Source organism: Drosophila willistoni, unplaced genomic scaffold, assembly GCF_018902025.1.
Source record: "Drosophila willistoni isolate 14030-0811.24 unplaced genomic scaffold, UCI_dwil_1.1 Seg485, whole genome shotgun sequence".
Classification (NCBI taxonomy): Eukaryota; Metazoa; Arthropoda; class Insecta; order Diptera; family Drosophilidae; genus Drosophila; species Drosophila willistoni.
This window is the reverse complement of record NW_025814416.1, coordinates 1,070,754-1,214,932: the sequence shown is the minus strand read 5'-3', so window position 1 is coordinate 1,214,932 and position 144,179 is coordinate 1,070,754. Positions and strand designations below refer to the sequence as shown.

At 37.8% G+C, this 144,179-nt stretch overlaps 2 protein-coding genes across 3 annotated transcripts; both read right to left on the bottom strand.

The window, feature by feature from the left end:
• Positions 1-26,890: 26,890 nt before the first annotated feature.
• LOC124461448 lies at positions 26,891-28,033 on the bottom strand. Its single transcript, XM_047012972.1, has one exon. The coding sequence runs from the start codon at positions 28,031-28,033 to the stop codon at positions 26,891-26,893; it is 1,143 nt and encodes a 380-aa protein (XP_046868928.1).
• A 30,690-nt stretch (positions 28,034-58,723) lies between these two features.
• LOC6649965 (stress-activated protein kinase JNK) lies at positions 58,724-86,271 on the bottom strand. 2 transcript variants are annotated; one of them, XM_002072465.4, is made up of 6 exons: positions 86,110-86,271; positions 84,408-84,537; positions 84,145-84,342; positions 71,518-71,782; positions 71,182-71,465; positions 58,724-58,962 (listed from the first exon to the last, which is right to left on the bottom strand). In XM_002072465.4, the coding sequence occupies exons 1-6, from the start codon at positions 86,220-86,222 to the stop codon at positions 58,837-58,839; spliced, it is 1,116 nt and encodes a 371-aa protein (XP_002072501.1). In that variant the 5' UTR covers positions 86,223-86,271; the 3' UTR covers positions 58,724-58,836. The 2 variants fall into 2 exon arrangements, with proteins under 2 accessions (XP_002072501.1, XP_046868915.1); XM_047012959.1 differs by lacking the exon at positions 58,724-58,962 and adding an exon at positions 69,913-70,252.
• Positions 86,272-144,179: the final 57,908 nt, after the last annotated feature.

Here is a 144,179-nt window from a genome sequence, read left to right as displayed (position 1 = left end):
AACTAAATTTAGAACATGTAACTTCGACGCAAATAAACTCAAATCCTAAGGGGAGATCAATCGAGTTGACAGCAATGAGTACTCCACCGCCACGACGACCAACACGATCAAGCCTATAAGAAATAAAGTTATTAGATAGAATTTCATTAGTATTATTATTAAGTATTACTATTACTTCCAAAAAATGCCCAAATTAACCAATGAAATTGTCTTCAATTGCAAAGTCTGCACTACGACTAAGTACGATCATCACGCAAAAAAACAGCAACTTGGGGAAACGCCCATTATTATCCCGAACAATAACGGATATTACCATCTCCAGATTGCAGTTAGTCAATATTTTTCCAAAAATAAAGACAATTTATTGTGACAACGAAGCATCGATCAGTTCTTCCTTTGATGCAATTAAATTTCAAATATTAATAAAGAAAAACTAGACTCGAAAAGCTCCCGTGCTAGACGAATATGGGAACAACTCAGCTATCTAACAACTTCAGGTATGCGAATCACCCAGTTGGATGAATTTTGGATATGTTGTAGAATACCCCGTCATTTGAAGCTGTGGGAAATATTTCGGCACACTATTCTATATTTTCCTAATAAATGGTCTTTAAAGTTATAACTTCGGTGACTTATTAGACCAGCTAAACTCACTTTGGGCGAAATTCGGGGCAGAGTTTTCAGGATGCCATTAGGCTTCGACGATTGAAAAGAACGAAGATAGTCCGAAACACATAGCTACAAGCAAAGCTAAGCATGAATGCTTTTATATGGTATATGTGCGAGGCGGGACTTTGTTTGGAGAGGGAATCGAACAGTTGTCCGCGAAAATGGATCCCCCACCAGTCAGGCTCTCCGTCAATTCCACCCATTAAAGCCACACAGTCCACCCGTGCGAAGACGAAATATTCAACGGAGACAGCCTGGCTTGGCCTACATTCCTTGACTTATTTACCGCTATTTTTATCCAAAATCCAAGCCAAACACAAGTGGAGAAACTTTACCACTTAAGTTGTAAAACTCGCGGTGAAGCCAGAGCCATTGTTTTTAGGTCACCCTTGACCAATTAAGGGTTCGATTATCGATTATGAGCAAAGCCAAGCAGCTTCTACAGATCCCAGCTGTATCCTAAAAGTCTGGTAAAGATTTGAGAGAGCTGCAGACGTCAATTCAAGGGTCCTTAACCGGTCTGTACGAGCAAAATGCCCAAATCCACCATTCTGTTGTGGGAACACTCCGTTTCAAATAAAACCGCCGTCTCATCCTGGGGTGACCTGAATCGATCCTCCGATTCTTTCAGAAGCATGTAAACGTGGGAAGTTACTTCGCCTCCCCCCGCAATATGGGACTCCTGGGTACTGCGAAGGTAACCATTCATCATCGTGGCAATCTGTTTCAAGTCCGCGCTTTGATTGATATGGGATCCGAAGCGATGTTTGAAGTGATTAATCCTCCAAGCTGCAAAGTATCAACTAGCATTCGCGGCATTGGGCAATGCGATGCTGGTAGTGGGGCGCTTACAGATTTCTTCTCCTGACGAACCGCTGCGACAATTCCAAGCAGTCGCCGTGGTGCTGCTTCGTGTAGCTGAAGCACTTCCGTCCCGTGCCGTCCCGAATAAGATTAAGCAGGATTCGCTTGACCTTCCGCTCCCTGATCCGCAATTTCACCAAAGTGCTCTTATGGATTTGGTGCTTGGAGTCGAGCTGCTTACCACTATCCTTGGGGAACGAATCATCAAGAATGTTGGTGGTTCTTTCGTGGAGATCGAGACGATGTTCGGATGGGTTCTCTGTGGATCCATTACTGGAAAATCCAGAAGTTCTCGGTTCACCTTGTCCAAAAGTCACGATATAAAAAAATAAAATGTTTAAGATTAAACATCGTGTTCATCTGAAATGGCTTCACCAAATCAGATGCACCAAGAAATATGCAAAACGAAACAACAACATAAAACAATAATACGTCATAAAGGTTCATATGACAATTATTGCTTAATTCCAAACAAAACATGCATCCACACTCTGTGGAAAACACTTAAGATTATAGCAGCGGCGCGGTATCAAGTAGCCAACGCTGAGCATGAAATATAAACAATGTTCAACCCCCGAAAACGTGGCTCATTAGAATAAGTATTTTTAAGAACAATTGTCGCCTAGAGTCTAAGAGTTCATTTATATACACAACACTTTTGTAGATAAAATCAGTTCATAATTTGAATTCAACGAATGAAGATTGGGGTATTTTCCTTCTCTCCCGGAATTCCTATTCATAAAGTTTTTATTTAAAGTCACTTTATTATATTTACAGTATATTTAAAGTTTACTAAAAGATTTGGACTTATGAGAGAATTCCGCGAATCGAATTAAATCGAAGATACCGGATAATTTGAACTTAGGCTCAAGACTAATTTGCTATGAATCAATTATGTTGGATGAAGGTTTGGGTACTTGAAGTCGTCGCTGTCGGCGGCGTTGGCTGAGTCCAATAGTCCACTAAGTGCGTGGGACCATTCTTTGTTTACACATGTGTGCAAGACCATTCTTTGTTTATTGCCGAAAATTATGGCGTGATTCTGGGTATGCCCCGAACCCGACACCATTCTTCAAGGGCCTGGGAAAGTGGGGTGCAGGCTTGTTGTTTATCCTAGCGATCGGACTGTAACTTGGTATAAGAGATCATGCGACTAATGGGCATTGCATGTGATGATGAAATAGGGTCGGCCAATGGGCATGCGATTAATGAGCAGGTGTTGACGGACTTGGGTCTATGCCTTCCATAGTATAATTTATTTTTTTATTTTTTTAACTTCTCCCCCTTTAAATGCGGACGTCCTCGGTCGAAACAATATATCGAACTGGCCAAATTGAGACTTCCATTGGTGGACCATTGTTGCCTCTTCCGTAGCTGCAGTATTTTTTGATGATGCAATATGTTAACGTTGCAGCTGCCAGAAGGGTTGGAATAATCCAGTTTGACGAAGACATTTTCAAGTTGTTCCTTTGGATTCGCTCCAGATTATTAGTATTATTAATGTGTAGCTTCTTGATCATTTACAATGATAACCTTTCACCTCTCTGCTGCTTATTTGATAGTAATTGTAACAGCGGCGGTTGAACCTCAACTTCAAAGCGTCTCTTCACAATATACCAGGACTCTTCTATGGTGACTGTCGCGTTTTCCGCTTGAATTATTACACATTTACTGTTTTCTAAATTACTCAGATCTTCCAGTTCACAAATTGTCTTACCATAATGAATTTTACATTTATTCTTATTGGTTAACCTGAAGTATTTCTTATTGCATTTTATAATATCCTCATAGTCTATTTCTTCTATAAATTTTTGATATTTGATTGGTATTGCTAGGATTTCCTTACAGGTTTCGTTAATTACTCTGGGAAGGCTAACAATATAAAGAAAGGCTACATTAACCTTAGAAAACTCTATTAATTCTTCAGTGTTTTTAATTGTTAGACTCTCTTCTTTAATTTTTTCAATAAAGTCTATTTCGGTAGAGGACAATATTAGTGAGTTTACAGTATTGGCCTTAGCCCAATCAATTGAGTAATTTTTTTTTTTTTTAACGTTTAATATATATTTGTTGGATCTACTCTTAAATAAGAGCCTAACATCAAGTTTGAGATACTTTTCTTAGAAGTAGTACTCAAGATAAATTATTATTGGGTTGGTCTGTCATTCCTTTTAAGACGAGTTCTATTATTAGTTCGCGTAAGGAAATTGGCAAAAGCATTTGGATGTGCATCCAGTTTTGCAGAATACTTTAGTTCCTGACTAGCTATTTAAGATTTTACGCTAGGTATATGTATGTAGATCATTTTGAATGTTGTCGTTCTTTATGTACCACAAAGCCTCCACGATTGATCTTAAAATCGACTGCGCCCTTTGTATGATGTTGATATTGCTGGTACTTGCATTTCTCCATAGTACGGCACCGTAAGTCCAGATGGGTTTCAGTACGGAGTTGTATAGGAGGACTTTATACCCCAGACGTAGAGGGGACCGAGCATTGATGATCGCTTTCAGTTTAAGCTGTGATTTTTTTGCTTCGACGTGCTTGGGTCAAGTTAGCCTTCTGTTTAGGTGGATGCCAAGGTAAGTGACATCATCGGCTTGAGAAACTGGTACGTTGTTTAGAATTAGAGCTGGACAGTTTCTTCTGTTAAGCGTAAATGTAACATGTTTGCATTTCTGCTCGTTGATCCGGATACGCCAGGTTGCCAGCCATTCCTCTACCACCTTGAGGTGTTCCTTAATTTTTGCAGAGGCTTCTATTTGGAATTCGGATCCGCTGAGGATTGCCGTGTCATCGGCAAAAGAAGTCGTGCCGAGTATATCAAGCGATATTTTGTTTCTGAACTTCATTGGCACAAGCCTCAATTCATTCTCAATTCGCGTTATCTCATAAGCCAAAAAGGGCTGATACGGACTTAGATTTGTCGAATTCTTGACGACTTCTATATATCGCCATTTGATATTTATCTAGCTCGATGACATGAATGATGTTAAAGGTTCCGTTTTCACACGTGGTTAACCCGGTTTCTAATATGACCACTCTCGACTTAGTGTAGTCTAATATGGTTGTGTGACCCCAGCAAAGTGGTAACATAAGCAATCTGTCGAAAGAGGATGTTGATCAATATCCTGCCTGACCTGGTTTTAATTTTAGTATTTAAATCTTCGGCTACTATTTCTTTTTTATATCTAGACAATAGTTTCGAACCTAGCCGTTTATTAATTCTATTGTAGATGTTTTCATCTGGATCATAAATTTTGACCGGATTTTTTGTTTTATTGTGGTACCCTAGGTCTTTATTTTGCTTCTTTATGGGCTCTAATATGTTGTTTAACTTTGATATCTGTAGTAGCCCTCTTTAATAATAATAATTTTAATTCCATTTCGAAAAAAAAGAATATTTTTTTTGTTTGTTTGCAAGAATAAATGAATAACCCCACTTGCGTACTACGCACATGTCTTCAATTGTCATGTCATGTTCTTACTGTCATTTCGCACAGCGAACGCAAAGCGTAAGCAAAGAAGAGAGCATGGAAAAGATCCGTTAGAATTCGTTCGCATGCATTGCGTTTGCTTAGAAACAGAATTTTTGGTACAGGCTTTTTCATTTAATTTGATACTTTGATTGCGAAAAGACGTTAATATTAATATTCACATAAATATATATATATATGTACATATATATTTGTGAAACACGTGCATATTGCATCATCATTAAAAAGTACAGTGACTGCACAAGGCAGTAATATACATATTTGGCTAAAGTGAATAAAAATATTAGTGAATATTCGAAGAATAAGGTGATATAAAATCAATTTAGTGAAAATATTAGAATTTAAACCCCGTTATATTTCAGTTAAAATTTATATTTCGGTCGCGTGGCGTCGACCAAGCAACTTTTGGCTTTCAAGCAGCCTTGGATTTTTCATTTTCTTTGGGACAATTTGGTTGATTGTACCCCAGCCCAATCGCTGATATTTTCTTCGTTGGTTAAGAAAAAGAGACATTCCTCAATAACCAAGAGACCAGCGAGCCTCGGATTTATTTTATCAACCCTTCCATTTCATCAATAATCATCGCCATGGGCCAGGCTAAAATAGTCTGGTGATGAAATGACGCTATTCCCCGGCTAATACCAACATTATACACCCAATTTGAGCGAGATCTAATACTTTTCGATTTCTTTTTGATGCATATGCATACTTAGTAGTAGTTCTGCTACCTTTTCTTGTTTCATCTGTACGCAAAGTATGGCGTAGCAGCCCTTTGGTTTGCATACTACTTTTTTTTTGTTGCACCACGGCAACACCTTTTCATACTTTTTTTTTCTTCTTTTATTAACGTAAATTTTGCTGATCTAAAAGAAAATTTAAATGAATTATTAGTTTAAGTAACGTAACGAAACTTTAAATATTATTAAGATTAAGTCCCTATTTGGTTAAGTAAAACACGTTTTCCTTAGTAGGAAACCTAATGGGTATGTAATGCGTTGAGATTGGCTTTGTTGCATTTTATTTTTCTAACAACTAAAATATACAGCAAATCCCTGCAGCATCGATGGGCCCAGAGATTGCACCGTTGGATAAATCGTGAGTTAACACACACATGTATATACATATATAAATATTTGTTTCATTGCCAACTGGCACACGCGTGCCAACTAACCCAAATCTCTTTTGAATTACTATGAATTTTTGAATCTATATTTGCTCTATATCGTATTTAAATTTATTTTGCTATATCTTTTTACATATCTTTATTTTGTAATTTCTTGGAATATTAAGTCATGAAAACCCTTTTGTTTGGAATTAAACCCGTAACTTGAAATTTCGTCATGTTGGTGTAAACTAATTCATTGAGGAGTCCGTCGCCTGAATCCATGACTATGCTGCCGTTACAAATCGTCTAAGATCATTTAAGAGTCTGTTAAGAGGCAATCAATTAAACCCAATAGTTTGCCAAGGTAGGGTGGGTAAAGAAGGGGTTAGCGAACAACACCTTTAGCTAATCTGCAGAGAAGTCGTCCGCACAATTAATAGTATCCCGATCTGGTCCAATATTTTGCTTTTTACATCCTTTTAGTTTCTGATAGTGCACTTATATTTTTTCTGTATGATCCGTGCGTATGCCTAGAGTAGGAAAGAACCCCCCTCATCCGACGAGCTAAGCAAGAGCAACGCTAGAAGTGCATGACCCCGATCTTTAGCATACACTTGTGTTATCGTTAGCAACGTAGAAAAATTTGGCAGCTAACAACTACACGTGCACATGTACATCACTACATATCTTGTGGTTGAATATGATCGTGGACATCTGTAGTTTGAATTTGTGTGAATATCGCCTTGTAATTCCTAAAATGTTTCTGAAATATCTGTTAAATTTTCACCATGATGCCTTCAGAAGTGAAAATACCATCTACTATTCTAGGATCCATTTTTTTCTTAAAATGATTACAAGATCGTCTTCGGAATAATTATTCCTCACTACTATATGCCTGTATTATTGGGGAACGGTGGGGAACGGTATTTCGAAGGTGGTAAATTCGTTATCACCAGTGAGGATAAGCAATTGGTTTTAAAAGGCATTAATGGGAATTTCCATTGCTGGAATGAGTTCATGACCTGAGCTTTCATCACTGTGGCCTGTAGTTGACGTGCTACTAGCATTTATGCTAATAGAGTTTCTAGAAAGTGCGTCTGCTGTCACATTTGAGCTCCCCGGTTTATATTGTAACTCGTAGTTATATTACTCCAAGTAACTTTTCCATTTCTTTACTTTTGTATTGTTATTTTTTGGACTGTGAGCATAAGTGAGAGTCTGGTGGTCGGTGTAAATGATCACCTTGGATTTGCCGTATATACACAACCTTAGGGCATTCAATGCCCCTAGTATTGCTAGAATTTCTCTTTCATTTGCGGCAGAGTTTTCTACGGAAAATAAGTGTAATGGGTCCACCATTTTGTTCCAGAGAAGCTCCTAATGCGATGTTTGAGGCATCGGTGGTTAAATGGAACTCTTGTGTAAAATCAGAGTATGCTAACATTACGTCTTGTGACACAAATGCATTTTTTACTTTTACAAAATCCGAAGCCGAGTTGGATTTCGATCTTGCTTGACCAGAGCTAGATGTTGAAAATGCTCTTCCTCCGATTTACTGAATATTATTATATCATCAATGTAGACATAACAAATTTTTCCAATGAGCTCTCAAAATATCATCAAGAGCTCTTTCGAATATGATGGGAAATTCTTTAGGCCGAAGGGGAGTCTTGTCAACTCATATTTCTCTCCGTTTACAGCAAATGCCGTTTTTTCAATATCTGATTCCTAAAGTGAAATCTGATGAAATCCGCTCTTTAGATCGAGAACAGAGAAATACTTATTGTTGCCCAACTGCGCAATCATTTCTCCAATTTCAAGGATATAATCTATAATCGACGATCATCATATATTTGTTATTCTCAAGGCTGTCCCTCTTTTTAGGAAGTATCGGTACAGGGGAATTGTAGGGCGACCGTGAGGGTCGAATTTCACTATCTCGTAATAATTCTTGTAGCTGGTCTTCTACTACTTCTCTTAGAGAAGCTATCCAGCTTTGTATAGACTGGAGTGTCTGTTGTCGTTCGGATTTCTCCTTGGACATAAGTAGCATAAGTTAACGTTTTATTTGGGTCTGCGAATAGCGATTCTACTCCTTTTGGAGTGCCTTTAACCCTAGTTTCTGCTGATTGGTGAGCTCATCTGCTCGCATCTGCTTTACTTTAACCACATGAGAGTTGTTAACATATACTAGATCTTTACCCACATCAATGATGGCGTTTAGTGTGTCTCTTAGTGTGTCATTACCTAGAATTCCATGGAATGGATTCAAATTCAAATGGATTACCTTTGGAATCCAAAGGTAATAGGAAGAAAGTTATAGGTATATTGGGTTCGTTAAATAAACCCAAATGACTGGTTGACTCAAATTGTTGTGGTGAATTAACGTTTGGCTTGTTCATGTAGTTAACCTTTTTTGTTAAAATAGAGCCGTCGACATCCATTGGAATTGGTTACGGCTGAGGCTTCGGGGCAAATGGTCTCGTTGGAGCGTTGAAGAATACGGGGTTATTAGTCTGAGGGAATTTGTTTTAGAGAATGAACACGTTTTGCATTGGTTTTTGATTATAAAAGTTGTTGTTGTTATAAGGTTTGGTTGGAATTGCTGGTATGTATGATCGTTGAGGTTGCGTACTGTAGGGGTTTTGGTCCTACAGGTGGACGAGTGTCGCGTTGGCCGATATTGTTCCAAGCCCTTTTATTATCCAACATCACGCACAATTGCTGGTATTCTAAAGTGCTGAAATCTCGTTTTGCCGAATACTCAGATAACACATACTGTGAGATTGCACCCCATGTAATGCGGTGCGATAAACTTTCAACAGTGTGTTGGCATTGCCTGTAATTTTGCCTCAAATGGTCATAAGAATTGCAAAGTATTTGGGTGTTGCCTGAATGGGAGCATACAATTCCATCAAACGCGTGGCGTGACTACCTGAGAATTTGTCAAAATTTTTTACAATGTCTGGCATTTCGTCTAATTCATGCCAGTTATCCTGGACACTAGTTGTCTGGTCCCTAAAAGGAATATGTCCTGGCTAAAAATGAATTACCGATTTGGATGAATTTCGGAGATGTTGTATCAAAAGACCTATTTCGCTATTAAACAAAAATAATTGAAAAAGCAAAAAAAAAATAAAAACCCAAAACTAACTAGTGGCGGGCGGGGGTTGAACCAGAGTTTCGTCGGTTTTAGGCAGGGCCTCTACCCCTTACACCGTCGAGCTGCTTGTTGTACACTCGGCGTTTTACTTATAAGTCACCAAAGCTATAACTTTAAAGCCGATTTATTAGGAAAATATAGAATAGTGCGCCGAAATATTTCACACAGCTTCAAATGACGGGTTATTCTACAACATCTCCAAAATTCATCCAAATCGGTGATTCGCATACCTGACGTTCCCCTCGTTAGATGCTTCACTATTTCCTGTAGCTGAGACGACAAAATATTCTGGATGGCTACATCTAAACCTTGTATTGACAGTGCCTCTATTCTGTTTGCGGTTGCTGCACTTGATGTAGATGCTGTCGGAGCATGGGAAGTTGCTGCCTGAATACCATCCTGCTGGAGGACTCCTGCTTTAACCCAGCTGTCTTTACTCATCATGGGAAAAAATATTTTAAATCAAGTTTACTTCAAGGAAATAAGTATTACGATATCGTGAATATTATGATATGACGAAAAATATAATACCGCGAAAATTATATGTGTCCATTTTAATTTTTATTGATAAATGTATAGCGGTACGTCAGCTAATTTTGAATGGAAATGGTTTTTGGTACTTAAATGATAGTTTGTGGTATTATGCAAATTTTCCGGTATTATATATTTATTTTCTTTTTTAAATATTTTGAAAAATTTTTAATTTTTATTACCCTTAGATACAATATGAAATATTATGTCTAATACCAGTTGTAGAAAATGTTCAGGTTGTGACGTGGGACAGCTCCAAAAAAGTTCACGAGTCGAACATATACCCCGAGCCCTCTAACCAAACAATTGAACGCCGGTTTTGTGTTGTATTGCGCTATATTCAGTTGCACAATTTGCACATCGATCGGTTAGATCGGTTGGCTGAAATCTTTATTTCAATGTTAATTCAAATTTCTCACATGTTTTTTATATTATCTTACATTTGTGTTTTTCTCTCCTTTTCACGTCTTTCCTGCTTGCCTAATTTTCTGTGACAAGCGCGCCGTCATAACGGGCCGCCGCTCTGTCACCAGTGCAAGCAAAGACAAAGTAAATTCTAACTGTTCTTCTTCGAATAAGAGAGAATAAAAACCAGGGGCGCGTTGGGTAAGCCTTTCTACTGGCGCGGGGCGGCAATTAAGCCAGCACCGCAACATTCCCCACCCCGTAATTCACCAGCGTCTTCGTGCGTTGGATTACTCTCCAAATCCAGTACGGCCAGCTTTACTGTTGGTCGCGTTACAAGTCCATCTACTGTGCGAACGACTGCGCTTCGCACCTGTCCGTCTTTCCCACGATGAACGTCGATCACTCTTCCCTTTGGTCACGTATTACGTTTAGCGGCATCGTCTACAATTATCACCACGTCACCTACTGCTATCGGCTTGAGCTGTGGTTGGAACCATTTCGTGCGCCTTGTGATTGTAGGTAGATATTCTCTTAGCCACCTCTTCCAGAAACGGTCGGCAATTTGGCTGGCAACACGATTCCGTTTTGCGAGTTGCGGACCAGACTGTTCCAGTGAACCGCACTCACGTAGGCCACTAGAATTGCCTTTTAGAAAATGGTTCGGCGTTAATGTTTCGGCGCTTTCTAAAGGCACATAGGTCAGAGGCCTTGAATTCAAAATTTGCTCTACGTCAGCAAACGCTCCTCTTAGCACCTCTTCCTTCAGGCCGGCCTTCGGCAGTATTTCTGAAAGTATAGATTTAGTAGAACGTACCAGTCGCTCCCAAACGCCGCCCATGTGCGGTGAACTGGGAGGGTTAAACTTGAACTCCAACGTAGGATACTGCTGCTCCACAGCTGAAGTTGATATCCGTTCTATGTGCTCCTTCAATACGCGGCTGGCTCCTCTAAAATTTGTACCATTGTCCGATAGTATGGTAAGCGGCACCCCTCTTCTGGCTACAAACGCCTTCAATACGCAGAGAAATGAGTCGGTTGACAGTGATGTAGCAATTTCTAGGTGTACCGCTCGGGTCGTAAGGCATGTGAATAACACGCCCCAACTCTTCTCGTGCCTGCGGCCCACTGCGACTTCAAATGGGCCGAAGCAGTCCACTCCAGTAAAGGTGAATGGTTGTGTGTGCGGCGATAACTTCTCCTTTGGTAAATCGCCCATCTTTGGTGGCACTGGTCGGGCCACTCGTATACGGCACGATACACAGGCGTTCGCAACTTTTCTCACTAAAGCGCGTAAGCCGGTTATCCAGTACCGCTGTCGTACCTCGTTAACGACAATTTCATTGTGCAAATGGTAATTCTTCCTGTGATAGTACTCCACAATCGGAAACGTTACTCTATGCTTTTGCGGTAGTGTAATGGGTCGTTTAGTGTCCACGCCTTCAATTCTGTCGATTCGTCCTTTGATACGTAGCACTCCTAACTCGTCCAGGTAAGGAGTGCACTTAAATAGCTTACTTTTCCTATTTGTTATGTCATGTCCTTGGTTTAAGCATCTGATCTTTTCTGGAAACTCCTCTTCTTGGCATGCACGAATAAAAACTGCATCGGTTTCTACATCGCGGTTAATAGCCAAAATGTTCCTCAGTTGTTCTCCGCAAGGCCTCTTACATATGCCTTACAGAAAGTTTAGAATTCGCCTTTGTACCGCCCAAAGTTCCAACGTTCCGAATCCTTCCGGATCAGGTGTGATGCAAGCCAAACTAGAATTCCCTTTGGCTTTCTCCTGGTGGTGCAAAATACTTTCACTCGTCTTGCTCGGGCTCTGCTCCGTGATAGGCCATTGTGTCTCTTGTTCATACAAGAATCTCGGGCCAACAAACCACCTTGAATTCCCAGTCATGTCTGGCATCTTTGTCCATTTCGTGCCATCGTCTGCAACGTTATGCTGGGTGGGCACCCATCGCCAAGATAGCACGTCAGAGTCTTCCAGAATTTCTCCAACTCGCAATGCCACAAATTGATTGTATTTGCAGGCATCTGATCTAATCCAGCATAAAACGTCCTTCGAATCCGTCCAGAAAATACGCTGACATACTGTTACTGAGAGTTCAGGTTCGATGAATTTCGTCAGCCGTAAACCTAAAACAGCAGCCATCAGTTCCATCCGTGGTATTGAGACGATACCAGGGAACAGTGGACTATTCCATCCACTTCTGCTCGCAGGTGCACAAGCGCTGCATAAGCGTTGATGCTGGCGTCCACAAACGTGTGAAGTTGTACTCGTCTTGCACAACAAACCTTCGGCATGCACCTTGAAATCCTCACTTCGTTGATTTTGGGTAACAGCTTCACCCAAATTTTCCAGTCTTCTTGGTCCTTTTCCTGAAGAGGCTCATCCTAATCCGTTCCTGCTCGCCAGATATTCTGCAAAATAATTTTAGCACGAACAGTGAAAAAGCCAAGCAATCCAAGTGGGTCAAAAATTGACATAACCACACTTAACACAGTTCTTTTGGTCGGATAGTCTTTCGATGCTCTTTCCATCAAATCCGGCTTGACTACATACGTAAGTTGATCTGTCACGGGCAGCCACCACATGCGACTCGAGCCAGTCGTCGACAAACGTGTTTCTACAAATGGCCGCAACAGCTCTTGGAGATTCTTTTCTGAACCGCTCTGCGTTGCGATTCTTTATATAATTAGCTAAGGCCGGCGAGCAGGAAGCCCCGAATGTCATAACCTGCATCACGTACGTTTCTGCCGCTTTAGCCGAATTTCCTATGCGCCATAGAAACTTCTGAGCCGTCTGGTCCTCTGGGCGCACTCTTACTTGGTAAAACATCTCACTTATGTCACCAGCCACTGCTACTGGTCAGTATATCCGGGCCCTTTAGCAAGACGTCGTTCAATGACGTGCCTTTGACTTTCGCAGCTGCATCCCAGACCAGCCTCGTCTTGTTCTTGTTTGGGTTAGTGACTGTAAATATAGGAAGAAACCATGAACTTTTACCCTTATTTAGCTCACTTTCTGTTAATCTCCGGATGTATCCCTTTTCTTCATAGCTTTGCATAGTGTCCAACATAAAGCTTCTAAGGTCGGTGTCCTTTGCCATTTTCGCTTCTAAACACTGAAGACGCCTCATGGCCATTGAGTATGAATCCGGTAGATCTACTATGTCGAACCTCCATAACAGTCCAGTTTGCCAACGTTTGTCAATCGGGCAATAACTTGTGGTCGCCTCCATAATCTGCAACGCGCGCTCGTCGTCTTTCGATCTTAATGGCTTGCTTGGCACACGTGTTCTCGAGGACTCCATAGCAAAGTATTCTTTCATTGACGCATCCAAAGCGCGCATGCTGCTTGCTTCATTGCACTCACATATGTGCAATATGTGTGAGGACGCTGGAGCGGCGTCGCTGTGCCGGCCATACACAGACCAGCCCAATCTACAGCGCGCCGCGACCATGTCGTCTCCTTCGGACTCCCGTATCTCCAAAGGCACACAAACTTTCAGATTATCCAGACCAATAATTAAGCTTGCTTTTACGTTACAGTAACTTAAATTTGGTAAATACTGTAGATGCTTTCTCGATGTTACCAGTTCGTCGGTAACTGTTTGCGTAGGCAAGTCTAGCTTACGTACCGTGCGCAAACTCTTGAGTTCAAATTGCGTCGCACCTTGACACATCGACGACACTCCGACACACACATACTTGGACGCGCTTTCCGTTTGAGTGACTTGACTGGTCCACTTTAAACACAGTTCTTCGGCCGGGCCATCTAGTCCTAACTCGTCTGCCAGAGTTTCTTCAATCAAAGAGCAAGCGGCTCCCTCGTCCTGTAAGGCATATGGCGCTAAATTTCGCTTCCTTCCGTATAACATGATTGGCATATATCTGAATAAAGCCTTGCTTGTTATATCTCCATGGAATAAAACTGGTGGATAAACTGGTTTATCATCCTCATTCGTCTGCCACTGCGATTTGCTTTCCTTGTAGTCCGATGTGTCGTGGATCAACGAGTGATGTATCTGCCTGCACCCATCGACACCACAACTTCTTTTACTTTTGCAATTCCGTACCACGTGCTGATCAAAACAACAATAGCAGAGCCTCTTTTGCCGCACGAACTCCTTTCTCTGCTTTATGCTTTTTTTGTCGAAAGTGGCGACTGCTAGGTTATGACTCCCTGCACATTTGGGACACAAACGCATGCGTACTTCCTGCGTTTTCGTTTCCTGACTAGATCCACTTTGCAACTCGTTGTGCAGAAAAATTCGCTCTTTGGTTCTCTTTGCTCCATCGTTAGCTGGAACTGTATACGGCGTAACCATTGAGGCACACATTGCAATGTCAAACAACCAATTGTCAAAGATAGACAAGTTAGCCACACATCCAATTAGAGTCATTCGGTGTCTTCCCCAATCGAGTTTCAATTCTCCCGGCAACTTCTCAACGAGCTCGCCTAGTAAAGCTGGATCGTGCAGATACTCTTTAAGCCCAATTGCGACCAGTGTCGCGCAATAGTTCTGCACTGTCAAGGCTAGCTGAATAACCGAATCCAAATTATTTGTTTCCTTTGTAGGCTCGAGTGAATAATCTCCGGTCTTCCGTAAAGCAGCCGAATAAGATTCTCTTCGTTACTAATTCCACATCTTTCAGTAGATTGTTCGTAGTGGCTTATAAAGAACAACCACTCTTCTGGCTTACCGGAAAATACGGGTAAGTCTTTGTTCAGTACTTGGCGGGCCGCTATCTGTTCCGATGACAATAAAGTTTTCTTGTGTCCTAAATCCGTAGAGTGCATTCCAGGGCTTAACGTCGAGTGTCCGGTAGCCGGCAGTTGGCTTCCAGGTCCATGCTGCATTCCACCCGCATTACTCATTTGTCCTTGGGTCCACAATCCGTTATGAAGATTAGCTGTATTGGCCAGAAACGGTAGACTCACTCCTTGAATAGTCGATTGCGCCAAGAAGAATCGTTTGTTGCACTGACAAACCGTCGTCTCTGGATGGCGTTGACATCGTTGGTGTATCAGTTTCTCTGTCACTTGAGACCGCTCTATTCTCAGTCGCCTCAGCGCCGTCTTCCTGACTCTCAGCGCTAAGTTGAACTGGTACTCTATCACTATCGCTCATTGCGTATGTTGCGAAACAATGAGGTTATGTTTGCCTGTTTGCACGTGGTTCACTGTCTCCCTCTCTTTTCCTCTCTCAGCGAGCTGGCACGTAGTCTTCTGCCGCGGTCGCTCTCACTAAGGAAGCTTCTGGAAGATTCCACTCCAATCCACTTGGTTCAGAGATATTCAGACTCTGCTAATATCTCTGGAGCCAAAGAAATAAATATTTCAGGATTTAGAAAATGTTCAGGTTGTGACGTGGGACAGCTCCAAAAAAGTTCGCGAGCCGAGCCCTCTGTTTCTCACCGAGTTTTTGATTTCTTTTCACTGCTCCGCGACTAACTGCCCGCGTGTGTGTGTTAGTGCTTTATATAACTTCTTTCATGGCCACTGGGCCACCTAACCTTAGGGGCAATCGCTTTGACCTTCTCAGCGATAGCCCCGTTAAGAAAAAGAAAAAACCTTTTCAACAGCTTCCAATAGATTTTCCAGATCTCCCAGAAATCAATCAAAACAACCCAAAAAGTTCGCGAGTCGAACATATACCCCGAGCCCTCTGTTTCTCACCGAGTTTTTGATTTCTTTTCACTGCTCCGCGACTAACTGCCCGCGTGTGTGTGTTAGTGCTTTATATAACTTCTTTCATGGCCACTGGGCCACCTAACCTTAGGGGCAATCGCTTTGACCTTCTCAGCGATAGCCCCGTTAAGAAAAAGAAAAGACCTTTTCAACAGCTTCCAATAGATTTTCCAGATCTCCCAGAAATCAATCAAAACAACCCAAAATATTTAATAGTAGCATCCAAAAACTCCGAAAAACCACTAGCCGAGTTCTCTTGCTTTGCAGTCCATAGAGAGCTTAAAAGACTCAGCAATGACATTCTCTCCATCTCGACCCTCCGTGACGGGAACCTTCTTCTACTTGTAAAAACAAAAGAAATTGCCGACAAGCTACTTAAAACCGTTCAGCTTCCAGGTATTTGCGAAATCACATGCAAACTGCATGAGGGTCTCAACGTCGTTAAAGGCACTATATATGCTCCATACTTAAACAATATTCCCGACATGGAAATAATAGAGGAGCTTAAGTCCCAAAATGTGCAAAGCATATTTAAATTTAACCGACTTGTTGAAGGACACCTCAAACCAACTGGAGTTATTCTTGTTACTTTCGATCTGTACAACCTTCCAAGAAAGTTAGACATTTCATGGCACTCTGTCAAAGTTAGAGATTATGTCCCAAGTCCAATGCGTTGCAAAAACTGCCAGCGCCTAGGTCACACCTTCAGGAAATGCAACAACCCGACGACTTGTGTCACATGCAATTTACCACCCCACCCCTCCAATTCTTGCTCACGCAAATTTTGCGTATCAAAACAAAAAACAAGTGCAGTTACAAAGAAGCAAAAACTCAATTTCGACAGACCTGTACCCACGCAGACCTTAGCTTTGCAAATGTCGCACAGTTGGGCATCTGCTCGGATAGCGTTGCAAAAATACGTTTTTTCATGATCACGTTTGGCAAAAATGATATATGCAATCGATAGGAAATACTTCAGAGATTATGAATCCGAAAATTTTTGAAATCGGTTGAGATTCATGGGTGCTAGAGGCGCCCAAAGTTGAGACATTTTTAGTGAAAAGGAAAAAATTCTAATTTAAAAAAAAAATCGCAACTTTAAAACTGAATATTGGGCGATTTCAACAATCGATCTTTGGTCGATTTTTTGGTTTTATCTGAAAAGTATGTTCTTTATTAATAGCATGTTTCATAAATTTTAATAATTACTTAAATAGTTTTTGAACTTTGGTGGAATACAACTAACAAGTATCACCTAGTATCACAACCGGACTACATACACTAGGTAGGTGAAATATTTACCTATCAGATGTATATGGTCCCAATATGCGGAGCCCTGCGACACCGATGCAGAAGCCATTAAACTAAGGTAGCCTCGCCTAAAAAATGCGCTGCAAGGTATAAGGAAAAAGAAGAGCGCATGCGTATTTGGCTGTAGCGTCTTTGTATTTAAATGATAACATTGCGTAATGCTGTTTTGTAAATATATGCCTTTCTACAATGTTAGATTGCTAATTACATGCTTTGGAAAAAATGACAAGACAGGCAAATGTTATTTAAGTTGATGAAAAGTTTGTCCTATTTGTGGGTTGGTCGTTTTTATTTCCGTTTACCTAATTGGATGTAAATATTAAGTTGTTTACCTAATTAATACAAAAAGGGTAATACCGATTTTTCGTTCTACCTAGCTAATTAAAAAAATATAACATAAAGAGCTACTTATTCCTCTCGTTTGCGACAGTTTATTTTTAACTTCATAAGTGTAATCACCTTAAGTCCTTATAAATCCTTAAATAAATAGTATTTGTCAATATAATTTAAGACAATTTTATTTATTCGTGCATTAGTGGATATTCAGGGTACGAAGGAGATTATACAAGCTCTCTCGGAAGCTAGGACTGAAAGTTGACTGCCCAAAGCACGGATACGGAAACACGAATGATGAAAATACTTCAAGGAGATTCTTTGAAAATAATAAAAAGGACATCTTTTATAACAGGTGTTAGTCAAGAGATCAAAAGGTTGGCTGTTATCTTTAATGTTATAAATTGCAAGAAAATGGTAAATGGTGAAAAATTTGCCGAATATACTTCAAAGACTGCTCATCTTTTGACTGAATTGTATCCGCAAAAAAAACTTACCCCAACGGTACATAGGATTTTGGCTCACGGGAAGGATTTAATAGAATATCAGTGTTTACCACTTGGAGAGCTATCCGAAGAAGTACAGGAATCTAAAAACAAGGACTACAAAAGGTTCAGATACACTAAAACATTAAAAACTTCTCGTGTTAGACAATATGAAGACCTTTTTAACATGCTAGCAGCCTCTTCGGACCCACTTATTGCATCACTGAGACACGTGCGATCACGAAAGGATTTGGAAAATAGCAACTATAGTCCCGAAATGTTGAGTTTAATAGATACTGATGTAAATATTGAAAATTATTTTGAAGAAAATCAGCCATCAATAGCAAATTTTCAAAGTTAACCTAAAAAAAAAATTAAAAAAAAAATTTTTTTTTTCTTTTTGTAATTATGTTAAAAAATCAAATTAAAACATTAAAAAATGTTACATAGTCGTCTAAAACAATGAAAAATTCCATTTGTGATTAAAAAAAACCGGGTTTCGATCCATTTTTAAAGGAAAAACATGCTTGGAAATATTTTCTGACTTTGACCTTGAATATTTCAGCACCACGAACACCCAGCACTTTTGACAAACATTCATTTTGAAGCTTAAGGTATTCTTTATCATATGCTTTTTAAATTTTTAAAATCGCTTTATTGGTTCAGACGCTATGATTTTTGCAATGCTAAATGCCAGAAGGCCCCACTGTGCGTCGCCGCTACCGCTGTCAGCTCAGAACCCACAACTCACAACGAGACTGCTTCGTCGCGCTCAACCAAAAACACAAAATCTACAACGAATTCAAATCAAAACAAAAACGAGCAAAACTCTTCGGCCGGTCCAAGTCGAAGCTCATCTACAATTACGCGCTCCGCGACTACACCAAACACAATTACCCAATATTCGTCTTCTCTCGAAGACATCACCGAACCATCAACACACTGCACAAAAATACTAAAACACAAAAACAATATAAAAAACAAAAATCCCTCTACTTCCAGCATATCAGATGATGATATGGGAAAACGTGATTCCTAATCAAGATTTCCTACTTCATAACCTGAAAACATATAACATCTATCATAACTTTATTTCAAAATGTCCATATCTATAGTTCGATGGAACCTTAATGGCTTCATAAATAATTATCACGAACTACTTATCTACTACTTACTTATAATTAATTTACAGAATCCACATGTCATATGTCTCCAAGAAACCCACCTCTCCTACCAGCACCCTAACATGAAACCCCCAAAGTCCTACATAGGCTACTTTAAAAACCTACCTGAAAACACTACAAGTAAACAAGGAATTGGCTTTCTTGTTAAACGTAGCCTACCCCATGAATATATTCAAACGAATTCTTCCATACTATCCGACTCTATCTTCTATCTCTTAATCAATACGAACCCAAAGTTTACAATAATCAATGTCTATATTCCACCATCCCATAGTTTTTCATCCAATGATATAGTTTCAATAGTAAAAACCTCGCAAAACCCAGTGCTGCTTACAACTGACGCAAACGCTTGGAGTCCCCTTTGGGGGGCCCCTACTGTTAACTCCCGTGGAAGAAATATAGAAAAAATAATTTTAGCACGAACAGTGAAAAAGCCAAGCAATCCAAGTGGGTCAAAAATTGACATAACCACACTTAACACAGTTCTTTTGGTCGGATAGTCTTTCGATGCTCTTTCCATCAAATCCGGCTTGACTACATACGTAAGTTGATCTGTCACGGGCAGCCACCACATGCCTAAAACCTTGTCTTGCGTTTTCTCAAGGAATCCCACCTCCCTAGGCACGTCTCCTTCTTGGTTCTTGAGCGCTCTCACTACGCTCGCAGAATTCGAGGTCCAGCGCCTCATGTTGAATCCACCCTCCAAGTGAATTCTCTGCACCTCCATGGCCAACTCCGTCATCTCGTCTTCGGTGTTTGTCGACTCGAGCCAGTCGTCGACAAACGTGTCTCTACAAATGGCCGCAACAGCTCTTGGAGATTCTTTTCTGAACCGCTCTGCGTTGCGATTCTTTATGTAAATTACGAAAATCGCTTTATTGGTTCAGACGCTATGATTTTTGCAATGCTAAATGCCAGAAGGCCCCACTGTGCGTCGCCGCTACCGCTGTCAGCTCAGAACCCACAACTCACAACGAGACTGCTTCGTCGCGCTCAACCAAAAACACAAAATCTACAACGAATTCAAATCAAAACAAAAACGAGCAAAACTCTTCGGCCGGTCCAAGTCGAAGCTCATCTACAATTACGCGCTCCGCGACTACACCAAACACAATTACCCAATATTCGTCTTCTCTCGAAGACATCACCGAACCATCAACACACTGCACAAAAATACTAAAACACAAAAACAATATAAAAAACAAAAATCCCTCTACTTCCAGCATATCAGATGATGATATGGGAAAACGTGATTCCTAATCAAGATTTCCTACTTCCTAACCTGAAAACATATAACATCTATCATAACTTTATTTCAAAATGTCCATATCCATAGTTCAATGGAACCTTAATGGCTTCATAAATAATTATCACGAACTACTTATCTACTACTTACTTATAATTAATTTACAGAATCCAGATGTCATATGTCTCCAAGAAACCCACCTCTCCTACCAGCACCCTAACATGAAACCCCCAAAGTCCTACATAGGCTACTTTAAAAACCTACCTGAAAACACTACAAGTAAACAAGGAATTGGCTTTCTTGTTAAACGTAGCCTACCCCATGAATATATTCAAACGAATTCTTCCATACTATCCGACTCTATCTTATATCTCTTAATCAATACGAACCCAAAGTTTACAATAATCAATGTCTATATTCCACCATCCCATAGTTTTTCATCCAATGATATAGTTTCAAAAGTAAAAACCTCGCAAAACCCAGTGCTGCTTACAACTGACGCGAACGCTTGGAGTCCCCTTTGGGGGGCCCCTTCTGTTAACTCCCGTGGAAGAAATATAGAAAAAATAATTTTAGCACGAGCAGTGAAAAAGCCAAGCAATCCAAGTGGGTCAAAAATTGACATAACCACACTTAACACAGTTCTTTTGGTCGGATAGTCTTTCGATGCTCTTTCCATCAAATCCGGCTTGACTACATACGTAAGTTGATCTGTCACGGGCAGCCACCACATGCCTAAAACCTTGTCTTGCGTTTTCTCAAGGAATCCCACCTCCCTAGGCACGTCTCCTTCTTGGTTCTTGAGCGCTCTCACTACGCTCGCAGAATTCGAGGTCCAGCGCCTCATGTTGAATCCACCCTCCAAGTGAATTCTCTGCACCTCCATGGCCAACTCCGTCATCTCGTCTTCGGTGTTTGTCGACTCGAGCCAGTCGTCGACAAACGTGTCTCTACAAATGGCCGCAACAGCTCTTGGAGATTCTTTTCTGAACCGCTCTGCGTTGCGATTCTTTATGTAAATTACGAAAATCGCTTTATTGGTTCAGACACTATGATTTTTGCAATGCTAAATGCCAGAAGGCCCCACTGTGCGTCGCCGCTACCGCTGTCAGCTCAGAACCCACAACTCACAACGAGACTGCTTCGTCGCGCTCAACCAAAAACACAAAATCTACAACGAATTCAAATCAAAACAAAAACGAGCAAAACTCTTCGGCCGGTCCAAGTCGAAGCTCATCTACAATTACGCGCTCCGCGACTACACCAAACACAATTACCCAATATTCGTCTTCTCTCGAAGACATCACCGAACCATCAACACACTGCACAAAAATACTAAAACACAAAAACAATATAAAAAACAAAAATCCCTCTACTTCCAGCATATCAGATGATGATATGGGAAAACTTGATTCCTAATCAAGATTTCCTACTTCATAACCTGAAAACATATAACATCTATCATAACTTTATTTCAAAATGTCCATATCTATAGTTCGATGGAACCTTAATGGCTTCATAAATAATTATCACGAACTACTTATCTACTACTTACTTATAATTAATTTACAGAATCCAGATGTCATATGTCTCCAAGAAACCCACCTCTCCTACCAGCACCCTAACATGAAACCCCCAAAGTCCTACATAGGCTACTTTAAAAACCTACCTGAAAACACTACAAGTAAACAAGGAATTGGCTTTCTTGTTAAACGTAGCCTACCCCATGAATATATTCAAACGAATTCTTCCATACTATCCGACTCTATCTTATATCTCTTAATCAATACGAACCCAAAGTTTACAATAATCAATGTCTATATTCCACCATCCCATAGTTTTTCATCCAATGATATAGTTTCAAAAGTAAAAACCTCGCAAAACCCAGTGCTGCTTACAACTGACGCGAACGCTTGGAGTCCCCTTTGGGGGGCCCCTTCTGTTAACTCCCGTGGAAGAAATATAGAAAAAATAATTTTAGCACGAGCAGTGAAAAAGCCAAGCAATCCAAGTGGGTCAAAAATTGACATAACCACACTTAACACAGTTCTTTTGGTCGGATAGTCTTTCGATGCTCTTTCCATCAAATCCGGCTTGACTACATACGTAAGTTGATCTGTCACGGGCAGCCACCACATGCCTAAAACCTTGTCTTGCGTTTTCTCAAGGAATCCCACCTCCCTAGGCACGTCTCCTTCTTGGTTCTTGAGCGCTCTCACTACGCTCGCAGAATTCGAGGTCCAGCGCCTCATGTTGAATCCACCCTCCAAGTGAATTCTCTGCACCTCCATGGCCAACTCCGTCATCTCGTCTTCGGTGTTTGTCGACTCGAGCCAGTCGTCGACAAACGTGTCTCTACAAATGGCCGCAACAGCTCTTGGAGATTCTTTTCTGAACCGCTCTGCGTTGCGATTCTTTATGTAAATTACGAAAATCGCTTTATTGGTTCAGACACTATGATTTTTGCAATGCTAAATGCCAGAAGGCCCCACTGTGCGTCGCCGCTACCGCTGTCAGCTCAGAACCCACAACTCACAACGAGACTGCTTCGTCGCGCTCAACCAAAAACACAAAATCTACAACGAATTCAAATCAAAACAAAAACGAGCAAAACTCTTCGGCCGGTCCAAGTCGAAGCTCATCTACAATTACGCGCTCCGCGACTACACCAAACACAATTACCCAATATTCGTCTTCTCTCGAAGACATCACCGAACCATCAACACACTGCACAAAAATACTAAAACACAAAAACAATATAAAAAACAAAAATCCCTCTACTTCCAGCATATCAGATGATGATATGGGAAAACTTGATTCCTAATCAAGATTTCCTACTTCATAACCTGAAAACATATAACATCTATCATAACTTTATTTCAAAATGTCCATATCTATAGTTCGATGGAACCTTAATGGCTTCATAAATAATTATCACGAACTACTTATCTACTACTTACTTATAATTAATTTACAGAATCCACATGTCATATGTCTCCAAGAAACCCACCTCTCCTACCAGCACCCTAACATGAAACCCCCAAAGTCCTACATAGGCTACTTTAAAAACCTACCTGAAAACACTACAAGTAAACAAGGAATTGGCTTTCTTGTTAAACGTAGCCTACCCCATGAATATATTCAAACGAATTCTTCCATACTATCCGACTCTATCTTCTATCTCTTAATCAATACGAACCCAAAGTTTACAATAATCAATGTCTATATTCCACCATCCCATAGTTTTTCATCCAATGATATAGTTTCAATAGTAAAAACCTCGCAAAACCCAGTGCTGCTTACAACTGACGCAAACGCTTGGAGTCCCCTTTGGGGGGCCCCTTCTGTTAACTCCCGTGGAAGAAATATAGAAAAAATAATTTTAGCACGAACAGTGAAAAAGCCAAGCAATCCAAGTGGGTCAAAAATTGACATAACCACACTTAACACAGTTCTTTTGGTCGGATAGTCTTTCGATGCTCTTTCCATCAAATCCGGCTTGACTACATACGTAAGTTGATCTGTCACGGGCAGCCACCACATGCCTAAAACCTTGTCTTGCGTTTTCTCAAGGAATCCCACCTCCCTAGGCACGTCTCCTTCTTGGTTCTTGAGCGCTCTCACTACGCTCGCAGAATTCGAGGTCCAGCGCCTCATGTTGAATCCACCCTCCAAGTGAATTCTCTGCACCTCCATGGCCAACTCCGTCATCTCGTCTTCGGTGTTTGTCGACTCGAGCCAGTCGTCGACAAACGTGTCTCTACAAATGGCCGCAACAGCTCTTGGAGATTCTTTTCTGAACCGCTCTGCGTTGCGATTCTTTATGTAAATTACGAAAATCGCTTTATTGGTTCAGACGCTATGATTTTTGCAATGCTAAATGCCAGAAGACCCCACTGTGCGTCGCCGCTACCGCTGTCAGCTCAGAACCCACAACTCACAACGAGACTGCTTCGTCGCGCTCAACCAAAAACACAAAATCTACAACGAATTCAAATCAAAACAAAAACGAGCAAAACTCTTCGGCCGGTCCAAGTCGAAGCTCATCTACAATTACGCGCTCCGCGACTACACCAAACACAATTACCCAATATTCGTCTTCTCTCGAAGACATCACCGAACCATCAACACACTGCACAAAAATACTAAAACACAAAAACAATATAAAAAACTAAAATCCCTCTACTTCCAGCATATCAGATGATGATATGGGAAAACGTGATTCCTAATCAAGATTTCCTACTTCATAACCTGAAAACATATAACATCTATCATAACTTTATTTCAAAATGTCCATATCTATAGTTCGATGGAACCTTAATGGCTTCATAAATAATTATCACGAACTACTTATCTACTACTTACTTATAATTAATTTACAGAATCCACATGTCATATGTCTCCAAGAAACCCACCTCTCCTACCAGCACCCTAACATGAAACCCCCAAAGTCCTACATAGGCTACTTTAAAAACCTACCTGAAAACACTACAAGTAAACAAGGAATTGGCTTTCTTGTTAAACGTAGCCTACCCCATGAATATATTCAAACGAATTCTTCCATACTATCCGACTCTATCTTCTATCTCTTAATCAATACGAACCCAAAGTTTACAATAATCAATGTCTATATTCCACCATCCCATAGTTTTTCATCCAATGATATAGTTTCAATAGTAAAAACCTCGCAAAACCCAGTGCTGCTTACAACTGACGCAAACGCTTGGAGTCCCCTTTGGGGGGCCCCTTCTGTTAACTCCCGTGGAAGAAATATAGAAAAAATAATTTTAGCACGAACAGTGAAAAAGCCAAGCAATCCAAGTGGGTCAAAAATTGACATAACCACACTTAACACAGTTCTTTTGGTCGGATAGTCTTTCGATGCTCTTTCCATCAAATCCGGCTTAACTACATACGTAAGTTGATCTGTCACGGGCAGCCACCACATGCCTAAAACCTTGTCTTGCGTTTTCTCAAGGAATCCCACCTCCCTAGGCACGTCTCCTTCTTGGTTCTTGAGCGCTCTCACTACGCTCGCAGAATTCGAGGTCCAGCGCCTCATGTTGAATCCACCCTCCAAGTGAATTCTCTGCACCTCCATGGCCAACTCCGTCATCTCGTCTTCGGTGTTTGTCGACTCGAGCCAGTCGTCGACAAACGTGTCTCTACAAATGGCCGCAACAGCTCTTGGAGATTCTTTTCTGAACCGCTCTGCGTTGCGATTCTTTATGTAAATTACGAAAATCGCTTTATTGGTTCAGACGCTATGATTTTTGCAATGCTAAATGCCAGAAGGCCCCACTGTGCGTCGCCGCTACCGCTGTCAGCTCAGAACCCACAACTCACAACGAGACTGCTTCGTCGCGCTCAACCAAAAACACAAAATCTACAACGAATTCAAATCAAAACAAAAACGAGCAAAACTCTTCGGCCGGTCCAAGTCGAAGCTCATCTACAATTACGCGCTCCGCGACTACACCAAACACAATTACCCAATATTCGTCTTCTCTCGAAGACATCACCGAACCATCAACACACTGCACAAAAATACTAAAACACAAAAACAATATAAAAAACAAAAATCCCTCTACTTCCAGCATATCAGATGATGATATGGGAAAACGTGATTCCTAATCAAGATTTCCTACTTCATAACCTGAAAACATATAACATCTGTCATAACTTTATTTCAAAATGTCCATATCCATAGTTCAATGGAACATATATGGCTTCATAAATAATTATCACGAACTACTTATCTACTACTTACTTATAATTAATTTACAGAATCCAGATGTCATATGTCTCCAAGAAACCCACCTCTCCTACCAGCACCCTAACATGAAACCCCCAAAGTCCTACATAGGCTACTTTAAAAACCTACCTGAAAACACTACAAGTAAACAAGGAATTGGCTTTCTTGTTAAACGTAGCCTACCCCATGAATATATTCAAACGAATTCTTCCATACTATCCGACTCTATCTTCTATCTCTTAATCAATACGAACCCAAAGTTTACAATAATCAATGTCTATATTCCACCATCCCATAGTTTTTCATCCAATGATATAGTTTCAATAGTAAAAACCTCGCAAAACCCAGTGCTGCTTACAACTGACGCGAACGCTTGGAGTCCCCTTTGGGGGGCCCCTTCTGTTAACTCCCGTGGAAGAAATATAGAAAAAATAATTTTAGCACGAACAGTGAAAAAGCCAAGCAATCCAAGTGGGTCAAAAATTGACATAACCACACTTAACACAGTTCTTTTGGTCGGATAGTCTTTCGATGCTCTTTCCATCAAATCCGGCTTGACTACATACGTAAGTTGATCTGTCACGGGCAGCCACCACATGCCTAAAACCTTGTCTTGCGTTTTCTCAAGGAATCCCACCTCCCTAGGCACGTCTCCTTCTTGGTTCTTGAGCGCTCTCACTACGCTCGCAGAATTCGAGGTCCCCACCCTCCAAGTGAATTCTCTGCACCTCCATGGCCAACTCCGTCATCTCGTCTTCGGTGTTTGTCGACTGGAGCCAGTCGTCGACAAACGTGTTTCTACAAATGGCCGCAACAGCTCTTGGAGATTCTTTTCTGAACCGCTCTGCGTTGCGATTCTTTATGTAATTAGCGAATGTCATAACCTTCATCACGTACGTTTCTGCCGCTTTAGCCGAATTTCCTATGCGCCATAGAAACTTCTGAGCCGTCTGGTCCTCTGGGCGCACTCTTACTTGGTGAAACATCTCACTTATGTCACCAGCCACTGCTACTGGTCGCTCCCGAAAACGTATTAGCACGCCAACTAGAGATGCCAGTATATCCGGGCCCTTTAGCAAGACGTCGTTCAAAGACGTGCCTTTGACTTTCGCAGCTGCATCCCAGACTAGCCTCGTCTTGTTCTTGTTTGGGTTAGTGACTGTAAATATAGGAAGAAACCATGAACTTTTACCCTTATTTAGCTCACTTTCTGTTAATCTCCGGATGTATCCCTTTTCTTCATAGCTTTGCATAGTGTCCAACATAAAGCTTCTAAGGTCGGTGTCCTTTGCCATTTTCGCTTCTAAACACTGAAGACGCCTCATGGCCATTGAGTATGAATCCGGTAGATCTACTATGTCGAACCTCCATAACAGTCCAGTTTGCCAACGTTTGTCAATCGGGCAATAACTTGTGGTCGCCTCCATAATCTGCAACGCGCGCTCGTCGTCTTTCGATCTTGATGGCTTGCTTGGCACACGTGTTCTCGAGGACTCCATAGCAAAGTATTCTTTCATTGACGCATCCAAAGCGCGCATGCTGCTCGCTTCATTGCACTCACATATGTGCAATATGTGTGAGGACGCTGGAGCTGCGTCGCTGTGCCGGCCATACACAGACCAGCCCAATCTACAGCGCGCCGCGACCACGTCGTCTCCTTCGGACTCCCGTATCTCCAAAGGCACACAAACTTTCAGATTATCCAGACCAATAATTAAGCTTGCTTTTACGTTATAGTAACTTAAATTTGGTAAATACTGTAGATGCTTTCTCGATGTTACCATGTTACGATGTTACGATGTTACCGTGCGCAAACTCTTGAGTTCAAATTGCGTCGCACCTTGACACATCGACGACACTCCGACACACACATACTTGGACACGCTATCCGTTTGAGTGACTTGACTGGTCCACTTTAAACACAGTTCTTCGGCCGGGCCATCTAGTCCTAACTCGTCTGCCAGAGTTTCTTCAATCAAAGAGCAAGCGGCTCCCTCGTCCAGTAAGGCATATGTCGCTAAATTTCGCTTCTTTCCGTATAACATGATTGGCATATATCTGAATAAAGCCTTGCTTGTTATATCTCCATGGAATAAAATTGGTGGATGAACTGGTTTATCATCCTCATTCGTCTGCCAATGCGATTTGTTTTCCTTGTAGTCCGATGTGTCGTGGATCAACGAGTGATGTATCTGCCTGCACCCATCGACACCACAACTTCTTTTACTTTTGCAATTCCGTATCACGTGCTGATCAAAACAACAATAGCAGAGCCTCTTTTGCCGCACGAACTCCTTTCTCTGCTTTATGCTTATTTCTCGAAAGTGGCGAATGCTAGGTTATGACTCCCTGCACATTTGGGACACAAACGCATGCGTACTTCCTGCGTTTTCGTTTCCTGACTAGATCCACTTTGCAACTCGTTGTGCAGAAAAATTCGCTCTTTGGTTCTCTTTGCTCCATCCTTAGCTGGAACTGTATACGGCGTAACCATTGAGGCACACATTGCAATGCCAAACAACCAATTGTCAAAGATAGACAAGTTAGTCACACATCCAATTAGAGTCATTCGGTGTCTTCCCCAATCGAGTTTCAATTCTCCCGGCAACTCCTTTTAACTCCGTAGAGTGCACTCCAGGGCTTAACGTCGAGTGTCCGGTAGCCGGCAGTTGGCTTCCAGGTCCATGCTGCATTCCACCCGCATTACTCATTTGTCTTTGGGTCCACAATCCGTTATGAAGATTAGCTGTATTGGCCAGAAACGGTAGACTCACTCCTTGAATAGTCGATTGCGCCAACGCAGGTACGGACCACGGAGCTGGATCAATTTTACTGGGCCGTTTAATTGCCGTACCGTTTCCTGCGTGACTCTCGAACATTCCATTAAGAATCGTTTGTTGCACTGACAAACCGTCGTCTCTGGATGGCGTTGACATCGTTGGTGTATCAGTTTCTTTGTCACTTGAGACCGCTCTATTCTCAGTCGCCTCAGCGCCGTCTTCCTGACTCTCAGCGCTAAGTTGAACTGGTACTCTATCACTATCGCTCATTGCGTATGTTGCGTAACAATGAGGTTATGTTAGCCTGTTTGCACGTAGTTCACTGTCTCCCTCTCTTTTCCTCTCTCAGCGAGCTGGCATGTAGTCTTCTGCCGCGGTCGCTCTCACTAAGGAAGCTTCTGGAAGATTCCACTCCAATCCACGTGGTTCAGAGATATTCAGACTCTGCTAATATCTCTGGAGCCAAAGAAATAAATATTTCAGGATTTAGAAAATGTTCAGGTTGTGACGTGGGACAGCTCCAAAAAAGTTCGCGAGTCGAACATATACCCCGAGCCCTCTGTTTCTCACCGAGTTTTTGATTTCTTTTCACTGCTCCGCGACTAACTGCCCGCGGGTGTGTGTTAGTGCTTTATATAACTTCTTTCATGGCCACTGGGCCACCTAACCTTAGGGGCAATCGCTTTGACCTTCTCAGCGATAGCCCCGTTAAGAAAAAGAAAAGACCTTTTAAACAGCTTCCAATAGATTTTCCAGATCTCCCAGAAATCAATCAAAACAACCCAAAATATTTAATAGTAGCATCCAAAAACTCCGAAAAACCACTAGCCGAGTTCTCTTGCTTTGCAGTCCATAGAGAGCTTAAAAGACTCAGCAATGACATTCTCTCCATCTCGACCCTCCGTGACGGGAACCTTCTTCTACTTGTAAAAACAAAAGAAATTGCCGACAAGCTTCTTACAACCGTTCAGCTTCCAGGTATTTGCGAAATCACATGCAAACTGCATGAGGGTCTCAACGTCGTTAAAGGCACTATATATGCTCCATACTTAAACAATATTCCCGACATGGAAATAATAGAGGAACTTAAGTCCCAAAATGTGCAAAGCATATTTAAATTTAACCGACTTGTTGAAGGACACCCCAAACCAACTGGAGTTATTCTTGTTACTTTCGATCTGTACAACCATCCAAGAAAGTTAGACATTTCATGGCACTCTGTCAAAGTTAGAGAATATGTCCCAAGTCCAATGCGTTGCAAAAACTGCCAGCGCCTAGGTCACACCTTCAAGAAATGCAACAAGCCGACGACTTGTGTCACATGCAATTTACCACCCCACCCCTCCAATTCTTGCTCACGCAAATTTTGCGTATCAAAACAAAAAACAAGTGCAGTTACAAAGAAGCGAAAACTTAATTTCGACAGACCTGTACCCACGCAGACCTTAGCTTTGCAAACGTCGCCGCTACCGCTGTCAGCTCAGAACTCACAACTCACAACGAGACTGCTTCGTCGCGCTCAACCAAAAACACAAAATCTACAACGAATTCAAATCAAAACAAAAACGAGCAAAACTCTTCGGCCGGCCCAAGTCGAAGCTCATCTACAATTACGCGTTCCGCGACTACACCAAACACAATTACCCAATATTCGTCTTCTCTCGAAGACATCACCGAACCATCAACACACTGCACAAAAATACTAAAACACAAAAACAATATAAAAAACAAAAATCCCTCTACTTCCAGCATATCAGATGATGATATGGGAAAACGTGATTCCTAATCAAGATTTCCTACTTCATAACCTGAAAACATATAACATCTGTCATAACTTTATTTCAAAATGTCCATATCCATAGTTCAATGGAACCTTAATGGCTTCATAAATAATTATCACGAACTACTTATCTACTACTTACTTATAATTAATTTACAGAATCCAGATGTCATATGTCTCCAAGAAACCCACCTCTCCTACCAGCACCCTAACATCAAACCCCCAAAGTCCTACATAGGCTACTTTAAGAACCTACCTGAAAACACTACAAGTAAACAAGGAATTGGCTTTCTTGTTAAACGTAGCCTACCCCATGAATATATTCAAACGAATTCTTCCATACTATCCGACTCTATCTTCTATCTCTTAATCAATACGAACCCAAAGTTTACAATAATCAATGTCTATATTCCACCATCCCAAAGTTTTTCATCCAATGATATAGTTTCAATAGTAAAAACCTCGCAAAACCCAGTGCTGCTTACAACTGACGCGAACGCTTGGAGACTCCTTTGGGGGGCCCCTTCTGTTAACTCCCGTGGAAGAAATATAGAAAAAGCAATATTTCAAACAAATTTAATTATTTTAAACGACGGGTCTCCCACCCACTTTTCTACCCATAGCTTATTCACCCACACTGATATTACTATGGTCTCCCCTCAAATTTGCCACAGGTGCAGATGGTCTATCTTTACGATCAACACAATCCAGTAATATAAATCACAATGTCGCCCAAATCACTCGTGTAATCCGTAGAGCAGCAAATAATTGTATACCACAAACCAAACGCATTCCCCACAAGAAAAAAATTTATTGTTGGAACGCCGATCTTAGCCTGTTACGTGAGTTAAAGCAACAGTCCTGGCAAGCTTATAAACGCAATATAACGCTTAATCTGCTTCTAGCGTACGAAAAAGCAAACGCACAGTTTAAAAGAGCCGCTAAGCAAGCTAAAAAAGATTCAATCGGAAACTTTACTGCTCGCATAACTCCACTTTCCACAACTAAAAAGGTTTGGTCCGATATAAAAAGTCTCACCGGTGTTCCCACCATTCCACTTAACCACCTTATTGTAGGTCAAACGCTACTCTCTGATCGTAAAAATATAGCTGAAACCAATGGTCCGAATTGTCAGAGGATCGTAATTTCACAAATGAATACGTGCTGAAAAAGTCACAATGGTTAAACTATTCATTCGCGCCCACTCGGCTTAAATTAGCTGCCAAACATCTAGAGCAACGCATTACATCTATTGAACTGGCATCCACCCTACATTACGCAAAGGGGAAAACGCCATGCGCCGATCGGATATCATACCCCATGCTTCGTAATCTTCCTTCAGAAGCAAAAGTCAGAATCATCGAAATATTTAATGATATACTGGCTAAAGGTGTCTATCCACACACTTGGTGCACAGCCATTATCATACCCATCCCTAAACCCAACAAACCCGCAAACCATATCAACAGCTATCGTCCGATAACCATAATCTCCTGCATGAGCAAAACCTTTGAAAAAATACTAGCTAACCAGAGAAGCCGGTTTTAAACAGAAATAAACTGATCTCCCAGAGCCAAGTTGCTTTCAAACGAAAACAAAGCACTACTGATGCATTACTGCAAATTCAAAGTTTCGCGACGGATTCCCTCTCGTCTAGAAATCAAGTCACCCTTCTGGGTACTGATTTCGAGAGAGCATTTGATCGCGTGGGCATTCATGCTGTTTTAGAGCAACTTGACCTCTGGGGGGTCGGTCCAAAGATTTTCCACACGGTGAAAGCCTTTATGACCCGACGCCTATTCCGAGTTCGGGTTCAAAACTCGTTCTCTAATTCTTTCAAACTTCATAATGGCATCCCACAAGGCTCCCCATTATCGGTGGTCCTATTTACAATAGCATTTGATACTATACTAATACTATCTCACAAACTGATTCGGCTCTCCGTATATGCTGACGATGCAATAATGTATACAAACTTAAAAGACCAAAACCAAGTAATATTACTATTTTCTAGAATATTAAGCGACATACAAAAATGGGGTGACCTGTCGGGTGCCACATTAGCACTAGAAAAATGCAAAATGTTGCACATTTGCAGAAAACACAGATGTGTATTGCCCATTTTAACTATTGAAAATAAGACAATAAACTATGTTGACAACCTAAAAATTCTTGGCATTATATTCGACCGAAAATTTAACTTTAGATCTCAATGTGAATACCTCAGAAATAGCTTAAGCAATAGACTAAATATAATTAGATTTCTCACATCAAAATTTTCACAAATACATCCAAACTCTCTAATAAACGTTACTCGGGCTCTGCTACTGTCCCGAATCGACTATGGGCTACCTATCTTATCACGCAGCAATTCGACGCAGCTTAAACGCTTTTCCAACATCTCCCATTAAATGCATACTCGCCGAATCGGGACTCCCCTCTATTAGTGAAAGACTGGAAGAGGCTACATATAATCTCATTCCCAAACTCAAACACTCGCCTAACAAAATGCTCAGTAAACTTTACAGGAGCGCTTTGAACGCCAAAAGAAGGTACAAAGTGAAATCGACTATTCGTCGAGTCGCAGATTTCGGTAAGAACATTAGCTCTGTCGATATGCCACGCACTATCCAAAGCAACTGCTACCCTCCCTGGCATCTCCGCAACTCTTCTTTTAACACTACGCTATATGAGTACAAAAAGGATAAAACCCCCTCAGAGGTTTATAAACAACTATTTATCGACGCCGGAAAAGCCTACAAAAAATACACCGATGGCTCCTTACGCAACAACACCGCTGCTTTCGCTGTAGTAGACTCCGACGTCATCGTTTCCTGCGGGATCCTACCAGAGTGCTCCACAGTTTTCTCTGCGGAGGCCCACGCCATTCTTAATGCGTGCAAGGCTGCAGAATCCTACAAAGATCGGCATGTGATCTGCACCGACAGCCTCTCCACCATCCAAGCAGTGAAAAGCATAAATTCAAAAAACGAACTTATCTTGCAGATACGCATTCTGCTAACCAAAAACACTAACCGCATAACACTTTTCTGGGTACCTAGTCATATGGGCATAGCAGGAAACGTAAATGCCGACGAGGCTGCCCAATACGCAGTTCACGCAGTTCCCTATTTATAACACCACCTACAGAGGGATCCTCCCTAAAACGACAAATCGCCAAACACATGGGCTCCCAAAAAGAAAGGGTTTGGACAACTTTTCATCACTGGTACAAGACGTTTAATCCCGATCGCAAAGGCTTAAGGATTCCCCCGAACATAACAAAACAAAAATGGTCCGCATTTATACGACTTCGTATTGGCCATTCAAAATTAACCCACGAGCATCTTCTGACAAGGTCTAATATGCCAATCTGTCCCTGTGGCATTATCACCTCAATCAAACACGTCATCATCGAATGCCCCAACTATAGATTTTGATAAATAATAGTATCAGAGCCCGAGTTTTTCAACACTTATCACCTATTGAACTTCTCACTAACCCTACATCCGACAACATCAATATAATATTTGATTTCATTAACTCTTGTAAGATAGCAGATAAGCTATAAAATAAATTGTTGAGTCGAAGGTCATAGTAACTAGCACTCTCAGCCACTAACAAAAACCCCCTTTAGACTTAATATTGTATATTATTTCTAATCTTATAAATAAATAAAATAAATAAATATGTCTAATACAGTTGAGAGCGTACTAGCTGCTATGCCCTTGGACGCCTAAAGTTAAAAAAAATTTGGATATTCAGAGGAAACTGTAATGCCACAAACTGGGAGCACAACAGAGATAAATCCAACATGGAAGTTAAGATGGACAAGAGGGTATAGCGGTTGCATCTGCAATATTGGCAGTGGCCACGATCGCTGGTTAACATGAGTCAGCCAATGCATTACAGTTTCCTCTGAATGTCCAATTTTTTTTTAGCTTTCGGGTGCGGGTGAAAGCCACGGGCTGAGTTGGGTTGGATGTAACATTTTGGCCCATGCCCACCTCTAGTACAGATCTACTATGAGAGCGACTACGAAGTTGCTACGAGAGCGACTACGAAACTGCTACGAGAGCAACCGAAAAGGAAACGCTCCGTAGCAGTAGCACAAAAATTTATTTTGTTTGCTCCGCTCTCATCTCGCTTTTAATGCTTGTGCTATTGCTACAACTACAAATAGCCTATCGAAAATTTTTTGATATTGCTATTGCTCTGTGCTCCGACGATGTATGCTACGGAGCAGAGCAGAAGAGCAATCGTTTCCGTTTGTGCTCTCTGCTATGCTACGTAGCCCTTCGAAATCAGAGCAGTAGCGGGAGCAAAAAAAAAACTCCGACGTAGCATAGCATTTTCAATCCCTGCTCCAGAGCATTAGTTGGAGGTCAAACTAAAATCAGTCAAAATCATTCGCTAGAATCGTGACGTAATTACGCGAGAAAAGAGCATCAGACACGAAATGATGTATTTCCAACAAAGCGTCCATGGTCCGGTGCTTCCGCTTAAAGGCCGATTGTGAAAAATTTTTTCGAATAATTTGCTCATACATGGTAAAAGAGATATTGGTCTAAGGCTGTTTATGTCGTGGTTGCGCATGTGGGTAGAGTCTAAATAGCTGGTGTTTTGTATCACTTGTCAGGTTTTTCAGCATAGGGTAGGTTATACGATCAAAACCTGGTGTTTTGCCTTTTGTCTGTGTTCAAATTCATGAAAAGTTATATCGGCTTCAAAATGTTTTGCTGGAGGTGCAACATTGTCTGGGTGGTAGTTAATGGCAAGAAGTGCGGCCTTGTTAGAAATATACTCCGACGAAAAGTTTTGATCTTTAGAGTAGTTGGACTATTTATCTCCTAATGCCTCAGCAATGTCCTTTGAGGCTGTTAGTAGAGTTTGATTGACTTTTAAGCATTTGAATGGCGTTTTGGGTACTCTGGTTAATGTTTTAATATCGTTTCAAATTCGAGATGTAAAATGCGTAGAGTGATGCTCTTTTTGCTCGTTTTGCTTTAAATAGAGCTTTTGTTTTTTGGTAGGCAACAAAGTTGTGTAGACTAAATATTATCTATTGGGATTGTTTATTCTCGCGGAGTTTGTTTAGTGCCGTACTCCACCAAGCTACGTTCTTTTTTTGTGGTATTCCTTTGGTTTGTGGAAAGCTATATTTGCTCCTGCGTGAATCGCTTTGGTTAATTTGGAAACACCTTGGTGAATGATGCAATATCTAGAGTCTTTCATATTAGTTGATAGCTCTTTTTGAAATTTCGTCCAGTTAGCAATGTCTGTTTTATATTTAGGAATATGTGTGAATTTTTTCGGTTTTAAATTTTGTAATTATGATAGTGGTTATCGGGAAGTGATCGCTTCCATCTAAGTAAATGTCGATTTTCTAGTGGAATCTGTGGACGATTGACGATGAAACTGTTATAAGATCAACACATGTAAATGAGTTATGTGTTGAGAAGTGTGTAGCTGAGCCGTCGTTAAGAAGAACAAGGTCAGCTCTTTCGATGAGCTTTTCGATCCTTTTTTCTCGGGAATTGGTTGTTGAGGATCCCCATAGTGGACTACGTGAACTTAAGTCCCCGCATAGCAATATAGGAGTATTGAAATTGGATATTGGGAGAAGTAGGTCATTTACTGTAAAGTCTTGGTTTAGTGGTATATAGGTGTTAATCATGGTAATTTTTGTGTTTAAATTTAGTTGAAGTGCATCTCCTAGAACGTTAGATGGCAGTGGCATATGTTTATGTGGAATGTGACGTTTGAAGACAACTTTTTTTTTTTGTTCTTATAGAGTGAAGATTTTTAAAATAGCCATTGTTTGGCTTAGGAACTATAACATTGCTCTTATTGTGTGGAATTTGATACTCTTGAATACACATAATATCTGGGTCCGTGCCTTTGATAAGTAAAATGAGTTGTTGATTATTTACATATCCATTCATTTTCCATTGTAGTAGTTTAAGGGTCATTAAAATAGGAAGGGGAAAAGAAGTTATATGTATGCAGAAAGAGAGACAAAAGGAAGAGAATTAAAAGTCAAGATCTTCCATAGAGTCGTCTGATTCGCTTGTGTTTGGATCGCTGGAAGTTGAAATAGTTGGAGAAAAAAATTTGAAAGCCGGAGATGTGATTATTGTATTGGTTTTCTTGTGGTCGGTTGTGTTTGTTTTTTGGAGTATTCGCTTTGGTTTTCGTGAACGTCAGTTCGCAGTTTGAAAATTCGCTTTAGTTTTTGTGAAGTTTGCGCACTGTAATCGAGAGCAATTTAGCTGGGTTATTACAGTTTTGGCCGTATGACCTAATAGCTGACAGGTTTTGCAGCGCATCGGATTTGGAATATATTCGCGTACTTTTACAGTGTTCCAGGAAATTGCAAGACTGTTAGGGAGTATGTACAAGTCAAAGGTTATCAAGACATTGGTATGCCATCGTCATTCAATTGAATTTGTATACCGAGGTCACGTGCTGAGATTTTAATTCTTGTACGATTTATTTTTCTAATACATTGTTGAGGAAGGGTGCATAAATGGTATCTTTGATGCTGTTTAGTGATTCGTGCAGGTAATTTTGCATATACTGGGAAGTTCGTTTGCTTTTAAGAATTTTTCGGCCACCTCTTTGTTTTTGAAAAGCATGAGCATCTTTAGCTGCTAAGATGATGTATTTAGGGTTTCGTGCTGTGACTTCTGGCAGATGTGGAAACTCGATTGGTATCTTTTGAAATTGTCTTTGCTTTTTAGTCTTTGGACTATCTGTAGCATGTTGTGGAATAACATTAACAACAATACAAACATATTGTAGCAATTAGTTACAATATTTATGTGCGCAACATTCAAGTGCATTTGCCATCTTAAGTAACATGACCACCCATGAGTGCATGGTGCTGGACAATTGCTGTGTCGGCAAATATAACACGCGAGTTATGAAACCAATCAAAGTCGCACAAACAAATAACATAATTATACAAAAAACCAAAGCTGAACAAACAAATAAACCTATGCATGGGAATGTTGATAACGACGAGATCAGCATAATCATGCAGAAGTACTTGAACCAAAATCAAATTTCAAAAGCATAAGCAACAGAAGCGTCGCCGTCGCTTCCGTTGCAAATGCTCGATCAGCAATTTATGAAACAAACGAAATGGGCATTTGCATATGCCAAAGAAAATCATATTTTTTTAGTCTTAAGATTCAATTGTAACCAGACAGAAGTCGAAGTTCCAAACTAATAAAGAAACTCACAATATCTAAAGATATCCAGTGAACAAAAATCGTTTAATTCTGCAAAATTTAAATCAAAAATTTAAATAAATAAATAAAGATATCTAAAGATATCTAGTGACTAAAATTCGTTCTTTCAACGAATATAATTGGCGCAGTCGAAATCGGACAAATACGTTCAGAATTAACCAAAGTTAATCTGCGAGAAATTTTTTTTTAATTTAAACCACAATGGAAGCAGAGATGGATAATTTAAGAGCAGCATTGCTTCAACAAGAAGGAGAGTTGAACCTATTAAGGCAACAAAATCAACAACAACAACAACAACTGCAACAACAACAGCAACAACAACAACAACAACCATTCCAGTGGCTGTCAAACAAAGATATCATCCAGCAGTTTCGCCAGCTAAGGCAGCTCGACGACCAACATGATGTATTGGCTTTTATAAAATCTGTGGAGTTCCTCATGACATTATGCCAGGGAAACGCATTGCTGATCCAGTTTGGCACTAGCATCGTCGCTAACGAAAAGGTGTCGGGAACAGCAGCAAATTTCATCAGACAATTGGGGATGGAGCCTAGCTGGGACCAAATGAAGACCAAACTGATGGAGCAAATGCGACCCAGGATGACCTACGAGGACGTATTCGATAGATGCAGATTCATCAAAGTGAGTAGTTTAAGAGATTTGTTCCAGGAGTTTGAGAAAGCAAAGTGCGAAATAAATAAAATATATATGTTCGACGAATCCAAACCAGCCATGTATGAAAATGATAAAGTAGATAGAGATTTGTTAAACATGTTAATGAATAAAATAGACACTCCATTCAGGATTCATGTCGATCAGGGCATATCTATGCATGCTTTACAAACGAAATATTCAAATATTAAAGCACTGGACGATCCCAGAGCTATCTTACAGAGGTATAGGAAAAATTCGAACAATACCTATAACAAACAGGGTAACACTAACGCTAACACCAACATTAGCACCACTCATAAAAACGCAACCCAGAATAATCAGTTTGCTAGTAATAATAACAATACCAAACAGAATCAAGGTGGCCAACCAAACACCAATAATAACGCCAGCCCACCTCGGAGTGACCAAGTCAACCAACAGTCGTATAACAGGTCACAACCCACCCAAAATCCAAATTTTAAACCTAACTATAACAACAAGGGTAACAGCTCAAGACAGACAAGAATGTCTCATATGAGCGTTGACACTCAAAAAAATGATCCCACACCCATGGAGATTGGGACTTTAGAAGAAAAACAGGCAGAAGAAGAAGAGGAAGAACAGGTAAATTTTTTGATTCCTTGCCTAGAGCATCCTTACCCATAATAGTGTGGACAATAGGAAAAGAAAAAATTAAATGCTTAGTCGACACTGGTGCGACGACAAGCATCTTAAAATCAAAAATTCTCGAATTTCAATACCCCAAAACAGAACTCACCAAACCATGCTCTTATAAAACTCTTAACGGCATTAACGTCGTGAAATACACCGTAACAACACCACTTCCAAAAGAGATACCCTACTCGGGGACACTACAGTGGAATCTTATAGATTTCTCAAACAAAAATTTCTCGGCAATAATAGGCCAAAATTTCTTAAAAGCCTTCAATGCTCAAATCAACAACACAGAGCGATATGTACAATTACTCGATAGAAAATTTTATTTTTTGGATTACGAATACCCAGAAGCCATGCACAATGCTTGTGCTCTGCAACCCGTGAACAAAGAAGAAATACGAGATCGCTTCAACCTCGCTCATTTAAATGACGAGGAACGTCGAGCCGTCGAAACCCTATTAGCGGAATCTGACGACTTATTTTTTCAAGAGGGGGACGTTTTGTCAGCAACAAACCAGATTTTCCACGAAATAATTACCACAGTGGATAGGCCTTTATATTCTAAAATATATAGATATCCCCAAATACATGAAAAAGAAATAAATAGACAGATAAAGGAAATGCTTGAGCAGAACATAATAAAAAAGAGTAACTCACCCTACAACAGTCCCTTATGGATCGTCGAGAAAAAACTCGATAATTCAGGGTCAAAAAAGTTCAGAATCGTCATCGATTACCGTAAATTAAACGAATTCACGGTCGATGACAGATTTCCAATCCCTAATCTAAACTCTCTATTGGATAAATTAGGTAGATCCCAATATTTCACAACCCTCGATCTGGCGAAGGGTTTTCACCAAATTCTCGTAAGAGAGGAAGACAGACCAAAAACGGCATTTTCAACACCGTCAGGTCACTATGAGTTTGTCAGAATGCCGTTCGGACTAAAAAATGCTCCATCGACATTTCAGAGGCTCATGAATGAAGTCTTGAAAGACCATATTAATGACAACTGTGTCGTCTACATGGACGACATATTAATTTTTAGCACTTCCCTTCAGGAACATATGACCACCCTAAGGAAGATATTTAGAACCTTGAAGGAGGCAAATTTGAAAATTCAAGTAGATAAGTGTGACTTCCTTAAGAAAGAAACACAATTTCTTGGCCACATCCTGACCACTCACGGTATTAAACCGAACCCAGACAAAGTACATATTATACAAAATTTAAAATTACCTAAAACAGCAAAACAGATTAAATCATTCCTGGGAATGACAGGATTTTACAGAAAGTTCGTTAAGGATTATGCAAAAATAGCATTCCCTATGTCAAGGTATCTGAAGAAAAACGAGACGATCAACACTAATGACCCAAGCTATATAGCTGCATTCGAAAAGTTGAAGACACTAGTTACAAACAGTCCAGTCCTACGATACCCAAATTTTTCCAAGAAATTCACTGTCACTACAGACGCCAGTAATTTTGCGGTGGGAGCAGTGCTATCGCAAGAGAGCCACCCAATCGCATATGCATCCCGAACATTAAATCAACATGAATGCAACTACTCGACTATAGAGAAAGAGCTTCTAGCCATAGTGTGGGCCGTAAAGTACTTTCGACCGTATGTTTATGGTAGAGAATTCGACCTCGAGAGCGATCACCAACCCTTAAAATGGCTGATGGCTAAATATACGGGCAAAGATATAAGCCCAAGACTGCAGAGATGGCTCATTAATCTAGGGGAGTACAATTTCCATATAGAATACATAAAAGGAAAAAATAATAATATTGCCGATTTTTTGAGTAGGATTAAAGAAGACGAAATTAACCTAATGGAGGTCGAACCAACAGACGAAGAAGACAACAAATCCCTGACTGAAACGGTTCACTCTAAAGAAGAGGATCAGGGCTTTAACATGTCCATACTAGAAACGGCAGTCAACAGATTCAAAACACAAATAATTTTCACAGAAAAGAAACCCAACACCATAGTACAAGTGTTTGGCAGAAAGAGAGTTTATATTAGCAAAGAAGACTTGGAAAACAACCAAGCAGTAAACATCCTCAGACGAGAAATAACAGCAGGAAAGATAGGAGTTTTTTCACACCTAAGCGACCATGAATTTTACCAATTTCAAAAAATATTGACAAAGGAATACACTTCCAATCCAAAAGTAAGGTTCGTAAAATGTACCAGATTCGCTACAGACATAGAGTCTGAAGATGAGTTGCACACCCAAATAGCTCTGTTTCATAAAAACGAGAGTGGCCATTGCGGGATAGTTGCTACCTATCAGAAACTTAAACTTAAAATTTACCATCCCAATCTAAAAACACATATCCACAGAATAATAAATAATTGTGACGTTTGCAGTGGTGGGAAATATGATAGGAAACCCATTAAAAACAACTTCCATCTAACAGAAACACCAAAAACCTGCAACGAGATAATACATGTGGACACATATGTGAATTCAAAACAATCTTTCATAATATTCATTGATAAATTCTCAAAACACGCCACTTGCTTGCCACTGACCGATAGAAATAGTATCACAATAGTAGAACACATTCAACAGTTCTTGTCCATTAAAGGGAAAGTACAGAAATTTGTCTTCGACAACGAATTCAATAGCTTGAACGTCAGGGAATTCCTGGAAAAAGAAGGCATAGAATACCACGTAACAAAGCCAAATAGTCATACTGGCAATAGCGATGTCGAAAGACTTAATAATACATTGACAGAGAAAATTCGTACACTAAATATAGAAGAGAAAAGACCTATAACTGAACAAATGGCCAGAGCTGTATACTTTTACAACAATACACACCACACCACCACAAAGTCTACACCATTTGAAGTACAAAACCATAAAGTCGATCACAAAGAATTATATGACAGAATGTCAGCACAAAAAGCTGAAAAAATATCAAAACTAAACAAAAACAGGGAAACTTACATAGAAACCAGAACAGAAGGATTTATAAAAAATTACAAAAACTTAAGACACAAGGAAGAACCCAAATTTAGGAAAACAAAATTACAAAACATCCATACAACAAACATTAAAAGACCTACAAAATTTTCAGATAACGTTGACACTCCTCATCATGTGCCTGTTGCCAACACTGTCGACGGCAATGATCAACATAACCCCGATCCAGGCTGAAACCGGATTCATATCGCTGGGGGAAAGTACGGTGGAGCTGGTTAGCGAGTTCAAAATGGTCCTACATATAATAAGTCCAGAAGAAATATTAGAATTAACCAACATAATCCAGAATAATACGAAAATTCTGGTTAAAAAAGACAGGCATAGGCTAGATACAGAGATAGAAACTATAAAAATCAAAATAAGATCCATAACCCCAAATTCGCTAGCAAGACAAAAACGCGGCCTTATCAACGCAATAGGAAAAGCTCAGAAGTGGCTCACCGGTCTCATGGATGATGACGACAGGGAAACCATTATGAATCATCTCCTTAATAACCAAGAAAACCAAAATAACATAATTAACAATATTAACAAACAAGTAAACATAAATAACGACTTACAAAATTCTATTAACACACTTAAAGAAGTAATATTGGATGACAGGGAAAAAATAACCAAAACCCTTAACAACATTGAGACATATAATACCATGCTCAGAACAGACATAATGTATCATGACCAGCTGTTGAAGTTGAAATTTTTGCATGATAAAGTAGACACCATCTTGGACACAATAGCGTCAGCCAAATATAACCTCTTTCACCCCTCAATACTAACGAACAAAGAGTTTATACTCTATAATATAGATTTTTACAAAATTAAATTAATTCGCATGGGAGTCTGACCTATGACACTAATATAATCATAGCAATCAAAATACCAACTAACATAATAACTACCACAGTATTCCTAATAACCCCACTAACTAATCAGAAGAACAAAAGAATCGACATGAGTCCCGAAAGAGTAATAAAAATAGAGAACAAAACTTATACATACGAAGAACAGAAAACAATAAATGAACTCAAGCTTAGCTCTAACTGTATAATTAAAAGAAATTGTAAAATGATAGAAGATGTAGAATTTAAGACAAAATTAATAAACGAAGGTACATTGTTAATAAGTAATGCACAAGATAATGAAATTCAATACAATTGCAACAATACCACCAATAGCGAAATATTAAGAGGAAACTTCCTCATAGAATTCACAAATTGCACAGTCCGCATAGACGAAACATACTACAAAAATAACCAAGAAATTTATATACAATCATTTGCCAATGAAGAAGAGGAGGAAAACTCATTTAACTTTACCGAAAAGCAGACGTTTAAAGATATCGTATTAAAAGAAATAGAAAACACAAAAACAATTAAAGAAATAAAAATACAAACAATAGTTTCCAACAGTTTTGGCATAGTATCAATTACTCTTGTACTCCTCTTCATAGGAATATATTCCTATAACAAATGTAAAAGAGGAATCCAGGAGAATCCCTCATCAAAGGGGGGAGGAGTTATGAAACCAATCAAAGTCGCACAAACAAATAACATAATTATACAAAAAGCCAAAGCTGAACAAACAAATAAACCTATGCATGGGAATGTTGATAACGACGAGATCAGCATAATCATGCAGAAGTACTTGAACCAAAATCAAATTTCAAAAGCATAAGCAACAGAAGCGTCGCCGTCGCTTCCGTTGCAAATGCTCGATCAGCAATTTATGAAACAAACGAAATGGGCATTTGCATATGCCAAAGAAAATCATATTTTTTTAGTCTTAAGATTCAATTGTAACCAGACAGAAGTCGAAGTTCCAAACTAATAAAGAAACTCACAATATCTAAAGATATCCAGTGAACAAAAATCGTTTAATTCTGCAAAATTTAAATCAAAAATTTAAATAAATAAATAAAGATATCTAAAGATATCTAGTGACTAAAATTCGTTCTTTCAACGAATATAATTCGCGCGGCCGCTTTGGCCCAAGATGCAATATGATACATCCTCACTCCACCGCTGCGACGGTACATAAACATACATACTCTTATGTAAACATTTATACATTTATACATAAGTATGTTTATACATAAGCATACCGCTCCTCTGCCTGCATGACCAGCAGCGCAGCTACGCGGTCTTAGCTATAGACGACAATTGTTATAGAATTAAGATTCATTGAATAAAACCAAGCCAACCTAAACAGAACATATTATTCTTCTCTAAATAAATTTGTGAAATAATATGAAACATCGAACCTTTTATATTACATGGCGACCGTGACAGTGGTCACTAAGTACAAAAAGTGACCAGTAAAAAAAAAAAAGGAAATTAAACAACAACTGTAATTACAGTGTGGTAGGCAGACCGCCCACTACACCAACGTGGGAATATTATACATACAAGAAATGAATAAAGGAGAGAAAAATCACAGTAAGTAGAGTGATGGGAAGAAAAACTGGTGTGGTAAAAAAGTTAAAGGCCAGAAAGGCAGAAATATTGAAGCTAATAAATAACCCAAAAACTAATTGGAATACCTCGGTGAAATTACACGCCGAGGTAGAGGTTATAAAAACCCAATTAGAAGAAAGAAGAAATAAAACCACAACCAGAATCCCATACTCTGCAATACAAAACGTGGCAAAACCAAAGATAAGAATAAGTCCACAAGCTGAGAAAGAGATACCAAAACCGAAGAAGGCCTGCCCGAACGACTGCGAGGGACCATTATACTCAGCATACTGCGAGTATACGTGCAAGCATTGCTACGGGACTCCAAAGGAGGAGCCAGTCCCCAAACTGAAGAAATCAAGAATCAACAAATCTGGTGCGATGACCGGCACCGGAACCGCCTGAGCTCATAGGCCACGGACATCAGCAGCTGAGACTACAAGCGTGAAAAGCAGGCCGCTTTTTACGCCATCGATGGAGCATCAGCGTGCCAACCGGCGACGACCAGCTGATGCTAGAAACTAGACGGAAAGAAGATAACAAGAAGAAAAACAAATAAACAACCTATGTGCTGCGTCACAAATTTTTTTTGAGTGTACTGCGATGCACATTTTTTTTTTGTAATATATAAGTAATCAATGTACAATTGTGCGGCATTAAAGCTGTCCGATTAGAGTGTGGCCTGAAAACCATACGCAAAAGTAGGCAGGAACATATGTAAAAAAAAAAGAGCCTTCAGCTCAAAATACTAATATTAAAGTAAATTCAAGAAAATATATAATGAAATGAAAAATTCAAATTTTTGATTTAAAATCCTTTTTTTTTAAATGGAATGTTTGACAACAAAATAAGTAAATTTGATGATACATTTGATACACCCAATATGGGGTTAATAGACACTAAAACAGTGGACTCCACTGCAAATGTTATTAACAAAATAGAGTCATCAAATGTAGATCTAAAACCAACAAATGTACTTTTATTAATAATTGTGATAATAATGAGCGCATATGTATTATATAAAGCATACAAATTACACAATAAATGTGTAACAAAGAGAGCCTTAAGCCATGCTAATGATCTTGATAAGATCTAAATAACATATGCATCAATTATTGTAACAGTGCATTTACAAAAAAAAAAGATCATTTTCGAAATTTAAAAAAAAAATTATATAAAAAAAAAAAAAATAAAATTAAAAAAAAAAAAAACACAAATATATATATTAATTGGATAAAATGAGCACATTAGAAGATTATTTTAGGAAGATAGTAGATAGGAATACTAGCATTATAGAAGACCTACTAGAGGTTTTTAGAACAGGTAATGTCAATTCGGTACAGAATTCGATAAATTTAGTACAGATTAGAGCAGCATACCTTGATTTGACTGGAGAAGAATTCCCAGTTCAAGGAAGCGCAATGGTACAGATGTGTTTTCTAATTACAGTACCAAATATATGTTGTTTTTCAAATGCAACAGGTACACTTCGCTTCTATCTGATGGACGAAGCACAGCAACAATAGGTTGTCACAAATTAAGTAAACATGAATAAAGTAGAAACTGAACATCTGCAGAAATATATTCCTTTCCTTGATTTCCTGATACACTCAGGACCGGTAAACAAAAAGTACAAGGAAATAAAAATCTGGATACAAAACAACTACAAGTTTAAAAGAAACATTGTGGAACTTATGGAAAAATCCATAAAAATAGCCTATAGCAGACTGTTACTAGAGAAACCTAGGAATAAGGATGTGCCTGCATGGGTGCATAATATTTTTAAAACAGAAATAGAAACTATCAATGTAGTAGAATCAGATGAGGACATCTAAATAAATAAAAAAAAAACCCACAAAAATAAACTTTTAAGCATGGAATGGGAAGAATTAATTACCCATATCCAAAATATTAAAGAAAATTTTAAGAAATCATATAAATGTGTTACACAAAATAGGAATATCCAAAAGGAAACCATAAACAAGCACGCAAAAATCCTAGTTGATTCTTTCAACGAAGCGAGAAACTTAGTGCATGTTAATAGAGAGGGCATAGGTAAAGAAAATTGGTCAAAGATTTCCAATCTATTGATCAAGTTACGAGCAAACCTAATCTCTATAAAAACAAAATATAATCTTGAAATATTCGTACCGACCGTACTTAATTCACCTCTGAGCATAGACACCTCTAAAAAGGAAACAGAGCAAGAAGGTGAAGAATCTGAAACAAGCGAGGAAGAAATAGAAGAGAAAGATCTAAACGATCTAACAATTCCTGCGCTTTTAACACTACCTGATATAGAAGTGTTGTCTGAACAAGACAACGAATCGGACTTAGACATCAATAAAAGTGTAATAAACACAACCAACAGGATGGCAGAATTAAATGCCCGAAGGGCATATGTGAAAGAAATAAGCATATCCATACCTGAGTTTAACGGCTCAAAAATGCAACTCCAAAGATTCATTACAGCTCTGGAGTTGGTGGATATGATGAAAGGAGACTATGAAGATATAGCAGTTCGGGTAATAAAATCAAAAATTGTTGGCCCAACATTATATGAAGTAAACAAAGAGACTTCAATAGAAGCAATAATACAAAAATTGCAAGGCGTTGTAATTGGTGAAACATCCAAGGTTATAAAAGCCAAGTTGAAGAATACAGCTCAGAAAGGTAAAACCGCTGACAAATTTACTTCAGAGATAGACAACTTGCGAAAGACACTGCAATCAGCATATATCGAAGAGGGTATACCTGCAGAAATTGCTAGTAAGAATAGCACAGACGAGGCTATAGAAGCAATGATTGCAAATTGCGATAACAACAGAATTAAAAATATACTTGACTCTGGAAACTTCAAAACCATGGATGAAGCAATAGCAAAGTACTTACAAAAAAGTACTGAAATATCAGGCAATCCAAATACGGTCCTATTTGCTCAAAGAGGCCGTGGTAATCATAATAACAGATATAATTATCGTGGTAGAGGTAATGGTCGTGGTAATTATAATAATTATAACAATTATAATAATAGCTACAACAATGGCCAAAACTATAACCAGAACTACAACCAGAGAGGAAACAACAGAGGCAGAAACAATAACAGAAGGAATAGAGGAAACAACCAACAAAACAGAGGTTATAACTCTAATAATAGCAATGTTAGGGTAGCCCAGAACAATTCGGGAAACTCCCAACAACCTTTAGATACTCAGCAATAAAAAATTACAAGGTTTACACCATCAGTCTCAGTCAAAGCACATTTGTAAGTTTCACTAACGTAGCAACAGGAAAAGAATTAGTATTTTTAATAGACACAGGTGCTGACATATCAATTTTAAAAGAAAATTCCGACAACTTCCAATATATTCAAACAAATCAAATAATAAATATACAGGGAATAAGTCAAGAAATAACAAAATCTAAAGGACTTACTTCCATTGAAATACAAACCTCTAAATACATAATTCCACACGATTTTCATATCGTAAATTTACAATTCGCTATTCCTTGTGATGGAATACTAGGTATCGATTTCATAAGAAAATATAACTGTCAATTAGATTTCAAACCGACTGAGGATTGGCTTATACTTAGACCAAATAATCTACAATATCCCATATATGTGCCAATAGCATACAGTTCTGGCAACAACTCCATAGTTCTGCCAGCAAGATCACAAGTTGTCCGAAAAATTGAAATAACCTCAGCGGAAGACAGTATATTAATTCCGAACCAAGAAATTCAGCATGGTATTTACATAGCAAATACCATAGCATCTTCTCAAAACGCGTTCATAAAATTACTAAATACAACAAACACAAATCAAATAGTCAAGATAAATAACTTGCAGTACGAATCACTTTCGAACTACGAAGTAGTTAAAACAAGTCCAGAAGATAGAGAGAAAACGGTATTAGCGACACTCTCCAAGAATTTCCCACCACAGTTCAATAGCCAACTAACCAAATTATGCACACAGTATAGTGATGTGTTCGGTCTGGATACCGAATCTATAACTACCAATAATTTTTATAAACAAAAGCTGAGACTGAAAGATGATGAACCAATATATATAAAGAACTACAGAAATCCTCATAGTCAAAAAGACGAGATACAAAAACAAGTCCAAAAGTTAATAGATGACAAAATAGTTGAACCATCGGTATCAGCTTATAACAGCCCACTGTTACTTGTACCAAAGAAATCACTGCCTAATTCCGAAAAGAAAAAATGGCAATTAGTAATTGACTATCGTCAGATCAATAAAAAATTGTTGTCCGATAAATTCCCACTCCCAAGGATTGATGATATTCTAGATCAACTGGGAAGGGCGAAGTACTTTTCGTGCCTGGATTTAATGTCAGGTTTTCATCAGATAGAACTCGAAAAAGAGTCACGAAATGTTACATCCTTTTCAACAAACAATGGTTCATATCGCTTCACGCGATTACCATTTGGTCTAAAGATAGCGCCAAATTCATTCCAGAGAATGATGACTATAGCATTCACTGGACTTGAACCTTCTCAAGCATTCCTTTGTATGGACGATTTAATAGTCATTGGTTGTTCTGAAAAACATATGCTCAATAACTTAACAGATGTGTTTGAGAAATGTAGGCAACACAACCTAAAATTACATCCCGAAAAATGTTCATTTTTTATGCATGAAGTCACCTTTTTGGGGCATAAATGCACAGACAAAGGAATCTTGCCTGATGACACAAAATACGACGTCATCCAAAATTATCCAGTCCCCCACGATGCGGACAGCGCTAGAAGATTCATTGCATTTTGCAACTATTATCGAAGATTTATACAAAACTTCGCTGAATATTCTCGTCACATAACAAACCTATGTAAGAAAAATGTTAAATTCGAATGGACAAGTGATTGTCAAAATGCGTTCGAGCATTTGAAATCAGCACTAATGAACCCAACTCTATTACAGTACCCAGATTTTAGCAAAGAATTTTGCATAATCACCGACGCAAGCAAATACGCATGTGGAGCAGTCCTAACACAAAATAAAAGTGGACTACAGCTTCCAGTAGCATACGCGTCTAGATCCTTTACAAAAGGTGAGAGTAATAAGAGTACAACTGAACAAGAGTTAGCAGCGATTCACTGGGCAATCACGCACTTCAGACCATACATTTATGGTAGACATTTCACTGTCAAAACAGATCACAGAGCATTAACTTATTTGTTTTCAATGACAAATCCAAGTTCCAAGCTAACTAGAATGCGACTTGAACTCGAGGAGTATAATTTTACAGTAGAGTATCTAAAGGGGAAAGATAATTTCGTAGCCGACGCGCTATCAAGAATAACAATACAGGACTTACAAAATATACAAACGAGTAACAAACTTCTGAGAGTCACTACCAGAAATCAAAGTAAACAGTCAAATTCCTGCGCAGGAAAAGAAAAAGAAAATAATATAAAAGAGTTGCAAAAGCAATCTCTTAATGCTTCTAAGCCCAACGTATATGACGTCATTGTAAATGACGAAGTACGAAAAGTAGTGACCTTGCGGATAACTGATTCTTTAACCACATTCAAACATGGCAAGAAAGTTATAGCAAGAATTGACATTTGCAATATGTATACCAATGGAATTCTTGATTTAGGTCAATTTTTTCAAAGGCTCGAAAAAGAAGCCGGTATAATCAACATCAGTAAAGTCAAAGTGGCACCGAGCGAAAAGATCTTTGAAACCGTTTCAATAGAATCTTTCAAAAATATGGGCAACAAAATATTGAAATTTTTAAGAGTAGCGCTACTCAAGCCGGTGACCCTATTATTAAATAATGATAAAGAAAAAGAAGCAATACTGTTTACGTTCCACGATGACCCCATACAAGGAGGTCATACTGGAATATCGAGAACTACAGCCAAAATAAAAAGGCATTATTATTGGAAAAATATGACACGAGATATATCTCAATATATAAAAAAATGTAATAAGTGTCAAAAAGCAAAAATAACAAAGCACACAAAAACTCCGTTAATTATAACTGAAACGCCACAACAGGCTTTCGATAGGGTTATTGTGGATACGATCGGTCCACTCCCAAAATCAGAACACGGAAATGAATACGCAGTAACCTTAATCTGCGATTTAACAAAATACTTAGTAATAATACCAATTATAGATAAAAGTGCAAAAACAGTAGCGAAAGCTATATTTGAAGATTTCATTCTGCGGTACGGTCCTATGAAGACGTTCATTACGGACATGGGAACAGAATACCGAAACTCAATAATTGAAGATTTATGCAAAAACTTGCAAATAAAAAAGATAACTTCAACCGCACATCATCACCAGACTGTAGGCACTGTGGAGCGAAGCCACAGAACACTAAATGAATTTTTACGATCATACATTTCAGTCGACAAAACTGACTGGGATGTATGGATAAGATACTTCGAATATTGTTTTAATACAACACCCTCTATGGCACATGGTTATTGTCCATATGAGTTGGTATTCGGTAAAACTTCAAATTTACCACAACAATTTAATAGTGTTGATAAGATAAATCCACTATATAACATAGAAGATTATGCTAAGGAATCAAAATTTAGATTAGAACAGGCTTATAAGAGAGCAAGAATTATGTTAGAACAGCATAAAGCAAAGAATAAGGAAATATATGATAGAAAAGTAAAAGATATTGAATTAGAAATAGGAGATAAGGTTTTATTACGTAATGATACGGGTCATAAGTTAGAATCTAAGTATTTAGGCCCATACATCATAGAAGAAATAAAAGATAGGGATAACATTTTAATTAAAGATACAAAGAATAAGAAACAATTAGTGCATAAAGATAGGTTAAAGATCTTAACCAATTAATATATATATATATATATATATATATATATAAAAAAAAAAAAAATATAATAATAATAAAAATAAAACAAAGAACATAAATTTGAATAAATAAATAACAAACATTTAATGACACTATACATACACAAGTATAATTTTGACAGATGTATCATTAAATAAACACTCAAACACTCAAAAAAAAAAAAAAAAAAAAAAACAATAGTCAGTAAATAAATCTCTATATAATAAAAAATTAGAAAATAACTCCATATAATTACGTTATTTTTCTAAAGAGGGGGGATGTAGCATGTTGTGGAATAACATTAACAACAATACAAACATATTGTAGCAATTAGTTACAATATTTATGTGCGCAACATTCAAGTGCATTTGCCTCTTAAGTAACATGACCACCCATGAGTGCATGGTGCTGGACAATTGCTGTGTCGGCAAATATAACACGCGCGGCCGCTTTGGCCCAAGATGCAATATGATACATCCTCACTCCACCGCTGCGACGGTACATAAACATACATACTCTTATGTAAACATTTATACATTTATACATAAGTATGTTTATACATAAGCATACCGCTCCTCTGCCTGCATGACCAGCAGCGCAGCTACGCGGTCTTAGCTATAGACGACAATTGTTATAGAATTAAGATTCATTGAATAAAACCAAGCCAACCTAAACAGAACATATTATTCTTCTCTAAATAAATTTGTGAAATAATATGAAACATCGAACCTTTTATATTACATATCACCTAGTAAGGAAAACATGTTTTTCGTACCTATCGGTGCCCTTGGGGCAATGGTTTTGCTTTTTTTTCTTTTCTTCGCAATTGAAGAAGATTCAGCTCAGGAGATAAACGAGTGAAAGTTTGATCGCGACGAGCTTATCACCGATGACGTCTGTTCTCGCGGAGTTCTAGACGCTGGCTAAAAGTTTATAATTATTTCTCTCCTTTTTTGGGATCACTTATTACTAGTTTCTTTATCAATTTTTTATTATTTTTCTTTTTTAAGTGCGGGAAAATTCTTTATTAAGGATTTTATAAATTTCTTTATTTTTTGTTTTTCTTTGTTTCTTTCTTTTTAAATTTTAACTTTCGTTTTGGTCCATAATTTTTCCTCCACTGTGTCTGCACAAATTCTTATTTCTTATTGTGTTTTCCAATTTTATTTGGCGTAACTTACATTATTACTAACATCTTCGGTGCTTTTACTGATCGGCTTAAAGGAGGACTCGCTTTTCCAACGTTGAAGGTTCTAACGCTCCTAGGCAAACACTTTCGGTTTTCCTCTGAACAGATCTTGGAGGAAATACGAGCGATAAATTTGACCCTGTCCGATTCTTGGGGTTGTTCGATTTAGCGTTTTTATTTCGTTGACACTTAAGGCATTGAACGGTTTTCTCGGTCACGACCACTGCTATTTTTCACTAATACTCGCTCCCTGCTCGGGAGCCAATTAAAACATAAAGTTTTTATTTAAAGTTAGTTTATTATATTTACAGTATATTTAAAGTATACTGAAAGATTCGGATTTATGAGTGAATTCCGCGGAGCTAATGCGAAGATACCGGATAATTTGAACTTAGGCTCAAGACTAATTTGCTATGAATCGATTATGTTGGATGAAGGTTTGGGTACTTGAAGTCGTCGCTGTCGGCGGCGTTGGCTGAGTCCAATAGTCCACTAAGTGCGTGGGACCATTCTTTGTTTACACATGTGTGCAAGACAATTCTTTGTTTATTGCCGAAAATTATGGCGTGATTCTGGGTATGCCCCGAACCCGACACCATTCTTCAAGGGCCTGGGAAAGTGGGGTGCAGGCTTGTTGTTTATCCTAGCAATCGGACTGTAACTTGGGATAGGCGATCATGCGACTAATGGGCATGTGATGATGGTGTGGGGTTGACCAACGGTCATTGCATGTGATGATGAAATAGGGTCTGCCAATGGTCATACGATTAATGAGCATGTACAACACATGCTCTTGGCTTGGCCTAAATAAGCTAAACATGTAACTTCGACGAAAATAAATAAACTCAGATTCGAGTATACAACGAATAACCTACCGCCACGCTGACCAACACGATCAAGCCTATAAGTCATAAAATTATTAGAAAGAATTTTGTTATTCACAACAGAAAAATTGAGCTAATTTTCAGAAAAAGTTAATATGTAAGATTTGGCTAATATGTGGCACAGAACAGTTTCGAGAGCTTGGTAAGAATTTACATTTTGATAATGATAGCAAAGACTAGACGTTATTAGTTGGTTGAAGCAGACAACGATGAAGATAAATTAAGAAGGTGTACAGGCAACGGGCGGGAGCGTTTATAAGTCCAATAATTATTGGACGGAAACTTTTAACAAACATTTAGTGGAGGCGGAGGAGCATGGGAATCCACTAGTGATTGGGAGCCAGCATGATTCTGTAATTGATCAGAGTTCCCGTGAGGGATAGATTGAGGTACACCAGGGCTTGTATTGGGTACTTCAATCTGAAAAGAAGAGCATAAAGAGGGACAAGAATATAGTGTAGGCGAAAGTAAGATGGGAGAGGATGTAATAGAGAGGGGTGGCGACCGCTTAAGAGGCAACTCAAGGGCACACTTTTGGGGCAATTTCTCAGAAGGTGGAACGAACTTGAGTTGCGACATAAAATGTACGCTAGACTCACACTCATTGGTCAGTTGTTTGGCCAGTTTGTTTAAAGAAAGAAATTTTAAACGAAGATCCCTGTACATACGGCTTTTATCTAGCTGCTGACACAAGAAGGGCAAGTCCAGCGCATTAAGCCAAGCTCAGACACAGACAAACCAGAAAATTTGTAATAGTCAAGGCCATTAAGGCGAACACATTTTAATTGAATTAGATTATCACAGAGCCAACCAGTTATTGCTATATAGTGATCATTAAAACGATCAGCATGCCTGCAAGTAGGTAGGCAACGAAAACAAACAAAAACACAAGGCAAAATTATATTTACAATAGTTACAAATAAAACAAAAAAAACGGCTAGAGCGCACAACACAAATAAAAATTCAATTAAAACACAAGGGTGTCAAGCAAAACTCACCCACGAAAGGGTAAACTGAGCACAATTATTAATTGAGAGAGACAATAAATAGGAATAAAAAATCAGGAGCTATGAAAAACACGACCTTCACGTCAGAGAGCAGAAGTATCATGTCTCCATACATATATATTTATCCATATACATTATTATATCCATTTTACTCTTATATATATATCTCCGTTTATAAAAACAAATATATACAGATATATTTTTTACATCCATTTTTATATACATATTTATATCCATTTTATATCTATATATATATTAAATGTGTCTCTTTTTTTTTCCCAACATATATATTTTTATCCGTTTTGGGTGTGTTCGTAGATTGTTCCGTCCATACCTTTATTCACTGGGATACTTTTCCGACGCTACGCTTGAGAAAATTGTCCCTCAATCATACAGTCCGATTCTTATCGCTTTTTTCCAAAAAACTATACGCGATCTCGAATTTTGAGTATGCCCACGGAGCCATCCAACACCACCCGGTTGTCTAACAGCCTCTCGTCTCCCTCCTGATAAAGATCGGCCTCCGAAAACTCCAGTGACCTAGAGGCGTACATACCTAGCAAGACCCCGCCTTGTCGCACTTATTCGCGACTTCAGCGATTCTCTTCTTCAGCTTCGCAAAAGCTCTGCTAAAGGCTCGAGTTCCAGCAAAGGTAGTTCCAAAGTTGTGACCCAGTGTCCCGACCCTCCGATCACCAGATCCGTGTCCCACCAGCACAGAAAGCAATCAACCATATCTCTCTCTGACTTCGTTCTGGCGTGCGACGCGTCGACCATGTTCGAGACTCGTGAGAGTGAAGTCGAACATGTCAACTCAAGTCGCGTTGGACAACCGTCGAAACGGAATATTCCCGTTGTTAAAAGGCCTTGACAGCCTTACCATAAAAGAGAAGTAAGAGTACACTTTCTCAGTGTTTGTGCGGTGCGGCACGTTGTTTGGATAACGCATCGAGCAGCTGTCGGTACAGACTGCGAGTCATGTGGGTCGGCCAACAGCTCCGTCGGGGCCTCGGATATTACTACAGAAAATTACGATGTCATGCTCATCGCCATCTGTACTAGCAAGTTGACGAAATCCACAATCCACAATATCCATGCATTCTCTCCCATAATCACCCAAAACGGCTATGCCCAAGTTCCCTGGGCATGTCCGTCCTAAGGCAAGCGAAAACTATCAGACCGCATGGCTTCTGCTTCAACTGTTTCGGTCGGGGTCGTCAAATGAGAGACTGCTCAGTGGGAATAGTAGACATACGTGCAAGGAGCGTCATCAAACCTTGTTGCATCCTAGGAAATATTAAATATTCCAGTATTGAACTGACTATCATTGTTGGCTTGGCTTAATAAGACCATGCTCACCTTTGTTACCAACCGCGTATATAGCATCCAAGAGCACCAGTGCTCAGCGCTGGTCACATGTGCGTTCCGAGAACAACCGTGCAGATCTTGCAAGTCGTGGGGTCTCCGCTGCCGAGTTATCGGTCAGCAGCCTCTGGTGGCATGGGCTTGACTGTCTTCGGCGTGATCCCAAGTGCTGGCCAACTCTCATTAGTGAACTTGCGAAAACTAAGCTGGAGCAACGCCTCAACAATGACGAATTGGTATCCGTTGAGCGGGTCTTGATTCGGATCGCACAGCGCCGCGGAAATACAGGCCCAACATGGGTTACTTGGGGATCATGGGGTCGCCTACAAGCAGCTGAATCCGTCCGCTACGTCGAGAGTTCTCGTGCTTATCGTTACACACTTTACGCGCCTGCTCGTTAAATTCGCCCACAGCGCACTTACTCCGATAACGGCAAAACCTTCGAAGGGCCTCGAAGGTGCTCGAGAATTCATTCCCCCAGCAGATGTAGCCCTGGTATTTCATTCAGCCGAGCGTGCCCCATTTTGGGAGGAATATGTCAAGTCGTGGTCAAAAGTTTCAAGACTATTTTACAAGTCCACTTGTAGCGACAAGTACACATTTAAGGAACTTTCAACTGTACCGATGTCGTTAATCAACAGATGGCAGCGAGTGAAGTCAATCCTCCAAGCCTTCTGCCGCCGCTGGAAGCACGAGTACCTTAAAGAGCTCCACAAACGGAATAACAGGAACAAGACAACCTTCCCTCCAAGCAGTGGCGCTGAGGACGAATTGAAATTCCGGGCCTGATTGTCTCGTCCAAGTAGCTGACGCCCGAACAGCGCGCGGCTCTAATCGACGACCCTCTACGAAACTTATTTTGTTCCAAGACGGGAGCGGCCCTGCGCCTAAAAAGCCATAATGGCCAGAGGGATCAGAAGATCCTTTAAATGCTGTTTCCGAGTGTCCTCGTCTCAGTAACATTTTAATCATCTCCTTCGAGTTGATTAATCCGCGTTCCCTTCCGTAATTTCTTTTCGTTTCAGTCACACCTTTCCACATGGGAAGGTCTGGCCTCCACACTCCTACGGATGTCGGGTGTGCCGAGGAGTCTGCGGTTCCAAAACCTTCGAGCTGAGAAGCGCCTCTGGGTGGTTATAATCAACAAATGCTGCCTCAATTGCTTGGCAAACGATCACTTGTCTGAGGCGTACCTGGGTCGTCACGGAAGCCAACGGTGCGGGCAAAAGCATCCTACGATGCTTCATATTGCCGACCAACCCCCCAGGCGTCGCTTCGTTGCCCGACGTCGGAGCCATAGCGACGTGGTCCCCCGGGGTGATACTCGGCGAATACGGTCACACCAGGGGGCGTGACTTGTGTTCTGACCCGCCATTATTAATTCGGTTTGAGTTTTTTTACGACCCCACGTATCTTTTCTTATTTTAACCCGCTCAACTCGTGTGTGAAATATCCATCATCTGTAAATAAATAAAGATGAAAACGAAGTATTCTGCGCGTATTAATTTTTTTTGGCACACCCCCACCGACTCGACTCACCCATACCAGGAAAAACCGTCTAAAAAATTTTACTTTTGAGATAGTGACAGTAGAGCAAACACACACACATACTGACACAACGTTATCTGGGGTCCAAGTTTTCCCACGATTTCTTTCACCAAAGGTCGCTAACTCCTGGAACTTTCTCGTTGCTTTTTGACATCCTCCTTTTTCCTTATGACTTGGAGTTATCCACTACCGGTGAAAACAACAGCTGTACACCAGTGTTAGAAAGCAGCGCTTCAGCTTGGTCGCAGAGGGTGCCCAAGCTCTCCTGGTCAGCTCCCGGAAAACATTGCATACTTTCGGGATCAGCCAAATGAACCTCCAAGATTGAAATTGAACGATAAGAGAAAACCATGCAGCCGACTCAATTACATCAATTCCTTCGAGAAGCCCCTAAATCCACAAAGCATCTGTCCTTCTATTCCTACCAAGGCTTGTGGTCTGAGTCTGCGCCTTTTGTATAGCTTAAGAAATGTTTACATATTTATGCATAAGGCCGGCAAAAAGTCGTCGCATGGGAGAGAGGACGTATCATTTACATTTGGTGACAGACATCGCGCGTGTTAATTGTGCCGACTCAGCACTGTCCAGTCCCATGCATTTATGTCTAGTCTTGTGGCCAATAAATACATGGTACTTGAGTATGTATGTTTGTATATAAATAATGCAACAAAAGTGCTAGTGGTGCAATTTTTAAATTCGCAACTGTATTTGCGTTTTACAGCAGTTGCTTCCTGATATTTTTAAGTGAATTTTTTGAAAAGCTCCCAATTTCGATTCGGCAAAAAATCGACTGAAGCGACAAAGTTTACCTAATTTTTCCCCATTTCGATGAAAAATATCACATTTGACAGAAAACTCCCACTTAACTTTATTTCCTAACAAAAGAAAACAATACTTTAGATTTAATTAATCATTGTCATACTCGACGCCCTGGCATCGTGATGAGATAAAACAAATTTAAAACATATGATGTAACCTGGAATTCTTCACAATTTTTAGCAACATTTTAAAACACAGCATCTTTGAATAATTGTTTATATTTAAATATTTAGGTTTGAGTACTACATGTTTGAAATACAATTCAGGTATTTCAAATATTAAAAGTATTGTTGATAAGTTATAAGTTGTTTTACTCTATCGTGTTCTATTAATTGTGTTATGTGCTTCATAATCCATTACTTCCTCATAAATTAACTCTTTCCATTGTTCAACGGTATGCTCTCTCTCATCTACACTGTGATCATACGGCTCTGGAGCTGGCTGTAAAGATATCATGAAACAATAAATAAAGATGATTATTATCTATTTTCTACAAAATTTGATTTTTATGTACTTTTGAAAGGGTAGGGTCAGGTCAGAGTTAAGTCAGGAAAATACGGACACGGGTTAATTTAAAACAAATACCTTTTAACCATCTTATAATCATTGGCTAAAAAAAAAAATAGTAGTGCATCCGAACTTTTTGCATCTGTTTTGCATATTTCTTCTATAGATAGCGATGGTGAAAAATCAATCAAAAATAAATCAACTTGCATTGTGCACCTGAATCTAGCCAGGAACCTATGCAAAAGTAATGGAATCATGTCGAAGTTTATTCGTTTTAGCTACTTAACATGCTTCTTATCTTCTTTTTAATTGAAAATCGATATGTAGTCTATGTAGTTTAGTTAATTTGAATTAATTAATTTTAACTCCTGTAAATCAATCTTTTTTGCACTAAATTGCTAAAATTTTCAAATAGAGTAGTATCGAGGTTTTCCGATTCTAATTCAAAAACAAATAAAGTTCCTTAAGTTCAGCAGTAGTGGAAAGGGCCTAGTTGTGAGTCAGGCCTAGTTGTGACATTCTCAAATATTTTTAAAATGCGGTATTCAATAACAGTTTGAGCCCTGTAAATCATGTTCGTTAGTCGTTCTGTAGTTTTTGGACAGACACCAACGTTAATAATCGCATTGTATATACGCGTACCAAACATCGTGCGAAAAAGTTTTTTTTAATTTTTTTTAAGTACCAAAATTTTGTGAAATTAACAGTGAAATGGGAGTGTAATGCATCAAATTATTGTATTTTCCGTATATTTTGTGATTCTATATAGATTATGTGATTATGTGGTGTCTATAAAATATATACATATAAACTAAATAACATACTTAGATTTATAAGTAATGATAATAATAATTCAATGGAATTGCAATGGTTTTGTAATTAGTTACGACCAACTAATAATGAATGATGATAATGATAAAAGCGGTTAGCCCAAAAATAATCTGCCTTCAAGAAACTCACATCCACTCCCAACCCAATATCCCTATCCCACATAAATTCACAATAATTCACAAAAATTCATCAAAGAATTCACATGGAGAAGCAGCTATGGTAATACACAAATCTCTTCAATATGACTTGCTCAGAACAAATAATGATTTCGATGCCGTTGGAATAATCCTTCATTCCAAATATAAAATCCAAATTATAAACACATACAGTGGTGGTCAGCGGGTTAGCCCTTTTTTTTTTTGATTTTAAATTTGATTTTCTCGGCTCCCAAAAAATTAAATTAGAAATTTTTTTAGTTATTTGTTGGTTATTGTATTTAGATGATGACACGTAATTATTGTCATGCCAGCTTTCGACGTTTTTTTTACAGGAGCGTTTGAACGAAAATCCCCCCCAAATGCTGGCCATTAGTTTAGCCCGGTCTTACCAAAATCTTTAATATTATAGTTAGACCTGTGTATTCTTTGATGAAGTTGTAGATCTAGGTAATCTAAGATACCATCTAAGATACTGCATACCAAAAATTTTCATTTTAGCCCCAATATTTGATTTGGGGCCAATCCCACATGTACATCCAACCAAATAAACAATTCAACAAACAGAATTTAGAAAATATGATTGGTAGCCCGAGCATTAATACCATAATATGCGGAGACTTTAAGCTGGGGATTACCAAAAAACAATGTTAAAGGAAATATTGTATTCGAATTTATTTCCCAGTCAAACTTCATTGCCCTAAACCACACCAACTCACTACTCTACGCACCATACGATGACACATGTAGATCTCACTCTGACGACCCCGAATCTGCTACCACATCTTGGAAAGCAGACACAAACCTCCATGGGAGCGACCACTTCCCCATCTACATAACTATTTTTGGCAGTACAAGCTATGAACACCAAGATAGGCGTCCTAAATTTAGACTTGATCTGGGGGATTGGCTAAATTTCCTACCCAAACTGAACTTTTTCACTTAAAGAGGCCAAATAGCAATGAAGTAAACAAAGAAACAGCGAATTTAGTCCAAATAATTAGACAAAGTGCAAATATAAGCATACCACAGACATGTCCAAAATTCAATAAAAGGTTCTCAGTCCCGTGGTGGAGCAAGAAGCTAGAAGATTTAAAAATTAGCAAAAATAAGGCATGGAACAAACTTAGGAAAAATATAAACACTGAAAATATTGTAGAGTAGAAGAGAGTTAAAACAATCAAAAAGGCTTTCACTACAAAAATTCACTTCCGAAATTAACCCAACATCAACCCCTTTAAAAATTTGGTCAAATATCAACAGTTTCTGTGGCAGAAAATTGAGAAACGGAATTCACTGTATAACCTTACCAAATGACCCAACAATAAATGTCATTAATAAAACGGACATAGCACAGTTGTTTGTAAATCACTGGTCTAGAGAATCCTCCGACCACAAATTAGGCGCCTCGTTTAGGAATCACAAAAATCGATCTAAAACAATAACCCCCCTCTTACATGGCTAAAGTTTTGGACAAAATTGTAGCAAACCGACTATGGTGGCTTGCTACCAATAGTAAGCTTCTGGATAGTCGGCAATTAGGCTTTCGAAATGGCATGTAAGTGTCGGAATGTCTAACCCTCTTGGACTACCCAGACTACTTCCGCCCTATCCACAAGAAACTATCTCTCAGTCATGAGCCTCGACTTCGAAAAGACCTATGACAAAATAGGAATCCATACAATCATTGATGAGTTAATTAATTGGAAAATAGGACCTAAAATAATGTATCTACCATGATGCATTGAGGAAAACTTTCGGAGCCTTTCAGTCTACTAATAATCTAATAATCTTCTTTATGAAGCCGTCCTTATGCCAATCGAGTCGAGATTTTCGCTAGCAACAGCAAAACTGTACAAAACTCTTATGCTTGCTTTAAACACACCTCTCCAAGAAATGTTAAACAAAATAAAAAAATCGAAAAAAACACCCGGAATACCATCGATTCTGCATAACACTTTGAACTTCTGCAAACACAATGATCTATTGTTTTCCCCAATAAGAAGTAGAAAATAATTAGAACCCCCATGGTCCCTCAGTAAAGAGTCAGTTAATCTCTCTTTTCACTATACGACTAAGTCATCTGCACCCCCCATAATATATCGCAAAATGCTCCTTAGCCTCAAAGAGAGATATGATAGGAATAAATTTATTTACACGGATGGATCATAATCAATATAAGGAGTCTCATACAGCATCACAACTGAGTCAGACATAGTTAAAACGGCTTTGCTCCCACCTCACACCTCGAATTACACAGGAAGCAGCAGCTATACTGGCTGCCTGTAAATATGCACTAAGAGAAAAACAGCATTTTGCAATTTGTTCAGACTCACTGTCAGCAATACAGGCAGTAACCCAGGTCAACAACCAAAATCCGTACATCTCTCATATATGAGACATAGTAACTCACCAATACACCAAAATAATTTTGATATGGGTACCAGGTCACACTGGCATTCAGGCAATGAAACAGTGGACAGAGCCACAAAGATAGCTTACAGTGTCCCATATATAGTTGAGCAAAACATTAACCACAAAGACAAAACGAAGTACATAAAGGACATCATCCTTAAGAAATACAAAAGCAAAGTTTGGAGGAATACATCAGACCACTACAAGATGACTAATATGAACCAAACCTCGATAAGAGACTCACAAATAAAAATAGACAACAACGTTAAACGAACAGACATCATCAAATTTCAAAGAATACGATTCAGGCACACAAAACTTACCCACGAATTCATATTCAAAAAACAACCGGGGGGGGGCACAATGTATACATTGCAACAAAAAATTTACAATTCTGCACATACTCACAGAATGCAAGGAATATAATGAGCCGAGGAAAAAATTCCTACACCCTAACCCTATTGAATACCTATCCCTAAGTAACCCGTCGCTATCTCCCAATTCTTTAAAGAAATAAACCTATACCACCTATTGTGTAAAATATTACCCAAACTCATGTAAATATAGGTTAACAAAAGAAATGTAAATAATTATTAATTATAAAGAACTGTATAGTAAACATATTTTACAACTAACTTAAGATCATAGCAATTATAGCTAGCACATAGTTAGAGATAATTTATAATTATCTACTAATCATAGTCTAAATAAATAAATAATTAAAAGAAAAGTTTCAGAAAGCGTACAAGTGCATAAATAAGACAATTTATATACACCCTCAGACCATTAAAAAGCACCTTGAAATTATCTTTGAGAGTTACAATAAAAAAAAGAATGGCAATATAGACATACAGCTGCGAGCAAAAAAATAGTAGTGGCTTCACCCATTTTATAAATATCATAGAAAGTTATGTTATCGGGGCAAGACTGAGACTTCTTGGTATGCAAATTTATTATTCGGTCTGTTATTAATTATATTATAAACAAAACAAATCACTCCATTTTGATATTTCGAAAATAATGAAAATTTGGTGTCAATAGTTCCAAATTGAGGCGAGCAAAATAATAGTAGCACATATTTTAAAGAGCACAAAATATCATAGAATAGGGTTTTATTCCAAGGAAATAGTTTATAGGTATTATGGCCTTTCATGTACGCTCCAAAGCAGTCTAAGGACCTCTTTTAGTGGTTGGCTTTGCAGCAACTACTCCCTTCTTAACGTCGCACTACAAATTTAACAGCCTAGATCCCCTCTGTCCAAACATCACAATTTTGGACTCATCTGACCAAACTAACCAAAGAGGTAACTCTCACCGCACTGTCAAAACACTGGCCGGCACTATAGGCTCTTCCTGGATCTTCACATCAGATGCAAACGAACGAAGCCTTGAGTCTCGTACTATTCTTTTTTCTAATTCGGGCGAGATTTTAAGCTTTCGGCCACGTCTTTCTGATATTTTTTTAAATTTTAATGCATTTTGCATTTAAGCTTAAAAATTAAGTAGCAAAAAAGTTAAGTCTCCAAGTGAAGTTAAAATGTAATGGACAAGTGTTAAACATTGCTGATAACGGTAATTAAAGGTTTTACACAGATCGGAATATTATCTTGCAAGTTATAGTAATAAATATCGGCAAGTGTTTTGCGCTACTATTTTTTTGCTCGCAACTGTATGCAATGAATCAAGTAGTAAAACCTTTATTGATCTAATAGACAGTTTAAATAAACAACTAATAAGTATAGCAACTAAACATAATATAAAATTCACAATACCGGTAGATTCGAATCTAGAAGCAACTTTTGAACCTCTAGTAGTAAAAGACACCGAAGAGCCAGGTGTAGAAGATAACCCAGAAGACATTCAAGATATTAATAAAAAACCAAAGATGGTCCAAACAAAGATTGAATTTCTTTAGCTGATTTAAGAGTATGATGGTGGAGTAGAAACACTTCAAAGTGTCATAGATTCATTGGAATTAATTAATGAAATAAAAGCAGAACACGAAGAAACAGCTATAAAAGTCATAAAAACAAAACTAAAAGGGGACGTTAGACTTCTAGTAACAATTGAAAACACTATAATCACGGACACGACACTAAGAAACTTTAATAAAAAAAACACATGCCCACAAACATACAGAGCCGAATTCAATCAAATTAACACCATTGACAAGCTTAAATACACATACATCTATACAGACGGATCCCAAAACGACACCATCACTACCTTTGCCATCACAGATGAAGCCGATACCATTAAATCATATCTCCTACCCCACTACTCCTCCGTATTTTTCGCAGAACTCATTGCAATAGTAGAAGCTTTAGAAACCCTAAAAAATAAAAGAGGTAAATTCTGCATATGCACAGACTCACTCTCCGCAATAGACGCAATTAACAACACAAACAACAATGAACATTACCCCTCATACGCTCGCAATATAATGCAAAAAACCTTCCCCAAATTCAAACTACTCTGGGTGCCCGGGCATGTTGGAATAGCAGGGAACGAGCTAGCAGATAATTCTGCTAAAAATGCAACCAAACAGCCTCTAATAACAAAGGAAAACCTTAACGTACAAGACATACAAAAATACTTAAAAAACATGCACCTCACAAAACTACAATCCAACATAACCGAAACATCAACCTGGTATCAAGCTAATAACCCACACAAACTTAACAACTATCACATTTTTCAAAGAAATTCATTATCCCTCTCGAGAAGAGACCAAATAATAATAACCAGACTTAGACTCGGACACTCCAAAATAACACACATACACTACATCGATCAATCTCCCTGTATATGCCCCTTTTGCAACGACATCATATCAATCGAGCACATCCTCACCAACTGCAATACCCTAAAACCCCAAAGACAAGCAATATTTAAAAACACCAACCCTCTCCAATGCCTAGCACAACCCACATCCTCAAACATATCAAACATTCTAAAATACTTAAGAACAACAAATTTATATCACCACATCTAAGAACATACAAATTAACTTAAATTAAGAAACTCTCATCACCCATGTATATATGTAAATATGTAAATACATACAACACACAGATAAGAGAACTCATACATAAACTCATACAACTCAAGAGCTGAAGGCCTCTGCTGCCATAGCCACGTAATAAGCTAGCCTATAATTTCACTATTAATAAGTTAGCTCTTAAATATATAAATATACTATAAAAGGTATAATCCAAACATTAAAAAAGGAAATTAAGGATGAAACAGTACAGGTAGCAGACGCAAGATTAATGAATTTAAAACAAAATGGCAAGAACGCAAGTTTATTTATGACAGAAATAGAAAATCTTACTAAATCATTAAAACGCGCGTTCATAACAGACAACGTAAACCCTGAAACATCAAAGAAATATGCAACTCAGACAGCAGTGAAATCAATTATAAAGAACTGCGAAAACGAAAAGGTCAGAACAATAATAGAAGCGGGCAATTTTACTGAAATGAATGATATTGTAGCTAAATTTGTAAATTCATCTACAAATATAAAAGAGGATCACAGCGTGTTTTATACTAAAAGAAACAATTACACAAATAGGAACTTGTATAATAATAATAGAAATTATAATAGTAATTACCAAAGTAGAAACCCAAATGGTAATACTAACTATAACAATACTAGGAACTACAATAACTATAGTAATAATTATAATCGAAGAAATTATAACAATAGGAATACAAGAGCTAATTATCCTTCTAAAACACAACAAAATAATAATGTTCGACTTACAAACGTAGAAAAAAATTCGGAAAACTCCGAAAGTGCTCTGACGTAAAATTTCGAACAAATAAAATATATAGTTTAAATCGCAACCTTAATAGCTACATAACTTTAAACTTTGACAATAAAATTACTATTAGACACAGGAGCTGATGTATGTATCACTAATAAAACAAAAAATACTAAGGAAAGACAATACAGGTTACATACACAGACGGACAAAACTTACTGGAATAGGCAAAGACGTCCTATTTACAATAGGTAAAACCAAACTCAAGGTCAGCAACCTCTCAACGGTACACACCTTCCAAGTAATAGAAAATGATTTCCCTAGCCCATGTGACGGAATCCTGGGGCTTGACTTTATAAAAAAATTCAATTGCACACTCAATTATTCCACCAACAAATTGATAATAGATCCATATAAATCAAGATATAAAATTATAATCAATATAGGGATCAGTCAAAACACACATGTATTCCATATCCCACCTAGAACAGAAAAAATTGTACGCATTGCAATATCCTCAAACAATAATAACATCTTTATCCCTAATCAAGAATTACACCCGGGGGTATTCGTCGCAAACACAATTGTTTCAAAGACTAGCCCATATGTCCGCATATTAAATACTAACAACACAGACGTGCAAATTACAAATATAAACCTATTAAATTAAAACCTGTCCGATTATGAAATCTTAAAAATAGACAAACAACATGATTCAAAACATAAAACCACACTAATGAACAAACTAGCACCCCATTTTCCCGACTTCGTGAAAGAACCCCTACATAAATTATGCTCAGAATTTGATGATGTATTCGCAATAGAATCTGAACCAATATCCTCCAACAATTTCTATAAACAAAAATTAAGACTCAAAGACACAACACCAGTCTACTCCAAAAACTACAGGATAGCACACAGTCAAAAAAACCAAATCAATAAACAAGTGGACAAATTGATCAATGATGATATTATTGAACCATCAATGTCTGAGTTCAATAGTCCGATTTTATTGGTTCCTAAAAAGTCGCTACCTGGCAACAATGAAAAACGGTGGAGATTGGTAATAGATTGATAATAGAAAAATTAACAAACAACTAGTAGCGGATACATTCCCACTACCCAGAAAGCCCTAAATACCCTAAATACTTTAGACTTAATGTCAGGCTTTCATCAAGTAGAATTAGAAGAAAACTCTCGTGACATAACATAATTTTCCACAGATAAAGGCTCATTCAGATTCAAACGGTTACCATATGGATTAAAAATTGCACCAAACTCGTTTCAAAGAATAATGTCTCTTGCATTCACTGGTCTAACACCATTCCAAACATTCCTTTATATGGATGATCTAATTGTAATTGGGTGCTCTGAAGGTCATATGATTAGGAACTTAAGGAATGTATTTAAAACCTGTCAAAAGTACAACTTAAAGTTACACCCTGACAAATGGTCTTTTTTCAGACTTTTCTAGCATAATGCACAAATAAAGGAATTTTACCAGACGAATGCAAGTTCAAAACGATTCAAGATTACCCGACTCACAAGAATGGCGACGAAGCCAAAAGCCGGACTTCAATAAAAAATTCTGTATTACAACTGATGCAAGCAAGATCGCATGCGTAGCCGTCCTAATCCAAGAATATGATGTACTCCAATTACCCATATCATACGCATCTAAAGCATTTACAAAAGGCGAAAGCAAAAGGTGAACAATAGAGCAGGAATTAACAGCAATAGATTGTGCGATTCAATATTTCAAACCATACATATACGGAAAAAAATTCCTAATCAGAACTAACCATCAGCCATTAACATACCTATTTTCTCTAAAAAACCCATCGTCAAAGCTTACTAGAATAAGGCTAGATTTAGAAGAGTTCGATTTTACTATAGAATACATCAGGGGACAAGAAAATTTCGCAGCGGATGCTCTCTCCAGAATTGAATTTGAAAATATAAAAAACATAGAAACTAATAAAATACTTAAAGTAGCAACAAGATCAGAAACAAAAAAATTAATACATAAGGAAAACAAAATTAACAATAGCAGAATAGAAACACCAAGAATATATGAAATAATAAATCCTAGCGAAGCCAAAAAATACGCGCAAATTAAATTCAAAAAATGCAAATGTTTTATTACCAAAAATAAAGAAAAATTACTCTCCTTCAACATAGGCGATTTGATCATAAGTGGAAGAATAGATCTAGATCGATTCCTTCCAAGGCTTGAAAAAGAAGCCGGTGCTCAAAAAATCTATAAACTGAAAAACTATTTAGGTCACTTACACCTAATGAACTAAAACAAAAAGGAAAAGACAGAGGGAGGTCACTGCGGGGTAAACAGAACACTAGGAAAAATAAAAAGAGATTTCTTTTGGAAAAATATGTCTCGGGATGTTGCAACATACATCAAAAATTGCGAAAAGTGCAAACTAGCCAAAGTAACCAGACACAACCACTCCCCATTGGTCATAACACCAACCCCTGCAACCACTTTTGACCCAATAATAATAGATACAATTGGACCATTACCAAAAACAATGAACGGTAATGAATACGCAGTTACTATTATCTGCGATCTGTCCAAATATCTCATATCAATACCAATACCAAACAAAAGTGCAAAAGCGGTTGCAAAGGCAATATTTGAAAAATTCATTTTAATTTACGGTTCAGTGAAAACAATTCTAACAGACATGGGAACAGAATATATGAATTCAATACTAATAGAACTTTGCAAAAATTTTAACATAACTAAAATTAATTCCACGGCGCACCATCATCAAACTCTTGGAACAGTAGAAAGAAGCCATAGAACTTTCAATGAATACATCAGGTCATATATATCCATAAAAAAAGACGATTGGGATGAATATCTAGCATACTTCACATATTGCTTTAACACCACTCCATCCACCGTACATGGTTATGCACCTTTTGAACTAGTCTTTGCAAAACATCCTAAAACTGTCTCATTCTCGTCTGAAACGGTAGAACCCATTTACAACATTGATGATTTCAATAAAGAAATAAAATTTAAATTACAAATAGCACAAAATAGAGCGAAACTGCTTATCGAAAAATTTAAAGCATTACAAAAAGAAACATATGATAAAAACACAAAAAAAGTAACGCTAACTGAAGGACAAGAAATACTTTTAAAAAATGATACAGGACATAAATTAGATAACAAATACACAGGCAAATATACAATACAGAGCATAGGTCCTAACAATAATATAGTAATAGCGGATGATAAAAACAAAAAGCAAACAGTACATTTAGATAGAATAAAAATAATATAAACAGGATATAAGAAAAATATTAATACTTTTCTTTTTAAAAAAAGGGAGGTGTAGTATACTTTTAGGGATAGCATTTGGCTACATACTTTTAGGGATAGATTATAAATAATTAGAACTTAAGCACAATGTTTAGCTTAAAGTACCGTTAAGGACACTAGCCATAAGATCGATGTCAATGCTCCCCTATAAATACCGGGCTTGCGGCCCCAATAAATCACTTAAAGTCAAACCTTGCCTTCGCCTACTTGAATACAAGCATTGACGCCGTCGAAGTTATCCTCGGGCCTCTGTTTTTTTGATTCGTTCTCACATGCCACGATTGGCACGCATACACATACAGTTTATGTAGCGTGATGTGCTCTTTACAAAAGTGTCCATGAAGCATTTTATATTGATTGTGAATGGAACTAACTTTAAAAGAGGACGCAGACCGCTACTTTTAAAACTCCTTTACAGGTGTTATGAATATGTAGACCGACAAGTTTTTAATCTCCTTTACGGGTCATAGTTTTTGGGTCAATTATAACTTTTAATTTTCTCCCAGCCGTAAAAAATGTAGAAGCTCGTTGCAATCCTGTGAGTCTAAATCATCCGGTCTCTTTTCTATATCTTTTTTATCTCGGCTGTATAGCTTTATGAACTGTCACATTCCTACTAGTCCTGCCTCCTGTTATTATAATTTTTCTTAAAAAACGAAACTGGTCATAAGCTTGATCCAGACCATTCGAGGTTATAGAAACATCTAAAAATAACAACATAAAAATTAAAAAGGATAAAAATAAGACAAACAGTACACAAGGATAGACTAAAACTTATTCAACTAATATAAAGCACTTAGTTAATTAAAAATTAAGTAAGTTGACTCGCCGACTTGTGTGTACCATACACCAGGTGAAAAAAATATTTCAAATTTCCAAAACCAAATGTGTCAAAATTTTTAAATAGTCAATATCTGCGCGTCTATTGAGCTAGTTTTTCATACCAAATTGAATGTCGGTAGCTGTCATAGTTTTTAAGAAAGTCAGTTTTATGTATATTATTACGGGGGCGGAAGGAGGCGTGGCAAGAAGTTGGAACAATTAATTTCTGCGCGCTAACTAAACGAGTATATGTACTAAATTTGATGTCTCTAGCTGTTATACTTTATAAGAAAAACAGTTTTATGTAAATTCTGGAGGCGTAAGAGGACATGGCCGAAATTCCAATTAACTCTATACATTTACATACTACACGAGTATACAAATTTGGTGGCTCTAGCTCTTATAGCCTCCGAGATCTGCGTGTTCATACAGACGGACGGACGGACAGACAGACATGGCTAGATCGACTTGGCTGTTGATCCTGATCAAGAATATATATATATACTTTATGGGGTCGGAGAAGCTTCCTTCTGCCTGTTACATACACGTTGGCGACTTTAATATACCATTTCACCCTATGGGTGTATGATATAAAAATATCTAGGTGTAATATAGAGCTTAACTCCAGTTATACATATTATGTCTAATTAAATAATCATAAAACCTATTATGATTTTTCAATTTCGTTACTAAGTACATATAAACGCGTCTTTGCCACTATACATACTACCTATATTTTACTTCTGGTTAGTTAGGACGTTTTAAAGCACCTTTTTTCTGTAAAGAATTTATAACAAAAGTTAATACTTACAGCATCTACTTCTTCGGCATCATACCACACGTTAATGTATTCGTGCTTCAAAGCCTTGTCTACAGATATCCGTTGTTCTGGATCAATCACCAGCATTTTGCTTAAAAGATCCCTGGCGTCAGCAGCTTTTCTTCGACTATTCTGGTTGTTATCAGTAGGGAACAATCCGTCTGGAAAAAGTCTATCAAATGCATAACCAGCGTATCTTGGCCGATTTTCTACATAATTCCGAACGGTTGGCTGCAAGCGTTGCATAAATGATGGAGAAGGAGTGCCCAGTTGTTCTAAGGATCAGAAAAGTTGTAACGGGAAGGTGGAGGTATTGTAAACTCTTACCAATTATTTTATTCCATTGATCTATGTGATCAGTGCCAGGGAATAGAACGCCTCCTCTTATCATTTCTCCCATAATACACCCAACTGACCAAATATCAACGTTTTCTGTATAGCCCATTCCCAAAATAACTTCGGGCGCCCTATAATAGCGAGTTACAACATATGGAGTCATCATGAAAGTGGTACCAGCTGTTCGTGCAAGACCGAAGTCCAAAATTTTTAAGGTACAGTCTGCTTTTACAACTATGTTAGATGGTTTTAAGTCCTAAAGAAAGATTAAAATTATAAATGTATTAAAAAATAATTGTATGGAAAATTAAAAAAAAAAAAAAAAAAAAAAAAAAAAAACAAGAATTCATGCCGATAGTGTCGGCAGATTAATTGTAGGCCGCGGTTCGAGAATTTAATAAACAAATGAATATCTTAATATATATAAATCTCGTGTCACAATGTTTGTGCTCAATGGACTCCTAAACCACTTAACCGATTATAATAAAATTCGCCCACCATGTGCAGTTCTTGAGAGATAGGATAGTTTAAATCTCAAATTATAGTCGCGATCGCGAATTAAATGGGTTTTATAACGGCTTTCCGTGTATCGACCGCAGTAGGAGGGGGCAGTTACATGTCAACCACGTTGTAGGAAATTCATTCATTCCTGTTTTAGTTACAAACGAAACTGATTTGAGCCGCAGTACAAGTAATGCTCGGTACTTGCGAAATAGCAGATCCGAATAAACAGAAGTACAAATCCAGCAACAAAATACTGATGCACGTGTCAGAATGGTGCAATTGCATCAAGAAGAACCAGAAGATACACTAATCTAGCATTCCAGTATGAGCCCGATATTGAATATTATGCTCATTCAAAAGTGGTAATTGGTACTATGGACAAGGAATGTCCGCATTGTCATGCTCTGAAATTCAAAAATGAGCCAGCTGGGATGTGTTGCGCGTCAGGAAAAGTGCAACTACCTGAAATTGAAACACCACCTGAACTATTGAACGGCTTACTTATCGGCATGGAGCTAGATTCTAACGTGTTCCTGAAGTCAATTCGAAGATTCAATTCATGTTTTCAAATGACATCGTTAGGAGAAACAGAAATAGTTCGAAATACTAATACAAATGGTCAACAATTCAATTCTACATTCAAAATCAGAGGCCAATTTTATCATAAAATGGGCTCACTGCTGCCAATGCCAAACGAACCACATAAATTCTTACAAATCTACTTTATGGGCGGCGAGGATTCCGGAAGAGCACTTGCCAATCGCGTGAATGTTGTGATTATAATAACCTTGATTTACTTAATGTCAGGCGCATCGTTAGCGAGCTAGATGCTCTTTAGAACGAGCACAATGAGTTGTTGAAAATATAGAAAAAAAAAAGTGCGTCTAACGGTTAGACACGATAGAAGTGAAACCTTCCGTAACACAAACTGAGAGAGAATGAGACGAAAGCAGCATTAGGAGCGGGATAATTATGGGTCCATTATAATATTGCTATAAAGGTCATATTTTATTTTCTTCATTTTATTATTATTCATCCTCAATGTTTTCAATTTCAACAAATGATACGAGTGGCTTATGATAGCTAAAATATGATACAAATGCTTTGGTTTCGATGTTGTCAACATATCTTTGAAATACCGCGTCAATTCTTGTTTTTGATCGTGTTGTTGATTCAGTGCGATTGTTACACATTTTTAAACTGAATGTTGTATTGAGAAAGTCAATTAAAGGAACCGCTGTGTCCAATGCAAAATTTACGTTAAAATCGCCACTTAAAATCATTGGAACTTTATCGTAATCTTTTCTAAGTATCCGCGATACTTCTGGTGTATACTTTATTAAATTTTCATGAATGAATTCCGTGATGCTATTTATTGATTGATTCGGTGAAATATAAATTGCCACAATTAAAACTGTTTTTCCATTGCTCAATCTGGTTTCGCATGCACATATTTCTCCCACTTTAGAGAGCTGAACAGACAGTGATTCTAGTTGCTGTGCATTCATTCATTATATATTTTGTGATACATTTTTATTTACTTTTTATACCCTTGCAGAGGGTATTGTAAAATTGGTCAGATGTTCGTAACGCACAGAAGGAGGCGTTTACGACCTGAGAAGCTGAGTTGATATAGCCATGTCCATCTGTCCGTCCGTCTGTGCGTATGCGTTTTACTCAGCCGTCTTAAGAGCTATCGGGATGAAATCTTTTTTTGGGGTTTTTTATTACCCGGGTAAGATAAAGTATGAAAATCTTTAGGATCGGACCACTATATCATATAGGTCTAGAAGAAAACATTTTGCGGACATGGCTATATCAACTCAGCTTCTCATGCTGATCAAGAATTTATATACTTAATGGGGTCGTAAACGCCTCCTTCTGTGCGTTACGAACATCTGACCAATTTTACAATACCCTCTGCAAGGGTATAAAAAGTAAATAAAAATGTATCACAAAAAAATATATAAATATAAAAAAAGCATTATGAATAAAAAGCATTATAAAAAAAACTTCGACCAAGCTGGGAGTCGAACCCCAGCCGCCCGATCGCCAAGCGAGCACACTAATAACAGAGCCACGTCGACACTTTCTAAATTGCCGTCGAGTTCTGTAGTTAAGAACGCATCTCATATTCGCATTGTCGTTATGTCTCTTTTTAGAGACACGCGAGCACACTACAACTACACAACTACACAACTCGACGACAATTTACAAAGTGTCGACGTGGCTCTGTTGTTAGTGTGCTCGCTTGGCGATCGATCTATATGTGTCTCTGTTTAGTGTCGCTTTTTCGTTTCATCGAGTCTGAAATCACTCCCAACGATTCTAAAGAAGTTTTCACTTCAAAAATAGAAAATTATTTATATGGCAAAACAACGTTTGCCTAAACCAACTAACCGATTATAATAAAATTCGCACACCATGTGCAGTTCGATCTAACTTGAGAGATAGGTTAGTTTAAATCTCAAATTTAATTTTTCAAAAACGGGCACAGCGAAGCGTGGCAGGGTTTCTAGTATATATATTTAATGCATTCATATGTTTATAAATGCATTCATATGTTTATTAAATTCTCGATACAAAAACAAGTAAGCGCGTAAAGTAAAGCCAACCAATTTTGGAATGGGCCAATGTCTGTGCATTGATGAATTGAGTTACAGAAATGAAGTGGAACATGTAAAAATATTATGGCCAAGGACTGCAAGGGTATACAAACTTCAACACAGCCAAATTTAGCTTCTTTGATATTTTTTTGTCGAAGTGTACTTTTTTATAATAAGGTGTTCCAGCCATTCATTTTAATGACATATTTGGCCAAAAAGATTTGGAAAAACACTTATTTTGAAGGACGAATGTTTCGGGCTTGAACTTTGCCCTGGATGTAGACTACGACGCCTTCAAAGGTAGTATTAGAATAAATGGAATAATCTCCACACCTGAAAGCAATGCAGGAGTCCTGTTTTGAAGTCGGAACCAGTAATCTGGTAAAATATGGGTGACGACGGACTGAAGGACGCCCCTAAATCGTTGCCCTCTTAGGAGCTTATAAACGCCAGCAAACCAAGATTTAAATGATTCCCCGTCCATTTAATATTAAAATGCATTGCATTGTCTCACAGCCAACGATAAAGCTTTCACTGGTTTGACTGTGGAAGTAAACCATACGGTATATTATTTTTGTGTGCAACGCATATAAGGAACCATCTCAGACCAGTATATATATTCTTGATCAGTACCATGAAACGAGTTCATATAGTCCGGCGTCCGTCGTTCCTTCCGTCTGGATCGACGCATACTTCTCCTGACGTTAAAGCTACAAAGTTAAAATTTCGCATGTATGTATATACTGGGTTGTATATCCCGGAATCAGTCGGTTCGGACCAATTTATCACACAGCTCCTATACAAATGGCAAAGTTACGAACAGTGACTTTTCTCAATAACTTCATTATTTTCTGAGCTATTGTCATAAAAATTTATTTTTGGCAGTTTCGTATACCATTTAATGACTGTTCCAAATTAAAAAATTGATTAAGATCGGATGACTCATATAGCTCCCATAGGAAAGATTCGTTACTCTTGACGCGATTTTCAAAAACATTAAAAATTGGCGGTTAAATATTCCTATAAATAACTGCAAAATTTTATAAAAGTCGGATAACTAATTTATATAGTTGTCATATAAACTTAGGATGAAATGGCATGCTACATGCGCCGCATTGCTACAGGAGCGTTTGAGCAGAGCCGATTTATAATGACTGCTTGTGTTCTATTTATCCGATCTAATTACAATTTTGGGGTCTAATGTTTTTTACTACTACCCTTGCAGAGGGTATTATAAAATTGTACCGCACAGAAGAAGACGTTTCCGACCCCATAAAGTAATATTTTCTTGATCAGCATGAAAAGTTAGTCGATATAGACGTGTCCGTCTGTCAGTCGGCCCGTCGGTGCGTATGTGTTTTACTAATTCTACAACATATCCAAAATTCATCCAAATCGGTGATTCGCATACCTGAAGTTCCCCTTGTAAGTCATTTTAAAAGCTATGGAAAGCGAAATATCTTTTTTTGGCCTTTTTTTAACGCGTGAGATAATGTATGAAAGTCGTCCGGGTCGGACCACTATATCATATAGTTATGTAAGAGAAATATGTGGACAAACACACACAAATCTACTACAAATATCTATGAGCAATATAACGGAGGATAGATGTTTTTTTGTAAAGGAATAGAAGACTCTTAGCAGATTACAGGGAACATGAGGTTGCAATCAGAGTAGAGGACATAGTTAATAGAAATACGACTAGGGTTAAAAGTTATTGCACCCGTGATATTCATGTTTACATAGCCATTTACGGACGTAGATAAGGACACAAATGCCACAATAACCAGAGGACCGGGGCTAACTTCTGCCACGCCGAAGTTTTTATACCCTTGCAAGTTTTGTTGTTATATAAAGCTGACAACAGACGGTCGGACAGACGGACATGGCTATATGAACTCGTCGCATTGTGCTGATCGAGAATATATATACTTTATATGGTCGGAGATGCATCCTTTTATACTTTGCACTCTTCTGACAAAAATTAAAGAGGGCATGCCGCTTTATTTAAGCCTGGAAAAGAATAGCACGCACAGATGTTCTTCAATTTTTTCCCGACAACAAAGTTCTGGCACTACAATCACACCGTCACTTATATGATAGACATATACGAACAAAGAAAAATTACAACAGTCGAACACAACCATGCGGGAAAAGTAAAAGAACATTACACAAATTATCAATCATCAACGCTTTCGAGAAAGACCGACATGCTTTTTCTAAGCTCCTGCGTTTTAACCGATTTACTTATTTTTTATATACCTTGGCTCTAACGGTCATAACAGTTGCAGGAAGTGTTTTAAAGCCGATATCGTTAGTTCTGTGTTTAATACCCTGACAATACTTTGACCGTTACGGTCACTGAGAGAGAACAGTATGTGTTTTATAGTCGCTATTTTGCGTTCTTCGTCCAATACCTTGTGATACCCGAAGTGATCCTTTACCATCTATTCCTATTTCCTCTTCATCTATTCCTATTCCTTCCTAATCCATTCCCAACTTCGTCCTTCTCTGTTGGCTATCAGATACTTCGAAGATAGTCTGTCTTTTGATTTTGAACTAATTGTTTCAAATTACCTAATGTCTTAAGCTTGTTTTTTTGGCCAATTATCGATCAAATTACCGCTTGATTTAATTGCAATTCCTAACTAGTTTTATCCTTAAAGACATATGGCTGTTGGAATTCTTGAGTTCTTTGGCAAAGTGAGCTAATGATACAACTTTGTGTTTCTTGAAAGAGCTATACAGACAATATGCTCACCTTTTTCTATTGCCTTTGAAATAATTTGCTTTCTGAAGATTGACAGCGAACCGGCTTAAAAGCACCCTTTGAGTTAATTGAATCGGACGTTGTGCACTTAGTCATTAATACTGATACCCAGAAGCATATAAATTAGATTACTAACAAAGTAAAACAGTCAATAATAAAAGAAAACTAGATTTCTAGATTGTTATTTGCGTAAGTTAATTTGCTATTTTGGTAATAATCGCATTAAAGGAAAAAAATTATTTCTGACCAAAACTATTTTTTGACCGACTGTCATAGGTTATGACAATAACTTTGAAAATAACAAAGGTACGAAGAAAAGTCACTGTTTTCGACCTCTCGTTTCCATGCGAACTATATAATATAGTGACCAAATAGTCATCAATTAATAATTAGATTATTATACAGTCCGTTTCCTACAGTTTCCGACAGTATCCTCCCACTAATTTTGCGTATCCGATTAGGTTGATTGTTTTCTGGCATCGTTATCTTCGCCTTCTCCTACATCTAAGACGCCTGGTTTTTTACGGCATAGCGGCTTCAAGCTCGGCTCTTGAGAGCTTCTCCCCTATTCGAATACTTTTTCCCAGATCTGCTATCTTGACACGGAAATGCTTAAACACGTATTTGCTTTGGCAATGTTGCACAAATGACCTTTCGCCAAAAGAAGAGTCGCAGCCGCCGAGATGCGCGCACTACACTCTTTGGGGAACCCAAAAAACAGGGTCATTCGCTGACTTAATTATACTTAGCAAGGGGAAGTTCAGGAATGAGAATCACCGATAAAATATTTGTAGACAAATAATAATACAAATAATTAATGAAGTATGTCAACTAAACTATGCCATTTATAAGCGGCTGCAAAACTCCTCAGGCCTAAAGAAGAAAATCGGGAAACTTAATTAACTTCATCAACTGCATTAAAATTCAATCCCTTGTGCGTTCCCACTTGTCATCCCTGATATTTAAGAATATGCTTAAGTATGCATGGTTCTAAATTATAAAGCAGAATTGATCCGTCTGTTTCAAATCCTACGAGGTTTTTTATTTATCTTATTTCGAACCACATTTTGTTTTCGTTAAGGCATTAATCAAATCAAAAATTGTAAAAAAAAGAAATTATTCTGCTATCAAAAAAATACACCCATAGTGTGAAATGATATATATTAATGTAACAGGCAGAAGGAAGGTTTTCCAATTCCATAAGGTAATATATACTTGATCAGCATCAACAGCCGAGTCGATTTAGCCATGTCCGACACTATAATTGGTATGAATATTTGCTTAGTAAATGCGCACATTTTGTATGTATAAAGATTTTGCGACGTCCCTTTCCGCCCCCGGTATTTTGAAAAAAATCTATTATCTTCTGTAATTTTCTGTGTAATTAAATTTGGCGTACTTAAATTTATCAAGCCAAACTTGTTCAAAGTCGGACTAAAAATAGCCAAGTTATGCATATAAACGTTTTACCATACAACATACATTTACAATTCGTCATTGATATAAGGTGCGCGAACTAAGTAAGTGGGACACTACATTGCCATCTATACCATCTAAGCCGATTAAGATATTAAAATAAAATAAATTTCTTTAAACTTCTTAAATTTATAAATATATTTCAGCCCATTATAGCTGCCATTTAATTAGGCGTATTTTGGAACACAAATGGCTTCTTATAAGCCCTATAAATTTGCAAATTGCTTTCTGTGGGCATAAAGCCGTTAAATCAAATGCGTAAAAGATTTTTTTAAAGGATTTGGGTCTAGTCTGCTTGTTGACCAGTCTAAAATAAGAGTTGGAGAGACTCGTAAATAAGCTTCTGTGAGTTTTGTTGTATGGTTGGGTGCATTATCCGGAGAATTATCCTAGAAAATGTATGTAACCTGTCCAAATGGCACAAAAACGGTATTGGATAAAAAATCTGAACTAACGTCCGAATACCTAAATGCTATAAATTTGTGATCCTTACTTACTTTGTATACCCGCGGAAGTTTTTGTTAATCTTTCCTTCAAAGGGGAACGTACGGCATTTTTTCGGATGTTCATATAAAAGCTGTCATATAACAACTATATGATTCAGGTTTTTCATTTGTATAAATTTTTTCGAATTATAGATTGTTATGTGGTAAGTTACTACCCTTTTTCTTGTGATTGTCTAAGTGCGAAGTACGTACAAGTGGCCTATATGACACCAGGATATAGCCTGTTTGGCGCGAGCCCAAGCAGAGAGCTGTCTAACTCCCGGCCGACTGACCGGGGGCGCAGCCGTATATCGGACGGCAAGATCACGTTAAAATATGATTAACAACAGCTAATTACGAGCTAAATGTGATAAAAAAAGATGGTTTCAGAAAAGAAAGAGAGGCTTATGATCTGATTACGGGATAAAGATGCATGCAAAGAATAGTTAGAAATATAATGTTTTCAGGATAGAGGAATAATTTTTCTGGTAGGTCTTAGGGGTACAGATAGTTTTAACTGATTCAATAGCTCAGGAAAGTCAATTTCACCTATTAAAAGATTGTGAATAAAGATAGCACCAACGATTAATTGAAGAAGGAAAATTGATTTATTACTGGAGTATAATGGCAAATTGGCATTGCGATCCCAATTTAGACCGCGAAGAGAAAAAAGCGGAAATTGCTTTTGAACGGATTCAATTTTACTTTGGTGCGTCTTATATTAAGGTGACCATATGCAAGATCCGTACTCTAAGATAGGATTAATGAAGTATACAGAATTTTGGTTGTGTACGCATCGTCAAACTCTTTTGACCATTGCTTCACAAACCCAAGAACATTCATAGCTTTACTAACTATAGCAGAAATTTGAGGATTAAAAGTTAATTTATGGTCCATAAGAACACCCTTATCATTGATAATATCTAAAAGCTCTAAGACAGTGTCGTTAAGATAATAAGTTTCCAAGTACAAAGTGCATCTATAAAAAGACATAACTTTACATTTAGAGCCGTTGAGATTGAATAGGTTGGTTTCACACCAACTCTAAAGATCATTAGGTTCGGATTGAAGCAGGCAAGATGACGATATGTCTTTAAAACTGAGTTAAAGCTTAACATCATATATATAAGCACACGAGAATATGTCACTACCAATGGAAGATCATTTATAATGAAGTAAGTAAGTCGTCTCGCCGACTTGGGTATACCATACACCAGGTGAAACAAAAATTTAAAATTTCGAAAACCAAATGTATGTCTATTAAATTGTTTTAACATACCTCATAACATATGCTATCTCGCTCACTCTACAAACACACGAGCACTCTAGCGCCGCCACTAGCCAACGGCCAATTCTGACCTTATGGATCGCGTAGCAAAATACATTCATACGTATATGTTGCATGTTTCTAGTCCGATTTCAATCACATTTGGTACTTTGATAGAAATAGATAAGATTTATTAGTCTGCCACATTTGATCGCGATGGTCAAAAAATTGCAAAAGCCAATCGGTTTTTTTTCTAAATTATGGAGGCGGAAGTGGCCGTGGCAACATAGTAAAATATATATATTCTGCGCGCATACTAAGCCAGTATACATACTAAATTTGGTGACTTTAGCTTTTTTAGTTCTCGAGAAAATCAGTTTTGTTTAATTTGCGGGGGCGAAAATGGGCGTGGCAAAATGTTTTAATAGTCAATATACGCGTCTATTAAGCATACATACATACCAAATTTAATGTCGGTAGCTGTCATAGTTTTTAAGAAAATCTGTTTTTTGTAATTTCCGGGGGCGGACGGGGGCGTGGCAAAAAGTTGGAACAATTATTTTTTGCGCGCTAACTAAACGAGTATATAAACCAAATTTGATGTCTCTATCTGCTATACTTTTTAAGAAAAACAGTTTTATGTAAATTCTGGGGGAGTAAGGGGGCGTGGCCGAAATTCCAATTAACTCTATACATTTACATACTACACGAGTCTACATACCAAATTTGGTGGCTCTAGCTCTTATAGTCTCCGAGATCTGCGTGTTCATACGGACGGACGGACGGACGGACGGACGGACAGACGGACATGGCTAGATCGACTCGGTTGTTGATCCTGATCAAGAATATATATACTTTGTGGGGTCGGAGATGCTTCCTTCTGCCTGTTACATACATTTTGGCGACTTTAATATACCATTTCACCCTATGGGTGTATACGCTTAGAAAGATATTAAAGAATCCAAACAAGCAATAGGCTGGGAATGCCAAGTGCGTTCAACATATATAAAAAAACAGAGTACGATTAACAGAGTCAAATGCCTTGCTGAAGTCAGTATAAATGACGTCAGTTTGCACAGCAGTCTTGAAACCTTTGATCGAGGGAGATGTACATACTAATAGCTTAGTAGCTGTCGATCTATATTTCATAAACCCATGTTGGGCTGACGAAATAATTGAGCCACAAAAATGCTGCAATAAAGATGTGAATTTAGCACCATAAAATTTGATCGAGCAACTACATAAAGAAAAATCCGATGCTTTACCTGATTTTTTAAATCTTTTATAGCATCTTGATCTTTCGTTCTTCAAGTTACATAACTCACGTGAGAACCAAGAAGGTCTATCAGACCATCCTTGGGTCACACGCCGGACACAAAAATCAAAGAACGACTCAAGAGTTTTATAGAAGACAGTCTATATCTGTGCAAGTTTACAGATTACCAATCATAAGTTAACAAAAGTTTTTTAAGTTTAGTGAAGTTTGTCTTGCGAAAAGATCGGGTTGGAGGCATCGAGTTAGTATAACGAGACATAACCCCAAGAGGAAGGTCTTTGGTTACATCCAGAGTTGGATGATAGTTGTCTTCAGTTGTCTTCAGTTGTCTTCAACTAAGGGATCAGTCCTGGAAACATCGCAGTTGGAAGAATCCAACACAAATACCAGATCTAGTAATCTACAGAAAACTCAAGCAGACCACCTATGAAACAATGTGACAAGGAAGGCAACAATAATAAAGAATCATATGAAAGGGTCCAGGGCAATCTCAGGTAAATTAAAATCTCCCAGAACAATGATCAAGTCTTTGTCAAAGAGATATGAGGAAACAAGTTGAATGGCTTCCAAATGGTGAATGTATACTGCCAAGTCGGACTGTGGTGGAATATACGAACAAGTAATATAGGCAGAAAAAGAATTTAAAAAAATTTAAGGACAAACAAATTCAATCTCCTGATTGGAAGACTGGACAATTTCTGACGAGAACGCTGTATCATCAGCGATCAAAACACCACCACCATTACAGATAGTCCGATCATGTCCATATGTTAAACATTTTGAGGCGAAAATTGAAGCATCGGCAATATCAGGCTTCAGCCAAGTTTCAGTAAAGGCAAGAATATGAAAGTCAAAAGCTAAATTATATACATAGAGTCTAGAGAGCTTAGACTTCAGTCCCCGAACGTTCTGATAGGCCAGAGTTAGGGACGAAATTAGTTTTTCCACTCGCCATTAAGTACAGACGAGCCGGAAGGAACGTTATTTACAGACGCAGGTAACAGGCTAATCGGAGGCCGATTCTTCTATTTTTTTGTATACTCTTTTACAATAAGGTGTTCCGGCCAAAAATCTTTATGACATATTTGGACGAAAAGATCTGGGGAGACACTTATTTTGAACGACGAAATGTCCCGAGTATGAAAAACGGAACTTTTCCACCGCAATGTTAGGGGCTTGAACTTTGCCCTAGATGTAGGCTATGACTTCATCAGAAGTAGTATTTTGTGGAATTATAACAAGGGAACTTGAAGTGCCAGGCACAGCATTAGCAGCAAAAGCAGATGCAGTAGTAACTGAAGCAGCAAACACTTTACTAGCTCCTCTTGTAACAACTTTATTGGCAATATTCCTGGGAACGGATGTTTGCCCGGACGGTTCAGAAACTACAACAGATATCGTGTTAGTAGGTGTCTCCATGGGAAATGGGAAAAGACTCCACACCTGCCAAAGCCGGACTCCTAAACGATGCTGGATCGTATAGGAAGCAAAAAAGTTTCTCTCACCAAAAACATTTTTCAACCGATCGGTCCTATGAGAGCTACGTGATATAGAGAAACGATCTTGATGATATTTGTCAAAGCAAATACTAAACTGACAATTTCCAGGATAAAAAAGAAGTTATTAATAAAATTTGCAAAAAGTTGTCGATCAAACATTCGTATGGGGACTCTATGAAATAGTCAGAACCTAGTCGGTGGCTCAGTGGAGAACAACAACCTACACCTTTTCTCGCTTTCGAACACCGACGTAGGTTGATTTTCCCCCCGATGAACCAATGCTGAAAGGTAGTTCCGTCAGGAATAATGGAAACAGTTGTGGTTAACGAATAATTTTATATATGAAATAGTCACCCGATTTCGATAAAATTACCTAACACAATTAGAATGTAAATTAAGTAAATAAAACTGACAAAATAAAGTAAGGAGTTTGTGTTGATCCAGATGCAGGGGCGGACATCAACTGATCTTGTTGTGCTGATCAACAACATACATATATACTACTTCTGACCAAAATTAATATAACCGGCAATGTAGTTTAACTATTTCCTTTTTTTCTCTTTGAATGGCAGCCTTCTATACATCTAACAGGTCCTTTAAAAAGTATACAAACTATAATTTGTCAAACTGTTCCGAAAGTGTCATCAATGACTGTGTGCAATTAGCACTTGTTAGTGTAAACTTATACACAAATTTAGTAAGAGAATTTTAACTTTTAATATAGTGATACTGTACTCTATGAATAATTCCAGCCGAGTGCAAATGTTTTATTCCACAAAGCATTTGATAAAGCAAATATGACATTCTATCATGATCCAAATCCATTTGAATCACTTGACAAAGATTGGCATCCATCAGCTCCATTACGAGGTACACATCCTGAAATTCTTCCAAATTGCGTTGAGGAGTAAAGGCATTAAGTAATCCAATGATCTTACAGATAAAAGATTAAAGATTAATTAATTATCTGATTGGTTTAAATAGGTTTAAATAGTTACATTTTTGTGATTTACGAGTTTCATAAGCTTAAATTCCCTATAAGCTCGCTTTGCATGAGTTACATTTTGGAATGGTCGGGATAGTTTTTTAATTGCAACGTTTTGTTCAGTTACCGTATCATAAGCAGCACTGTAAGACAAAAGTTATTAGTTTTTTTATTGTAGTTGCTGTATATAGCTGCGAACTTAAAAATAGCACCAATTGCTGAGGTTATGTGTTCAAAGGATTCTTAGCTTTATTTTAAAGTTCAAAGAACAAGTGAAAATTTCAAAAAAATATTTACTACTAATGGAGGGGAAAAATTTTTTTTTTAATAATATCCAAAGTATTCAACATTTTTCAAGGATTTTCTTCGAATACTCAAAAAATACCCGAAACTAAAAATAGCACCACTTACAGTATTTTGCAAAATACCGTCATATTTCGCAGAATTGTATTGTGATCGAAGTCAATTTTAAAAGCACTAGCACCAAAAAATAACCCAAAACTTTTAAATATAAATAGGTCGGGGAAAGCACTGCTCTGTGGAAAAGCGAAAAATCATCCAAAACCAGATTTTTGAGGGATAATTGTACGCTGAGTTTAAAAATTGGTTGGTGGTTCCAACAAAATGATTCGAAATGCGATCAATTTCAAACAGAAGTCTGAAATTCACATACAAAAGCCAAAACTGAAGCAGCAAAGCAAGAAGTCGGTCGCTTAATTCGAGGGAGCAATAGGGATCCTTTTAAGGCTGTACGCGATCTGGAAGAGGACTTGAACATCTCGATTAGCGCCCAAATAGTTCGCAAGTACCTATGAAAGTACAGTTTATAAGCAGGAGCCCCAAGAAAGGCTCCACTTTTGAAGTGGAGACACGTGCTATGGACTGAAGAAAGAAAAGATGTCATGTATGGTGGAAAAAGGCTCTAGAGTATACTTCCGGCGTCCACAGAACTCCAGAAGTCCAAACTCTGAAGACTGTTAAAAATGGTCATGATATGGGGCTGTTTTTATTATTAAGGTGTCGGTCTAGTATAGTAGGTCGAGTGGACTATGGATCATCATGTTTATGTAAATATCTTGGAGACGGTGACGCTACTATATGCTGAGGATAATATGCCACTTATATGGGTCTTTCAATAGGACAACGACCCAAAGCACACCACTAAGAAAGCCAAACAGTGTTTCTCAGAGAATTCTCTAAATATAATAGTATCCAGCACGGTCACCAGGCCTTAACTCTATTGAAAATCTTTGGTCTGACATTATAAAAGCAGTTGCTGTTGCAAAACCACCACAAAATAATGCGTTTTGGGAAGTAATCCAGGAGTCTTGGAAGAAAATACAGGTCGAACGATGTCAAGACCTGGTTGACTCAATCCCAAGACGTTGTGTATTGAGTTATTAATTTATTATTATTTTTTTTAACAGCTAATCATAACTTATAAATGAATTGTTTTTTAATTTTTTTTTTTTTAATTTTAAGTAAATATTTTTTTAATATTCCAAGAAAATCATTGAAAAACGTTGAATACGTTGGATATTATTAAAAATTTTTTTTTCCTCCATTAGTATTAAATATTTTACGTTGATAAACGTATTCAACTGTTTCTTGAACCTTAAGTTAAAGCTAATATCCTTTGAACACATAACCTCAGCAAGTGGTGCTATTTTTAAGTTCGCAACTTTACCTATTACTCCATATTTATTGGTGCTTACCATACTATACCTTGTGCACCAGACCCAATTGGCCTTAAGTTTATGTACCGACCAAGAATAGTAAAATTGGTGTCTCCTACTTCAACGGTATAATGTTGATGTTGAACAGCCATTTTTAATTACGTTTTATTTGTCGTTATTAATATTTAATGAACATGTCTCCTAAAAAAGAATTATAATTTATTGAGTAAGTATTTATTAAGCTACTCGGGCCCAAAACAGCCTTAGGTACATAAATTTGTCACCAAACGAAAGGGAAAAAATCTACAAGCACGACTTTGCGTGCGCCTTATCGATTTATTTTGCACTGTGTTTTTCTTATTTTTAGTTTTTTAAAACTACCGTTAGATGATAAAGCATCAAACTAATTTAGAAATGAATAATAACAACATTCGTACAAAATGTTTCACACTTCGTCTTGTTCGAAGTGTTTAACTATGTATAACAGGTTCTTTTCTTAAATCTCTCCGTCCGAACCATCCAAATTAAATTCATCAATGCACAGACAAAACGTTTCAAGTAATCACTCTGTTCTTTTCTGCTTGCTGAACTGTTGGCGATTTAGATTGTCTGTAACTTGTGTTTTAATTTATCCGATCTTTTTCAAATTTACGTAAATTAAATTTTAACAATTTTAACACATCTGTAAATTTCATAAGGATAAGCCAACTCCTTTATCTATTTTTCGTATCTTTTACCTTACTCTGTTTATAAGTATCTTAAATACCGAGTTTCATTCCAATAGCTTTCCAAATAGAAGCGTAAAGGTTGATTTGCAATAACGGACGGACAGACTAGTATGGCTATATTGATTCCGATTTTCATGCTTTATATACACTGGTCGGCATATATATTTTGACATCATTTACATTTCACATTTCAAGTACCGTTTCATTTAACGAAGCCAAAATGAATGCCAAAGTAAAGTGCACACTAATAACTGTAAATTGGCCAAATATTTTGTCTATTATGTTTTCTCAGTTCTTTCTGCTGAAAAAAAAATTAACTAAGGCACCGCTATGTCAAAATATATATGCCGACCAGTGTACTTTATTCGGTGCGAAACGACTCCCTCTCTGCGTTATAAATATCTGACCACTTTTATAATACGCTTCACAATGATTTTTAAATATTAGAGTGAATTGTACCATTCATTTATTTTCAACCGTATGAGCTTCAAAATATATAACTTCCATGAAAAAAAATCAAAATTTTCAAAAAATCGAGTTTACTGCATAGATGGATCAAAACTTTAAAAAACGGATTTTCAACTCGAATTTCAATTACATAATGCCTAACTCTGTTACTCTGTTACTAGTTATAATATCGTTTTAAGTCACACTTAGGGGGGTCAAAAACCCAAAAAGTTTTAATTCTTCTTGAAAATTTGGACAGCATTTTTAAGGAATTGCAAACTTGTAGTTTCCTATTCTTATGTATTGCCCTGGCTACTTAAAAAGTACTTTATCTATGCGAAACAAACTTTGAAGAAAGTTTTTTAAAGAAGTCGTCCCGCCGACTTAGGTATACTATACACCAGTAAAACAAATATTTTAAATTTATATTAACAAATGCAATTACGTATTTTTGAAAAATTCCGTTCACATGCTTTTTACGAGCATATTTTAGTATTTCGCTCATTCAAGCATACGAGCATCCTAGTGCCCCCACCAGCCAATGGCCATCTCCGGCCTTATGGAAAAACGTTACGCATACGCATAACTTGGCTTTTTAGTTCGATTTTGATCAAGTTTGGTATTTTGCTGCATTAATTTAAGTGTGCCAAAATTTGGTTGCACAAGGTAGAAAATTAAAGAAGATAATTGATTTTTTTCAAATTACGGGGGCGGAGAGAGGCTTTGGTACACATACAACATGTGCGCATTTACTAATCAAATAGTCATACCAATTATGGTGTTTCTAGCTAGAATAGTCTTGAAGATAAATTGCGGGGGCGCAAAGGTACGTGGAAAAAAATTTAAATAAATTCGATCACTTTACATACTACACGAGTCTATATACCAAATATGGTGGCTCTAGCTTTCATAGTCTCCAAGATCTGCGTGTTCATACAGACGGAAAGACGGGCATGGCTAGATCGACTCGGCTGTTGATGCTGATCAAGAATATATCTACCCTATGGGGTCGGAAATGCTTCCTTCTGCCTGTTACATACATTTTGGCGACTTTAATATACCATTTCACCCTATGGGTGCATAGTATAAAAATTTAAGTTAACATAATTCTGATCTGGGAACAATCTGCCCATAAGCAGCAATCAACTCCCTCTCTCTATCTCTCTTTCTTTATCTCTCTCTCTTTGTCTCTCTCCTTGTCTCTCTCTTTGTCTCTCTCTTTGTCTCTCTCTTTGTCTCTCTCTTTGTCTCTCTCTTTGTCTCTCTCTCTATCTCTCTCTCTTTCTGTAGAAGAAAAATAGATAATTAAAGCTTATTCGGAATTTGGCCTGTCTGAACACAAAATTTCCGGAAAAACTGTCAGGCACAGGAAAACTATCTCCAATTTTCTTCGAAATAATAAAAAAATGAAACAAACTATAAAGGGGGAGACAATCGAGTTTACTAAGGGAAGCATCAATGTCCCCGATTCTCGACGGATATAAATATTATAGAGAATGCCTAGGGATGGTTAGCGAATTTCTATGTAAGTTAATTGCTAAGTATATTAATTATAAGCAAAAAATAAGAAGATGTCCTACGTTTTTCTAAGATTTACATTTTTTGAACTATGTCTGATGGCGCCAACCTGATGAACAAATTTTTAATACCCATTTTTGTACTTCTTTCAAGAAAAATAATAAAAAATTAATCTTATGACTTACAATATTCAAAAAAGAGAATTTACTGAATTATATTGAATTATCAGTGCAAAGGTTGTTTTCTTTAGCTGGAAATTTTGTAATTGAAAAAAGAAATAGATTAGGGCCGAATACAGTAGACAAAATACTTTTCCTACTTTTCTTATTACAAGAACTTAAATTTAACTAAGCTTACATACATAAAAAAGAATTTACTTTTAAAAGCAATTTTGGGTTATCTCTGTTACCATTTAAATTCGATAAATAAATAATCGTTATGTATATATCGTCTTAAGTCCAATATGTTTTGTATTATATTTTGAATTTTCGGTTTAACAGTAGTAGGTACTAAAATGTCAACTCAAATAAAAGCTTGCAAAAAAAAAAACGCAACACTCAAAACACCTAATAAATTTTCTTCAACATTTTTGTTTTTGTCCTCTTTGTCTATCACTCATTTGTTGCTGGCGGTTCGACAAATGCCATACGCATATGGACAAAAAAACTACCTACTTACATTTCTGCTATGTGTCCAAACACTCATTCATTATTGTAGGGCGAGCGATTGTACGGCATAGCGACATATCTCCGACGACATATCTCCGCCCAGTACATTTGACTGGCGGAGATATGCCGCTTTTTGAACGGCAAAGATATGACGTTGTAAGACGACATATCATCGCCGGTGATCTGCGCGGAGATATGACGTTTTGAAACGACATAATTTCGCGCGGAGATTATGTATATAAGCACATGTGTTTGGATACATGTTTTGATACTGTGACTTTGAGTGGCTGTAAAACCCACAACAATGCATTAATCGATTCCAAATTTTTAACAAAAATCTACTAATAATATATAAAACGAAAAACAAAGAATTTTTTTCATTATCCCCTCTTTAGCTAGAATAATCCAGAAAAAAATTAAAAATGAGCAAGTATCCACTTTTGCTCGTGTAACAAAATTTATAGATTAAGGAATTTTTTTAATACTTAGTTCAAAGGCATTTGCCTTTAATCACGCTATTATTGCTCCTGGGCATACTCTCCACCAATTTTTCTAATTTTTTAATAAAGTTGTACTTATTCTGAGAGAGCAAAATATAGCAGTGCATATTTTAAAAATAAATAACTTGTAAATAAAAAAGTTCTAGTTCCAATAAACACTTTAAACTTAAAATTTCTTTTATTATGAAGAAATAAAGATTGATTGACTGTTTAAGAATAAACATCGTGTTCATCTGAAGCGGCTTCACCAAATCAGATGCACTAAATAAAATATAATACAACTGTACAGGCAGAGCACTGTTGTTTCGGAAAACATTAAAGCAGATGCAACGATGTCAGAAAATGTTGAGATCAGCAACGGAGAGTCGGGGAAACGCGACCTGCAGTAATGAGAACGCTAATGTTAGCCAGGAAAAATTTGAAGAGCACTGATCGTTCCTATGGGAGCTATATGATATAGTTACCCGATCTTTATCAAATTCGGCACAGTCATTAACATATATATAGACGTAGTCGTACAACGCTCAGTACGAACAAGTGGCCCATATGACACCAGGCCCGGGCCTGTTACGAATGACCCTAAGTAAAGTTAATGTTACAACCTCTACCCACTCCGACCTAAGGGCATAGGCGTATTACATATATAAACATAAATTAAACTAAAGAAATAGAAAATATTAAATGTAATGAGATAATAGGTTACATATAAAACGAAAACAGGATAGGTTTAAATAAAGATGATAACAACTAATTACGAGCGAGGAATGACAAGATCGCAGTTTTTATACCCGGAAGCGATGTTTCGGAACCGATAACGTGCCAAAGTCTGTTGTAGTCACTACATAGTATACGAAAAGGTTCATGCAGAGAATAGTTAGTTGTGCAAGTGGGAAGTATAAGCGGTGTGAAATTGCGGGTCCTTCTAGATGGAACAGAAATGTTAATTTGGCTCAACAGCTCAGAAGAGTCAATCTCACCATTCAGAAGTTTGTAAAGAAAAGTTACACCAAGCATTGTTCTACGATTAGTTAAAGAAGGAAGGTTAATTAACTGAAGTCGACTAGAATAAGATGGAAGTTGTACAGTTGGATCCCAGCGCACATCACGAAAGGCAAAGAGTAAAAACTGTTTTTGTACAGATTCTAATTTGTTTTGATAAAACTCATATTGAGGAGACCAAACACAAGATCCATACTCTAATATGGGGCGGACTAAAGAAGTAAAAAGTATTTTGGTAGTATATGGATCCTTGAACTCCTTTGACCAGCGCTTTATAAAGCCAAGAACACTCTTAGCCCTACTAACAGTAGTCGATATATGCTGATTAAAACTAAGTTAGTGGTCGATTAAGATCCCCAAATCTTTTACAACAAAGGAAGTATTATAAATTCTTTTTAACGGGAAATAATTTAAAAAGTAACTCGTTAATTGGGGAGAACCTCTATTAAAAGACATAACTTTGCACTTAGAACAGTTTAGAGATAACAAGTTAGTCATACACCACCCCTGAAAAGCATTCAGGTCAGCTTGCAAGGTATGACATGAGAGAGAGTCTACGATGCGATTAGCGATCTTTACATCATCGGCATACATAAGAACTCTGGAATTTAAAAGAACGGTGGGGAGATCATTAATAAAAATGGTAAATAATAATGGGCCAAGGTGACTGCCCTGTGGGACTCCCGATTCAACACAAATGATCTTAGAAAGAGAGGACCTAAAAAGAACCCTCTGCCTCCTATTGCTTAGATATTGTGAAATCCAGGCAAGCAGAGCATCCGGAAAGCCAACTAAATTCAGCTTATGTAATAGTAAGGCATGGTTTACCGAATCGAAAGCCTTACTGAAATCCGTATATATGAAATCAGTTTGCCTTTGTGTCTTAAAACTTTGGATTACAAAAGATGTAAACTGTAAAAGGTTAGTTGTGGTAAATTTATTCTTGTTAAATGCTGGTATGGCGAAAAAATTGATTTACATAAATGCTGTATTTGAGACGTCATAATTTTCTCAAACAGTTTAGGTATCGCTGACAATTTAGAAATTCCTCTGTAATTAGTGACGTCGGATTTATTGCCACATTTGTGAAGAGGTAAAATGAACGAATCCTTCCATATAGTTGGAAACTCGGACAGTGTAACGGACAACTCAAAAAGCTTAAGTAAAGGCGAGCACAACGACTCCGCACAGAACCTCAGGACACAAGCGGGAATACCGTCTGGGCCCGGTGAGTATACCGGCTTAATCGTCATTAGTTCCTTAGCTACCGAACTTTGCGTTATAATAGGATTAAGAATACAGTTGGATTTCGTTATAGGATATGGATATATCTGGCTAGAGTTGTACTTAGTAGATATGTACGTAGTCGAGAAGAAGTTAGCAAATAAATTAGAAATAGATTGATCAGAAGAGGCCGAATCATTATTAAAAACTGCAAACGATGGAAGGGAGATAGAATTTCGCTTTGAGTTAACGAAACTATAGAACTCTTTAGGATTTTCGGAGAATTGCAACTTGCAACGTTGTAAGTAATTATTATAGCATTTAGAATTAGAACCAATATAATTCGATTTAGCAACCAAGTAACGAGACAGATCCGATGATAGACCCGTGACTTTATATTTTTTGTAATACCTAGACTTAAGATTCTTCAGTTTTGACAGCCCCCGCGTAAACCATGGTGATTTTTGCGTCACCACAGGAGACACTAGGGGTACACAGTCATTAAAGATCGAGTCAACAGTGGTATAAAATAAAGAAATGGCGGAATTCATATCCGTACAAGTGTATAAATTAGTCCAATCGGTATTAAGAAAGGCATTGTTTAGTGCGACAAAGTCAGTCTTCCGAAAACATCGGGTGCTTACCGTAGGATCACACTCGGAGATGGGCTCGCGGCTGGGAAACTCAATAGATAACTCTAAAGTTGGATGATAACTATCCTCTGGTAACACCATTGGACTAGTTCTAGATACTTCACAAAAGCTAGGATCAGAAGTAAAAATCAGATCCAGAAATCTGCCAGACGTATTAGAAATCGAATTCAGCTGGGCCAACGAAAGCTCAAGCAGACCATCAATAAAATCATGACACCCAGAGGGCAGCAACGTTTTGCTACCATTAACTGTTGACCAAGTCATAGTGGGCAGGTTAAAGTCCCCTAGGAAAATTAATAAGTCTCTGTCAGAAAGTAGTTCAACTATAAATTTAATAGAATCTAAGTGTAGTAAATAGGTTGGCCATTCCGATTGGGGCGGAATGTAAGAACAGGTAACAAAAATGGAAAAACGAGTAAAAGATACCTTAACGCATATAAATTCGATAGTACTTGAGACAGGTATTGTTATCAGACCCGATGATAGGGCGGAATCTACAGCAATAAAAACTCCACCACCCCTACGATCAGTACGATCACGTCTAAAAATATTGAAATTAGAGGGTAGAACTGTGGCGTCAAAAACGTCATGTTTTAACCAAGTCTCAGTAAAGACAATAAGGTCAAAATCAAAAGACAGACTATCTACAAAGAGTTTAGTAAGTTTAGTATTAAGGCCTCTGACATTCTGATAGCCGACAGAGAAGGAAGTTGTTAGTTTTTTGATAGAGTAGAAGAAGGAATAGATAAGGAAGGAGTGGGAATAGATGAGGAAGAAAGAGGAATAGATGGTGAAGGAATCCTTGTTTGGCCCCGTGTCTTCTTTTTTCTGGATGTAAACTCCTTCACAATTAAGCTTTTCGGCCAGAAGCTAGAACTGCAGATACAGTCAAAGAACTCAATTGGAACACTGATTTTAAAAGATGAAATTTCTCTAGAATATGAAAATTTGAACTTTTCTATTGATATATTGGAGACATTCAGTTTAGCCCGAATGTGGGCCATGACATCATCCGATGTAGCATCAGGGAGAAGTCTCGAAACAAAAATGTGTTTTTTAGGTGGCACTCCCACCAATGGTTTCGGCATTGCAGGTATTGCATCAGCTACCGCATTAATTGTAGCATCAGTTGCAACAAGTGGCATTCCGGCACTACTATCACTAGAATCCCTATCGGCAAAATCCATGGGTGTAGATTCTTGCCCAGACAAAACGGACACTACAGACATCGTCTGCGGAATTGGAGTTTGCATTGGTTGAGAAGGGGTCGGAACCGATATAGATGTGGAGACCGGCAAACACAAGGACAAATCAGAAGTCTGTTCTCCTGCCTTCTTACGCTTTCGAGACTCAGTCAGTAGCGTTAAACTACTAAACTGAGACTCGACAGCTTTAAACTCTTGCGAGAGTTTGAGAAAACTGGCGGACAGACTCATCAGGTTATCTTTTCTTTGCCGCATGAGAAGATCCATTTCATCTTCCACAATACGGCAAGACTTTAGGTGTCCAGTGTGCTGTCGATATCTACATATTTAAAAATTATTATCAATTATTGTGAAAATGTCATCCACATATTTCGTCAATAATCTTGGTGGTTTGGTTAAATTATCCTTGGTAGTGTCCAAAATTTTCCTTAATGATATCTGCAATGACAGGTGAGGCTTGGGATCCCATTGACATTCCTTTTAATCAGATGAATGTTTGGTCGTTATAGGTGAAATATCTGTTTTCTTGGATGCAGAATTTTACTATTCCGATAAATAAATATTTTGGTATCCTTGTGTGCTCCTGTATCTTAGTCCATTTATTCCTGATTGTGTTTAAGACTAGATACGTTGGTATGCTATTCTTGATCAGCATGACGAGACGAGTGTAATAGCCGTCCGTCCGTCCGTCCGTTTGGATCAACGCAAACTCCCCCTAGACCGTTAGAGCTACAGGGTTGCAATTTTGCATGTAGGCTTGTATTACTGCACAGGTTGTATATCTCGGATTCAGCCAGATCACATAGCTCCCATACAAACGGGAAAGTCACGATCAGTGTCTTTTCTCAATAACTTCGTTACTTTCTGAGCTATTGTCATAAAATTTAATATTGGTGGGTGTATAACATATATAAATTAAGATGTTGGATCCGTCGACTGGTTCCTGTTTGGTTTGTCGTGGGTGGGATCCAACTTATGAGTTGATTTTGGTTGACTATCACTGTCCTTGTGAATCAGCAATATATTAGAGATTATAAGTTGTGTTACGGCCGGAGTTATGGTTCTTTATTGTTTAAATGGTTATAAAAAACTGAATATGTAGAAGGAAATAAAAGAGAACTAAACCTAAGTATATAAATGGAAATATGACTCTAAATCTAAATACATAAGAAGTAAATATGTAAGGCGTTTGTTCATGCTATGAGCTCTTGGTCAGACGCTGTGTCAGCGTATATATGTTTATATGGAATTCGTCATCATTCAGCTCCCGGATGGCGTTTAGGTTGAGTTCATTCATTCGCTATAGCAGATGTAGACTTATAACAGTATCCCGTTATAAACAGCAAAGGGGAAGCTGGAATGCCAGGAACCGTGCTTATGACTTTGTTGTGGTTGAGGTACATGGTACATTTTCTCAAACGTTATAAGATGTGTTCCGTTGGGGTGTTACGTAGGGCCTTCATCTACGCTGATGCTCGAAACCTCGTGACGTTGCGATTCATCAAAGTCAATTAGGACCTTTTTAGACATGTGCTTGCTTACTTTTCCATTTTCGCCATTTTAGTATGTCGGTTAAGGGTCTCGCGATTAATGCAGAGTCCTTAATAAACGCCCTGTAAAAACTAACAAGGCCCAAAAACGATCTTAGTGCATAGAGGCTCTTTGGCTCGGGATACTCCTGAATTGCCTTGACCTTTTCGTGATCAGTTTTTGTTCCTACCCTGGAGACGATGAAACCCAAATATTCGACGCTTTCTTTAAAAAATGTTGTCTTTTCTTTCGACACTCTCATGTTGGTGTTATAAGCAGTTGGAGTACAATGTCAATGTGTTTGACATGCTCGGCTTCATTTTCAGATAATATTAGCACGTCATAGCACTTATTTTGTTTATGTTTCGTTTTTTATATTTCTTTGGTCAATCTGATTTGGTGAAGCCATTTCAGCTGACCACGATGTTTAATCTTAAACATTCTGCGAGGTGCCGCCAAATGTGACGGTTTGGATTCTTTTATTTTCATTAAGTTGTCTTAAACAAATTGTTATTATTAATATTATCATTAGAAAGATAACTATTGTTATAGAAGCATAACCAGCTACATGACGGAAGTTTAACTCTAGCAAATCAATTTTGTGTTGCTTTGACGATTATAATTGACTTCCTACTCTTTCCTATTCTGAAGTATGGTTTACTAAATTGGCTTCTACTGGATTTTATATTATATTTGGCAAATTACTAATATCGCCCAATGCTTAACAAATTCTGTTTGATCTGCCCAGTTGCAGATGGTACAAAACTCCAATGCTTAATGGCATGTGGAGTGGAGTAAGGAAAACTAAGTCTTCTCCTCTTCGAATTCCAGAAAGAAGTCATTTTTATATTTCGGTTTCATGAGTTAGAAGCCCTTCATGTGCCATGTAACACAAGCTTTTAGAACAATCTTAAACAAATAATATAAGAAATGTTAATATATACAAATCTAAGTTAACGATAGCGTCTCCTCCAACATACTCCCCCATTGAGGTATGAAATATGACTACTTCAATTTACGTAAACGTCATCTCTCAAAGGCAATGGAGCAAGTTTGCAGATTGGGCGGCGAATAATTCCTTTCTTGATGCGAACATTGGCTACTCTGACCCTTCCATTTGCACCAAGTATGGCTTCGACCACACGACCAGTAATCCAGCATTGCGGTGGAAGATTGTCTTCATGGATGGGAACTAATTGATCCCTTGCTATGTTGTTTTCGGGATGCAACCACTTAGAGCGATTTTATAATTGATTCCAGAGTTCCCAGAAGCGTTGCTTAAGATAGGTCACCCTTTGCCAACGAGATAGATAAGAAAGTTTTGAGTCATTTACTACCGGTTCAGGGATCGCTTGCAGTGAACATCCGATCAATAAGTGGGCTGGCGTCAGGGCCTCCCCGTCATTGGGAACATCGCTGTGAATGGATATTGGATGGGAATTCAATATTGCCTCCACTTCAATTGCAATCGATTGAAGCTCTTCGTACGTTAAATGAGAAAAGGTCAAATTTTTGATGAGCAGAGTCTTCATTGACTCTACTGCGGCTTCCCAAAAGCCTCCAAAATGGGGAGCACGCGGGGTGGAATGAAGTTGAATTCAAAGCCGGCATTTCGGCTAAATTCCTCCAGATTTTTTTCATTGAGTTCTGAACAGAATTGCCGTTTGAAGCCTTCAAGTTGCAAACATGCTCCGACAAAGTTGGTGGCATTGTCACAATAAATCCTTTTGGGTATGCCACGTCGTCCGAAGAATCGCTTCAAACAGAAAATAAAATTATTAGCAGATAGGTCTGAGATTAGTTCTGTAAGAATAGCTTTTGAAGAAAAGCAAACAAATATGACCAAATATGTTTTGTAAGGAACTTTACTTTGAGTGCGGTACGAAGTAAGGAATGGTCCACATAGATCCACTCCGCATATCAGAAACTGGGTTGTACTGGTTTGTAATGATAGCAGTGTGTGCAACTTCTAACAACCTTTCGGACCAATTCGCGAGCATTTACAATTCAAACTGTTAGGCGCAGAATCGCGATCAGAACCTTAGCTCCCGCGTAAAGATTTCGCAAGTGAAGATCTTCAATATATTTATAAGTGAAGTTATGAGTCTTTGGAAGCAATAACGGCATTCTAGCGTCCAATGGTATGACAGCCATTGCCAGACGGCCTCCAACACGGATAAGTCAAATATTTTGAGAACCTATATGTTCATTTGAGATGAATGGATTTAATTTTTGAAGCTCAGACTTCGTCCTGCTTGTAAATCCTTTAGTTCTTTCACAAACACATCACTCTGAATGGAAGAGATTATATGATTAAAAGCTAATTTAAAATTTTTCTACTAAAATGCTTTTTGTAGCACTTATCGCATTATTGCGGTTTAAAGGAACTCGGTTGAAAACTCGTAAAATATATGCTAAGACTCACACAATCATACGAAACGATGATAGTCTACTAATGATCGGCTAAACTATGCTCTTTTCTTTATAAATAGGGGTGTTTCGCAATTCTAATACTTTGGGCTCGAAATCTGTCTTTCTTTCTTTTCATCGCGCGCTGCACAGCCACGTGAAACAATTTCGGCTGAATTATCCTTTCCAGGCACGTGACTCCAAATAACATCCTGCGATTGAGTCTGAATAGCTGATACGCGATTGGCAATAAAGCATTTTACAGTTGATGGGTGCATTTTAATCCAATGAAGAACGACAGTTGAATCTGTCCAAAAATATGTTTTGCTGACAAGACAATTTAATTTGTGTTTGATTTTAGTCCATGTTTGGCAGAGTAGAACGGAAGAACAAAGCTCTAAACGAGGTATGCTTTGTGATTGGGTGGGTGCAACTCTCGACCTCGAAATGATCAATGAAGTTACATATTTTCCGTTGTCCAATACCCTTGCGTATATGCAACATCCATACGCTCGATTTGGGGCATCCGAAAATCCTTTCATTTCACACCTATTTTTTGGTGATGTGTTAAGAAATCGATTTACGCGAACCATGTCAAGATTAGATAAATTAGCTTCAAGTTGTTGCCATCTAGTCCGTAAGATCTCTGGCAACGGGTCGTCCCAGTCCAAGCGCTCGATCCATAAGTCTTGGATCAGGATTTTGTGGCGTACTACGATTGGAGCTAATAATCCTAGTTGATCATAGAACCTGGCCATGATCGATACTATTTTTCGCTTTGTTGGTATTGCAGTTAATGGAAGATCAAATCGAAATAATATAAGATCTTCAGTTGGCAGCCACGACATGCCGAGAGCCTTGGTGACACCACTATTGTCAATATTGAGATTATATTCATTATTTGTTGGTGCCCCACTAAAATTCCACTTTGTCAATTCTAAGCCTTCCTTGGAGAGCAATTTGGTAACTTTATTCATCTTAGCATTGAGTTTTTCGATTGAGTATGACTCAATGAGGATATATGTGAGGATATGTCCTCAGCTAATACCGCAGATCCAATTGGAAACAACTCCTTATACGTATCTGATAAAAACTTTAAGGACCTGATTTAGAGAAATGGAGCGCACGACATCCCATAGGTTACAGTATTCAATTGAAATAATTGAATAGGTTCTTGCGGTGACTTTCTCCACAAGATTTGTTGGAAATTTCTATCCTCAGGTGCGACGAGAAATTGTCTGTACATTTTTGTTATGTAGGAACCGGTGATGAGGTACCGATAGACAATAAAAGAACCAGAGGCGGTCATCGTTTCTGAAGCCAGTTCGTAGTGCTAAGCCAGTATAATATAATAATAAAAGACGGTCACACTTGACTTCTAAGTTTGCAACGACAGCGAGCACACGTTTCGGGACAGACCTGCAGTCAGTTGATTTTTGTAAAAGCCATAATATTAAATTGTAACACTAACATCATTGCCAATAAAGAAACCGGAATACAAATAAAATACCACAAATTACAAAAACAAAGAAAATGATGTTATTCCAAGCTCGCAATATTTCAGAGTGAAAGTTTCAAATCGAAATTTATAAGAAGGGACGTGATTCATACAAGGCAACAAACAGATTTGAAAGTAAGTCATATGGTTTGAGTGAAGTACAGGCAATAAAGGCTCGAGAGAGAAAATGTTTTGGTTGCGGAGAGGCGAGTCATTTAAGAAAAGATTGTCCCAAGTTCAATAGAAAGTGTTTTAAGTGCGGTCAGCCAGATCATCGTGCAGCACAGATTAAACGAGAGAAGCAAGCAAATGTTGTTTAACATGACAAAGTTGAAGTTAGTTCGAGTACGTTCACTCCGTCTGGGTTAGAACTAAACAAGGTTAGCTATGAGAATATTGAATTCAAAGGGCTCATAGATACAGGAGCGGATATGTGCTTGATTCGTCAAAGTGTTTTTTGGAAGCTAGGAGTTAAACAACTAACAGGCTGTAACAATTAAAATAGTAGTTGAGTTTCATGTAGTTCCCGATGAGGACATGAGGTTTGACGCTATTTTAGGAAGAACGATTCTTGATAGGGTTGACATGAAGGTGACAGAAGATGGCACTCAGTTTTTAATTAGCAGTGAGCAGAAGTTAAAAGAAAATACTGAATCTGTTGAAGGGAAGGACGAAATCGGTTTAGAGCTGTCTCATTTAAACCAAGAACAGACTAAAGAGGTCGAAATGATAGTTCAGCGATTCAAGCCAAAACCCAATCCTGACGCGAAGATTGAAATGAAAATTATTTTGAAAGATGATATTCCCGTATACCAACACCCAAGCAGATTGTAGATAATCAGATACAAGAATGGCTTGAGGAAGGAATTATTGTGCTGCGATTATAAAAAATTTAATGAAAAGATAATTCGTGATAATTTTCCGATAGTATTGATGGACAGTGTAATTGATCAGTTGCAAGAAGGAAAAGTTTTTACTACACTGGACTTGAAAAATGGATATTTTCATGTACCAGTAGAAGCAAGTTCGCAAAAGTTCACTGCATTTGTTACCCAGAAAGGACAGTACGAATTCTTATACGGACCGTTCGGTCTCTCCAGCGGTCTTTACGAGGTTCATGATGGCAGCAATGCAGGAGCTGATTCAGAAAGGCATAGCGATCGTATATATGGATGATACAATCATTCCAAGCAAGGATATTAAAGAGGGAATGTCAAGAATTAAATTAGTTTTGGGGGTAGCCGAGAAGAACGGATTACAGCTAAACTGGAAAAAGTGTCAGATTTTACAAAATCAAGTCAATTTTCTAGGATACGTGATAAGTGAAGGGATAATAAAACCGAGTGAAGAGAAAATTTCGTCGGTACACAATTTCCCAAGACCGCATGATAAGAAAGCAGTGCAAAGGTTTCTGGGCTTAACATCGTATTTTCGAAAATTCATTGTGGGATATGCTTTAATTGCGAAGCCACTTTCCGATATGCTCAGGAAGGATAGTAAATTTGTGTTCAGCGAGATCGAAGAGGTATCATTTGAACGATTGAAGGCATCGTTAACTAGTGAGTCGGTATTGAGGTAATATAATGCGAAAGCGCAAACAGAGGTCCGCTGACGCGTCAAAATATGGTTACGTGGCAATTCTAATGCAGAAAGATACTGAGGATAATTTGTTCCATCCAATTCAGTATATGAGTCGAAAAACGAAGGCATGTGAGCAGAATTATCATTTATACGAGAAGTGCTAGCCATGATTGAGGCTCTAAAAAAGTGGTGAGTTTACATTCTTGGTTTGCAGTTCACTGTAGTTACAGATTGTAATGCATTTACTATGACCATGAAAAAACAGGAAGTTCCATTGAGTAGCCCGGTTTGCCATGTTTTTGCAGGATTTTAGTTACAGTCTAGAACATCGGTCAGGATCAAGGATGAGGCATGTAGATGCTTTGAGTCAAGTCGCCTGTTGTTCAATATCGGATAGTATTATTCATCGTCTGAAAGAAGCTCAATTGGTTGATGATTGGACAAATGCTATAAGAAGTTTAGTTGAAAGGGGTGCATATGAGGATTTCTACATTTGAATGAGGTCTTGTTCAAAGCTGCCAATAAGCAGTTGATCGTAGTACCCGAGCAGATAGAGAATGAAATTATCTTACTTGCCCATAAACAAGGACATTTCTCAGCGAAGTTGTTGGTCGAAAAGTCATATTTCATTCGCAAATTGAAAGGAAAAGTTACCTGATTAGTTGGAGTTGCGTACAGTGTATTATAACAAATGCGAAATTAAGTAGAAAAGAAGGTTATCTGACAGCGATTGATAAGGGAGATCAGCCTCTAGTTACATATCATATTGACAATGTGGGTCCGATGGACCTCACTAAGAAGAGGAATAATTATTTGATAGTAGTTGTCGATGGTTTTAGTAAGTTCGTATGGTTATATACTACCCGAAGTACCGGGGCAGAAGAAGTCGTAAATCATTAGGAAAAACAAGCAAATATATTCGGTAAACCAGTAAGAGTAGTGACCGATGGGGGAACTGCGTTTACGTCACATTTGTTTGAACAGTATAGTAAGGACAATAACATACAACATTTATTAATTACAACTGGTGTTCCGCAGGGAAACGGACAGGTCGAAAGAATGCACAAGATCAGTGTATATCAGCAACCTGGTATAACCATGTAGGCAAGGTGCAACAAATGATAAACAACACTGAGCCAAGAAGCACAAAAGTGAGTTCGTTTAAGATACTAACAGGTTTAGATATGAGAGTTCCTGAAGATCCAGAGCTAAAAGAGCGTAATTTAGAATGCATAGTGAACGAGTTGGATGAGGAACGACAAATTAGCTTCAAGTTGTTGCCATCTAGTCCGTAAGATCTCTGGCAACGGGTCGTCCCAAGCGCTCGATCCACAAGTCTTGAATCAGGATTTTGTGGCGTACTACGATTGAAGCTAATAATCCTAGCTGATCATAGAACCTGGCCATGATCGATACTATTTTTCGCTTTGTTGGTATTGCAGTTAATGGAAGATCAAATCGAAATAATCAGTGCTTAACCCCAAAAATTTAACTGTTCACAAAAATAGCAGTGTCTGGTTTAATTGCGAAAAAAACAAATAAAAAGTTAACAAATTTGTCAGTAGTAAGTGTAATTAATTAGATAATTATGTTCTACTATTATTTGAGACAAGAAACGCTAAAAATTTCATGGTTGTCAGAAGAGGAACGCATTGCTATGCTGAGAACACGGAATGGATCCAAAACTTTTAAAATTTTAAAAAATTTCAAAATTTTAGTTGGATGTTCTGCAAAGATGTTCTCTGCTGCCCTAGACTACCAAAAAAACCCGAAAAACGTGGCGTAAAACGTGCACAAACGGCTTCAGATGACTAGCACATTGTTCTATACAGCAGATTCAATCAGTTTACATCTTCTAATTTCGTCAAACATGATCTAAACGTGTCGGTAAGGAGTGTCACTTGTCGGTGTAGAATCCTAGAACAAGAGCTAATATCGCCAGTCGAAGGAAATTCCCAATCTTGACTTTGAAGCCTGTAAATCACGTTTGTATTTTGACAAAAGTCCATATGAATCTTCATATTGCAAAGTAGCGTAATAATTTCAGGCCAGGCGTCATTAAAGTAGTCCTGTTTGGTGGTGCAGGGTCTAAACAATATGTACGTCGCCCAGAATATACGGAATACCAACCAAACGACACGCTAAAACGGTTAAGCAATCCGGCGTGATTTGGACTTGTTTTTCATGTAAAGGACTTGGTCCAATTCATAAGATTCATGAAAATATGAATCGAAATATCTACGTGGACATCATAAGGAAGGTTAAGCTTTCCTATATCATATGGAATCTGCCCATAAAATGGACATATCACCGGTCTAACGACCCAAAACCTAGGAGCAAGCTCAAAAAATTCAGTCCAAAATAGTACTAATATTATTATAAATAAATATGGATTATGAAATTATAAAAGATTGGTGCATTTTTGGACTTTTTAATATGATTTATCAACTTTAAAGTCAAAGCTTAGGGGCACTGCTACAACAAAACTCAAGAAATAAATTTATGGCCCCCGGCAGGACCCATCACATTGGAAGTACAGTAAAAACTGGGGAAGAAAAATTATATATCCCTGAGCCAGTACAAAAAAGGAATGTTCAAATGGCAATGAAAGAAATAAATATAGATAATTTAAAAAACCAGAGGGCCGGGGCTAACTTCGACCGCGTAAAAGTTTGTATACCCTTGCAACTTTTTGGTAACTTTTTCCTTACCTATAGCCATCAAAGTGGAAAAACGTTTAAGCTAAAAAGGCTAATGTTTGCGAAAGAACGGCCTACATAGGAAATAACGGAGATATTGATCAAAGTCACTGTTTTCCACCGATCGTTCCTTTGGGAGCTATATGATATAATTACCCGATCCTTATCAAATTTGGCACAGTCATTAACAGATATATTAAACTAACAAATAATTAATTTGAAAGCAATCGCGTCAAAAGTAACGAAGTAATTCACCAAAGTCACCGTTTTCGAAAGATCGTTCCTATGGGAGCTGTATGATATAGTCACCCGATCTTGATCAAATTTGGCACAGTCGTTTATATGTGTAATTAACTCACCAATATTAATATTCACGACAATAGCTCAGAAAATAACGAAGTTATTAAGAAAAGTTACTGTCCGTGACTTTGCCGTTTGTATGGGAGCTATATGATATAGTGATCCGATCCGGCTGAATCCGAGATATACAACGCCTGCAGTATATACAAGCCTACATGCTCTGTAGCTCTTACGGTCTAGGAGGAGTTTGCGTTGATCCAGACGGACGGACGGACGTACATGGCTATTTGAACTCGTCTCGTCGTGCTGATCAAGAATATATATACTTTATATGGTCGGAGATGCTTCCTTCTATGCGTTGCACACTTTTGACCAAAATTAATATACCCTTTTTGCAAGGGTTATACCCAAGGTTTATAAATAGAATGTTTACGATTATAAAGATCTAAAGAAGTGTTATTTGCTTCTCAGGATAGAACAGCAGTGTCTGTTCAATGACTTGAGCATACACATGCTGTTTCTTAACGATTCAGATAGAGATAGAGACCAAGCAACACAATAAAAAAGGCTGTATAATTCTATAAAACTTCGTCGTCTGTGCACGATCACGAATGATGGTATTTTTTGTTTTTCGGTAGTAGAGGATCTGTTTTGTCAAATAAATATAATTTTAGACTTTTTCGACAACAGTAGGTAAGAAAACTTTTTCAAGGAAAATTTGGAAGCAGCTTGTAATATTAAATTCTTTGGTTGTGGTTTTTTTTGTTGGAAATCGACCTTTCTAAAAAGCTAAAAATATCTAAATTATTTGATTGGCGTCGCAGTTGGCGTCGGTTTTTTCACGATCATCAAATTTTGTATTTTTTTTTCGCGATTAAAACTTTTTTAGGTTTTTGTGCATACGCAAAATATAATTTGAACAAAAATTAAACTTACAACAAAACTTGCTTTAGCAATGTCTTTGAAATGCTAACGGCATCACCAAGCACAAAAATGAACTGCAACTATTCCTAGACTCAAGTGAAATCGACGTTTTGCTGATTTCGGAAACACATTTAACATCAAAAAATAATTTTCAAATACCAAAATATACCTTCTACGCAACAAACCATCCATACGAAAAATCTCATAACGGGACTGGTATTCTAATCAAATAAAACACTCGTTCCGCAACAGATTTTAAACACAAACCCTACAAGCTACTTCTACAAGTGTCTAAGCCCTGTACTGCCAACCACGCTTCTCAATTTCTGAAAAGGAATTTACCGATTTCTTTAACACACACGGAGATCGCTCGGCAGGGGAATATAACACCAAACATACGCACTTGGGATCTCGTTTGGTAAATCCTAAAGGCAAGCAGTTATACAACACAATAGTCAACATCAATAAGATGGATGGCGTCTCATCGGGTAGGCCTACTTATTGGCCCACAGATCCCTAGAAAGTGCCTGACTTGATTGATTTCGCAGTAACCAAGAGGATTCCGCGTAATCGGATCACTGCGGATACACTGCTAGATTTAACTTCCGATCACTCTCCAGTGCTATTCACATTATTAACAAGACCTCAAGTACTTGATCGCCCATATAGGCTTACAAACAACAAAACAAATTGGCTTAAATTTAAAATGTACATTAGTGCTCACATTGACTGTTCGCCGAAACTGGATGCTGCAGAGGACATTGATATGTGCGTCTCTGCACTTGAGTCGATGATGGGAGCTGCAGCAAGAGTATCTACTCCACATGCCTCTTCTTACACCAAACCTGTTGACAGGCCTACGAATCGGCGGATTGAACAATTAGTAACGGAAAAACGACGTCTAAGAAGAGAATGGCAGATTACTCGATCACCAGCAGCAAAACTTCGCCTAAGGCAAGCTAATCGCAACCTCTCCAAGGCGTTAAGACAAGAGGAAAGCTGGGCTCAAAGGAAATGCATAGAAAAGCTCAGTCCAACCAGCACTAAACATCCTCTGTGGAAAGCCCACCCAACTTTAAGCGCTCCTACAGAGACAATTTCACCGATAAGGAGTCCAACCGGTGGATGGGCCCGCAGTGACGAAGAGAGGGCATCCGTATTTGCCACACATCTTAAAATGGTTTTCCAGCCAAATCCAACATCAAACTTATCTGTACTTCCCCCTTCGAACACATTAACGGATAGTGAGTACTCGGAACTCCAATCGGACGAGATCACTGCAGTTATTAAAAACCATATAAAGCCGAAAAAAGCCCCTGGCCATGACCTAATCACACCGAAAATGATCCTAGAACTCCCTATTATTGCAATACAATATATCTGCAAACTGTTCAACGCTATAATAAAAATTGGCTACTTCCCAAGAACATGGAAAAAGTCCACTATCATCATGATTCCTAAAGTAGGAAAGGACAAAACCCAGCCATCATGTCTTTCGAAGCTTTTTGAAAAGGTCCTGCAGATCCGCTTAAACTCATTTCTGGCATCGGAGAACACAATCCCTTCACACCAGTTCGGCTTCCGCGAAAAACATGGTACAATTGAACAAGTCAATCGCATAACATCCGAAATACGAACAGCATTCGAACTAAAAGAATACTGTGCGGCTGTCTTTCTCGACGTTGCCCAGGCTTTCGATAGAGTTTGGCTGGAGGGTCTGATGTTCAAAATCCGGCAAAAACTGCCACAGTACACACACAAACTCATGGAATCTTACCTTTACAATAGGAAATTCGCTGTAAGATGTAATGGCTCCGTCTCCGCTGATTTTGAAATCAAAGCTGGTGTACCGCAAGGCAGTGTACTCGGCCCATTGCTCTACCTGCTGTACACTGCAGATTTACCAACGAGTTTAGGACTTACAACATCCACTTTTGCCGATGACACGGCAATCCTCAGCAGATCCAAATGCCCAATACAAGACTCTGCAAAATTAGAGGAACACCTTAAGGTGGTAGAGGAATGGCTAGCAACCTGGCATATCCGGGTCAACGAGATGAAATGCAAACATGTTACATTTACGCTTAACAGAAGAAACTGTATAGCTCTAATGCTAAACAACGTACCAGTTCCTCAAGCCGTGGATGTCACTTACCTTGGCATCCACCTAGACAGAAGACTAACTTGGCGCAAGCACATCGAAGCAAAAAAGTCACAGCTTAAACTGAAAGCGAGTAGCCTACATTGGATCATCAATGCTCGGTCCCCTCTACGTCTGGAGTATAAAGTCCTCCTATACAACTCCGTACTGAAACCCATCTGGACTTACGGAGCCGTACTATGGGGAACAGCAAGTACCAGCAATGTCGATATTATACAAAGAGCGCAGTCGAAGATTTTAAGATCAATCACGGGGGCTCCGTGGTACAAACGAAACGACAACATTCAAAATGATCTAAATATACCTAGCGTAAAATCTGAAATAGGTACTCAACAACTAAAGTATTCTGCGAAACTGGATGCACACCCAAATGTTCTTGCCAATTCCCTTACGCGAACTAATAATAGAACTCGTCTTAAAAGAAATGGCAGACCAACCCAATAACAAGTGATTAGGGCCGCCTGCAATATCCCCAGGATTTATCTTAAGTACTAGTCTAAGAAAAAAAAAAAAAAAAAAAAAAGCAATGTTGTTGTTTTGTTTACTTCTTTTGTGTTGTTACCGTTGTAACTAACTCAGGCGCTCTTGCGTACAAGTTGTTGTTGCATTTGTTAAATTTTACACGCGCTTTCCTTTTTTTATTTTTGTTTGATTGCGCTCTCTTGTTTTGCCTACCCGCGACTAAGTGATACGGGTTTTTGTTTTTGCGTTCATATTAAGTGTGATTCTCTTACTTTTTATACCCTTGCAGAGGGTATTATAAAATTGGTCAGATGTTTGTAACGCACAGAAGGAGACGTTTCCGACCCCATAAAGTATATATATTCTGTATCAGCATGAGAAGCTGAGTTGATAGCCATGTCCCGCTGTGCGACTGTGCATATGCGGTTTACTCAGCCGTCTTAAGAGCTATCGGGCTGAAATTTTTTTTCGGTGTTTTTTATTACCCCGGAAAAATGAAGTTTGAAAACCATCAGGATCGGACCACTATATCATATAGCTCTAAAAGAACTAGAAGAAACATTTTCATAAAAATTGGAGTATCGCTATGAAATTTACATATGTGATAATATTGGATATAAAACCCCTGATCCCAAAATTTGAATGTGATCGGATAAATATAACACAAGTTACAGTCAATATAATAATCGGCTCTGCTCCCAGCTCTGCCGGCAGCGCTGGTTGCTGTCATTTTACAACGTCATATCTTCGCCGTTTAAAAAGCGACATATCTCCGCCAGAAAAATGTACTGGGCGGAGATATGTCGTCGGAGATATATCGCTATGCCATCGCAAAATATACGGAAAATACAGTTAATTTCATAAAATTTTGGTACTTAAAAAAAATTAAAATAACTTTTTCGCACGATTTTTAACAAGATGTTTGGTGCGACTACTAACTGCAGAACGTCTAACGAACATGATTTACAGGGCTCAAACTGTCATTCTCATGCCGCATGTCAAAAATATTTCGCTGCTTCACCGCTCCTACATATAAATATCTCTCTCTGATCATCACTTTAAGAGCTACTTTAATGCATAGGCGATAAAAATAAATTTAGGGCCTTTAGTCATGTATTAGAGAGCTGCATGGCTTCACTCACAACGTACGTTTAAAGAAATGCATGTAGGAAATGAAGAGAGACAGAACGACACGCAACGGCCGTAGCTATCTGGTCGGCTCACTTATACGTGAATAAAGAGATAAAGAGATTCCAGAACACTCGCAATTATACTCTCGCCTTAATCACATCGCGCACACAAATTGGTAACCAAGGCCAAAATAATATAATATATATATCGGCGGGAAAAGCCTCTACATATATTCTTTGTGGACTTGACTCAACAGGCCAACAATAATCAGATATACGACATTCGCGTATGCCACCATCGTTCCACTAATAAAGCTCCAAGAAAATTTAATGACCTCACTCAATATCGTAAATGTCTAAAATTCAGCCGCCATAAATACCTCGTTGTGCTAGTTGTGGAAATTGGTCGTATGACAACTGACTGCCCTGATGGACCCGATTCACTCAAAACCTGTGCCGTTTGCAATGAGAACCACTCGGCTCACCACAAAGGATGCTCTATCTTGCAAAAGTTCCTCAATCAACAGAAATAATGATTGTTCAACGAAACAATCAAACCGAAACCTCCTTCTACAGACCAAGTATAACATATGCTCAATCAACAAGAGGCACACCAACTATTGAACCGCACAGCAGTCCAAGCAACTGGTGGGAAACTATGCTACATAATCAGCAAAAACAAATCGAAAACCAGCAAATGCAGCTGAATGCCTTAAGTGCTCTGGTAAAAGAGCAATCCCACAAGATTACAGTCCTGGTGGATACCATTTCAAAATTTTATAATATATAATGTCTTTGAGAATTTGTATTTGGAACGCAAATGGCCTTCGTAACAAGGCCCTAGAATTAACTGCTTTCCTTTAACTAATAGATGTACATATAATGCTAATATCAGAGACTTTTGAAGGCGCTCGCTTAAAAATATTTGGCTACGAGCATTACAATGCTCACGGAGGGGGAGCTAATCTTTGCTGTTGATTTCTACTTAATCGTGGTATTCCAGATGAATTTATACTCATCCGTGAACTGCATGACCTCGACTAAGTTCACCTACCATTTCTTGTGGAGCTCCATCGAACGCCTCAGCCACTCCCTCCTCTTCGCCACCTACTCTCATTTGGATCTAACATGTTCACTTTTCGGCAAGCTCTTAACGACTCTCTGTATCCAGAAATTGAGCTGATATTGACTTTGCCGCTGAACTGCTCCGAAAATGTATTGAAGATGCAGCTGCTGCTGCTTCACCCGCTATTCATACCAGGCAAGGCAATCTTGGTGACCACATCAAAACCCTCCTGGCATATAAGCGCTGGCTTCGAAAACGCTGGATAAGACTAAGGATTCACGTCTACAAGCAAATGCTTAATGCTGTAGACAGACGATTAAAGGAACAATTGGCAGAGATACGCCAACAGCGAATTGATGCTTTACTGGAACAAGAGTACCAATAAACTACGTAGCCAACCTCAGCGTCACCATCCAATTCGCAATGCTGCTGGTGCTTAGCTCCTAGATGATGCGGATCAGGCTGAGGCTTTTGCAGGGCATCTAGAGCGTCAGTTTTTCCCAGCCCTTATTGCAGATATAGAGGAGACGGAATCAAGTTTAGTCCCTCATGCACTTGAAGATAACACCATCACTTCGTTTACTAAGGCGGAGATTCTAGAGCAAATTAAATGTGTGAAACTCAAGAAAGCGCCGGGTCACGATCTCATCGATGGAAGAGTGCTTAAGGCACTACCTGACAAAGCTATAGACTTTCTTGTGGTCCTGTATTATGCTATATTTCACATAAACCTGGCAAATCTGCCATGTTATCTGTGCTGTTCAAAGTATTCGAAAGAATACTTCTTGGTAGAGTACTGGCACACCTGGGTAGTAATGAAGCTATCCCGAATCACCAATATGTCTACAGTAATCAGCATGGTACGCCTGAACAAGTACACAAGGTTGTTTATCATATCCTAAGTGCTTTCGAAGAAAACAAATATTGCTTGGCTATCTTTTTAGACGTTAAATAAGACTTTGACCGAATATGGCACTCTGGACTACTTCAAAAAATTCCACCAGTTTTGACACCACCGTTTTATGATCTTTTTGCACTATATCTTCAAGAAAGAAAATTTAATGTGGTTATTAGAGACGCATTCTCATCCTTAAAACCCATCTGCGCAGGAGTTCCACAAGGTAGCGTACTCGGCCCTGTTGTATACACACTGTTTACAGGCGATATGCTAACTCCTACCGAGTCCACAACCAACGGAATGTTGATTGCGGACGTATGCTGATGACACGACTATTCTCTCTAGTGCATACGACCCACAAGATGCGACGGAAGCCCTACAAACATATATACATGAATTCCATGCATGGACCAAACGATGGTGCATCTCTTTAAGCACCACCAAGTCAATTCGAACCACATTTGCCCTTAGAAGATTATCCTGCCCTGCACTAACATTCAACAATGAAACACTGCCGACTGCCAGATTGAATTGGAAAAAACATGTTTAAAAAACAATAAACCATCAGAAAAGCACGTTATCCGTCGCAAATAAAGTAAAAATTTACACGGCGATAGTGGTACCAACATTCACATATGCCCTCCCTATTTGGGGCTCTGCAGCTACATCTACTGTAAAACGCTACGTCACATTACAGAAGCAGAATGGTATGTGCGAAATTCAGTTCTGAAGCTGAACTAATAGGCCGACACAGCACGCGCTATAGAGACCGCATAGAAGCTCATCCGAATCCCTTAGCCAATGATTTGGCCGTCAACACCTCCAGGCGTAGGCTAAAGCCATCAGTCTGTCTTTGCATCAAAGAGGCACCAAAGCCATATAAACTGGGTTCAGTATGCAACTCAATTTCGTAGTAAGGGTTAAAAATAGCTAATACGGGCGGACTGGATAAAGAGGATCTTAACGTAAGAAATACATTTTTAGCGTTTTTGTTCATCGGAAATGGCCCACCTTGTTTAAGCAACTCAGTCAACGGTTTATCTATGCGAAAGAAATTCGGAACAAATTTGCGAAAATAAGAGAATGTCGTCTAAATATATGATAACTTTTTCATCTCTAATCATATCGGCAAATATCCTGTTTATATACCTTTGAAATGTAGAAATTCAAACTGACCAAGCAGTGTCGTCAAAGACGTAAACTTCACTGAATCCTCATGCATGTATACATGTAAAAACTTATTCTTTAAGTCGAATTTTAAAAATAACGATTTTCCTGCAAGTCTATCTAGCAGATCATCAATAAGTGGTATAGGATAACTATCTTTTGAAGTCGCCTTGATTAATTTTCTGAAACTTAAACTTTTGCCAACAGAATATTTTGAGTTAACCAGGTCACAATCAATATTTAGCATTTGGTTTTCACAATCATCTTCACTGATCAATTCTTGGCTTAACTAAGTACTTTCTGGCATTGATTCTTTACACAGATCATCGTCAAGCTGCAGAACAAAATTAGATTTACATATTTTCATAAAACAACCTGTAGTCGAACGGAAACATTTTTATTAAATATTTCAACGTTACACAAAATACTTCCAAAAACTTTTAGTTTGCTTTAATTTAAACCAAAATATGCATGTTTTGGACCGGGTTCCAATTTAATTTAATCCGAAACGAACTTCTTTTTAATTAAGCTAACTGCGCTTCCCGAGTCTATGAGGCATCTTAGAAAAAATATAGAAGAAGATAACTGCCGACCTCCCACCCGACTGATCGACGGGTGGAGCCGTATAACGCACGGCACGAATCGAGTGAAAAACAAACAAACAAATAATACTATAGCTATCTATGAACTAAATAAAAAAAGGATAGATGTTTTTATGTGTATTAATGAACAGATTACAGAGAATAGAAGGTTGTAATCAGAGCAGAGGACCCTAAAAGGTACATGCATGGCATAGTTAGAAGAACAACGGCTAACGGTTTAAGGTTTAATACCGTGTCTACTCCGTCTACAAGGTACCAACAGATTTACCTGAGCCAATAACTCAGGCGAGTCAATATCACCAATTAGGAGCTTGTGCATAAAAATAACACAAAACATTATTCTACGGTTAGTTAGGAAAGGAAGGTTAATCAAAAGAAGTCTACTAGAATACGAAGGCAAATTGACATTGCGATCCCAGCTTAAGCCACAAAAGCAAACAGCAAGAACTGCTTTTGAATGGATTCAGTCTAGTCTGGTGCAACTCATATTGTGACCAAATGCAAGATCCATACTCTAAAATAGGACGGACAAGCGAAGTGAAAAAACGTTAGTTGTATATGGGTCGTCAAATTCTTTTGACCATCTTTTATTGAAACCCAGAACAATCATTGGACCAGGATTGAAGGTTTATCAGATCAGCTTGTAGCCGACTAAATGAATTTGTTTCTTAATAAGAAAGACCAAGCTTAACATCGTCAGCATACATAAGCACACGCAAATGAATAATGACTGATGGAAGACCGTTAATGAATAATGTGAAAAGCAGAGGGCCAAGATGACTACCTTGAGGTACACCAGATGTCACAGGAATGGAATTAGAAAAGGAAGAGTTAAAAAGTACCTTCTGTTTTGTATTTGTTAAATATTCTCTAACCCAAGAAAGGAAAATGGGTGGAAACACAATGTCGTTTAGTTTAGAAAGTAATAGGGAATTATTAACAGAATCGAAGGGTTTGCTGATGTCAGTGTATATGACATCAGTTTGTTTAGCAGCTTTTAACCCCTTGATAATTATAGAGGTAAATTCTCAAAGGGTATTGGTTGTAGATCTACGTTTGACAAACCCATGTTAGGATGGCGAAATAATAGAAGTGCAAAAATGTTGCAATTGCGAAGTTATAACTTTTTCAAAAGCTTTCAGAATAGCGGACAATTTTGAAATACCTCTATTTAGAGGCTTCGGACTTTTTGCCATTTTTATGCAGAGGAATGATATACGACTCCTTCCAAATAGATGGAAAAAAGGAAGATTCGGCAGACAATAAAAACAATTTTAAAATGGACTTAAATAATGCGTTTGCACAGAACTTGAGTACACATCCAAGTAGACCATCTGGCCCCGGAGAATAAATAGGTTTAACTAGTTTAAGTTTACTAAGAAGAGAACTTTCATCAATCACTGGATTGAAAATGCAATTAGTCTTTTTTAAATGATAAGGATACGGACTTACTCGATATTCCGTTGATGAATAAGTTGTTTTGAAAAAACTCGCAAACATATCGGCATTTGCCTGACCATTGCTAGCTTTTTTATTTTGAAAGGACAAACAAGAATTAACAAAATTATAAAATTGTTTAGGGTCAGAAGAAAACTGAAGCTTACACCGCTGAAGATAATTCTTATAGCATTGTGTATTAAACATCATGAATTTTGAACGAGCGACTGTATACAGAGCGTAATCTGAGTCATCAGATTCACAACGTGTTTTTTGAAACTTCTTATAATCGAGTCTTCACATTTTTCAAATTGGATAACTTTCGAGAGAACCAGGAATACACACACAGACGCAACGCTACATGAACTGTATGTGTATGCGTGCCGTGCTTTGCTTAGGGAATGATGGAAAAAGAAAAAAGGGGAAAAAAATTATTTGAGTAGAGGTTTATTAGCGACTCAATTTATGCATAAGAATATTCTCTGTTAAAATATCTGAGGTCATACTATATGTGGGAATGTATTTGATATCTATTACATTATCTTTATACATTTCCCTTACACAATGATATTTTATTTCAATATGCTTGCTACGTGAATGAAATTTAGCATCTTTAGCAAGGCATTGTGCGCTGTGGTTGTCGCTATAAATTAATGAAAAAAAATGATGAAGTTCACCGTCGTCTAGCAACAAGTTCGTTTGATATGAGCTGCTTTATGTAGGCCACGTCGTCTTTTCTGGTACATGCAAGTATAAAATCGTCATCATATACAACAATAATAGATAAATACCCATTGATTTTGCTCATGTATATACACGGTTCGCTTGCACACGGAACGAAACCAATCTTCAACAGAATGCTCTCCAGCTTTTGGTTCCACTCACGCCCACTCTGTTTCAAGCCGTACAACGATTTATGTACCTTGAGTACACGCTTGGGATGATCAGCATCGACAAAGCCTTCAGGTTGTCGCATATAAACGTCATCTTGTAGCTTACTATTGAGGTATGCTGCAGAGACATCCATCTGATGCAAGTGCATCTCGTGCTCCACCGCCAACGCAATCACCAGTCTATTTGAGGAATAACGTGCAACCGGGGAAAAAGTTTCCTTGTAGTTAGTACACTCTTTTGCGACCAATCTTGCCTTGAAACGCTGAACTTTGCCATTCTTATCTCGTTTGGTGGTAAAAACCAATTTACAACCCATAACGTTTTTGTTTGCAGGAAGATCAACCAAACTCCATGTCTTAATATTTTCTAGGTTGTCATACTCCTTCTGCATTGCTGATTTCCAGTTTTCCGACTGCTCTGACTTAAATGCCTCATTTATACAGGTAGGAACAATAACGTCTTTATCATCTAGTACATTCAGTATATTGTACTCTCTTCGTGGACGACCAGCACGCCCAGTGCGAACAATCTTTGGTCTCCCTGGTCCTCTTCGGGTATATGGTTGCTCCTCAGCATTTTCTTCGTCACCACTTTGCTCATCAACGATTGGAACTTCCTGCTCCACAGGATTTTCTTGGATTTCATCATTATGCTCGCAATCAAGTTTTCACTTGGCTGAAAGATTACCACATCTGACTCACATGATGATTCTCGACCGTGCTCCAATTCTTTCATGAACTTGTGCTCCAAAAACACGACATCTCGGGATACTACTACGGTCCTTTTGACAGGGTTGTAAAGACGATAAGCCTTGGCAGTCTCGAAGTAACCTACCAAAATATGCTGCTTCCCTTTCGCCGAAAACTTGTTCTTATAAGTTAAAACTCATAAATCTACTACAATAGCCTTCATACCAAATACTTTAAGATGAGATACGCTCGGCTTTTTCCCATACCAAACCTCATATGGAGTATTGTCAGGCAAAGTTGCAGTTTCTGCTCTATTCCGTAAATAGGGAGCCGTCATTATTGCCTCACCGCAAAAAGATTCGCCAACTCCAGCATGCACTATCATACTTCGCGCCATCTCCACCAAGGTTCTATTGGCGCGTTCTGCCGAACCATTTTGTTGTGAAGTGTGGGGAACAGTGAGTTGTCTTTTTATTCCATGACTCGATAAGAACTGTTCAAATACATCGCTCAGGTACTCACGACGGTTGTCGCTTCGTATGGCTTTTTTACGCTTACCCGTCTGATTTTCTGCTAGCATTTTGAAATCTTTGAATTTCTGGAAAATATAGCTCTTATTCTTTAACATGAACACCGATACATAACGTGATTTATCGTCTATGAAAGTTGCGAAATAGCGCGCACCACCTTGTGACGCTGTACGCATAGGTCCACAAATGTCTTTATGAATAAAGCCCAACAATTCCTTTGAGCGACTTTCCGAAAACTTCGGAAACTACTTAACGCAAATTTAACTTTTTGCACACGTTTCACATAAAAGGTCATTTGTACTACACACTCTAGCATTAAGACCATAGACCATATCCTGCTTAATCATTTTATTTAAACTATCGAAATTTAAATATCCGAACCGATCATGCCATTTTACCAGTTGATTAACATTTGTTTCTGCAGCAAACACTGTTTATGTTTTACTTTCAAACAAAAACAAATCGTTGTGTTTCTCTGCGATCATTACATCACGATTGTTACTGTCTTTAACACACATTGGTTTTTACAAAATTTACTCTTAAGCCATTTTCTGTTGCATTTGATACCGAAAAAAAATTACATTGTAAGTCCTTTATATATAGCACGTCAACCAATTCGATCGTGATATTTTACCATTTTAGTTCCACTGTACCGCAACTTTCGGCTTCTATATAACTGTCGCCTGCTCGTAAACATTGATTTGTCGGCACACAAATGAGCTGTAGCCCCGCTGTCTACACACCACGCATTTTTCGACAAACCGATTCTTCTTCCAGAAGAAGAGAGCACCGAAAAAGACTTTTTACTGTTCTTTTCGCTAGCGTTGTCTTTTCTCTTTTTCGAACCACACTTCGACGCGAAATGCCCGCGACGACCGCACAACCAACATTTAATGTTTTTTGGTTCTCTCATTGCTTGCCCATTGTTCTTTTTACGGTTTTCTGGACGCGACGAATACATTTTATTCTTACTTTTCTCGGCTACTTCGCCAATCTTGCGTCAATCTCCTTCTTCAAGCAATTTAATTTTTTGAGCGCTTAGCGATGGCAACGAGTCTCGCGTTTCTATGGCAACAACAAAATTTTCAAAATCATCATTTAAACTTGTAAAAATTATAACGAGCATTTCATCAGGCACTTGTTCCTGAATTTCATTTAACTTTTCTACGACATTAGAAAAATTTTTCAAATGCTCTCGAGTACTGTCTGTAGACAACATTTAAGAATACAGCAATTGCTTATACAACTGTATTTGTCTAGCCGGACCGGAGGGCATGTGGATCGCGGATAACTTTGACCATGCTTCGCTCGCGGTTTTACAATGTTTTACACCGTTGATCTGCAACGGACTTACGCATAACAATATACTTGCGAGAGCTTTCTCGTCTTTACTGTCAAACAACTCCTTTTGTTCAGCAGTATTAGACGCCTCCCTTTTTAACCGACCACATGTCACACCACCACAAATCAGAATGAATCAACAGACTTTTCATCTGTACTGACCATACACTATAATTTTCACCATCTAGTAATGTATAAAAACTTCGGCATAGCCTTCTTTTAATTTTTTTTATACCCTTGCAGAGGGTATTTTAAATTTGGTCAGATGTTTGTAACGCACAGAAGGAGACGTTTCCGACCCCATAAAGTATATATATTCTTGATCAGCATGAGAAGCTGAGTTGAGAGCTCGATGAGAGACTAGCATAAGTTGAAAAAAAAAAAATGACATACTGTTATTTATTAAGTCAACCTAACTCAATTAACCAATAAATGATCTGAAAAAAAAAAGAAGCTGAGTTGATATAGATGTCCGTCTGTCCGTCGGTCCGTCTGTGCGTAAGCGTTTTACTCAGCCGTCTTAAGAGCAATCGGGCTGAAATTTTTCTGTGCTTTTTACTATCTGGAGCAGATCAAGTATGAAATTTATCAGGACCGGACCACTATATCATATAGCTCTAGAAGAAACATTTTCATAAAAATTGGAGTATCGCTATGAAATTTACATATGTGATAATATTGGATATAAAACTCCAGATCCCAAAATTTGAATGTAATCGGATAAATATAGTACAAGTTGCAGTCAATATAATAATCGGCTCTGCTCCCAGCTCTGCCGGCAGCGCTGCTTGCTGTCTACTACGTCTTTCGCCATCAACAGAGTACATGCATACACACACAGACGCAACGCTACATAAACTGTATGTGTATGCGTGCGTTGCTTTGCTTTGGGAATGAAGGAAGAAGAAGAACAAATTGTAGTATTAAGAGTAAAATTCTTTTGTTTGTATATTGATGAATTGAGTTGCAGAAAACAAATTTTGAACATGTAAAATTATTATTGCCAAGGACTGCAAGGGTATATAAACTTCGGCATAGCCGATGTTTGCTTCTTTGATATTTAGTTTATAAATGGTTTTAATCTGTTTTTATGAACTTTCTGGTTTTTATTTTTATCATCTGCAATTATTATATTATCATTTTCTTCTATACTCACTACCTTATAAGGCCCTATATATTTAGCATCTAGTTTTCCAATTTTAAATTTTTTACAGCAATTATTTGTTTTATTAAGTGCATTTATCATTTGTTAACTTGTATTATTATTTTTATCTCATCTGCGCTAACACAGGCGATATGCCAACTCCGTTGGTGCATCTCTATAAATACCACCAAGTCAATTCAAACCACATTTGCCCTTAGAAGATTAGCCTGCCCTGCACTAAGATTCAACAATGAAATACTTCCGAATGCCACGATAGACTGACGATTAAATTGGAAAAAACATGTTTAAAAAACAATAATCCATCAGAAAAGCATTATCCCTCGCAAATAAAGTAAAAATTTATACGGCGATAGTGGTACCAACATTCACATATGCTCCCTATTTGGGGCTCTGCAGCTACATCTACTGTAAAACGCTACGTCGCATTACAGAAGCAGAATGGTATGTGCGAAATTCAGTTCTCCGCCACGACTTGGGCCTACCCACGATAGCTGAACTAATAGGCCGACACAGCACTCGCTATAGATACCGCATAGAAGCTCATCCGAATCCCTTAGCCAATGATTTAACCGTCAACACCTCCAGGCGTAGGCTAAAGCGTCTGCATCCTTTGGACAGACGACCAACACGGATTGCTCGATAACATTGACTCAATTTATAAAGCTCAAATTCGTTTTTAAATCTGTCTGCACTTGAGACAACACAAATAGAACTTCGACATCAAAAATTAATAATAAACAATAATATAAGGAAATCACTGTAATAATAATAATTTAACAAGGGAAAGTATAATCCCACAAACTGGGGGGTCAACCGCGATTTTTGGCTCAGGACAATTAGCGAAATTTGTGTGTGTGAGTGGTATTCGCAAGTGAACAGAAAATTGTTAAAATTGCATGTAGTACATATGGGCATTTCCGCGGAAGTGTCAACTAAGAGCAAAAAATTAAACCATCTTGAAACTCTTTGTTTTTTTTAAATTCTTATCAGAAAATGTTTAAATTTTAATATTTTATGTATTTTGAGAATATATTAGTTTACCGCAACGAGCAAATCGAATGCAAAGAGATAAAATCATTTTCATTTTATTTGAGCACTTTTAATAATTTTTTTCTTTATTATCTATCTTTTGTAGGCAAGCTTCTACAAGGAAAATGGTTTAACAAAAAATATTTCTCACATTACAATCAGTTATAATGCAACCCGCATAATTTGTAAATTATTGAATTTTATTTGCCCACTTTTATAAGTTCCGTTCGATACCGAAAAAGAGGATTAGTTCACATTGTGCAAAAAAATCAAAAGACTCAGAACTCAAGAGAAGTTGAAAAATTGGGAGCAAATATAGTTTTTAACTATAAACTAAAAAAAAAAATAGAAAAAAATTTGTTTATTGAATTTCCAAAAAATTTTAAAGTATGTCCGTTCGACACGGTATGTGCGAATTTCTCCCGTTCTAAGTACTAAGTTCGGTACAACTGGTAGGGTGAACTATATCGTCAAAAAAATTTTGCCTAAGTATATTTGATTTTATGACAAACCTTAGCTGTATTACCCCGATGGAAAAAAACGTCCGTTTAACATGTCCATTGAATATATTTTTCTAAAGCAAAAAATGAAAGTTTTGTATATGATACAAAAATATTTTCAAAATATCATTTAAGAATGATCTTTAAAAATTTTGTATACGTTAATATTATCTCTAGTTTCGCTGAAATCCTTCCTTATGCAAATGGCTCCCAAAAAGAATTCCGTTTTTGTCCGTGCAAACTGCGTCACATTTTACAAAATTAAAAAAAAAAGGTTACAGCTTACATTCTCTTGAGTGTTAAATAAAGTTCAACACAAGAGGCATGTAATAAAGTAAAAAATTATTTAATAAACCGTCGTGTTCTAACTTTTTTTTCACTTTGAATGTGTACAAACGACTGTAGCTACACCGCGGAAATGCCTGTATACAAAATCAAGGTTGTGCAAGTTGGTGTGATTGTACAAGAGGCGACGAGCGGTTGGACGATGCGACAAGAGAGTCACTAAAAATTTTGGCGCCGTTAGACAGAAAATCAGTGGCTGAAGTTGGAAGCGGCTCGAGAAGGGTGGTGACTCGAGTGGAAAAGAGAGAGCAGACAACGGACACGAAGGTGATGATAGCAGTGTTCACTGTGCAAGCGGAGAAACCAAGGAAGCAGACAGCAGGCACGAAGTTAAGCGGAAAGACCAAGAGAGCAGACAATGGACACGACCAACCGTTGCATGAGAGCAGACGACGCTGACAAGACCAAAAGAAAAGAAGGCAGCGGACACGAAGCTAGTGATGATCAGTGTTCACTGAAGAAGCGGAAAACCCAAGAAATCAGACAACGGATACGACAAACCGTTGCATGAGAACACACGACGCTGACTAGACCAAAGGGGAAGAAGGCAACAGACACAATGTTGAGATAATTGGTGTAGAAGCAGACCAAAAGAACGAGTGAAAAACAGCAGAATGAGTTGCGACGAAGGAGTGGCTACAGAGAGCGAACCGAACATTTGCAAGAAGGCTGAGTGAGTTGCTACAACGAGATTGAGTTGCTACGTAAAGTAGGACGACTACAGTTGGGTGAACTGTTTAATTATTGTCTTGCTTGGCTTGCACGAAGAAACCAGACCGGTGGCAGATATATTGACGAAATTAATGCCAGCTGCAAAGAGCACATTTTTAGAAATTAACATTGATCTACATTGAAACTAACCATACATTAATTTACCGATCTTGTTGAGCAATATACATGTAATTGTGTGAAATGGATAGAGATGAGATTTTGACTTTGCGTTATAAGGAGTCGCGCAGTAAATTAAAAGAGTTGGGGCTAGACACTGAGCTGCAAACGCGTCTACTCGCTGATTATGACCTTTTGGCTTCGAGAAAACAACTGAACACGTGGTTCTTATGTGTGTACTTAGATCAATGCAACGTATTTTTCGCGCTTATGTGTCTACCTATATATAATAAAGTACCGCTAGAGTAAGATAAGAGAGAGAGTAGACATATTTAAAATCCAATGAACCTAGGAAGTCCTCAAAGAAAGCAATATATGAGTCATCTTTTCACAAGCAAAGTATAGATAATAGAGAAAAAAGTTCGATAACATGTTTTAGTTAAGTGTGGTGATCCACTTTTCGCAAGTTTAATCGATACAAGCAACTTTAAGTCTCATACGAAAAATCGTGTTTGTTAAACTTGGAATTAAGTCATTAACAGGATATTCGAAGGGACTCATAGGCATAGGTGTAAGTCATGTGATGACTTTTGGTAGTTTTTGCATAAGTCAAAATACACTTTCACTCGTTGCACAGGACGGACGTGTTTTTTTTTTGCGCTTATCAACTTTTATTTTTTCTCGCAATTAAATACTTTTACATAACTCTTAAATTATCGGTTTAATTAATAATAATTTCAACATCCGAATTTTATTTTCATTTCGCGAATTCTTGCTGTCGCTTTTGTTTAAATTTAAATAAAATCAAAACTTACAACAATATTTGCATTAGCGGTGTTGTTGTTTTGTTTATCTCTTTTGCTTTTGTGTCCTTACCGTTTTAACTAACTCTCGCGCTCTTGCGTACAAATTGTTGTTGCATGTGTTCAATTTGACGCGCTCTCCCGCTCTTTCCTATTCTTGATTGATTTGCGCTCTCGTCTTTTGCCTACCCGCGACTCTGTGATACGTGTTTTTGTTTTTGTGTTTTCATCTCTTTTTATTCTTTAGTTGTGAAGGCTTACTCTGCACATTAACCCTTGTGTCAGAACTGGTCAGTATATTCTTATACAGATTTTTTACCTTTAGAATTTTTATTTTTTATTTTTTTTTGTATTTGCTTTTGTAATTAAATTAAACTTTTTGATAAAATGGTTGTCTGCTCAAAAAATATTTGCATAGTTGCCACTAATGCGGTTGACTCCCATGATTATATTCTTTGTTGGTTGTGTGACAATGCGGTTCACTTTAAGTGTGCAGGTTACACAGGCAGAATCAAGGAGTCTATTGCTAAAGGTGGTGGCTTAAAATATGCTTGCCGGGAGGTCGAGAATGAGATGCGCTCTTTCATGAGGCGGACTAGAGATAGTTTTGACACTTTAAGGGCAGGTTTTAATAAACTCCAAGCGGAGTTTACTACGGTGGAGACTCAGTTTAGAAGTTTATCGCTTATGAATGAGTCTCCGAAACGTAAAAGGACCAGTCCTTGGGGTGTTTCTGTATCTGTAGATCCGCCAGCGTCTCTTATCGTCCCCGACCGGTCTCATGCACCGTCCACTCCTACAGTACAGCAATTGATATCGTTTAACAGCCCGGTTGTGATTGCGATTAGTAAGGAATTACCGGTATCACCTCGGAATGATCTCTTAAAAACGATGCCTATTGTAGTGTCCGATGTGTCTGGGCAATTACCCATTCCAATGGAAATTGCCGATAGTTCTAAAAGTATCGAGGGCCCCGTAAACAAGTTGACTGCTGCAGTGGGTGACTTGTCCAACGTTACTACTGCGGCTGACGCTTCGGGACCGCGGCCTCTCGTTGGCATACCACAAAAGAAACATATATTTGTTTCTAGGCTAGACCCTGTTGTCACATCTGATGATGTAATAGCCTATATTCGGAAGAAAGTTAACGTCTCGAATATTGCGGTGGAGAAGTTTAAATTTTCTTATTCTCGGGAAGATTTTTGGCCTAAACATATAATAGTTAAGGAATATACTGTAAAAAAGAAAAATCGGCAACCGATTCGCTTGCCTACAACAACAACTAATACTATTCCTGCCACATCAGCATCTGCTGGTGTGTCAAAAAACTAGCTTCGTCCCTTAACCTGGGTTACCAGAACGTTAGAGGACTGAAATCTAAACTTCCTAATCTCTATGTAGATAGTCTTTCTTTTGAGCATAACATTCTAGCTTTCACAGAGACTTGGCTAAAACCTGATATTGCTGATGCCTCGGTTTTTTCCACAAACTTTTCTATTTTCAGACGTGACCGGATTTCTCGCATAGGTGGTGGCGTTCTGATAGCTGTTGATGCTGCTTTATCATCTGAAATGATTCAATTTTCTAGTACCCAGGAGATTGAGTTTGTCGGTGTTAAAGTAAATTTTAAATCTTTCAATGCTTTCATTACTTGTTCCTATATTCCACCATTGTCAGACATGGTGGTATATTTTAATCATGACATGCTCATAGTTGTAGGTGATTTTAATTTACCCGCTTTAGCATGGTCACTAACAGATGAATCTACCACGTTGCTGCCCTCTTTGTCACATGACTTTATTGATGGCCTTCTAGGCTTATCTTTATCCCAAGTCAATCCTGTCTTAAGTTCTAATGGAAAATCGTTAGATCTTATTTTTGTATTGGATTCTTCTTATTGTGAGGTTTCTAGGATCGAACCATTTGTTCTTCCAGAAGACAAATTTCATCCTACATTAAATTTAAAAATTGATTTGCCCTTGCTTTCACCATTACTTGGTTCAAATGGGTTACCTCTAACTAGGTGCTTTCGTAAGACTGACTTTGCCAGCCTTAATGAAAACATTGCTACTACCGATTGGTCTTATCTGTACAATTGTAGTGATATGAACTCGGCTGTTCGTTTTTTCTATGATACTCTGAATTCACTCTTTGATATTTGTGTGCCTCTTGGTAGGTTGGAGCGGCTTAACAAACCTCCCTGGTTCTCTCGCGAGCTATCCAATTTGAAAAATGTGAAGACACGATATTATAAGAAGTTTCAAAAAACACGTCGTTCATCAGATTATGCTCTGTATACAGTCGCTCGTTTAAAATTCATGATGCTTAATACACAATGCTATAAGAATTATCTTCAGCGGTGTAAGCTTCAGTTTTCTTCTGACCCTAAAACATTTTATAAAACGGTTTGTAAAACGTAGATCTACAACCACTAACCTTTTAGAATTTACATCAATAATTATCAAGGGGTTCAAAAATGGTAAACAAACTGATGTCATATACACTGACTTCAGCAAAGCCTTTGATTCCGTTAATCATACCCTATTACTTTCTATGCTGAGCGACATTGGGTTTCCACCCCTTTTCCTTTCTTGGGTTCGAGAATACTTAACAAATAGAAAACAGAAGGTACTTTTTAAGTCTTCTTTTTCCGTTTCTATTCCTGCGACTTCTGGTGTACCTCAAGGTAGTCACCTTGGCCCTCTGCTCTTCACACTATTTATTAACGATTTTCCATCAGTCATTGTTCATTCGCGAGTGCTTATGTATGCTGAAGATGTCAAGCTTTGTCTTACTTATAAAAATACAGATTCATTTAGTCGGCTACAAGCTGGTCTTAAAAACTTTCAATCATGGTGCCAGTTTAATCTACTAAATCTTAACACTACCAAATGTAAGGTAATGACTTTTTTTCGTAACTCTCCTCAACTGGTCACTTATTTTCTAAACAATAGCCCTTTAGAACGTCTAAATAATATGAATGATTTGGGCGTACTTATGGACCATAAGTTCAATTTTAACACCCATATTTCCACCACGGTCGCAAAGGCCATGAGTGTCCTGGGTTTCATTAAAAGATGGTCAAAAGAATTTGATGACCCCTATACAACTAAAGTTCTTTTTACTTCGCTTGTCCGTCCTATTTTAGAGTATGGATCTTGCATTTGGTCACCTCAATATGAGTCGCACCAGATTAGACTAGAATCCGTTCAAAAGCAGTTCTTGCTATTTGCTCTTCGTGGCTTAAGCTGGGATCGCAATGTCAATTTGCCTTCGTATTCTAGTAGACTTCTCTTGATTAACCTTCCGTCCCTAACTAACCGTAGAATTATGCTTGGTGTCATTTTTATGCACAAGCTCCTAATTGGTGATATTGACTCGCCTGAGTTATTAGCTCAGGTGAATCTGTCGGTACCATGTAGACGGAGTAGACATCCTTTGATACCTTTATCCCTTAGTCGTTGTTCTTCTAACTATGCTATGCATGAATCTTTTAGGGTCCTCTGCTCTGATTACAACCTTCTATCCCCTGTAATCGGCTCAGAGTTTTCTATTAATATGCTTCAAACATCTATCGTTTCGTATTTAGTTAATAGATAGCTGTAGTATTATTTGTTTGTCTGCTTTTTTCTATTGTGTATTTGTCCACGCGATTCGTGCCGTGCGTTATACGGCTGCACCCCTCGGTCGGTCGGGTGTGAGGTGGGCAGTTATCTGCTTGGGCTCGCGCGTAACAGGCTTTGCGCATAGTATCGTCAACGTCCGCTATAAGTGTCAAGATAGATGGAAGTCGAGTTTCATATCGTTTCTGATGAGGACATGGCATATGAAGCAATTTTGGGTAGAACCATATTTCAAAGCATGTGTTCTCATAGTACAGAACAGAATAAAGTGGAAGTCAAGAGTGACTAGTGAAGTCAAGCATGTGATTAGAAGTTATAGAGATGAAGATAGTACTAACGGATGAGTTTCCAGTTTATCAGCATCCAAGGCGTCTAGCAGTCTGTTCAGAAAATTGTTGTTAGTACAGTACAGAAATGGTTTGAGGAGAAGATAATAAAACCAAGTTTTTCTGAATATGCTTAGCCTGTTGTACTTGTAACAAAGAAGAATGGGAAAAAGCGTTTGTGCTGCGATTACAGAAAGCTGAAGATAGCCGCGAAAAATGGGTGGAGAATAAAAAAGAAAAAAAGTCCAATACTGCAGAGTGAAGTACATTTTTTGGACTGAAAACGGAAGCATTAAACCAAGTAAAGAGAAAATTGATGCCGTTTCAAGATTTCCGATCCCACACGATAAGAAGTCAATTCAACGATTTTTAGGGCTATCAAGTTTTACAATCCTAAGCTAGAGACTGAGATTCACACTAGACATCTGCATGGTTTCATTCACATACCAAATAAAATGAGTACACTCGAATGGAATTGAAGTGAGTGAGTGAGAGTGTGTATGAGTGTAGTATTGTTTCCGTACCCATACAAAGCAAATTGAGTGAAAATGAATAATGCTTAGAACGAAATAAGAATTTAATCAAAAGTGTATCAGATTTCACATTTTGTCGCAAAAATGGAAGAAAAAAAATATCCAAAACGAGAAAATATGAAATTAGAAGGAATGAAAATGAAGAAGAAATAGTTGACATTGTTGGCTGTAAGATGTGTTTGTCTGTTCAAAAGTTGACAGCAAGTACTTCAAATTTAACCAAGCGTAAATGCTATTTGATTAATGGTAGCAAACACAATATAGCGAAAATTTATGAGTCCCACTTTGGCCCGATAAAAGAGGAAATCGTCAAACATAAAGCCTTTGGATACGCAATCACTAGCGACATATAGACAGATAACTTTTTGAAAGCATCATATTTGTCTTGCACTGTGCATTATGTTAAGCAAGGAAATGTCTTGTACACATATTTTAAGTTTATGTACGAGTATATAACTATGACTCAACTAATCTTTCAATAACTAAGTGCAAAGATTCGGGAAAATCTTGAAAAGCTTTGAATGCAATCTCATAGTGGACAATCCCATAATCGTCACTGATCGTGGGTCAAATATGATAAAAGCCTTTCTTGATGTGGAAAAATCCATTGCGTTAATTATCTCCTCAACAACGCTGTTGAGAAAGGTATTAATGTGTACCTGAGCTGGGCTATATGGTCCGTAGTTGCAAGAAGCTGGTGAAATTTTTCAAAAAATCTAGAATTAATTCATTATTGGGATTTTCACTCAAAAGCTTTTGTACGACACGTTGGAATACTGTGTACTACCTGCTTGAAGTGTCAACAATCTTAAAAGATAAAAGCCAGATTGAAGGTATAAGCCCCAACCACTTAGGATCTGTCGTTCAAGTTTTAAAAGTTTTTTAAAATTAAAAAAAAAAAAAAAACAGCCAAGCGTCCGACTATTTATTTAATAATTCCGAATTTACCAATTCAATAATATTTAAATTATTCAAGGTCTTAAGTCCGCATTGCATTCCCAAATTTTATCCACAATAGAACCCAACAACAAATATAACAATTATTCACAAAATAACCCTATTTTTATTTGTTACAATTTTCCCTGTTCGAAAAGGAAACCGTAATTAGTGAATGCAAAAAATATTTGGAAGATTTTGTGAAACAGACTGTCTGCAACACAACAGAAATAATAGCAAACGACGAATTTGCAGATTACGTAGAGACTCAACAAATTGACCAAAATAAAGACCAGGTGGAGCAGGAAATACAAGGATATTAAAATATTAATATTCTATAGAGCAACCATTTTAATGCGCTGCCGCGGTGGGATATGCATAAAAATACTTTTCCTTTGTTGCACAAAACAAGGTATACCGACAAGACGCGGCTTCCGAAAACAATTTTTCATATGCTAGAATTTGAACAAATTGAGAAAATATTAATAAAACAATGTTTTTGCATTCAAACTTAAACTAAATGTGTGCCCGAGCTAACCCACTTAATCATACTCCTTTCGTTTCTCACTCATACTCACCCAATTCATTTCGAGTGATGTATATTTAAATGTGTTTTTTGCCAGTCATGCAGATGTTTTATTCACTCCGAAACCTCCAAACACGGTTTCAGAGATGCGCTTTTACAGAAAGTCATAGAAGATTATATCCGGTACAGTACATAACTCGGAAAAGTAAACTTTGCGAAGTCGGACAACTAAACCTTAACAAAGTGGCGTGTGTATGTGTTAGGGTTGAGATTCAAGATTTTAACAGATTGTAATGCGTCTATGATGACAATGAAAAAGTAAGAGGTTCAGTTACGTAGGCAATGTACTTATAGGATTTCAATTATCAGAATAACATCGTTCAGGTTCAAAGATGCGGCATGTTGATGCCTTGAGCCGTTTATCATGTTTTCTCCTAACCGATACAATAATTCATAGACTGAGGAAAGCACGGTTGTCAGATGATAGGACTAAATTGAGCAAAAGCTTAGTTCAGGCCCTTCTCCTGAACTGAAGATTTTTATATTGTGAACGAAATATTGTTTAAGGAATATTGTTATAGACAGGATATATAGCATTTACTGATAGCAACCGGTGTACCCCGTGGCAACGGCCAAGTAGAAAGGATACAAAAGGTAAGGCAAACTGACACAAGTATGTAAGTCGAGTGCGACAACTAGTTAATAATACTGCTCAAAGAACTACAAAAGGTTTAAAATATAAGATTTTGACAGGAATAGAGATGCGTAATTCTGATGATCCTGAAATAAGAAAGCTGATAACTAATTCGTTAGTAGAACTAGACTGTAGTCGCCAAGAGTTTATAGCAGAGAAGAGATCCAGCAAGTAATGAAAAGGACGTTTGACATAAAGAGGAAGTGGGGAAAAAAAACATAATTTAAATGAGTTAGTGGCGATTAAACGTGTGCAATATGGGACAGGACTAAAGTTAAGAGGTAAGTACCTGGACCCTATAAAGTCACAAGGGTGAATAGGCACGGCCGATATGACGTTGAGAAAGTCGGCGATGGTGGACCTTGTAGGATCATTTGGGTCGAATAACTAGTCAGGACAGCTAATTGTAGAAAATGAAGTGTCAGGCAGGCATAATAATCGTAATCGTGTGATAGCTATTGAGCGAGATAAAGAGATGCGTCGATTCCAGAACAAATTCGTAACCAAGGCCAAAACAATAATATATAAAGTGTTTTTCAGTAAGCGCTTCAACTTTTTATACCCTTGCAGAGGGTATTATAAAATTGGTCAGATGTTTGTAACGCACAGAAGGAGACGTTTCCGACCCCATAAAGTATATATATTCTTGATCAGCATGAGAAGCTGAGTTGATAGCCATGTCCGTCTGTCCGTCCGTCCGTCCGTCTGTGCAAATGCGTTTTATTCAGCCGTCTTAAGAGCTATCGGGCTGAAATTTTTTTTCGTTGTTTTTTTATTACCCGGGAAAAATAAAGTATGAAAACCATCAAGATCGGACCACTATATCATATAGCTCTAGAAGAACTAGAAGAAACATTTTCATAAAAATTGGAGTATCGCTATGAAATTTACATATGTGATAATATTGGATATTAGATCCCCAGATCCCAAAATTTTAATGTGATCGGATAAATAAAACAAAAGTTATAGTCAATATAATAATCGGCTCTGCTCCCAGCTCTGCCGGCAGCGCTGCTTGCTGTCTACTACGACTTTCGCCATCAACAGAGTACATGCATACACACACAGACGCAACGCTACATAAACTGTATGTGTATGCGTGCGTTGCTTTGCTTTGGGAATGAGGGAAGAAGAAGAACAAAATAGAGAGTAAGATAGTTTTGTTTGTATATTGATAAATTGAGTTGCAGAAAACAAACATGTAAAATTATTATTACCAAGGACCTCAAGGGTATATAAATTATATTTTGACAAAATACAAACGTGATTTACAGGCTTCAAAGTCAAGATTGGGACTTTCCTTCGACTGGCGATATTAGCTCTTGTTCTAGGAGTCTACGCCGACAAGTGACATTCTTTACCGACATGTTTAGCTCATGTTTGACAAAATTAGAAGATGCAAACTGATTGAATCTGTTGCATATAACAATGTGACAGTCATCTGAAGCAGTTTGTGCGCGTTTTTTGACACGTTTTTCGGGTTTTTTTTTGGTAGTCTAAGGCATCAGAGAACATCTTTGCAGAACATCCAACTAAAATTTGGATTTTTTTTTTAAGTTCTCAGCATAGCAATGCGTTCTTCCTCCGACTACCATAAAAAATTTTGGGTTAGTTGACGCCAGTACACCATAATTATGTAATTAATTACACTTACTATTGACAGATATGTGATTTTTTTTTTCCAACTAAAAGAAACACTGCTACTTTTGTGAACAGCCAAATTTGTGGGGTTAAGCACAAAAATGTAAAAAACAACCCAAAAATTAGTAAAACAAACGAAATTTTTCGGTTTTCCTATGCCTATATACCATTTTACAAAACCAAAGTCAAAAAACTGAACTGTTTAAAAAGGAATATGTGAAAATTTTTTGAATCTTTGTTAGCATCTACTGCACTGCTATTTTCGCGAACACAGCTTTATATACTTTATGGCAAGGGTGGCCACGGAAATTGTTTTTGGGAGCATCAGTAGCAAAGGCTGGGCAGAGAAACAGGTCACTTTTGAAAGTCGACGCACACAAAAATTTGTGTGCCTTAAGTTTTATAACGGGTCACAAAACGACCTTTTTTGGTCACAGCAATTTTGAGGGGGAGAGGGAAAAAGAGTCGCGATATCGGGCTCGCAACTTGTGGACAGAAACACGGACACAATCGAAATTTACCGGGAAGGGGGAAAAAGGGTCGCGATCTCGAGCACTTATCAAAAACAACCCTTATTTTTTCACCCATCCCTCACTCTCTCTGTCGACAAGTTCCAAGCTCGAACTCGGGACCTTTTTTCCCCTCCCCAGTACCCGTCCCTCTGCCAACAAGTTGAGATCGCGACCTTTTTCCCCCTCCCCTGCAAAATTCGGACACCCATCTGTCTACAAGTTGCCCTATCTTAACACTAATAGTTAGCAATTCAAACTATATGAAGCGAAATAATAAGAACGGCAAAGCTTGCAACTGCAGATCTAGGTCTACACCAAGGGTAGGCACGAAAATTTCACTTGGGATTCAGATTAACGGAAGCAGAGTTTAATGACGGGTCATAACCAATCTTTTTTGGTCGAGCATCCGTTTGAAGGCAACGGACAGATACATCCGGGGTTTACGGTCGCGATACCGAGTTTATTTATTTATTTATTTTATTTTATTTATTTATTTATTTACGTCAACTAACACAGCAGTCGACGAAAAAGCTTAAGCTAAAGACAGATAGTAATTAAATGAAGAAGGTAGCTTAGCTTTATACACAACTAAACATCCCCGGCCCGGTGGAGGTGTTTTATTTGCACAAGGTGCCAGCTATGCCCCGATTCACAGCCAATGTGGCCAGGGATGAGTTGCAGCCAATCCAAGTCCAGAATATTTTCATTGGTTTCGCTGTAGATGATTAAAAAGTACAGCGCGAAGAGAATACATATTGCGGGTTCCACACTGGCGAGCAATATTCTAGAGTAGGGCGAACTAACGAAGTGTATAAAACCTTTGTTACATAGGGATCATCAAATTCTTTGGCCCAACGTTTAATGAAGCCGAGAAGGCTGCTTGCTCTGTTGACAATTGAAGAAATATGAACATTAAATGAAAGTTTAGGGTCAAACATAACGCCTAAGTCTTTGAATGATGGAACACAATCTAACAGAACAGACTTAATAGAGTAATGAGCTAGGAGCGGAGACAAACGACTGAAAGTCATAAAAGAACACTTAGAGGCAGTAAGGTGTAATTTATTAACGTGGCACCAATCACAGAACGCATCGAGATCTGATTGCAAGTACTGTTGGAAAGAAGGATCATTATAGGAATAACAAATCTTGACGTCATCCGCAAACATGAGCACGCGTGAATGCGCCAAGGCCAAAGACAAATCATTTATAAACAATGTAAATAATAGTGGGCCCAGATGACTGCCTTGGGGTACACCTGACGTAACTCGAACAGTTTTAGATATCGAGGAACGAAAAGACACCTTTTGGGTTCTGCCAATAAGATACGACTTTAACCAACCCAATAATTTTGGTGAAAAACCCATGATGTTAAGTTTCGCGAGAAGCAAAGAATGATACACCGTATCAAAAGCCTTACTGAAGTCAGTATAAATAACATCAGTTTGACACTTTTTACGGAAGCCATGGTGTACAAGGGTAGTCAATTCTAAAAGGTTGGTAAGCGACGAACGACCTTTCATGAAACCATGCTGACAAGGAGAAATAGTGGATCTGGATAGATGTTGAAGAGAAGACGTAATAATTTTCTCAAACAGTTTAGGTATTGCCGAAAGTTTGGCAATGCCACGGTAGTTGGAAACATCCGATTTGCTACCCTTTTTAAAAAGCGGAATAATAAATGACTCCTTCCAAATATCAGGAAATCTACAAGTCTCACTCGATATAAAGAATAACCGAGCTAAAGGCTTAGATAGGGAAATAGAACACATTTTAAGGATGCAACTAGGTATATCATCAGGCCCGGGAACGAAGGAAGACTTCATAGATGACAAGCTAGAGAGAATACAGTCTTCAGTAATACTAGGAAAAAACATACAATTTAAATGTGGGATTGAAAAGGTATAGGGTGTGGGATCCGAAACAGTAGTAGAATATGTCGACTGAAAAAATTTAGCAAACAGATCTGCAATATCTAAATCATTATTAGCAGACTGGTCGTTAAGTCTGAAGGTGGAAGGTAGGACATTAGAGCGTCTTTTGGAATTGACAAAGTTGTAAAATCTTTTGGGGTTATTATAAAATTCAGCTTTACAGCGAACGAGATAATTGTTGTAGCATTGAGTATTTAAGAGACAAAATTGAGATTTGGCTATACAATAATTTGCATAGTCAAGTCGCGAACCAGTTTTTTTAAATCTTTTAAAATATCTCGATTTAATGTTACGAAGATTAGAGAGCCTACGTGTGAACCAGACTGGCGAGTTGGAGACGGTAGAGACATTCACATAAGGAACGCATTTATCAATTAGAGAATTAAGAGCAGAATAGAAAAACTTCACTGCACAATCTATATCGCAGCACTCAAATAGAAACGACCAATCAAAAGAGAAAATAAGGCTGTTAAGACGATTGAAATTTGTTTTACGAAAACATCTACGACGAGAATTTGAGATGTTTTTAAATAAATTAGTAACGGAATTGTAAGAAATAGTAACTTCAATGGTAGGATGATAAGGATCTTCAGGTTTCACTAGTGGCTGTGTTTGCGATACAGCACTAACAGTGGGATCAGAGACAAAAACAAGATCAAGGATTCTTTTAGAACAGTTAAGGAAAGAATTCAACTGATATAGTGGACATTCAAGTAGGCTATCAAGAAAAACATGTTGAGATGAAGGAATTAAGAAAGATAGATTATCATCAACAAGCCAAGAAATATTAGGCAAGTTAAAATCACCTAAAACTATAAGAACATCACGATCTTTAAGACGACCAAAAATAGTTCGTAAAGCATCAGCATGGTGCACGTAGATCATGGTATCAGAAGCTGGAGGAATATAAGAACAAGAGATATATAGGCTAAAGTTAGAACATGTAACTTCGACGCAAATAAACTCAACACCTAAGGGGAGATCAATCGGCACCACACTTGAAGACAGATTCGAGTTTACAGCAATGAGTACTCCACCGCCACGACGACCAACACGATCAAGCCTATAAGAAATAAAATTATTAGAAAGAATTTCATTATCTAGAACAGAGGAGTTAAGCCAAGTTTCAGAGAAAGCTAATATGTCAGCTGAAAAGGTTTGGCTATCACAGAAAAGGTTCGACAGCTTGGTAAGAAGTCCTCTTACATTTTGATAATGAATGCAAAGACTAGATGTTATTAGTTTTTTGAAGCAGAAGATAAAGTAGGAAGGTGGACAGGCAACGGACGAGAGCGCTTATTGGGCGCAAACTTGTAGGAAAAATGACGATTGTTCTCTCAATTCCAAAAAGTTGTTTATGACCCGTTATATAAACTCGCTACACATCAATTGCTCTGGTTCCCAAGTGGAATTTACATGCCCACCCTTGATCTAGGCAAACACCAACAACGGAAGGTGTTCAAGGCCATGCATATAAATAAAGTGGAATCTGCAGATACAAGCTTTGCTGTTCTTTTTCGGCTAAAACCCAGTTAAGACAAACTTTAAAAAGTTCGAAGTGCAGACAAACAAATTTAAAAATAATCTAATTAAATAACTGATATACATACAGTTGCGAACTTAAAAATAGCACCACTTGCTGAGGTTATGTGTTCAAAGGATTCTTGGCTTCAATTTAAGGCTCAAGGAACATGTGAATACGTTTTTGAATGTTTCAATATTTACTACTAAAAACAAAAAAAAATTTTAATAATATCCAACGTATTCAAAGTTTTTCAGGGATTTTCTTCAAATACTCAAAAAATACCCGAAACTAAAAATAGCACCACTTGCAGTGTTTGCCAAAATACCGTCATATTTCGCAGAATTACATTGTAAAAAACACATGAATAACAGTCCGTGGATCGAAGTCAATTTTAAAAGCACTAGCACTAATAAAAATCCAAAACTTTTAAATATAATAGGTCGGGGAAAACACTGCTCTGTGGAAAAGCGAAAGCTCATCCAAAACCAGGTTTTTGAAAGATAATCGTATCGCTAGGTTTGAAAATTGGTTGGTAGTTCCAAGAAAATGATTCGAAGTGCGATCAATTTCAAACAGAAGTCTGAAACTCGCATACGAAAGCCAAAACTGAAGGAGCAAGAAGTCGGTTGCTTAATCCGAGAGAATAGGGATTTTTTTAAGGCTGTATGCGATCTGGAAAAGGAATTGACCATCTCGACTAGCGACGAAATAGTTCGCAAGTACTTTCGGAAAAGCAATTTATAAGCCTGAACCCCCTGAAAGCTTCCACTTTTGAATGCGGGACATATTGACAATCGCCTTAAGTTTGGCAAAAATTATTAGAATTGGCCTGTCCAAAAGTAGAGACACGTGCTATGGGCTGATGCAAGTAAAGTTGTCATGTGTGATGAAAATGGCTCTAGAGTATACGTCTGGCGTCCACATAACTCCAAATACACCCTGAAGACTGTTAAACATGGCGAATCCAGTGTCATGATATGGGCCTGTTTTTATTATTAAGGTGTCGGTCTAATATAGTGCGTAAAGTCGTCTATGGATCAGCATGTTTATGTAATTACCTTGGAGACGGCGATGCTACCATAGCATGCGACCCAAAGCACACCAGTAAGAAAGCCAGGCAGTGGTTCTCAGAGATTTCTCTAAATGTAATAGAGTGTTCGGCACGGTCACCAGGCCTAACCCCTATTAAAAATCTGTGGTCTGACATTATAAAAGCAGTTGCTGTTGCAAAACCAACAAAAATAAGACGTTTTGGGAGGAGTCCTGGAAGAAAATACCGGTCAAACGCTGTCAAGACCTGGTTAACTCATTGCTAAGACGTTGTGTAGCGGATTTTGACACTAAGGGCAACGGAACGAAGTGTTGAGTTTTTAATTTATTAATATTTTTAATAGCTAATCATAACATATTAATGAATATTGTTTTTTTCTTGTTTTGTCATTTTAACTAAATATTTAAAAAAAAGGTGCTATTTTTAGTTTCGGGTATTTTTTGAGTATTTGAAGAAAATCCCTGAAAAACTTTGAATACGTTGGATATTATTAAAAATTTTTTTTGTTTTCATTAGTAGTAAATATTGAAACATTCAAAAACGTATTCACATGTTCCTTGAGTCTTAAATTGAAGCCAAGAATCCTTTGAACACATAACCTCAGCAAGTGGTGCTATTTTTAAGTTCGCAGCTGTATATACAGTCAAGGAATAAAGTCAACATACACCTCCAATTTTGCCATAATTCGGCTTTTTGCTTTAAAAATTAAAAATGTAATTATGTCATAATTTAGAAGACCTGTGCGAGAAAAAAAAATTCCAAAAAATTTTAAACAATTAAAGTTATTGGCAAAAAACAGAAAAAATGATGGGAAAAAAGTCTACATACACCGAAATCCCTCCTCTTAATAACGTAAAAAAACAATGATATTCCGTATTTTTCAAGACTTTCGACAAATTGCTTCTTTTTAGGTCTTCCTTATTGCTCAGAATTTAATAAACCTTACAAAAGTCTGGCGTCATTTGAAGTAATGTGATGGTTCTTTTTGGAATCCAACATATATAGTTCTTTATTCCTTAGGGGACATTTTGCGATGCATTTCGTCCTTTTCTGCCTACTAGTTTTGTTTTTTGAAAGACTTTGTAAGGATACTCTAAAACGGGCATTAAGTTACCCGATTTTTTCCTAGATTAGATCCTGTTTATAAAACTCTGAGCAATAAGGAAGACCTACAAAGTGAAAGAGTCTTGAAAAATACAAAAAATCATTGTTTTTTTACGTTATTAAGAGAAGGGATTTCGGTGTATGTAGACTTTTTTCCCATCATTTTTTCTTTTTTTTTGCCAATAACTTTAATTGTTTAAAATTTTTTGGAATTTTTTTTCTCGCATAGAGTTTACTTTCGGTCCTTTATGACATACTTACATTTTTAATTTTTATTGCAAAAAGCCGAATTATAGCAAAATTGGAGGTGTATGTTGACTTTATTCCTTGACTGTACATACATATGTAAATACATATGTGGATATGTAAAAGCATGAATTTATGTTTAGGAAGTCAAGAATGTTTCCCCAATTTAAACTTTAATGTATACATACATATATGTATGTAAATGAACATATTCTTCGACTGAACTGTCATACATATATCGATTTTACGCATTCAGAAAAAGTTTTAATAATGTCATATTTTTCAACTTTACTGTTTTTTTTTTGTTATAGTGTTTTTTATGTTATTTCGGCAATACATTTTGACAGTAAACTTGTAACTTTTTATGGGAATCAAAATTAAAATTTTAATTTATTGTTTCCATACATTTGTATGTATGCATTATGTATGTATGTATGTGTTTATGTATATTTGTTCACTTGCATACACGTTCAAATATATACGTACATACATATGTATATATCTGTATTTAGTATATACAGTAAATACTATTTACTAATCGGATAAGTAAAATAGTCACTGTTAATTTTATTATTGAACTTTATGGTTTCAGATTACTTCATCAATTCACTGCTGTACGAAATCGATTTTTCAAGCCTATGTACACTTGCAAATCAATATTTTCAACTTTACAGAATTCTGAACAGGTACATAGGGGTCCACAGTGCCAAATATTATTAGAATTTTTAAAGTGTTTTGTCAAAACTTATTGATTCAATTAATTAATTATATTTAAAAAAGTCCACAAATACGCTCTATCTAGGTTTACTAACTTGTTGTTTTTAGTGATGTGATACATTACATAGATTTTTACTGTGAAGAATTATTATGGGCACAATAATAAGGGTTTATTATCGATAGAACGGTTACGGTCATTTGGAACAATGTAAATTGAATATTCTATCTATAATGCCCGATTGCCACTGACGACAAAAATTCGAAATTTGTCATTCAATCGAAAAAAATGAGACATTCACAGCGAAAATGCAATAAATAGCAAAAAACAATATTTAAATTTGCACCGGTCCAAAATTTTTTCCCCGGTCTGGGCAAAATGTTCTTGCAGAATATCAATTTTTGAAAGCTCGATTTTAATGACATTTTTGATGGTGATCGAATTTGTATATCACATCCACCGATAATCCCAACCGTTACCCGCAGATGGCTCATGTGGTAATCAAACCTTATAACCATCCCTTCAGTAGCGTTCCAACTAATTGGACCTCAGCATAATATATGTATATATGTATGTATGTATATATAATATATACAAATGTATGTATGTCCAATAATATACTTACATATGTACATACATATATATGTACATATGTAGTTTTATGTTGGAATGTTCGAAAACGTCAAAAATGTCATAAAAATCGTTCTTTAAGGAATCGAAATTCTTTAAGGAAACCATTTGTAATTTGTTTAAGTTCTGTTGCTTTTTGTTTGTTTTTTGCCATTCATTGTTTCTGTTTTCGCAGTGAATGTCACATCTATGCCAGTAACAAAAAGGTTAATGGTTAAGGTTAAGGAACGGAAATTTAATTATCCAATGAATGTTAAAAAACAAGTTCAAATTAATTTTAAGTCAGTCAAAACTAATTTTTTAGCACTACAATTTCTCAACGATCTATTTATTTTCCATGCAATCAAACATCTAACATTAATTATTTTACGTTCGAAAACAAAAAGTTGTCTTATTGATGCCTATTAAGATAAAAATTATTTTTTGTACAAAACTGCAAAATTATAATGCGTTGGTCAATTTATTAACATTAAAAAAATATTGCATGAACGCAGTTTCATTTTAGTGTATTCAATTATTGTTTGCAAAATGAAAAGAGTGAGACAAGTTTAACTTCAACAACGCGATTTTTGATTTTGTTTATAAAATTTTTGTAAATTTGTTTATAAAAACTTTTTTAACATACAGTTGGCAAAAAAGTGTTTACACACAGGGAAAACATTTTAATATTAAATAAAAACAGTAGGAATATGATTATACAATTTTTTTTTAATGAAAATAGGTAAATTAAACCATAAACTTATTAGTAAGTAAAAAAAATATCAAAGAAGTTAACATCGGCTATGCCGAAGTTTATATACCCTTGCAGTCCTTGATAATAATAATTTTACATGTTCAAAATTTGTTTTCTGCAACTCAATTGATCAATATACAAACAAAACAGTTTTACTCTCTATTTTACAATTATTTTACAATCACATATGTAAATTTCATAGCATACTCCGATTTTTATGAAAATGTTTCTTCTAGTTCTTCGTGAGCTATATGATATAGTGGTCCGATCCTGATGGTTTTCATACTTTATTTTTCCCGGGTAATAAAAAACCCCGAAAAAACGCATGAGTAAAACGCATTCGCACAGACGGACGGACGGACAGACGGACATGGCTATATCAACACAGCTTCTCATGCTGATCAAGAATATATATTCTTTATGGGGTCGGACACGTCTCCTTCTGTGCATTACAAACATCTGACCAATTTTATAATACCCTCTGCAAGGGTATAAAAATAATATGTTTCCATAGTTTATTATCATCAGGCTTGAGGTCATTTGATTATTTGATCAAATAAAAAAACATTTGATGAATGTTTTTGTACTCTCGTAGTTGCCCTGAAGACGGTTGCCGCTGCGCAACCGAAATATATATATGTATAACAACACAAAGGTCGCTAAAACAATCACAATGACAACAACGGAAGGGCCGCCGATAGCAACTCGGGATTTGCGGGAGTAAAATTAAATTACAGCAAAAACAATTTAGCTAATACAACAAAAACTCTTGGTAAACAGCTGGACGAACAGAGCCTACGCGCATTTTTTGAGAGAGAACGAAATGCAGTAGAAAGACTAACAACATCATTGCGGGAAGATCATGGGGTGAAACATGAGAGACTAAACAACAAGCGGAACTTGGCTCTCTTTAACAACAACAGATTGGTTTGTAAATGAGACAGAGGTAGAGTTCCTGCCGGATATAAAATCATTACTAGCAAAGGGTCTCCAGAAAGGGCTATTGCAATTCTGGAGTTCTTTAGCAAAGTCTGCTGACGATAGAACTTGGTAGTTCTTGAAATAGCTATACGGACAACCTGCTCACCTTTTTGAGTGTTGCCTTTGAAATAATCTTCTTTTGCAAGATTGACCTCGAGCCGGCTAAGTTCGATTGAAATAATAAATATTTTAAAAGACAACGATTTTCCGGATTATTTAATCGAGACGTTATTCAAAAAACATAAATCACCTATTGACAAAACCAAAAATGAAAGACCTACTTATTTGTCACTTATGTACCGAAATTATCAAAAAGACTATCACATTCGGAATGTTATGACAAAGATCAAATAAAAATAGCACACAAACCTGACAATACCCTCAAACATATATTCAATAAAACAAAATCCAAGATAGAGACGACAAATAGAAGCAAAGTGATATACAAAATTCCATGCAATGGACAAGGAAACATACCATGTAATAAGATATATGTACATAGGGACGACCAAATCAAAATTAAAAACTCACAACACAAATCTGACTATAAAACGCGACATTATTCAGACACACCAAAACAGCACTAATGTCACACCGTGCAACTAGTAGCCATACACCGAATTTTGAAGAGACAATAATACTAGATAAAGAGCGGCACTACAACAAAAGGTTCACCATAGAGATGCTACATATCATCAATACTCCGAACGCTGCACGACTTAACTTTAAGACTGACACCGACAATTGCGCCCACATATGCAGACATTTACTTGACAAAAATTAGTTCTCCACTCCACGTCGAACGGTGCTGACATAAAATAATGTACATACATATGGTACAATTTAGTTAAAGGTCACATAATTGTTAAATGTTCTTGTACTCTGTTTTAGTTGCCCTGAATACAGTTGCCGCTACTCAACCGAAATATACCGTTACAAAAAAAAGTAATTAGAAACTGCGGTTTTTTATGTTTATTTAATCAAATGACCTGAAGCTGGATGAGAATAATCTATAACAACACAAAGGTCGCTAAAACAATCACATTCACATAATATGTTTTCATTAAACAAAAAAAAAAAATAAGAAAAAAAAAAGTAACAAAAATCAACTGCCAAGAAAGTGTTTACACAACTATTAATTCATAATAGTGATCAATCAATTAAAAAAAAAGTCGGGATTCTAATGTAACCCGCATTAATTTCTAAACAATCGTTTTTTTCTTTGCCCACTTTTTTAAGTTCCTTTCGACACGGAAAAAGAGGATTAGTTTACATTGTGCAAAAAATCAAGAGACTCGGAGATCAAGAGAAGTTAAAAAGTTGGGAGCAAATATAGTTTTCAACTCTAAATAGAAAAAAAAACAAAAGAAAAAATTTGTTTATTGAATTTTCAAAAATTTGTAAAGTTTGTCCGTTAGACACGGTGTGTGAATTGCTATCGTTCTAAGTGCTAAGTTCAGTGCATTTGGCAAGCTAAACTGCATCGTCAAAAAAAATGTTTTTTTTTATTTTTATTTTTAAATTTTAATATTGTTACAATACTTGTGCAATATGTAACTGCTTTTAGGTTTAAGTGTAATCAAAAAACCTGAATAAATTTGATTTTATGACAATACTTGTCTGTATTACCCCGCATGGATAAAATGTCCGTTCGACATGTCCGTGCCAAAAAATTTAATATATTTTTTTAAAGCAAAATATTAAACTTTTGTGTATGAAACAAAAATAATTTCAAAATACCATTCAAGAATGATCCTTAAAGTTTTTTTTACGTTTAAAATTATTTCTAGTTTCAATGAAATCTTTCCTTATGTAAATGGCTCCAAAAAGACTTGTTCGTTTTTTTCCGTGCAAACATCGCCATATTTTACAAAATTTAAAAAAACACCAGAGGGCCGGGGCTAACTTCGACCGCGTCAAAGTTTTTATACCCTTGCAACATATATAATATAGTCACCCGATCTTGATCAAATTTGGCAATATTAAATATTAAATTTAATTAAACGAAGTTATTAAGAAAAGTCACTGTTCGTGTAATAGATTAACTGGGCCATATCAAATTGTACACTTTTGCCTGGAATTCTTATTTTGGGAAAATATTGGAGTAATTGTGTAACCACACAAAAAATTTAAGCAGACATAGATGTCGAAAATTCCGGGAAACAACGGTAAATTTAGAATATGCGACAAAATGAAACGAAAAACTAAGATGTGTAAACTCTTTCTTGGCAGCTGATTTTTGTTCCTTCTTTTGTTTTTTGTTTTTTTAATAGAAACATATTTTTTAATTTTCTTAATAATAAGTTTATAGTTTAAACCCATCTGCCCAGGAGTTCCACAATGTAGCGTACTCGGCCCATTTTTATACACACTGTTCACAGGCTAAAAAATCATAAGTTTTTATGATTATTAATTTTAAGTATACAAGTGGACCGTTAATTGACTTAATTTCGACATAAAGACAATGAATGCGCTCGCTTTCAAATGTAATTTTCGACTATTTATTCTTCAAATTTCTTTTAGCTAATGCGACTCCCACGCTCTCGGCTCGCACCCAACTCCAACATCAAACATTAAGCGACGACACGAACAATACAATAGCGCTCATCAGCGCTAATACCGGCCCCCTTGGAGGGCTATAAGGCCTTCAAAAAATCGTCAAGGGTGCCAATTTGTGGCTCCTTTGTAGATAGACCCTTGGTGCCCTGGTGCGGCAGTGCCCTCAGCGGTCCTCCGACCAACATGTGCCCGGGTGTTATGGCCTCGCCGTCGTTCGGGTCCTGGCTTATTGCCCAGTGAGACCTGGAGTTTAATGTGGTCTCGACTGCCACTAGCACCGTGTCCATGTCCTCTGCTGTTAAGTTGGCGTTGGCTACCGTCCGTAGGAGTAGGTACTTTGCAGATTTGACACCTGCCTCCCATCGTCCCCCGAAGTGCGACGCTCTTGGCGGTATGAACGCAAATTCGGTTCCGCTTCTGGATGCGAATTCTCGAGCTGCGTCCACCTGAAGCCCTAAGAAATGTGTTAGTACTTAAATCAGATAATACCAAATGAACTGCTTTAGAAGAAAAGTGCTATATAAGCTTTGTATGGAGGTCTTCCTCGAATTCACAATATTATGTGTACTGGACCACAAAAATCTGAATGGGCGGAGCTCTCTGGGTTCAGGTGCTGTATGGACGAATCGTGGAATTGTTATTTTCTTTATATTTACTATAGATGCTTTTAATTCGTTCCATGCTGTCTCCAAATTCATTGGAATTGATTCGTCCCACTCAAGTCCCTTGAGCCACAGCTCTTGCATTAAGATTTTTCCTCTTATAATTTGGGGACTCAGAAGACCTAACGGATCAAATAAACAAGATGTCACCGAGAGAATGTTTCGCCTTGTCGCTTGGTGCCTGGAGTTATCGATTTGGAATTGGAATACGTCTTACCCAGGTAACTAAACAACACCAAGTGCCTTGGTTGAATCTGATTAACGAAACTGTTTGATAACCATTTGGTTAACTCAAAGCCTACTTTAAATAAGTGTGGATGAGTTGGAATTTTATTGTCGGTTGCTGACATATGTTCCAATATAAGATATTCTTTCATTTATTCTAGGTACATGTTTCCTAATTTGACATCTTTCGACAATCTTCTTTCGAGCGGCAAAAACCGCCGTTTAGCAACTTCAAATGAAAGCCCAACTGTATTGGGGCTCGACTTAAACGGCAGCTTCACCTGAAAACTGAAAACGACGGTAAAATTTTCAAATTATCAGCGAAATGTTTTTCGCACAGCTGATGCGCTGGAGATAGAATTTTTATGGGGGAAGACAAATTTTCGATTGCCCGAAATTTCTGCAAGGTCTTGTCAATTGAGCATAAGACTTCGTTTTGATACCTCAATTTGACTGTCCTCTTCTGAACTAATCCCACGACAGAGGAGTACCGCCCGGATACAACCCATCCGAAGATAGTCTTCTGAAGGGTTGGAAGTCCTGGACCATGTTTTACTAGACCTATTGGTAGAAGGTCGTAAAAGGAATCTGCTCCAATGAGCATGTCTATTTTTTGCGGCTTATAAAACTGTCGATTATCTAATTGCAGATTATTAGGTATTTTTTACCCAGTGATTTTAAAGGTTTGAGGTGGCTGATATTACGAAATGGACTTCAGAATTCTGAAATCCAAGGATATCTCACTGCGATTCACTCGCGACTTCACTCGCGACTTCACCATAGTGTGTACCAATTTCTTGACATGTACATTGGAATCAGAAATCCCAAGCAAGTCGATTGGACACTCTTCTCTAGGTAACTGCAATCGTTGGGCCATTTCTTCGATTATCAAGTTGGTCATAGAACAACTATTGAGCAAAGCTCTGGCCAGCACGAAATCACCAGCTTTTGTTTTAACGAATGCAGTAGCAAGAATCACATTCTTCGGAGCCGCCTTGTGAAGGTGGTGGTAACGCTAACCAC

What these genes read in the sequence shown, in the direction of transcription:
- LOC124461448 (XM_047012972.1), bottom strand. Translation starts at nt 28,033, where the DNA reads ATGGTAACATCGAGAAAGCATCTACAGTATTTACCAAATTTAAGTTAC.
- LOC6649965 (XM_002072465.4), bottom strand. Translation starts at nt 86,222, where the DNA reads ATGGCTGTTCAACATCAACATTATACCGTTGAAGTAGGAGACACCAAT. An exon ending in AACTCGTAAATCACAAAAAT is followed by an intron (nt 84,343 to 84,407) that starts GTAACTATTTAA and finishes TTTATCTGTAAG; the next exon opens with ATCATTGGATTACTTAATGC. An exon ending in TCAATGGAATAAAATAATTG is followed by an intron (nt 71,466 to 71,517) that starts GTAAGAGTTTAC and finishes TCTGATCCTTAG; the next exon opens with AACAACTGGGCACTCCTTCT.